Below are 130,475 nucleotides of genomic sequence, written 5' to 3' on the forward strand. Positions count from 1 at the left end.
AATGCTTAGGAGCTTCTGGTAAAATTCCAAGAGTGAACTAACTAGAGCTTTGTGTCTTCCCAGGGCATCAACTTATAGTTTTAAGAGGCTCTAAGATGAGTTTCCAGGACAGGTTTGCGGTTGTCCCAGTGCTGGGGATGGAACGCAGGGCCTGGCACATGCTAGGCAAGAACTCCCACTGAGCCACGCCCCAGCCCTCTTTTGTATTTTAGTTAGAGACAGGATCTCCTGAGCCTTCCAGGCCACTGGGATTACAGGCGTGCACCACCAGGCCCAGCCATCCCATCCCTCTGATTTTTTATTTTAAGCTGGGTTTGCTAAATTGCCCAGGCTGGCCTCAAACTTGCCATCCTCCTTCCTCAACCTCCGGCATCGCTGGGATTGAGACAGAAGTGGTGTTTTTGTTGTTGTTGTTGTTATTTGGTAGTTGGTCACAACACCTTCCTTTCATTCATTTATTATTATTTTTTTTGAATGTGGTGCTGAGGAAAGAACCCAGGGCCTCACAGTGCTAGGCCAGCGTTCCACCACTGAGCCACAACCCCTGACAGAAGTGTTAATTCCCTTCATAGGAGGTGTGCTGCCTAGAGTCCTACGGTTTCCTCATCTGAAAAATGTAGGTGACATTTTGCTGAGTATTTAATGAGTGTGTCCAAGTGGCACTTAGCATGCAGTTACATCATGGTAAGTGAGAATAGGTGCATGTCTCAGGAGCTTGGCATGTTCACTGAGCAAAGGGATTTTGAGTCTTTTATTCCAAGCCACCAGGAAAAAAATAATCCGGAGGTTTCCCTCTTTGGCCCCGGGAGGAAGGGGTGTGGAGGGAAACAGCAGGGGCAGGAAGGGACAGAGCAGCCCAGGCTCCTACAGAATGGTGGTGGCGGCCACCCTCATCGTCCCTCCACGGAGGGGGGGCAGCGGGGGTCCCCTGGGATCCTGCCTTCTGGCCATGCACATTCTCAGAAGGCTCTCAAGTGTGTTTATGTGGAGATGCCGTAAACAAGGAGGAAACCGCGGGCTGCTCCTACCAGGTCTTGATAAGGCAAAGGCTCTCAGGCCCACGGAGAGCCCAGCATCAAGGAAGGATCCAACCTCGCAGGGCCTGCAGGACCCCAGCAGGACCCCAGCAGGACCCCAGCAGGACCCAGCCTCTCCACCCACCCCAGGCCCTGAGCAGGCCAGCCCTCTGCAGCAAGCCGGGAGGCGGAGCCAGAGCAAGGACTGGGGTGGACAGGCTGCGACCCTTCCCTTCTTGGGCGCAGCTTCCTCGTCTGTACGAGGGGACATATGTGTCCACCACAGGGTTGGTGACAGGAGGACGGGTGGAGGCTGGTCCTGTAGCCAGGCCTGGCCAGGCCTGGCATGGGCTTCTGCTTGGTGTGCATGGACAGGGCTGCTGCCACCTCTTTGGGAGCCAGAGTCCGGAGTGGACAGTGGGCATCTCTGGGAGGGAGACCAGGCTGGGGAGAGGAGAGGCCATTCTTTTTGTTTTCGTTTAAAAAGAGAGGTCAGTCGTCAGTGTTCCTCCCTCCTGTGGTGGTTACAGGGGAGATGCTGCTGACCTGCCCTGGCGAAGACCTCTCTAGAGTCCGTCACTGGCCAAGAGATCACTCACCAGTCGCCTCTCTCCTGTGACACACTCTGTGCCCAGGCCCCCTCCACAGTGCCTTGTCCTCAGCCCAGCTGTCACCGGCTCCACTGTGTCACCCCAACTCTGCCTTGAGGCCCCAGGCAGTGAGGCCATGCCACCACCTGCTCCCTCCTGCCACCCACTCCCTGCCCCAGGGTTAGCATGGGCACCAGGAGGGCAGGCCTGGCAGGCCAAGAACGGGCACCTCCAGCCAGACCTCCCGGGAGCCTGGGCCCAGATGTCATCCCCCGGGTGGCCCTGGGGCAGGACAGGACAGTGAGGAGGGCCGTGTCTCAATGGAGAGGCAGGAGGGTGGTTTGTACCTGCTCTGGGCCACGTCACCGGAGGCCCTAAAGGGAAGCGAAGCAGAACACTTGGGTGTCCAGCTGCCAGGCTGAGTCCCCTGTGCCCCCGACGGCCACGTGAGCCTCAGGGCCCCTCCCGGGCTCATTCTCTCCCCCGTGAGGCAGAGCAGCCGTCCTTGCTGTGGGTCCTGGGAACGTGAGGTTTTTAATAGAGAGCACACGATGGGAGAAATCGCAGGACAGGACACTCACTTTTTGTCCTGAGCCATTTGAAAGTGAGCTGCCCACCTGAGCTCCCCGGACGCCTGAGTGGCGGACCTCCTGCGCACAGGGTGTTCCTCCAGCGCGCCCACCCACGACGTCAAGAGCAGGGCCACATCAGAGGCCCGGCTGAGCCACAGACCTTCCAATTGTGGCCTGGCACATGTCCTCGGTCTTCCTTTGACTTTCGTCACCTTGATATTCTTTAAGACTGAGCCAGATACTTTGTGGATCTCCTCTCAGTTGGGGCAGTTCTGAGGGTCCTGTCAAGACTCGGCTGTGTATTTTGACTGGCGATGTGTTCCCACTGCACCCTGTAGGGTAGCGCCCTTTGTCCCACTACAACCCATCACCTTCACTCTCTCAGGGAAGGTGCTCCGGGCAGCTCCCCGACTGTTCAGTCCACTTGCCCTTCGGAGACGAAAGCTGATGCTGCCCAAGGCATTTGAGGTCACGTAAATACTCCATTTTTCAACGAGTTGCACCCACGACCTTTAGTGTCCACTTATATTCCCCGGACAAGTTACTATCACCATGATGGTGGCCAGGAGGTGATTCCAGTCCCATCCCTCCTCCATTCACTAGGCCGACGCTGACCAGAAGGGAAACCTTTCTCTTACCACTATGGATTGGTGGCCACGTGGACTCAGGATTTCTTGGTGGGGTTCTTTTTTTTTGTCTTTTTTGGAACTGGGGGACTCAGGATTTCTTATTCCATTATTCACGTGGGTGTTCAGTTGTCCCAGATTTGGCCGGTGGGACTCCCTTCAGCCAGCCCCTGTCTCCTCTTGGCAGGTCCTCATCAGACATACGTCTGTATTTTCTGGTATAAGAGGAAGAAAAGGGGAACTGGGGATGGGTCTCAATGGTACAGTTCTTGCAGCATGCACCAGGCGCCAGTTCAGTGCCTGGTAACACACACACGCGCGCGCACACACACACACACGCACACACACACACACAGGCAGAGGCGGGGACCTTGAGTGGCTGCACAGGGCTGAGGAAGGACGGCTAGAGGAGAGAGGTCAGAGCATAGAGTTTCTTTCCTTCTTTTTGTTTTATTTATTTATTTTTTTGGTACTGAGGATTGAGTCCAGGGATGTTCTACCACTGAGCTAAATCCCCAACCCTCCACCCCTTTATATTTTTTATTTTGAGACAGGGTCTTTCTTGCTACGTTTTGCAAGGCTGGTTTAGAACTCATGATCCTCCTGTGCCACGGCACCCAGCTTGTATTTAAGAATATACTAATTGGGCACTTCAGTGGGTGAGCTGTGTGCTAGGTGAATTATATCTCAATAAAACTGTGCCTAAAGAGAGACAACTCGTGCACCACAGCTTCCTGGCCCCTTGATGGGACGGCTCTGAGCCACCATCTGCAGATTCCCTGGGTCCCCCAAAAGACCAAGCCCTGGCTGCCCCCGCACACCTCATTCCCGCCCCCTCTTCTCGCCTCACTCCCTCCACCCGTCCTGTGCGTTCTGGAACTCCACACCAAGGGAGCACATTTGCCCATTCTTGCTCTAGGTCTGCTTTTGAGGGAAGCCAGGCTAAGGCCAGCAGCCCATCGGGTGGGAGTCAAGGCCTTGGGGTGGGGTTGATTCCTCCCTCCAGGGGGCCCAGGCAGGAGGAATGTCCCCACTGCAGCCAGAGGCTTGTACCAAAGTCCAGAGCAGCTAGAGAGCTGGTCTCAGCTCATCCTCAGGCCTGGCGTCAGGCTGATGTGATGCATGTGCGTGTGCACACACACACACACACACACACACACACACACACACAAGCCTGGGAACAGTGGCAGGGACTGTTAAGTAACCTGCCCTTTCACCCAGAGCCAAGGGGTGGGGGACAGCTCACTTGCCCTCTGGCTTACTTTGCACGTCCTGCGGCTGCACTTCCTGTGACCACACAAACCACCGGGACAGAAGAGGAGGTTTCAGGGTGTGGGCTGCTCAGCAGACTGTGGGAGGCCTGACTCCTCAGCCGGGTCTCGCACACGTGAGTTAGAGAAGTCAGAGAGAGCCAGGGCTGAGGTCAGAGGCCGGGCCAGGCCCGGGAAGGGCATCCACTCCCCAGGCTGCTGTTGCAGGAGGCCATGGGGGGCAGACTGAGCCACGGGGTAGAACAGGACAGTTCTGGAGGTCGAAGTCTGAGATCGAGGTGTTGACAGGGTGGCTTCTCCCAGGGCCCTCTCCTTGGCCTCTAGAAGGCCCTTACTTGGTCTTCCTTGTGTTCACAGAGCAGCAGACCCAAGGCGCCTCAGGTTAGCTCAAAGATTTCCCGAGCTGATCACAGAATAAAGCACTCTTTTAGCTTTTATATAGTCTCCTGAGATGGTTGGGTACATGTGTCAACTCAGCCAGGAGGACTGTTGCAGATGTTGACCAACTTGACTTTAAGGACAGGAGATGGCTCTCGATACTGTGGGTGGGCCTCATTCAATCAGCTGAAGGACTCATGAGCAAAAACAGGCTTCCCGGGAAGAAATTCTGTCCCAAGACTCGTGCCTGAGTCTCCAGACCCTGCCCTGCATATTTCAGACTTGCCAGCCCCAGAAGCACGAGAGCCAATATCTTCAAACAGATTATTTCTACATAAATACGCACACGTGCAAACGTGTGTGTGTCCCTACGCGCCTGCGTGCGTTCCGTGTTCCCTACTGGTCTGCTTCTCTACAGAGCCGACCAGAGGGCAGGCATGGGAGGTGCTGGGCGGTGGTGCTTCAGGAATAAGGGACCCACCGGTCACTGGCTGTGGGCATCGATCCCAAGGTGACCCCCGAGGTCACAGGTAGCAAGTGGGACATTTGCTGAAACTTGCCCTGCTGCTCCATATCAGAAAATGCACACTGCTGTGTCACCCAAAAGGCCAGAGAACCAAAAATACCCCATGAAGTTATACCCCAAACAATGCTGTAATCGGAAAATTACAGAAACCACTTGAAACACTCATGAAGCTCAAGTCCCATAACCAGCTCTTACGTCAATCAGATTCTGCTGAAAGTCCTAGAATAAACCTCAAATGAGTGCATGGGCTGGCCCCGCCCACGTCTGCTCACTTTCTCTTTTCCAGTACTCCCCCACCAGGTCCCTCTGCTACCTCAGGGCCTTTGCATGTGTTGTTTGTGCTTCAAGGACGCCCCTTCCCCTGGCTGTTTGGCACCTTCTCATCCCTTTGTTCTAACCGTGCATTAACATGATACGAAGTTTGTATAACATCCCCCTTTCCAGCCACCCCTTTTTTTTTTTAAGAATTAACATCAGATTATTTATTTTGCTCATGCAAAATAAGGACAAGGGAACTTCACTATTTCGCCAGTTGAGAATGGCTGCTCTCCTTCCAATCCAGATTTCTCTGGGAGGACCAGATGTGTCCGCTTGGTTTGACTGACTCCATGTTTTGTTTTGTTTTTCCCCTGGAATACTGTCTCTGTTGAAAAAGTGGCTTTACAAAGAAGGTGGCGGCAGGAAAATTTCAGAATCCAAAGCTTAAAAATAAGTCTTGGGCAGTGTGGGGTTATTTTCTGTCTCTGGGAGGGATCATCCGGTGTCCGAGGCCTGGGGACAGAGGCAAAGTCCCCAGCCACCCATCTAGGAGATGTCACTCTCAATAGCGTCTGGTGTCCTGACTTTTGCTTGCCCAGGGTGACGGTGGGTAAGGAGCAACAGGTCACAGGGTCCCCCTGACCCTCTGGGAGACAGAGCTCTCCCTGGGCAGACCCTGGGGCTGAGGGTCAGCGGCCAGGGGAGAATCATGTCAATGACTGTCCCCGCTTGTGGTCCCTGAGGTCCTGGGGCAGGGATGCAGGAGGCAGCCAGTGTCACAAGATGTCCCCATCCAGGCCGGGCGCCTGGCTAAGCAAGGAGAAAGACGGTGTCCCTCCTCAGGGCCTGGCCCCTGCACCTGGTCTCACTTCCTCCCCAGCACAGCCTGGAAGGGGGGGAAGTGACACCCAGGGGAAGGCCGGGAAGTGAGGCCACCGTCACATTCAAGTTCAGGGTGCGACAGCTCAGTCTGCTTCCAACAGCCCCATACTCGGCTCCCCTTCATGGGCCACGTCCCTTCTGAGAGTCACGCCCTGCCCTTTATAGGCACAAGGATCCAGAAGTTAGTTCCAGGGACACGTCCATGTTTAGGCCCCCAGATCTGGAAGTTCCTCAGGCGCACGTCCAGGTTTAAGCCCCAGGATCCGTAAGTTTGATGGGTGCACGTCCATATTTAGGCCCCCAGATCCGGAAGTGCCTCAGGTGCACGTCCATGTTTAGGCCTTAGCATCCGGAAGTGCCTCAGGTGCACGTCCATGTTTAGGCTCCCGCATTCAGAAGTTCCCCAGGCGTCCATGTTTAGGCCCATGGATCCAGAGGTTCCTCAGGTGCACGTCCATGTTTAGGCCCCCCGGATCCGGAAGTTCGTCAGGTACGCATCCATCTTTGGGCCCTCAGATCCGGAAGTGCCTCAGGCGTCCATGTTTAGGCCCCCGGATCCGGAAGTTCCTCAGGTGCACGTCCATGTTTAGGCCCCCGGATCCGGAAGTTCCTCGGGTGCACGTCCATGTTTAGGACCCTGGATCCGTCCAGCCCTTTTTAAAGCTGGTTACAGTCTGAAAAGACCTTGTTTTTTGTTTATTTTCTGGTTTATCACCCTCCTTTACTTCCCCACTGGCCTGTTCTCTTGCATCTTCCCCACCAGGGCCACAGTGGACAACACCTGGAACATTCAGAATGAACCAATAAGTGGTGGGGATTCAGCTCCCAAGCTGTCCGCTGGGGTCAGTGTCCTCCCCACTTCCCATCATGCTCTGGGCCCACTCCATCGTGTCCTTTTGTGGTTGACAGCAGCACATGACATTGGCATCCAGCTGTCCTGACTGCAGACGGGAGGACTGGGACACTCCTACTGGTGGGACTCCAAAGAAACTCTTGGTGGGCCTGGTGTTATCCCAGCAACTGGGGAGGCTGAGGCAGGAGGATTGCAAGTTTGAGGCCAGCCTCAGCAACTCGGTGAGATCCTGTCTCCAAATAAAAAATAAAAAAGGGTTAAAAACATGCTCAGTGATGACAGTGATTAAGCACCCCTAGGTTCAAGCCCCAGTGCCACAAGAACAAGGCAAAAGCAAAACCACTGCCCTGAACAAGGGGGGCTGAGCTGGGCCATCAGGACCGCTGTCTCACAGGGCTCTGAAACGTGAGGGAGTGTCCCAGAAGAGCAGGACAAAGCCACACTGCTGAGGGCCCTCTGCGGGACTCACTGGGGGCCAGCAGACCCGTCCCCCTGAGCCAGGAGGACAGCAGCCCAGCCGAGCTGGTGGGAGTCATGGCTGAGAAGTAAGAGATGGTTCTGGGTGAAGCCGGGGCGGGGGACAGGAGATGGTTCTGGGTGACAGCTGGGGCGGGGGACAGGAGATGGTTATGGGTGAAGCTGGGGCGGGGGACAGGAGATGGTTCTGGGTGACAGTTGGCGAGGGACAGGAGATGGTTCTGGGTGACAGCTGGGGCGAGGGACAGGAGATGGTTCTGGGTGACAGCTGGGGCGAGGGACAGGAGATGGTTCTGGGTGAAGCTGGGGTGAGGGACAGGAGATAGTTCTGGGTGACAGCTGGGGCGGGGGACAGGAGATGGTTCTGGGTGAAGCTGGGGCGGGGGACGGGAGATGGTTTCTGGGTACAGCTGGCGGGGGACGGGAGATGTTTCTGGGTACAGCTGGCAGGGGACGGGAAACTTATTATTTCAGGGTTGTATCAGCTGCACTCTGGGTCTTTTTTAAAACTATATACATGTTTTGCTTTACAATAAAAGAAAAGAACGATCCACAGAACTTGGATTTTAAGCAGTAAGAGGAGGTTTGGGTTGGGATATCCGTGTCAGAGACTGCACGTCGCCCCTCAATCCCCACGGGCCTCTGTCCCTTTTTCAGAGATGATCTTAGTTTGTCTATTATTTGATTCCTGTGAAATCATTACCAAATTATTTTCATATAAAGAGGCCACTAAAAAGTTGTTATATGGGACTTTAGAGGAAACTCTTTATAAGAGGCCTATTGCTGGCAAGAAGTATTTTTACCTTCTCCTTAGCCTCTATCACCTACTTACTTTTTGAAATAAGGATGTGTTGGCTGGAGCTCTAGCAGCCATCACAGACACTGAAAGGCTGGGGAGGTAGTACAGTGGTAGAGCACTTACCTGACAGGTATAAGGTTCAATCCCCAGAATGGGAAAGAAAGAAAGAGGAACAAAACAAAACCCAAGTTTCTGGAGGCGAGAGGTAACATCCTAAGAATGGAAGGGCCTAAAGGCAAAGGATTCAAGAGTTTCTAGTAATGCTGTTAACCTTCTAGACCAGCCCTGGACACAATAAAAAGTCTCAGTCTCTGGGTCTCTGCAGGGAGACAAGAGGAGTCTTTTTCTCATTTGTGTCGCTCATGGACTGTTGGTAAGGAGCAACCACCACCCTGACATCCGCACTGTCCACTAGGTGTGTACCCCTGAGCCCACTCCAGGTGCTCCTGCTCAGCAGCCAGACCAGTCACATGACCCCAGCTAATCACCTGTACAAAGACCAGGAGATGTGATATGCCAGGTGCCCGGAAGACAGGGAGTCTGAGGCAGCGGCCTCAGGAGTCCACACGGAGCCCCACGTGCTGCCCTGCCTGTGGCACCAGAAGGACCTGGGGCAGAGTGGGAGAGAGCCCTGCAGAGGCCACGGCCGGAGCCTGCAGAAAAGGGTTCAGGGCTGACGCCAAGGCCAGCCTGAGCCTCCAGCCTCGGAGCCTCTGGATTTCATGTGGAAGTTTCTGGCCCTTGTAGGCTTGGTGTTTTCCCGTCTCTCTCCCAGGTAGAAAATACAAATTCCCTGCCAACCGGTTCAGCCACACAGGAGGCCACGCTGGGCCCAGGTGAGGGCTGGACCCACACACAGGTTCCCTCCCTCAGAGGCGGAGAGAGGGGCAGCCTCCTCAGGCCACCCCTGGAGGGGAAGGGGGGACACGTGCTGGAGGCACACCCAGCAGGGAGGACCAGGGAGGTCACGGGGTCAGAAGTGGTGCTTTAAGTGGACTCGGGTGAGGGGACAGAGTGAGATGGGCGTGGTCGCCAGATTAAGTGACGGGTCCAGAAGGGCTGACATCTGGCCAGGCAGGGTCAGTGCCCGGCTCGTGCTCCACCACCCTGACCTTTCCTTTCTCAGGAGCCCTGAGGACCCAGCTGCAGACCCAGTTACCAGTGACCTCCAGGACCTGGCGTCCATGTTGGTGGGTCCTAGAGTGCCCACTAGAACGGGTCCTTTGTGTGTCCCAAGAACTCAGACCCAACAGACATCAAAGTCCAGAGCCAGGATCAGAGGGGCCCACCCAGCAGGGGACGCAGGAAGGGCCCACGCAGTTTGCCCAGAAAACCCCCTTGGCCACGCTGGGGCTGTCCGCCTGGCCCTGCACCGCCCCCTAAACTCCCCACCCCCAGGCTTCCCCCTGGTCCCAAAGCCCCCTCTGACTTGAGGGCTTCCCCTGAACTCCCACTCCTCCTCCTCCTCCTCCTTGACCCGACTCTCCAGCACTCACCAGCTCCCAGGCTGCAGCCAGAGCCCTGCCTACGGCCATGGGGCTTGGCCTTGCACAGGGCACCCTGTGGAGGGCTGCAGCTGGGAGGGGCAGGGGTAGCATCTTCACTGTGGCTTGACTGTGCTCAGCAGGCAGCCAGGGCAGTCAGTGAGGTGGGAGTCAGGCACAGGGGCTCCAGGTCCCCTCCTGATCCCACGGGCAGCATGGCAGACCAGTGGTCCATCTAGCTCCCCCAGTGCTGACTGTACCTCTGATGCCTGCTTCAGTGAGTCCGTGAGGCTGGGGAGAGGCCTCAGAAGGGGAGTCAAGTTCCCCAGTGATGCCAGCAGAGGGCCAAGTGGAGGCCAACACTGAGACAGACATTCAGCATGGAGTAGCCGGGGCTCCGGTCCCAAGTCTGCCCCCTGCTGGCAAGAGGCCTCTTAGGCCAAAGAAATGGCTGCTTCTGCCTAAATTTCCTCTCTAGTGGAGAGGTAAGAACCATGCTCACCTCCAGGGTAGCTGTAAGGAGAAAGTAAGATGATTTGGCACATAATAATATCGGAAAGAAGTTCTTTATCAGTTGGTTGAGGTGTGGTATTTTAAGCTGTTGGATTTTTTTAATAGATCCTATAGAATTATCTGACTTTTAAAAGCACTGTTTGAGGGCTGGGGCAATGACTCAGTGGTGGAGCACTCACCTAGCACGTGCAAGGCGCCGGATGCGATCCTCAGCACTACATAAAAATGAATAAATAAAATAAAAGTATTGTGTCCAGCTACAACTAAAAAATATTTTAAAAACTTTACTGGTACAACAGCAATAATAATTAAAATTTAATTAAAAATTATATAAGACTTAATTCCATTAAAAAGAAGAAATCACCAGGTATGTTGTCACATGCCTATAATCCCAGCAGCTCGGGAGGAGAATCACAAGTTGCTAACCTGAGTACCTTAGCGAGGCCCTAAACAACTTAGTGAGATCCTGTCTCCAAAAAAAAAAAAAAGAACTGGGGATGTGGCTCAGTGCTCAGTTCTTAAGCACCCCTGGCTTCACTCCCCAGTACCAAAAAAAAAAAAGGGAGGGGGGAGAAATCAACATCTCTGACAGTTTAAATATGGAAATGTCTATGAAGATTGCTGTTGTTCCAACTATCCTCTCCCCTTTCCTGAACAGGATGCTACAACTTCTCTCTCTTCTGGGGAAAGAGTATTCATCCAGTGCCAATGACTTTGGGCTTGACCTTGACTGCCTTTGCGGACAGTAACTGTGTGGACCTGCCCCTGAGGCATGTTGGGGCAGGAGCTAAGAAGCAGTGCTTACTTTTTCCACCAGCACACTTGTCCTTGTCCCCCACAACAGGCCTGCGCTCCAGATGGCGCTCCTCTTTGGCTTTGGAATTACAGCCACAGCTGACCCACAACCCAGAGAAGCCAAGCCACAGCCAATCTACAAAAGAAATATAAGACAAGTGACAAACAAGCCTCTATTTATTGTTGTGAGCCACTGACATGTTGGGATAGCTTGTTACTGCAGCATTACCTGGTGAAAACTGACTAAAAACTTCCTACAACAGACCACAGATGTGAAAGTATAGTGTGTCAAATGCAATGACTGCTTAACAGGTGTAGGAGTGATGGAAAGTTCTGGAACTAAATAGTGTGGTTGGTCATGTGACATTGTGGGTATAGTTAGCGCCACCTAAAGTGAATTGTTCACTTTAAATTGGTCAAAACTCTTAAAGTGTGTGCTACATTGATCACCACCCTCCTGCTCCCTCCCTGCGCCCCCCCCCTGAACTTGATTAGTTATGTGGGATTTGGATGACCTTCAGTGTTGACCTCCAATATGATGTTGAGAGGAGTCCCTGAAGAGGTAGAGGTTGCTAATGGTCCATGTTCTCCTGCCATTGGACACTTTGTGAGGTGACAGCAAATGGGCAGCTTTGGGTGTAGGGTGGGAAAGAGGCAGAGGACAAACCTCTGCTCACGTTGTGCTTGGGGCCTGGAGCTCAAGCTCAACCCTGAGAGGATCAGCCCTCAGCTGAGTTAACACTGCACCTGCTGGAGCGGGGGGCTCACATCTGAAATCCTGGCCCCTCATGAGGTTGAGGCAGGAGGGTTCCAAGTTCAAGGCCAGCCTGGGCAACTTAGGGAGATCCTGTCTAAAAAAAAAAAAAAAAAGGTGGGGGGAGTGGTGTTGGGATGCAGCTCAGTGGAGGGGCAGTGTCCTGGAATGGCCAAGGCCTGGTTCAATCCCAGCACTGCCAAATAAACCACACCCCCACCTCCTGCACTCTCCTGAAACGCCACAGAAGAGCACTGGGGGGCAGAAGAGAGCCGGGTCAGCCTGGGGAGGCAACAAGTGCGCTCTCTCCCTTTTCTCCCTTTCCCCTTCCCCTCCCAACCCTCCCACCAAGGCAGTTCCTTCCATTGGTTTCAGAAGATGTTACCATTTTTTTTCCAGAGGAAGTGTCTGGGCAAGTAAAACCTGAATATTTCATCTGCTGCATCCAGTGAGCTGTTCGAGGAAGTCCGTTTTTACAGGTTGAACACATTCCACACCCCGTTTCCGTTGATGGCTAATTTCAGGGCTGACTGAACCAAGCCCACTCCTGACTTTTGGGGGGTATCGACTTGAAGCTCTTCACCTGATATTCAGCATGTGGGTGTCTCTAAGACGGTAGAAAACTTTAACAGCCAGACTGGTGACAAAGACAGTTTCTCCACAAGACTGAAAAGATTGGTTTGGCACGGATGGCAGCAGCCTGAGCTGGTTCCAAAGCACTGAGAGCCACAGGTCTCTTCCAAGACGCTTGGCCTCTGTCCACCCTTACCGAGTGCAAAACCACCTCAGGACCCAGTCACTTAAAGCAGCTGCAGGGTGAGTATCCCTTGTCCAAAATGCTTGGGACCCAGAAGTGTTCTGGATTTCAGCTTTTTTTTGGGTTTTGGAATATCTGCAAGCCTAAACACAAAATTCATTCATGTTTCATGTACACTTCATACGCTTAGCCTAGAGTTAATTTTATACATGATTTTTAGTGAGTCTGTTTTTGACTGTGACCCATCACATGAAGCCAACTATTGAATTTTCTATTTATGGCATCATGTTAGCACCCAAAAAGTTTGAGATTTTTGAAGCATTTGGATTTGGGGGTGGCAATGCCCCACTTGTATTATTGTTATCGTTTTCATGTGAGGGATTGAGCTCAGGCCTTTACACTCTGTCCCTGAGCCCCGGTCCCAGGCATATTACTGTTGTCATCTTTGGGTTGGGCTCAGCCAGATGATTCTCCTGCTGGTCTCACCCGGCTCCCCGTGCAGCTGCAGTGAGCTGAGCTGGAGCTCCCTGGTCCAAGTCCCAGAAGCCTCACTCGCCTGCCTGTGTTGGGTGGGGAGAGGGATAAACGGGGCATCTGAGCACCAAGCAGGCTCGTTTCTACATCTGGCAGCTGAACTCCAAAAGCAGCAAGAGAGGCCAAGCCCCAGGGGACAGCACTTCTCACACCTCTGTTTGTTTCTTGCTGTCTCCTTGGCCCGCAAGGCAAATAATCAGTGCTGCTTGGAGGAGTGGAGAGAGTAGACTCCATAATATTGTAGAGTTTAGAAAATTATCCCCCAGGCCCTCCCTCCTCTCCTGCTATGGCCCAGGACATCTTTATTCACTCGGAGATGAGTAAACTGGCACCTGCCAATTCACAGTTGTCTTAGTCAGCTTTTCTTCACTGTAACCAAAATACCCAACAAGAACAACTTGGAAATAGAAAAGTTCATTTGGGGCACAGGGTTTCAGAGGTCTTAGGTGGCCGACTCCACTGCTCTGGGCCCATGGTGAACAGAACATCATGGCGGAAGGGCATGGCAGAGGAGCACTGCTCGGTTCCTGGCCACCAGAAAGCAGAGGTGGGAGGGGCCACAGGGACGAGGCACTCTTCCAGGGCACAACCCCAGACCCACCTCCTTCAGAGACACCCCATCTGCCCACAGTCACCACCGAGTTCAAACTAGGATGGATTGATTAGGACACGGGTCTCATAATCTCATCATGTCACCTCTGACTATTCTTAACACAAGTTCAAGGCAATTAAATGAATCTCTTCCAGATGCATAAGGTACTATGGATGGAATTGTGCCCCCCAAATCCATATAATTCATGTTAAAGCCCTAACCCCAGTGTGATTCTATTTAGAGACAGGGCCTTTAAGAAGGTTACTAAGGCTAAATAAGGTCAATCCGATAAGACTGGTGTCCTGATAAGAGCCATCAGGGCGCACACAGAGAAAAGGCCATGTGAGGGCGCGGGAAGAAGGCTACCTGTGAACCAGGATGGGAGCCCCCCCAGAGCTCAGCCCTGACGGCACTTTGGTCTGGACCTTCCAGCCTCCAGGACTGGAGGGAAACACGCTCCCTGTCCGTGGTAACCTGTGGTGGCAGCCTGAGCTGAACAACAGGTAAACAGGTTTCCTTGGTGAAATCACTCTGGGACATGTCGTGCTCAGCACCGACCTTCTCCCCTTGGAGGTTCGGAAAATTCTTCAGCTCGTTCAAGCCTCTGAGAAGTTCTTCAGCAAAGGAACCTACTGTTGGCCACGTGTCCTGGGTAGTTTGAACACACATTCAGTTCCTGGGGCTCCTTAACAAACCGCTGCCACGTCCAGGGCCTCACAGTTCTGGTGACCCGAGGGCCCAACCCCAGGGGTCGGCAGGATGGTTCCTTGTGCAGGCTCTGAGAACCTTCCAGACCTGCCTGCAGCCCTGGTGGCCACTGGAAACCCTTGGCATTCCTTGGCCTGTGGAGGTACGGCTCCCATCTCCGCCTGCATCTCCACGGGCTGTACCCTGAGTCTCCTTCCCCTTTCTTTTATAAGGGCCCCAGTCATCTGGTTGAGGCCCACACTAGATCCAGAATGATCTCTGACACCCTTAACTTAATTACATTTGCAAAGACCCTCATTGCAAGGCTGAGAATGTGTCTTATGTCGCATATGGAAGGCTCTGGGTTCCATCCCCAGCCCTGCAAAGAAAGCAAAAACCTCGCTGCAAATAGGGTCCCATTCCTGGGCTCCAAGTACACTTGTTTTGGGGGGCACAATTCAACTAGTACCGAAGCCACGGGACAACCCAGGTGTCTGACTAGTATGGACACAGCTGGGGTGACCGAGACCCCCTTAGATCCAGGGTCTGCAAGGACATGCTGAGGAGGGTCTCCTGTTGTCAGTGCTCCCAGCACCTCACTTTCACACATGCCTGTGATCCCAGTGCTCAGAAGGCTGAGACAGGAGAGTCGCAAGTTCAAAGCCAGCCTCAGCAACTTAGGGAGCCCTAAGCAATTTAGCAAGACCCTGTCTCTAAATAAAAAGTAAGAAGGACTGGGGCTGGGGCTGGGGCTCAGTGGTAAAACACTGGTACCCCAAAGAGAAGAAACCATGACTGGGTTGGGGACCCTGCCTTCCTGGAATGCCCTGGGAGAGGGTCTGTTTTGGGGGGCACTTGCATAAGGCAGTGCTCATTACTGCAGCAACACAGGAGGGCTTTTACAGGACGGTGCTTCTGAACCTCCACAAAGCCTCCCAGAGCTCTGCTCCTCCATGCCTCCCCAGTCCCGTGGCCTTCAGGAGGAGAGACGTCTTGCTCCTCCCTCCAGAGGCCATCTTCAGAGTCCCCAGCTGCCCACAGGCCCACTGCCCACTGTCCTGGTGCTGCTCTGCCTGTCCTGCCCACGCTCCCTCCTCCTGTCCACAGCCCTGTTTGCCTCTAAACCACCCAATAGGTGGCTTCTGGGGTCTGCAGTTTCCTGAAATGCATGCGACCAGGGACGGTTCTGTCCTGGGGGTGCGCTGTGGGCTTCCATGTTTCTCCAAATCCATCCCATGAGGCTGCGACCCTCGGGGTTAGGGCTGAGGTTCAGTGAGGACCTCTCCCTAGAGCGGTTACCCAGGGAAAGAAGCAGGAAGGTGGGAAAGCCCCCCCACCCCCAGTTTCCCTGGTGGAAGGCAGAGCGCAAGGAGGCAGCAGGACTATCCGCAGGGACAATCTCAGGAGGCCCAGGGCAGCTGGCTGAGGCTGCAGGCTCCCCCTGAGAGAGAGGACAGCAGGCCCTTGGGTCTGGGAGAGAGCTGGGGAGCCTGAGGGCAAAGTCTAGCACCCCCACCCCCGTAGGTCTTGCCAACATCCCGGATCCCGGGAAGCTGGGCACTGCTGGGATCCTGCCTTCCGCTCACTGGGCGGTGTGGACAACAAGGTGGGACTTGTTCTCAATCTGAATGGTACAGGGCTGGGGTGTAGCCCTGCGGTAGGCCACGCCTGGCCTGTATGAGGCCCTGTGTTCAACTCCCAATGCTGGGGGGCGGGTAGTTTTTTTAATGCAGACATCTATCCCAATCGCCTCAGGATTCTATCTGAGGACTCAGCTGGCACTTAAGGACCCCAGGAGTACTCAGGAAGGAAGGACGCAGGGGCTCTCCCTTGTGCTGGTCTGCACCTGGGTCCCCTTAGGCCACACTGCACAGCCACCTGCCAGGCCTCTGAGTGGTCTGGGTGGACCCTCCCTGGACCTTCAGGCAGCTCTACAGTGGTGGGGGAGGGATGGCCAGGGTGGACTGTGGGAGGGATGGCCAGGGTGCACTGTGGGAGGGATGGCCAGGGTGCACTGTGGAGATGGGGGCGCACCAGAATAGCTGCCCTCAGCGCCGGGGCAGTCAGGGTGTGTGACGTGGGGAGGGCTGAAGCACCCCTTTGTTTTAGAGAGGGGATGGGAGGGATGATCTGTCCCGGTTCAATTTCTCCACTCTGGGCCCTGGTGGCCCCAGGAATCCCATTTGCATCAGGGCCTAGGCTTCTGGGAAGTTAAGAGAAAAGAATTTATTTTAACTTGCAAATTTGTTCTGGTAATTTAGGTCATATTTATGCATTGTCCAAAAGACAAAGAATTGTATATGTTTAAAAATGAACAAAAACTCAAAAGACAATCCTTGCCCATGATTCTGCTGCTGGTCTCTGACAGGGGCTGCCAATTGGCACGTTATCTGTGAGTATCTCACAGCTACGTGCCTTCAACAGCCAGGGTGGATCATAATTCAAGCAATAACTGTTACTGTAGAAAAATTAGAAAATACAGTCAAAACAAATTTCACATAATCCTACTATCTAGGGGCTGGGGATGTGGCTCAAGCGGTAGCGCGCTCGCCTGGCATGCGTGCGGGCCTGAGTTCGATCCTCAGCACCACATACAAAGATGTTGTGTCTGCCGAAAACTAGAAATAAATATTAAAAATTTAAAAAAAAAATCTTACTATCTAAAGATATTCTTGCTTTCGTACCTTGTGTTTCTCTGACTACTGATACATTTGAACATTTTGCCATGTTTATTGGCTGTTGAGATTTCCTTAGTGAAGCCAGATGTGGTGGGCAGGCCTGTAATCCCAGTGGCTCAGGAAGCTGAGGCAGGAGGATCTAAGTTCAAGGCCAGCCTCAGAAATTTAGTGAGGCCCTAAGCAATTTAGTAAGACTTTGTCTCTAATGAAGATAAAAAGGAATGGGGATATGGCTCAGCAGATATGTGCCCCTGAAACAAAAAGAAGAAAAAGGGAAAAAAGTGTTTTTTCTTGGTGAATAGGTTGTTTCTGTCCTTTGCATATAGTTTTTGGGCATTCAATGGAGTCATCAATTTGTTTGGGATCTTGTATAGCATACATATGAATCTTTGTACTACCTATAGTTTTTTTTTTTTTCTCAATTTGTGATTTGTTCTTAAAACTTTGAGAGTGTTTGTTTGTTTGTTTGTTTTGGTACCAGGGATTCAACCCAGGGGCACTCAACCACTGAGCCACATCCCCAGCCTTTTTTTTTTTTTTTAATTTTGAAACAGGGTCTTGCTAAATTGCTTAGGGCCTCTCTAAATTGCTGAGGCTGACTTTGAACTTGCAATCCTCCTGCCTCAGCCTCCAGAGTCACTGGGATTACAGCCACCATGCCTGGCTTTTAGTGTTTTTAATCTTGTTTTTCTCTTTTGGAGTTCTCTACTGGCTTTCGTGTTCAGAGTGTAATTCTCCTCCCCCAAATCGAATGCCTTCCTTCAGCGGTGAGCCCTGTCTCTTTCTTCCTCTTCAATCCATCTGGAAGTCGAAGTGAGAAGCTCACCCCGTGTTTTCCAGACACTGAGCCAACCATCCCAGCGCTGTTTTTATGACTCAGCCCTTGGTCCTCTGTCCCTCGGGGCAGCCCTGTGCACAGGGCAGGCATTAGCCAAGGAGTCTGAACTTGCTGTTGTGCCAGAGGCCAGGCTGGCTTGGCAAAGGCCTTGAACATTCTCTGGAGCTATTTCGGCCCTCCCCAGACCCCTGCCCGCCCCCACCCCCCGGGGAAGCCCTGACCTTCCCCCTCAGTGCAGCCTCCCCCTGGCTGTTTACCTGAGTCTCCTGGAGTCCTGCCCCTGGGCCCCACCTCGCCCACCCCACACCCAGCACCTCCCGGCAGAGGCCCTCAGAGGACTGGCCCTGCTGGGCAGCCCCGCCTCTGTAAGGTGAGAACCCTCAGGGGCTCAGGGACCAACCCTGGGGCCCAGCACCCACCCCTGAGGCTCATTAACCTGTTTCTTCCAAACAAATCCCGCTCTGTTCTAGGTGGAATTCCCAGGCCATCTGCTCCCTCCATCCCCTCTGTTTCTTGAAGGTTCCAGAAGCAGGAGTCCTGGAACCAGGCGACCTGGCCTTGCAGTGCTGATACCCCCAGAAGCTGCCTGGGAGCACCCCGAGGAGCAGCCAGCCACAATTCAGGCTCCCAGGCCCCCCAGAGTGGCTTCAGTGACAGGCCCGGCGGCACTGCCCTCCCCTAGGTGACCATGGCCACGGTGGGGGCAGCCAGCAGGGGCCACAGAGCCCCAGAGAGCACCGGGTCCACCTGCCCAGGAGCATCCCCAGGGGCCCTGGAGGGGCCAGACCCTGAGGCCAGGAGCAGCAGCATCCTGAGGCAGGACCATGGGAAACAGTGCCTGTGGCAGCAGGAACAGGAAGAGGCCACCCCCCCTGTGACCAGGGGTCTGCAGAAGCGAGCTCTGAGTGGCTCTGAAGGGCCTCTGGCCCCTTCAGTGTGCACGTGAATCATGAAGAGCCTCAGCAGAGCCTCAGCTTCCTCATCTATAAAGCCACGATGGCGTCAGCACCAGCCCTGGGCCCCGGGAGGCGTCAGCAGGAGTGGCCATCACTGTCGAAGCTCCCTGGTTACCAGGGCTTGACGGTGGGGATATTTCATAGTGTAGTGAATCCCAGAACACGAAGCTACATGCCTCAAACACATACAGTTTCATTTCCTTGGTAAAGATGGGGCTGGGGCCTGAGCGGTGGTGCAGGCTGGGAATCCCAGCGGCTCCGGAGGCTGAGACAGGAGGATTGTGAGTTCAAAGCCAGCCTCGGCAAAAAGCAAGGCCCTAAGCAACTCCGTGAGACCCTGTCTCTAATAAAATACAAAATAGGACTGGGGATGTGGCTCAGTGGTCAAGTGCCCCTGAGTTAAACCCCTGTTAACCTCCCACACCTCCAAAAAAGATGGGATTGGGGGAGAACATCCAGCCAGAAGCAGAAGGCAGTGCGGGGAGGACTTGAACTGTGCAGACGCCTCCCCTGGCTGGGAACCTGGCTGTGTGTCTCCTCACCGCTGCGCTCAGTGCCCCAGGCTGCCCTTCATGTCACCACAGGAAGATGGCCAAGTCAGCAGGGAAGACCCCCCTGCTGGGCTGTCGGAATTGTCAGAATTAGGTGAGAACTGAGTTGAGAAGCATGAAGTAGAAAACCCCCCAATGCCAACAATTTAAGCACATGTGTGATTATTTTCCTTCGCCCAGAGGAGTTCTGGGTATTGGCAGTGGCTCTGTCTGGTGGCTGGTATGACAGCCCCAACCAAGGGACCAGGTTCCTTCCACCCTTATGCTCTACCATCTCAATGTGTACCTTCCACCCACAGGATTATCTCAAGGATTGTGGGAGGCCAACCTTACACGTGACTGAGTCACACTCCCCGGCTGGGTGCTGAGGCTCTCAGTTGCAGAAATGTGGCACCCTTCTTGGGTGCGAGGGACGGTGTCTCGTGCTTGGGTGTGTCTTGCCTCAGCCCCATGGGTGAAGCTACGCTCACCTATTCCTTTGTAATATAACCCCTTGCCCTGTTTAGGGTAGAATCTTCCATGGAAGTGCCTTGTGTGTGTCCCTTTCTCTTACTGTGCCCTTGGTGTGGCCTACCCAGGCGTCAGTCAACCTGCTGACAGTGGACATCATGAAGATACTCAGCCCTCTGAAACCTGACCCCTTGCCTCATTTGAATAGCTTCTCCTCAATAAAAGGGGTCAGCGCATGCTTTCTCTCTCTCTTTCTGCAGACCCTTAAGGTCAGAGGAGCCGTCACAGTGACCTCAAAGAAAAAGGTATTTGTGTCTCTTGTGTGGTTATTTCGTGCAGCCTAGTCAGCCCAGTTCAACTGGAGTAACCCCTGAGCCTTTTAGTCGTGAGAACAGAAAACCCGGCAAAGGATCAATATAGCTGCTGCTGCTCCAGCCTTACATTCCTAATAGCCAAAGGCATAAAGGGTGGAAGAGCCAAAGGATATTTAGCTTTTTGAAGGATCCTTTCTAAAGTACTGCCTAATTCTTTCTGCTTGCTTCTCTTTTGCCAGAATCTGGTCTCATGTTCTTGCCTATCTGCAAGAGAGGTTGGGAAACCCATTCTTTTAGCTGAGCAGACAGCCACCCTGAATAAAACTGAGGTCTGACAGTAAGAACGAAGGGCAACTAGGATGGTCAGCTAGCAGACTCCTCCACATTCCTTCACATGGTTCAGCTGCCTCGCCCCCATACTCCCCAAAACTTGGGTTTGCCCATGACCTCTGAGGTGGCCTCAGGGCACCACAGGAGAATAAGTGGGTAGCAAGGGTTGAGAAGGAGAAGTGGAGTGGAGGAGAAGGAGAGGTGGAGCCGGCTTCAGAGGCTCAGATAGCGGAGTGTAAAGGGGATGAAGAGAACATGGAGAGGCCTCATGTTAGGGGAGGAGGAAGACGAGGGCCAGCGAAGGAGCTGGAGAGAGGCAGCATTGGAGAGAGCGTGGGAAGGGAGTCGGGGAGGAAATTTGGGCTACTGAGGGCAAAACCCTGGGCGGCACCAGCTGTCACCCAGAGGTGCCCAGAGCAGCTGTGGTAGCACTCTGCTCCCAGCACCCAGCTTCCTCACCCTGCCAGTCACTCAGTGCTTCTGACAGCCCTCCTGGATACCAGAGGGGCCGGAAAGCTTGCATGAGCTAAAGTCAGGCGGAGTTCAAATCCCAGATTTAGTGCTTATTCATGTGACTTTGAATAAGTTGCCTCTTCCCTCTGAGGCTCAGCTGCCCCAGCAATAAGTGGGTATAAGAACAGAGCTGCACCTGCTTAGAAACAGTGGGGTCCCGGGGCTTGGCTCCTCTCTGGTCCCTGATAAGCAGGCACCAAGTGTTACTGACAACCCCAGAGTCACAGACACAGAAGAGTGAAACTTTCCAGCCCAACCTTTTTAATAAAGGGACAAGCACGGGTCTCAGGAACACCCTGGGGGTGCAGATCCTTTGTGGTGGTCTGTACCCCAAGTCAGGAGGGCAGGAAGAAGATGAAGTTTGTCTATCCTGTGTCCAAAGGGTTAATTCCACAGCCAGGGACAGTCAGAACCAGGAGGTGACCAGGTTCTGGCCTTGACTTATTCCTGCCCACTGCTGCTGGAAAACAAATGCCCTGCAGAAGGACTGGCCATATCCAGTCCTGTGGCACCAGAGTGGACAAAGAGGGTCTGGGAGGGGTCCCTGATGAACTCTAACTTGGCATCTGTACCCTCTTCTCATTTGCCACAGTCACAGGCATTATGACTCCTTTTGACCCTGTGGCAGCACCTGCACCTGCATACACACCTCCATCCTACAAACGTGGCTGCAAGTCAGCCATAGCCTGGGTTCAGCAAGGCAGCCACTGGGGAGGCTTGCTGTACATGTGCCTGTGACATCACCAGCCACCCACACCCCCTGTGACTTCAGCACCCGGACATCTTAGCCCAGCAGTCATGGCCACTCCCACTGCAAGTGGCAGAGGGCATAAATGACCACTGTGCCCTCAGAAGAGGCCAAAGCCACCAGCAGCCCCCCATATGCTCCTTCTGAGGCCTTTCTGGGCAACGAGGCTGACCACAGCCCTGCAGGTGATCCGACAGGAGGGTCCCAAGGTCAGGCCCCCCTCCCTGCAGATGTCTCACCAGAGAGCAGCGCTGCAGAGGCCACTGAACTCCAAGATGTAGATCAGGCCACCTCTGAGGCCAAGCCAACCTCTGGGGACCAAGACAAGAATGAAGTCGCTCCTGGCAGCAGCCAGAAGCCTGCAGAGATCACACCTCTGGTGCCCCAGGACCCAGGTGCCCAGCCTGTGTTGGTGGGCAGTCAGAACCTGCTACCGGTCAGGCTAGCTGGGGATAAACTGATCCCTCAGGATGGCGTGGGCCTGCTCCGTGACTCCCAGGCTCAGAAAGGAACACCACCGCAGGCGAGGGACCCCAAGAAGCAGCTGATCTTTGCTTTACCTGCAGTAGAAGTCCCGCCCTTTGTGGGTGCTGCTGACCCAGCCACTGCAGGCGCCAGTGGTCAGCTTGACCCTTGGCCCACAGGCGTCACCCAGGCTGCTGAAGAGAAAACCAAGGGGCCCCAGATGGTGACAGGGGACGACCTGGTGGACAGTTCCACAGAGCACTGGGTTCAGTCCTTCCCTCCCTTCCCAGCCTGCAATGCCCCGCCCTCGGCCTTGCCCAGCCCCCACCGGGAGGCCCCGGGGAGGAGGCCGCTGGACTCCGATCTGTACATGGCGGATGAGGACAACGGCTACCTGCACTCCGTGACCAGCCTGCTGGGCGGGGGCGAGGGCTCCATCGGCTCCCTGGCCAACATCCTGGTGTGGTCCGAGCCCATGGGCATGACCATGGCCATGGCCTTCCTGACCTCCAGCCACGGCTCCCCGACAGAACTGCTGCCCAACCCCGGATCCAACCTGCACTCGGTCTCCAGCATCCTGGGGAACGCCAGCTCGGCCTTCTCCTCCGGGCTGGCCACAGGGACCAGCTCGGCCCTGCGCTCGGTCACCCAGGTGCTGGAGACCGTGGAGCGGAGGACTACGGAGAGCATCCGCTCGGCCGTGCGCTTCCTGACCAGTCACCTCGCCCGGCGCCGGTTCCATGCCAGCCCCAGCTGAGACTAGATTCCCGCACGCACGGGAACCCCAAGGACTTGCCCAGCAGCTCTGGAGACCCTGGATTCTCACCCCGGCTCCTGCCCACCCCGCCCGGGGTGGCTCCCGGCAGATCAATAAATAGCCACCAGCGTTTATTTTCCAAGCGCCAGCCTCGTCCCTTGTCCGAGCAGTGGGCAGAGTGGAAGTCAGGAGCGCCTGCCTGGATGCAGAGGTCCTGGGGCCCACCCCAGCACCAGGTGGGGGAGGACAAGAGGGGCTCCGGGTGTCTTGCAAACAGAATGTCCTCAGGTTGTCCCATTCAGGGCCTAGGGACAAATGGAGTGGCTCTGAGAGGCCCCCGGAGGGAGGTGGAGGGTGCTGAGTCACCAGTGCGATTCAGACCCCTGGCCTTGCGGGTCTTCCTCTCCTGAGCTGTAATGGAGACAGTAAGCCCCCACCCCGAGATACCAGAAGGCCTCAGCAACAGGGAGCCCTTACTAAGCTCACACCTTACAGTGTCATCATTATTTGCCCAGTGGGCAGGTGATAGGATGGCACAGGGTCCAGGCAGGGTGACAAGCTGTTCTTGTCGTGCTTGGCTTCAGACTAAGGGGATTCCTGGGATGGGGGGCTTTCAGTTTTGAAGCTGGCAAGCCAGGATAGCTGCCCCCTTAGGCGCAGGTCTCTTTCCTTGGAGTGTGCTTTGGTCTGCATCTGAGAAGGGTTGGCAAGGAGGAGCGGGAGTGCAGGCCTGGGGGCCCAGCTAATGCTCAGGAAGTGAGCCTCCTTCCAGCTGCACCCAGTGCTGCTTCCAGAGGTGAGAGGTGGTGCATAAAGTCCAGCAGGATGTTGGCCTGACCTGTCACACCCTCCTGCCACAGCCTGGACTGCTGTTCTTCCCAGCAGTCTCCCGATAAGGGCCCTGGGAAGAAGTCAGCCCACTGATGCATTTGTTGGACTTACATAGTGTTTCTCAAAGCGCAAACTAATGAATTAATTGCTAGAGTTTTAAAAAGGAGATTTTATATAAAAATATGGATTTCTGCCTTTTTGGAAAAATCTAGGGCCCTCCGTTTTGGTTATTTATTTATTTATTTATTTTAAGACAGAGTGAGGGCTGGGGATGTGGCTCAAGTGGTAGCGTGCTCGCCTGGCATGCCTGCGGCCCAGGTTCAATCCTCAGCACCACATACAAACAAAGATGTTGTGTCCGCCGAAAACTAAAAAATAAATATTAAAAAAATAATAATAATAAAGACAGAGTGAGAGAGGAGAGAGAGAGAGAGAGAGAGAGAGAGAGAGAGAGAGAGAGAATTTTTAATATTTATTTTTTAGTTCTCGGCAGACACAACATCTTTGTTTGTATGTGGTGCTGAGGATCGAACCCGGGCCGCACGCATGCCAGGCAAGCGCGCTACCGCTTGAGCCACATCCCCAGCCCCAGGGCCCTCTGTTTTGTTTTGGATGTGAGATGTCCCCCAAAAGCTCATATGTGAGCAATGCAGGGTTTAAAGGAGAAATGATTGGCTTATAAGAGTCTTAACCAATCAACAAATTAATCATTGAATTAATCCCTGATAGATTAACTGGGGGAAACTGAAGGAGGGTAGGATGTAGCTGGAGGAGGTGGGCACTGGGGGCATGGCTTTGGGGTGTATTTTGTATCTGGTGAGTGGATTCTCTCTGCTGTCTGATGGTCACGTGAGCGGCTTCCCTCCACCACACCCTTCTGCCATGATGTTCTAGAGTCAGCTATCTATGCACTGAGACCTCTGAATTCATTAGCCAACTTTTCCTTCCCCACAATTGTTCTTGTCAGGTTACAGTCACAGCAACAAAAAAAGTTGACTAAAACACCCCCATTTCTTCAGGATCACAGGCAGCTAAACTGCCTAAACTACCACTTTGGGGAGAGTGGTGGTCACTGTCACCACAGCCCACCTGGCCTTGGAGTGACAGATGTCTCAGCCTGACCCCCGGGAGCATGTGTAGGCCACACCTGTTTTGCAGATGGCTCAAGAGAGGAAGTCTGACTCTCAAGCCCAAAAGGGATGTAAAGACATGTGTACCCCTAGTCCCCAGGGGCTGCCACCTTCTTGAGGTGCAGCATGAACTGTCCCCAGTTCCCATGTCATGAAAGCAAAGAATTCAGAGGAGTGAGGTTGTCAACTTAGTAATGGAGGGGGGGGTCCTCTCAGAGAAGCAACTGAGTCAGACCTTAAGAGCAAGGGGAGAGGGTACTCCCCAGACAGACACAGTAAGAACAAGGCACCCCTAAAATATGCTCATCCAAGCTTTTAACAAATGGTATTGAACACCACTGTGGACCAGGCCCTGCTATGCCCCCAAAGGTGACCTGAGCTTTGCAAGGACAGAACAAACTCAAACCAGCATAAGGAAAGGATTGGTGGCTGGCACTGCTGCCGGTGTGGGCCAGGCGGGCTCCCGGCTCAGCGGGTTCTCTGGGCTGTCTTTCCAGCTGCCCCACTGCTGGCTCTCTCCAATCTCAGCTCCACCTTCTGGAGAAGTGGAACCCTGTCCTCACTGGCCTTGGCAGGTGAGTCCCAGGGAAGCACACTGGTTCAGTACCCATGTCCTGCCCTGGACAGGTTATGCAGGCCCCAGGACTGAAGTACCAGTCACCTACCAGTCACCTGGCCCAGGTCAAAGCCTAGAAATGAAGGTTCATCTCAGGAGAGGGCATCTGGAGCCAGCCGGTGAGTGATGAGGAAGGGGCGGGCCCTTTGGATCCAGGCCACCTTGAATCTGGGCACCCTGCCTGCCCGCTGTGTTTCCTTCTCCTCTCCTGCCTCAGTTTCTTCACCTGTAAACAGATGGTTCAGTGTTGTCAGGAGTTGGACTGCCATGAGGACTGCAGGGCCTCATGAGTCAGTGCCTAGGACAATGCCAGCATGTGGCAGAGTGTACACGACATCATGCTGACCACTGGTACAGAGCCCGACCTGGAATCAGATGCCCAGAACGTGGCTCTACCATGAGGAGAGGGGGGGCAGCTATGTGCCGGCTCTCATTGAGGTGGGCCTTTATTGTTAAAGGAGGACCAAGGCCTGGAGCACAGCAGCTCAGTGACGGTGGCTGGCAGCAGGGATTGAAAGGGTAAAGTTTCTAAGCTGCAAAGCCTGAGTTAAAATGTAAAGGACCAGGCAATGTAAACCTGCTTCTAAACTGCAAAGCCTGGGTTAAATTCCTGTAGCTGTTAGGACAATACCCGAACTGCCCAGTAAATATTCCTCCTGATTCTCTGGTTGTTTAATAACTTAGGACCCTGTGTAGCCCGGCACGTAGCCATTCAAGGCCCAAAACCAATCAGTTTGAATGTGTACCCCGCTTAGAAGTGACCAATCACCCCTGCCCAGCCTGTTCCCGCCAATGAATGTACTAATCAAGTCTAAGAATTATTGTTTGATTTTCCCGAGGTGTATGGTGATTTGTTAAAAGAGACTGTGATGTATGCAAAGCCCCCGCCCTCCCCAAAAAGTGTACTTAAGCACTGCTCAACCCCTGCCCGGGGCTCTGGGCTGCTCTGTCTTCCTGAGTGGGCCTGGAGCCCCAGCGTGCTGAATCAGGATCCTCAATAAAAATCCCCTTATGCTTATTGCATGAAGCCAGTCTCTTGTGGTCTCTTCCTCCAACGTTTCGCCGGACCCTTACAGGATGACAGGGCCAGGGGTCCCCCTGTGGAGAGATGGTCCAGGCCCAGAAAAGTCAAGGCTGGCAGTGAGGGGTGTAAAAGGTGACAGAGCAAAGGGAAAGGAGACATCACAGGTGACCAGCTGGGTCAGGAAAACAACAGTCACGATTCCCTGGTGGCCTGAGCCTTGCAGTCACGGGATGACACGCGGTCACTGCCAGGTGTGGAACACCAGGAGAAGGGCCAGTGGAAGCTGTGGGAAGGGCCGGATGACGCCGAGGTGAACCTGACCCATGGACCATCTGTGGCTGTGGTTTTTGTTTGTGTGGGTCCTGAGGATTGAGCCCAGGGGTGAATCACCCCTGAGCCACATCCCCAGCCCCATTTTTTTAATTTTATTTGAGTTGGAGTCTCTCTAAGTTGCCCAGGCTGACCTGGAACTTGTGAGCTTCCTGCCTCAGCATCCCAAGTACCTGAGGGGACAGGTGAGGACAGCCACACTGGCATCTGTTGGTCCTTGATATGAAAATCAGGAAGCAGCCCACCTTTCCATCTTCACTGGTTGGTGTTGACTCTTGGAGGTCCTGGCTACTCAGTAAGGACACAGCCCGTGACCAGCACAGGGGCAAGTTGGGGCAGGAACCCCCCCCACCATTGACTGACTTAGGTGCTGCCCTGCAGGCCAGCCACCGGCTGTCAGCTCTGGGCTCTCCCTGCCTCTTCCTCCTGCTCTTTGCTGTGGGGTAAACAGTTGTGCTGCCAAACCCCAGGAAGCACATGCTCCCCAGGGGTGGGCCCCAGGCAGCACATGCTCCCCAGGGGTAGGCCCCAGGCATCCAGGTGCCAGACACCCTGGAGAACTCAGGCTGCACACTCAGGGCTGCAGGCTCCAACGTGGAGAGGACCCGATGCCCGGAGCCCAGAATAAGTTGGCCCAGGGATAAATGAGAATGAACTGGAAACCCCAAGACAGGAGCTTGGGGACAAGCTCCACCCACAGGCAAGAGAAGAGAAGGCAGTTCAAAAAACACAGGAGCAGTGGGCAAGGGGGAGTGATCCCGCCCATCATGGGACAGGCATGCAGCAGCGTGGGGCACTGGCTCGGGGATTATTTGGAGCTGAGGGCAAATGAGGAAAAGCAAATTGGGGACAGCTTTCTACTCTCCCCTTCTCTGAAGAGAAGGTATAAATTTCCCTGTGACAGTTCCTCCTTTTCCAAACCAGGAAGAGGAGAGCAACCTCTCACTATAGACAGATGGTTGAGAGGAATCTACACAAACAAGCCTAACAGTGGCCCCTCTACCAGGAGTGCCCTCACATATTTACCTTCCCACAATTTACCATGCCCCAAAAGCCCAGAAACGCCTTTCCTTTGTCTTATCAACTCTCCACAAATTTATCGTCCTTTGTTAGAATGGTATAAAAGCCATCAAACCTTGCCACTGCTTTGGGAAATTTCTTTCTATGAAGCCCCCCACACCATGGGAAACTTTCAGTATCTAATAAAATAACATACAACATTTTAACAGGGGCTGGGGATGTGGCTCAAGCGGTAGCGCGCTCGCCTGGCATGCGTGCGGCCCTGGTTCGATCTTCACCACCACATACCAACAAAGATGTTGTGTCCGCCGAGAACTAAAAAAAAAATAAATAAATAAATATTAAAAATTCTCTCTCTCTCTCTCCCCTCTATCACTCTCTTAAAAAAAAAAACATTTTAACATACAAAATAAATAAAGTCTGCTGTCCATCTGTCTTTTGTCAGTTTCATTTACAGCCCCAGTAATAACCTAAGAGGATGAAGGACTTTTTTTGAACCCTAAAGCCTCCCTGTGGTTCATGATATTAGATGCATGAACACTGAATAAGGGGCACACAGCTGGGGAGAGGCAGTTAACAGAAACAGAAGAAAGGGACAGCAGTAACAGTGGTGAGGATCACGGGCTGGCCCTGGGAAGGTGTGGAGAACTGGAGGCAGGACAGAGTTAACTCAGCCCTGCGAGGCCAGCCAGCTTCTCAGGAAGCCAGGGAGCTTCTCATTTACATGGTGGGTGTGACACCTGACAACAGGCCGTGTTTCTCTGGGATGGACTTTTGGATTATGTTCTGCCAGGAAAGACTGACAGTAAACAGGAGAACTGCTGAAATGGCCATTTAGGCTGGGCCAAGAGTCAACAGGACAGGCCCAGAGTCCTACCATCTGACCAGCAGGAGCTTGGTTAGGGAAGTCATCCGAAAGTCTGAGCAGCGGTCAAAAGGGACGCCAGCCCAGGGTTTGGTGGACGATATGTTCGGCCCTCTCCTCCCGCTTCAGTAAAGGACTTGTTCCCGCAGGTGCCAGAGTACTGGAAGTGGACAACCTGCAGCAGCAGCCCCTTCAGAGAGCTACCGTGATGTCCCTGAGGCTGGCTGGGGCTGGCAGCGCAGCCTCAACTTCTCCCTCTGTCCACTTGGTTTCTTCTCTCCTCACTGGGCACCATCCCAAAGAAACATCCTGGACACTAAACCCTGACTCAGAGCCCACACCCCGGGGGCCCACACCATGGCCCCGGCTGCTAACCCCTTCCCATCTGAGTGTGTGTGCCAGTGTGAGAGAGAGAGGAAGGCAGAGAGACTCACAGTCAAGAGATGGGGAAGACTTAAATATTGTTTTTAAAAAGAATATCTGTTTTGTTTAAAAAAAAAAAAAAAGAATTAGCGGGGTATTGTGGTGTTCACCTGTAATCCCAGGAACTCGGGAGACTGAGGCAGGAGGATTGCAAATTCAAAGCCAGATTCAGCACATTAGTGAGGCACTGAGCAATTTAAGGAGACCCTGTTTCAAAATAAAAAATTAAAAGGGCTGGGGATGTGGCTCAGTGGTTAAGCGCCCCTGGGTTCAATCCCCGTACCAAAACAAAACAAAACAAAACAAAAAACTAAAGCCAGTCTTTGTCAGTTTTGCTGGCTTTGGAAGGACAATATTTTTGTTCCGTTTGTGGCCACAAGGCTAATTGGCCAGAATCGCTAAGTGACTGTGGTCTGGTTCTTGGGTTTGTTTTAGGAAGGATCACTCTCCAGAGCAGTGATCCTGAATAAGGGCATTCCGCGAGGAGGATGTCATAACGGGTAGGTCAATGAGGTCTGGAGGACACATTTAAATATTCCCGGGCTAGGAGGGAACCCTGTTCCTGGGGCTCCAGAGTCCCTGAGCCTGCGGGAGCGCCCCCTGCGGGGGAGAAGGCAGCACTGCCTGCACCAGGGCGCAGGGCCGGGCGCTGGGGAATTTGAGCGACCTTGTGAGCTAGAGGAGCATCAGAGTATTACCACCCTGGCTCGCGCGGCGAATGCATCCTAGGAAGCTCTTAGGAACAAAACAGGAAGACCGAGGGGCACAGACGCTCCCAGCAGCGTCGCTGGCAGAGCTGAGCAACAGCCCAGCAGCCGGGCAGAGCAGCTCTGAGACCGGAGCACCCATAGCCCAGCGGCCTCAGGCCCGGCCCAGCCGCCGCCAGTCTCAGAACCTGAGCCTGAAGCAAGCTGGCCTGCCCTGTGGAGTCCCGCACAGGTGGACACTGTGGTCCTGGGAGAGGGCCTCCATGTCTCCAACCCTCCATTTCCTCCTCCGTCAGGTAGATCTTCCATTTGCCTCATAGAAATGCTGTGATCACCAACATATTTTTGCTGGGCATAGTGGACACACCAGTGATCCCACCAACTCAGGAGGGTGGCAAGTTTGAGCAAGCCTCAGCAAGGCCCTAAGAGACTTAGCAAGACCATGTTTCAAAATTTAAAAAAGAGGCCTGGGGATGCAGCTCAGTGGTCAAGCACCCCTGGGTTCAATCCTCAGCGCAAAAATAAATAATAACATTATCTTTTAAAACAGAATGCTAAAGTTCAAACGTCTCCCCTCAAAATTCATGTGTCAGAAACTAATCCCCAAATTTATATGGTAAGGGTATTTGGAGGTGAGACCTTTGAGAGGTAATTAGGAGACAATGAGGTCAGTAGGGCAGTCCCCACGATGGCCTTGGGGAGAAAGACCCAAGTTAGCATGCTTGCTCTGTCTCACTCAGGGACACCCTCCACCATGTCATGATGCAGTGAGAAGACTATGCTCTTGGCCTTCCTGCCTCCAGAAGTTTAAATGAACTTGGATTTTTGTTTGTTTGTTTTTGGTACTGGGAATTAAACCCAGGGGCACATTACCACTGAGCCACCTTCATAGCCCCTTTTTTTTAGAGACAGGGTCTCACTAAGTTGTTTAGGGCCCCACTAAGTTTCTGAGTCTAGTCTCAAACTAAACTTCTATTCTTTATAAATTCCCCAGACTAGATATTTTGTTATAGCAACAGAAAATATGCTGAAACAACATTTAACAGTGGGCACATGATAAAGTCACTTTTCTTCCTTCTGGCATTTTCTGTATTGCCTGTGTATTGTTCAGGAAATGACAGAACCCAAAGTGAGTAGTTTAGACACAAATGGCATTGATGGGCTGTGTCACCAACAGCTAGGAAAGAAATGGCTTTGGGATGCCTGGCATGGGGGACTCAAAGCTGTCAGGACTGTCTCCATCCTCCTGAGTCGCTTGTCTCCTCTACTCCCTTGGCTTCTCTCTTCCCTCCAGCCGTCTCTTCTTTTCAGGCTCCTGTAAGCTCCAGGTCCAGAGGCTTGTGCCTCCAAGACTAGAAAGGAGAAGTCTGTCTCCACTCTGATCAGGGCAGCCTGGATCACGCGTAGGAAAGGCTCATCCAGCACTCCCAGTGCCTCTCTCAGCAGGCTGCTCTGCCCCACCCTGAGCCATGCTCCTCCCAAAGAGGACCTGTGGCAGCCTGTCCCTCCAGGCTCCTCTAGTTCTGGGACTGCAGGTAGCACCCTAATCTCCACACCTCTTGCATCTTTAGTTTCCCCAGCAGACAAAAGTCACCTTTCCCACAAATACATGCCAGAACAGCAGGTGGGACTGAAGGATTTCCCAAGGCCACCCACAGCCCACTCCTAAACTCTGGGCCCTGGGGCATGGTCACCCACTATTGGAGAACTTGTCCACAACTTTCTTTTCTTTTTATTTTCTTCTTTGTTGTACTGGGGATTGAACCCAAGTGTGCTTTTGCCACTGAGTTATCTCTAGTCCTTTTTATTTTTTATTTTGCAGAGTCTGGCCTTGAATTTGCCTTCCTCCTGCCTCAGCCTCCTAAATCCCTGGGATTATAGGTGTGTGCCACCACGCCCAGCACAACTTTTCTTTCTTTTTTTTTTTTAATATATATATATTTTTAGTTGTAGATAGACCTTTATTTTATTGATGTATTTATATGTGGTGCTGAGAATCAAACCCAGTGCCTCACACAGGCCAGGCAAATGCGCTACTGCTGAGCCCCAGCCCCAGCACAACTTTTCTTTAACCATGTGATTTGGAAAGAGCCAAAACATTCACCTCTTTCAGTATGCCCCTCAACTCCTTGGATTCAAGAAAAGATTCCTCTGAATCTCTGAATTTTAAATGTCAACCAATGAAGAAATAGAATTCACCTAAAAGTTTGGGTTTGTGTTTGGGTAGTGTAAGCCCAGCAATTTGGGAGGGTGAGGCAGGAAGATCACAAGTTCCAAGCCAGCCTCCACAATTTAGTGAGGCCCTAAGCAATTTAGCGAGACCCTGTCTCTAAATAAAAAATAAAAAGGGCTGGGAATGTGGCTCAGTGGTTAAGCATCCCTGGGTTCAGCTCCTGGTACAAGGGGGTGGTGGAGTCTGTTTTGTTACTAACCTTCTGTACTAGTACTATTCAAAATAGAGGAAAAACACCTCCCACAGATGGCCTCCACCACAAAGAACTTGAACAAAACGAAAGTTCCTCTAGCAAGAAATGGTTAGGGTTCTCCAGCCAGGAATGGTAATGAAGATAGGTAAAACAGGCAGGCTCATGGTGGCACATGGCCACTGGGCCCTGGCTGAGCTTCTGGACCTTGTCTCCCAGCCTGGGCTTCTGGCTTTCAGCACTTTGTATTCTGCTAGGGTGAAACTGCAGAGAGACACCCTAAGAACAAAGCCCACTGTCCCCACTCACCTCCCCCAGGGGCACCTGGCCTGGCCTGACTGCAGCCCCAACCCCGGGCCCAAGCAGTGATGGAGGCGAGGGCCACTCAGCACTCAGGGGCAGACGCAGGAGAGGAGGAGGTGGCCGGGATGACAGCACAACGCCGCGGGCCGGGCTCAGTGTGTCCTCCCCCCAGGCAGGTGGCCCAGCGGAGATTTCCTGGGTAACCAGAGGGCGGGAATGCGAACGCGGCGCGCTGCCACCTGCTCCCGGTTGGAGAGCAGGTCGGGGCCTGGTGGGCAGCTCCGGAGGAGGAGAGACGGGGCATCAGACGGGGCGAGCGCGAACAAAGGCCTGCGTCGCGGGGGAAATCCCGGCGGGCGGCCCGGCGCCCGGCCACAATGGGCCTTTCTCCGGCCACGGGAGCGCGGCCCGCCCGAGGGCACAGCGGGCAGCCTGGCTGCTGCGGCCGGGCGGGCCGCTCCCTCCGCGGGCAGCGCAGCTCGGGGCGGGCGCAGGGCCGGCGCGGGGCGGGGCTGGAGGGGCGTGTCCAGGCCGCGGCCCCGCCCCCGCCCCGCCCCGGCGTCTCCATGGCGACCGTGACCTCAGCGCCCCGGTGAGGAGGGAGAGTCTGCGACGGTTGCTACGCAACGGGCCCGGTGACGTCAGTCTATTGAGTTTGGTTCCCAAGGTAACTGGCCCGGCAGCTGGGCCGGGAACTATTTGTGTCTGTCCCCAGAGGGGCCGTGGAGCCTCCGGGGTCTGGCGCTGCCGAGGAAGTGCGCTCCGGGCCGCGGGCAGGCGGGGACCGCGACACAGAGGCCCTTTCAGGCCGCCGAGGCCGCCGACCCAGGCGGGGCGGGGTCCGCGCCCTACATCAGCTCCCCGCCTTGGCTCCCTGCGCCCTGCTTTTCTCCCCCTCGTGTCCCGTGTCCCGGAGGCCCCTGGACCGCCCGGCTTTGTCCTATTTATAAACGCTTTCCTGCGTAAACCCTGGAAGAAAGGGGCTTCTGTTTGTGGCAGCCCGGCCCCGCCGCCCGTCTCTGGCACACAGTAGGCACTCAGTGCGGCAGGCATTCCCTGGGACTGAGGACGTTCTCTGCCCTTTCGAGCTGCTGGGTGCCTCCAGCATCAGAACCCCTGGTCAGGTCTTGATATTCAGCACCTGGTCGCCTGCCCTGGGTGCCCTGGTGAGCGGATGGGCTACAGGACTTGTGGCCACAGTGCAAAATACAAGGAGAGGTCCCTTGCACATTGAGGGACAGTGCAGATGAGCCCCCATCAGGTCCACTGAGGGTGAACTGCAAAGACAGTGAAAGTGACAAAGATTTGGGTAAACCGAGGCAGGCAGCATACCTCATGGAAGAGAAAGGAGGCTCAAGCCAGAGTGAGAAGACTGTGAGGGACAAGACATGACAGGAGTGGGGCACTCTCAGGTGTCCAGAGGTAAAGCAGTGACCTAAACCTGGGCCTACGCTGGGGGAGGCCTGCCAGTGCTCAAGACTCAAGACTAGTAGGGATCTCAGATTCAGGAGATGCAGTCTACCCAGCCTCTCCCACACTCCTTCCTACTAGCACCATGTCACTATTGGTCTCCAGGGAGCTGCCACCACCTCCCCCAGCCTGGTAGTCCTAGCACAGCATCCAGAACAGCCATCTGCCCAGGAGCCAGGGCACACTCTGTCTGGCCCTGGGGAGTACCCTCCCATCCCTGTCAACTCCAGCGTCTCATCAACAGCTGGTGGCTGCCATCTGACAGACTGACTGGGGGCTCTGAGTGCAGCAGGCAGCAGGCCTCTATGAGACAGCAGTCACTAGGCTGGCTTTCCAGGACAGCACCTCTCCACAGTCCAATCTGCAGCTGGGACAAGTCTCCAGTTTACATCCCCTCCTTCCCTCTGGGTGGAGGTGGCACCATGATCCCTCTTTTATGCACAAGGACACCAGCTCAGGTGTTGCACACCCCGAGGATGCCCCTGGGCCCACCTACCACCCAGGTTCCCCAGTCTCTCTCAAATGATCCCTCAGAAACTGGCCCTGGGCCCATCTTCCAGACCTGGTGAGCAGGACCAGATTCATAATTTGAACGACCCAGTACAAAATGAAACCTTAAGGTGCTGGGGTTGTGGCTCAGCAGTAGAGCGCTCGCCTAGCGCATGTGAGCACTGGGTTTGATCCTCAGCACCACATATAAAATAAAAAGTCATTTTTAAAATAGTCTTTAAAAAAATGAAAACTTGCTCAAAAATGATTAAGAGCCCAGTGTGGAGGCTCACACCTGTAATCCCAGTGTCTTGGGAGGCTGAGATGAGGATTGAAAGTTCAAAGCCAGTCTCAGCAAAAGCAAGGCGCTAAGCAACTCAGTGAGATCCTATCTCTAAATAAAATACAAAATAGAGCTGGGGATATGGCTCAGTAGTTGAGTGCCACTGAGTTCAATTCTTAGTACCAAAAAAAAAAAAAAAAAAGAATTTCAAGGCAGCTGGGTACAGTGACACTTGTGTATAATCCAAGCCACTCAAGAGGCTGATACAGGAGGATCACAAGTTTGAGACTAGTCTCTGTGACCTAGTAAAACCCTGTCTCCAAAAAAAACGGGGGGGGGGGGGCTGAGGATGTAGTTCAGTGGTAAAGCACCCCTGAGTTCAATTCTAAGTACTGGGGGAGGGGGGCATGTGCCTATGGTCTCAGCTACCCTGGAGGCTGAGGCAGGAGGATTGCTTAAGCCCAGGAGTTCAGAGTTAGGCTGGACAACAGAATAAGGCTATCATCTAAAAAAAAACAAAACAAACAAAAAAAATTTAAAAATTCAACACAGTGACAGGAAAGCCTTAAACTAAGAAAAACTAAGAATGGGACCCTCTGAGCTTGGCATGGTGGCACATGCCTGTAATCCCAGTGATTTGGGAGGCTGATGTAGGACGATCATAAATTCAAAACCAGCCTCAGCAACTTAGTGAGGCCCTAAGCAACTTAGTAAGAACCTGTCTCAAAATAAAAAATAAAAGGGGGTTGGGGAGGTGGCTCAGTGTTTAAGCTACCCTGGGTTGAATCCCTGCTACTAAAGAAAAACAGGAATGGCACCCTGTGTGACTGCAGGTCACATGCTCATGAAGCTGGCCGGAATGCGAAATCCTGGACACCACACCAGCCTCCTTTCCTTCCTGGAGAGAGTCCCCTCATCCCTCTCTTGGGGTCGATCTGCTGGCCTCTCCCAGCTGCTCCTGGCTACTCGTGAGGAGCACTGTCCTAACCTCTCACTCTACCGTCTAGGCCAGAGGGAGTCCTCAGAGGTCCAGCAGATATCACACAGGGTGCCCAGTACTTTCCTACCAAAGGACCAACAGGACCCTTCCAGAAACACGAATTGCAGATGCTGGAAGTTTCTATCTCTCTTTAGCTAAAGAGCACTTGCTCTTGGAGAATGTAAGGGTTGGGGATGAGGCTCAGTGGGAGGGCGCTTGTCTGACATGCATGAGGCCCTGGGTTCAATTCCCCAGTACCACACACACAAAAAAAGAACAAAAAGAGACTATAGGCATCTGCATGAAGTGTCGCAACTGACTGACGAGAATCTGATATTTGACCAGCATTAGGACAACATGAAAGAATAAAAGTCAAGGGCATCTTTGTGGCTTCCCAGGGTCTCACCCATGATTCATCTCACTCTGCCCTTGGGAGCCAGAGGAGAGAACTCCTGCCTCAGCACCCCCTGGGCTCATCTCCCCCCACCCGGCAGGCACACTCTCCGCCAGGGGTCTGTGGGCTCCCTGCACAGCCCTGCACTCTCTTCCAGCTTATCTGAATCCCACCCTCCTATCCACGTGAGCCCCACTTGGTAGTGCTGTGCTGTACTGTCCAGATCCCCTGCAGGATGGATGCTGCAGACTACAAATGAGATGGTCCTCAGCCGTCAGCTCCCTCTGAAGACTGCCTCCCCCTTCCTGGGCAGCCAATGAGGGTGAACAAGGGTGTAAAAAGACCCAGTCCCAACTCAGGACAAGAAAAGACCATCCCTACTCCAGAGGGCTCCATGGAGTCAGCTGAGCCTCCCCTGGGACTGCATCTCAGCTCATTTCCCCCACTGCCCTCCTTCCAGTGCCTTCCGCTGATGCTGACCCAGGAGGACAACCTGGCAAAGCTTCTGCAGGTGACTCTCCCCCTCGGAGTCACCTTCCATTAAGCCTTCTCTCACCTACTTGGGCACCTCTAGCAGTTTCCACCCCTGCAAACACGCAGTCACAGCAACTCATCCACTCAACAGGTCCCCGTGGAGGCCTGCTGTGCACCGGGTGTTCCAAGGGCTAAGGGAAAGCACAGTCAGGTAGACAAATATCCTGCCCTTAGTCCAGCAGTGGAGCAGGCAAGAAGAAATAAAAAATATAAAGCAATGACACGGGACCTAGAAGCCCTGTAAAAATCAAGGCAAGAGGATTGTAAGTTCAAAGCAAGCCTCAACAACTAAGCAAGGCCCTGAGCAGCTTAGTGAGACTCTGTCTCAAAATAAAAAATTAAAAAAAAAAAAAGGGTTGGGGATGTGGCTCAGTGGTTAAGTGCCCCTGGGTTCAATCCCCAGTCCCAAAAAATAAATAAATAAGTATTAATGAAACAGCCAGGCACAGTGGCAAACTTCTATAATCCCCGTGACTGAGGAGCTGAAGATGAAGATCACAAGTTTGAGGCCAGCCTCATCAATTTAGCAAGGCCCTCAGCAGCTTAGTGGGACCCTGTCTCAAAATGTCAAAAAATAATAATTAAAAAGGGCTGGGGATGTGGCTAAGCGGTAAAGCACATCTGGGTTAAATCCCCAGTACAAAAAAAAAAAAAAAATCAATAAAACAATGGTACAGTAGAGAATGTCCCGTTGTGGCTGGGGGCAGCTGGTCTAGATCAAATTTCATCTAGGTCAAGGGCAGCCTCTCTGTGGAGGCGATGTCTGAGAAAGAGGCCAGGCCCTGGTCAATTTGAGGGACAAATACTAACCAGGACTCTCCAATGGGAAAGAGTGGAGGTGTTGATTCAAGCGGACACAAAGTTACATCTATAATAAGGCTGTGATGGAAGGTGTATCAGACGCAGGGCCAGATGAGCAGGGCCTGAAAGAAGAATCCAGCTTTCATTCTGGGGGAGGCAGGAGCCACTTGGTAGCTCTCAGCAGGGCAGCCCTGGAAGATTGGTTTCCAGCACACTGGCTGCCAGACAGAGTGTGGATCCATCCTATGTACCCCCTGCTGTTCAGCACAGGAGCAGTTCCAGAAGTACTTCTGAAGTGTTGTGTGACCTATTAGTTTCAACCTCTGAGACCAACTGGCTGGTGCTCAGGGTGGAGCACAACCTACCGACTGCCTTGAGCTAAGTAGGTAGGTAGTCAGTAAACATTTATAGACGCACCAGTTGACACTTGTGCTTCTGCAAATCCAGAGCCTTCTCAGTGTGGTCCTCATACCACCATCAGCACCACTTGGGAGCTTATAAGGAATGCAGAATCCCGTGCCTCACCCAGATCTATTGAATCCAAATTTGCCACTTAACAAGGTTCCCAAGAAATTCTGATGCATGATAAAGTTTAAAAAGTACTTCTAGGGGCCGGGGATGTGGCTCAAGCGGTATCGGGCTCACCTGGCATGCGCTGGGTGCTGGATTCAATCCTCAGCACCATATGAAGATGTTGTGTCCACCGAGAACTAATAAATATTGAAAATTTCTCTCTCTCTCTATTTCTCTCTCTCTCTTTCTCTCTCAAAAAAAAAAAAAAAAGAGCAGAGACTCTTACTTAAAAAAAAAAAAAAGAAGTACTTCTAGGCAAAGCCAGTTGTTCAAAGTTGTTCAGTAGTTCAAAGCCAGCCTCAGCAACTCAGCGAGGCCCTGTATCTAAATAAAATATAAAAAGGGGCTGGGGATATGGCTCGGAGGTTAAGCACTCCTGGGTTCAATTCTCATTATAAAAAAAAGAAGAAGAAGAAGAAGAAGAAGAAGAAGTAGTAGTACTTCCAGGGCTAGGGGTAGTGGGTGCCATGGGAAAGAGGAGGCCTCTTAAGGGGGAACAGGGAGGAGCCGAAAAGGAGGCGTGGGAAGCAGGAGATGAGCCCTGTGAACACACAGTGGGCTCAGCTGGGGACTCTCCCTTTAAAGTGGCAATCACCCCGAGTCACTGAGTCTGAGAAGTGACTCACCTCTCACAGTCAGGAGGCAGGACAAGTACTGAAACTCACATTGATGGGGCGCTACTTATGTGCCTGACAGATTTGGCAAGTCCTTAGTGCATTAACTTAATTAGACTTCATAGTACTACCTAGAAAGTGGTACCATGACCATCCCCATCCCCATTCTGCAGATGGAAAAACTGAGGCCCAGGGAGGCTAAGGTTATTCCAGAACCTTCTGCAGGTACAAGAAATTCGGCAGCACCTGGTGTTTACAGCAGGCTCTGTTCTGGTTGGCTGATGCCTATCTATCTAGTAGTTATTCAATATTTTGGATGTTGCCCTAGTTACACAGCTGAATGGAATTCAAAGCAACCCTGAGTGACGCTGGGAACCAAGATCCCCTCTCCAAGGAGGCAGCTACCAACCACCCAGAATCACCTCAGGACAAGCATTGTGTGTCAGTGGGCTCTGTAAATTACAAAGCACAGTATAAATAGCAAGTTTGTTGATTCCTCCATGGTAGAAGTGAGAGAAGCCTGTTGAAGTGGAGGAAGCTGGTCGGGAGACAGCCCAGGAGATGCTCCTGGGGGAACCAGCCGTCTCTCTGCTCCCTAAACACAGGGAGAAACTACCGCAGAAGAAAAGAACCTTGACATACCAGCAGCCAAGAAGCTACCCAGCAGGTTAGGAACTGGCCACCAGGGGGTGCTGCTCCCCCAATCTTCCTCGCACGGGACCTTCCCATCTGCTAGCAAGAAACCCAGGTTTTAGGAGTCCCAAGGAGGAACGACTCAAGACTTTGAGAAACTGCAAGGAAGGGAGAGATGTTGGGCAACGGTGCGAGTTGATCTCTGTCCCACCGGGAGGAAGGGCAGGATGGAAAGGGAACTTGATATCCACTTTCAATTACCAAAACAGCACTGTGGAGGAGCTCTTGCTCCCATTTTACAGATGAGGAACTTGAGGCCAAAGGATGGATAAGATCAGAAGAGGGACAAGCAAAAAGTTTCATCTGATTCCAAGGTCAGTCGCCAAGGTATCACAAGTAGATACCAGTTAATTTCACTCTGTGGGGTCACTGGTGACCCTTCCCTGTTGACTTTGCATTGAAACACGGCCACAGTTATTTTCTCTGCTAGGCTGTCCCCACCCCACTCCCCAGCCTATTGGGCTTCTTCTTGAACCTGAAACCTTTTGAAGTCTTGGGCTTCTTGCCTCTGACTTCCAGGGACCCTCACCCCACCCCACTCACTACCCATCTCAACACCCACCTGGGCAGAGTGGATGGCTCCTGTTCCCACAGACTGGCTCTGGGCCACCGTGACCATGTTCTACCCTACAACCCTTTCCCAACCCAGGGACCCCGAGGGTCGGGTTTTACTCCTTGCACACCACGCGGCAGCACAAGGAAACAAAAGGACATTTGAACCAGGAAGAGGCTGTGCCAGCTCCCACCAACTCCTTTTATGGCCTCTGGGCCCAGTTCCTCCTCCTTCATAAAAAGTCAGAACTGGAAAAGTCATAGAGTCACTGGGTCCTCTTGCGCCAACACTTTCCTTTTCTACAGAAAAACCCGTTGTGCCACCTACCCGTCCTCAGCCACATGTGCAACTTACAAGACCAGGCGAGGCTGGGCAGCGACCTGCGCTGGAGGGAAACTCTAGCCCTGGGGCGGGCAGGACCCGGGCACGTCTGCCCCACCCCGACCCCCCAGGCCCGGTACCCGCACCTGCTAACCCCTGGCGGGCCTAACCACGGCTTCCCCAAAGGTCCCTGCCTCCCCCCACCCTTCTGAAGTTCTCCACGGAGCCCCGGGGCCCCGCCCTAACGAGCCTCCATTTCGGTTCCCCCTCCTAGCCCCCCCGCCCCGCCATCCAACCGTCTCCTTCTCAGAGCCCTGGGAGCTGTGTGTAGCTCGCGTGTCTGGGCGCACGTGCGTGCAAGTGATCATGTGTGTGCAGGAGTGTGTGCGGGCTGAACTCGCCACCGCGCACGCGTCGCCTTGGGGCTGTCGCCGGCGCGGGCCGCCACAGGCTCCGGCAGCTGCGTTCAGCAGCCAGGTGGCCGTGCGCAGTGCTGCGTGTGCCCCGCGTGTACTAGCCCAGGCCGCCTGCCGCTCGTGGCGCGGAATACGTGAGACGCGCGGCATCTGGGGCGCGGGGACCCATATTCCTTTCCCGCCCGACATTTTTCCTGCTCCGGGGGCCTCCCCTTTGCTCCGCGCGGCGCGCCCCGGGGCGGAGGCCGAGAGCAGCCCCGCCCGGGCCATCCGGCTAGGGTGGTATTGCTGCCGGGCTCGCGCCGCCCCCGCGCCAGCGCCTCGATGGGTTTTTCCATGACTGCATCCGGCCGCCGGCCGCCTTTGTTCCCGCCGTCCCTGGCCTGCCTGCGCGCCTGCCCGCCTCCTCCCTGCGCGCCCGGATTTTTCCAGGGCTCAATTGGAGCATGGAGGAGCCGCCTCCCCGCCCCCGGTCTCCCGCGCCCAGAGCAGGCCCCGACTCCTCTTCTGGAGAACCAAGCCCTCCCAGGCCCGTCGCTTTGTCCCTTCCACCCTCGTCCGCGTCTCCAGGACTTGTGGCCTCAGCCCCACACTTGTGCGCAAAGTTGGTCATCACCCGGACCTGCGCGCCGGGGTATTTGGCGAAGGCGCAGTCCGCGTTGCGGGTCTCCCAGCCCCCGCCCCCCAAGATTGCACTTCCTTAGAGCGGGGGTCGCCTCGGGGGTGCAGAAGGGTTTCAAGCTCTCCCTTAGGGGCTGACCGCGCCGTCTGGCGTTTGGACACCGGGCAGACCGCGGAGAGAGCTCGCTTGCCGGGAAATGACCGCGTGTTCGTGGCGCGAGGGCAGCTCCTTGTTGATACAGCGCCCATCCGCACGGGAAAATGAACACACTTTCAGGCAAAAAGCAGCAGCGCTCGGGGGTCTCCTCCTGACCCCCCCAAGCCCCTCCTCGCTGTCAGGAAGTCAGGGGAGGTGGACCAAGAAGGGACTGTGGGGAAATGGGGGGGGTATTTCACAGATTGAGGGCACACCCGGAGACCCGCGTCACTCCCTGGGGCAGGCACGGGGCCCTTGGTTCCCATATGCCGCATGGAGATTGTGCGCCCTTGGCCCCGTCTGCCAGCGCTGAGTAGAATTCAGTGTGTGTCTCCGCTCAGCCACTGTGCGTTCCTGGGAGCCCCCTGGCTATTAACCCGCATGTTGGCGGAAAAAGTGTCAGAAACGCACTGTTGGCTCCTGAGTGCGGCTACATAAGCGGCCGAGAAGCCAGACCATCAGGATGGCCTCCGGGCTGAGGACGGGCTATGGGGGCATCTTCGCACAGGAAAGGGGCCCCGAGTTAGGAAGGTGACTTCTCCTGGGCGGACTCCTTTCCACTGCGGGTAGGAGGTGGCTCTCAGACCTCCGGGATCGGGAGGTGAGGGACACTCAGACCCCTGCTGGGGGCGGAGGCAGGGGTGGCCCCTTCCGTCCTGAGGGCCGGCTTCCTGCGGTTCAGCCGGTTCAGCCGAGTCCTCCCTCCACCACCCGGTCCCTGGGGATTATTATTTTTCTTGAGCAGGAACCGGGGCCTGCAGGCTGCTTCCTCCCGCGCCGTCTTTTTTTTTTTTTTTTTTGTCAGCTTCGCTGGCTCTCCCAGGTGTCCCTTGTGACTAGGCCCCTCTCTCCTCAAGCCTTTTATTTGCTCAGAAGCTGGGGAGCCTTCACCCCTACTCCCAGAGGCCTGGCGTGGGAAATCCAGCGCAGCTGGGTTCCCTCCCGCTCACAGATGTCCTTTGCCCCTGTGGAATTGGTGGAAGGTTCCAGAAACCGAGGCAGAGCCTTAGCTAAGACCCAGCACTGTCCCCATCGCCTTCACCCACCCCATCCCCCGCCCAGGTGCCTGCAGCGCCTCATCCACTGCCCCTGCCCCATGTTGAATGAACAAGCAGGGCCTCCTTAGACCCTCTTAGAAGCAGGATGCAAGGCAGTTCCCACAATGAAGGCATCTGGCTTCTTCCTTTGCCCTGCTCTGGTGGTTTCACGTGGTTTCCCCCTGCCCTCCCTGGCCAGCCCAGCCGGGAGGACTCCGAGTGGAAAGACAACCCATGCGCAGATGCCTGCTGAATGGCTCGCAGACCCAATTCCCACGGGAGGCAGACATCCACTGTCTGTCACAAAGAGTTGAACAGTTGTACCCACCAGCTTCTTGTTTGCTGTCCTTTTGTCCTCAGCTGCCCTGGCCCTCCACTTACCCTTCCATCGTATTCTTGCTCAGGCTTAGAATCTGGAGACCTGGCCTTAACCACTACTCTCCTGCTTGCCCTCCACTCCCTCTCACATGTGTTCCAGAAGTTCCCTGGGGGTCAGGGTGTTTTTCTTCCCTTTAAAGGAGAGAGAACAGACACACAGCGGTTGCTTTGATCTCAGTGGGCTCTAAGAATGGAATGAGACTTCCCACAATGATAGCAAACACTTATTTAGCATTTGCTACGGCCAAGCTCTTTATGAATACTAATTCATTTAACCCACATAACCACACTCGGAGGGAGTCGAGCTTTTGTCTCCACTTTATGGATGAGAATACCAAGGCATGAGAAGTGACGGAACTTGTCCAGGGTCACACAGTGAGAAGCTAAGCTCGATGCACCACAGGTACCTGCTCCAGAACCCAAGCTCTGATCCTGCCCTTGTGAAATTTTGCACCATAGATTTGGGAAGCGGTGCTGACTGATACCCACAGCTCATCTGTGAAAGAGGAAGAAGAGGGTAAGTGCTGGGGTTAGGAGGGCTGGGAAGAGCCTCATCTGTAACGGTGCTGTCTGACCCAGCTCCCACTTAGGGGCTGTTAAAATTGCTTTATGGTTTTTTCTTTTTAATTATAACTGTCAACCCAGAAATTTATGACAATAATAACCACCTTGCTGGTAGAAAATTCCAGTCTGCTACATGGCTACAGCTGTTGGTGCACGCCTATAGTCCCAGACTCTCAGGGAACTGGGGTAAGAAGATGGCAAGTTCAAGGCCAGCTTGGGCAACTTAGACCCTGTCTCATAAAAAGGGGGGTAGGTATTGAGACTTGAACCCAGAGGCACTTTATCACCAAGCTTCATTCCCAGCCTTTTTCATTTTTTATTTTTGAGACAGAGTCTCACTAAATTGCTTAGGGCCTTGCTAAATTGTAGAAGCTGGCCTTGAACTTGAAATCCTCCTGCCTCAGCCTCCTTCACTGAGATTATAAGCATGTGGCACTGCATCTAGCTCCCTGTCTCAAAATTCTTTTTTTAAAAAATTTTTTGTAACTTTATCATACTTATTTATTTTTTATATGGTGCTGAGGATCGAACCCAGTGCCTCACCCATGCTACTAGGCAAGAGCTCTACCACTGAGCTACAGCCCTAGCCCCTCAAAATTCTTAAAAAGGAGTGAGGGCTAATGACACAGCTCAGTGGTAGAGCACCCCTGGGTTCCATGCTTAGTACCAAAAAAAAAAAAAAAAATTAACAGGGAACTTGCTCCTGATTCTAAGAGGAATCTTGTGGACAGTATGGACATAGATCCACCGACAGAGTGTGGTCTGTCCAGACTCTTTGCCCTCCATGACTTCTGCCTACCTTGTCTTTCTTCATGCTTGGCTGCCTGCCGCAGGATGCCCTCCGGCTCATGTCCCTCTTCCTGGATGGCTCTTCTCCCTACTCTGCCCGTTGATTCCTACATTTAAGGACCCACACTTGTTACCTGTTCCTCAAAGCCTTTTTTTTTTTTTTTTTTCAATACTGGGGCTTGTGAAATGAGTGATGAAGCCCGGGGGCCTTCTTCTGGTACCTCGTGAGCAGTTGCTGGCTTCCTGACAGTTTTGGGGAATGTATAAGCTTAAAACATGCCCTTGCAATCCCCAGCACCCTAAAACAAAACAAAACAAAACAATTCCCCAAGTAACTGCATCTGGATATTCCAATTTAGTGATGTCCCCATGAATTTGATATTTACATGCTGAGAGCGGACGTCAGCCTACGGACTTGGTTTACCTGTCATTGATCTGACACTTTGGGGCTGACTGTGATTAACCTGGAGGCTCAACAGCATTCTGAGGCTGGTGGTGGTTTCTCATGGTCAGGCCTCTGCAGTGCCTTAGAAGAGGGTGAACATCCCCTGGCGGTGCTGGGAGATGTGTGATTTATCTGAAAAGGGAAGGGACTTGAGCAGCTAGTTCAAAAAACAGGTCCAGCAAGGCGCGGCCTGTTGGGCTTGCTGCTCGGCACCACACCCCTGCTGCTCCGAGGAGCTGTTCATCCCCCGCAGCAGGGCAGCCCCATGCACCAGACCTCAAGGGAGTGCTCCACATGGTCGGGGGGACTGGCAGTCTTGGGCCCCAAGGGTCAGACTGGCATCTAGCCATAGCCTACCGCGTCCCCCCACCGCACCCTCCTGGACATTCCAGGCAAATGTACATGCCCCTGTGTCCAGGTTCCTAGACTCTCCTACCTTGGAGGGTGGGATGCTCCCGCTGCCCTCACCCTATCCCTGGGGCCTGGCAGGGCTTTGCAGCCTCACTCCCCATCCTCACCGCAGCTTGGAGGGTTTTCCTGGCGGCCTCCATTATCTTGGCTCAGAATTTCCTAGGCACGCCAAGTCCTCATCAGGACCCTCCTCCCACCCCCAGACACAGACCAGGGCCTTTGGTGGTCCTCGGGTGACCAGGTTTCTGGAAGCCGCCTAGCATTTGCTCATCCCCTGAACTTGTTTCCTGCAGTTCGCAGCCTCCCCTGGGCTGGCGGGAGAGGGAGCCTGTTTGTATTTGCTTCCTCATGGCCCTGGTGAGCCCTTCTTGCCTCCTGGGCAGAACCCATGCCCTTTCTTTATTCAGACTGTGAGAAAATGGTCCCAGGACCCTCAGCAAGCCTCCCTGCCCCACGTAGACACTGACGCCCTCTTCCCCGCTCTCCCCGGACCCCCACCACCACTCCGGTGTCTTCTCTTCCTACTCACTTTTCTGCCTGATCCTTGAGATTTGGTGACTGCAGTTTGGGTCTGACCTCTCAGCCCAGGACCTGGCGTGAGTCTGGCTTCCCACTCAGAATTGGCAGCAGGTTCTAGGGGACTGCTTGCTGCACTCTGGGTGTCCTTGGGCTGCCACTGCCCAAGCCCAGCTCTAAGCCCAGGATACTGCTCCATCCTCCCCCCACAGTTCTGCTGCCCTGGTCTCTTCCCCAACCAGCCAGGTTGGCCCCAGGCAATTTCTAGTTGGTGGGATTAATACAAACTCCAAGGAAGGAAGGGAGAGAAAAGGAGGGAGGAGGAGAAGAGAGAGAAAGCTCTCTCAAAAAAATCCATATGAACATGAAAAAAAATCAAAAAGCTGCCAGATATGACAGCGCCCAGCTATAATCCCAGCTACTCTGGAGGCCGAGGCAGGAGGATCACAACTTCCAGGCTGCAGCTACTTAGTAAGACCCTGTCTTTAAATAAAAAGTGGTGGGAGAGCTGGGTGCTGTGGCTTATGCCTGTAATCCTGGAAACTGGGGAAACTGAGGCAGGAGGATCACAATTTCAAAGCCAGCCTCAGCAAAATAGGAGGTTCTAAGCAATGTAGGGAAACCTTGTCTCAAAATTTAAAAAAAAAGGGGGGCGCTAGGATAGGACTCCATGGTTAAGCGCCCCTGGGTTCAATCCTAGAACCCAACAAGAGGGCTGGGGATGCTCACTGGTAGATGCCTGGGGGGAAAAAATTAAAGGCAGAAACACCCACAGAGCCTGAAGGTACCCTTGCTCCTGAGTTGCCATTTGCCCAGGTAACTTTTTGGTGTTTGGCAATTTTCTTGGCATAAGTACTCCCACCATGGCTGATTTCAAGCTGCCAGAGTGACATCAGTGACTGCAGAATTGAGAGGAATGCACCCAGGTGTCTGGAGAAGAGCCAGCCCCTGCTCGCCACAGTAACAACATGTGAGCGGCGATTCGACATACAGGCAGAAACAGAAACACTCAGAGCGGAACTTGTAGACACCAGCACCCTGCTGAGTATGCTATACCTACCCAACCTCAGTAAGATGAGCCAGGCACAGCAAACAGGGCAGTGGAATGTATGTGCCACCCTCACCTGCGCCTCCCAGAAGACTCTAGGCATCCAGTAGTCACAGGTGGTAGAAAACCATGGAAGGAGCCAGGCCAAGTGGTACACTCCTGCAATCCCAGCAACTTGGGAGGCTGAGACAGGAGGATCGAAAGTTTGAGGCCAGCCTCAGCAATTTGGCAAAGCCCTAAGCAACTTAGTGAGAATTTGTCTCAAAGTTAAAAATTTAGAAAACAAAAAAAGAGTCTGGTGATGTAACTTGGTGGTAAAGCCACTGGTTGAATCAGAGGACCGTCGGGTAAACAATGGGCAAGTGATTTAAGAAGCTAATAGTGGTGCCAATTTTGAAAAAGTAATAGCTGTGACCTGAGTAAATACTGAAGAGACAATGTGCTAAATTCGAATCCAGTATTTAGGAGTTAAGCGAGCCCTTAATTCAGGACAAGGTTTAAACTGTTCTTCTAGGAAGAAAACAAACAAAACTTCGACCAACTGCATTTGAAACTTCAGATCCAATTTCCCAGCCAGAGAGAATTCTGGAACCAACAACACCTGGAGAGGGAAGCCTCACGGGAGTGTGACTGTGAACTTTCTGGGTCTTCATTAGAAGCCCTGGTTTAGCTGGGGAGGCTGAGACAGGAGGATCATGAGTTCCTCAGCAACTGCGAGGCACTGAGCACCTCAGGGAGACCTGTCTCTAAATAAAATACAAAACAGGGCTGGGGAGGTAGCTCAGTGGTTGAGTGCCCCTGAGTTCAGTCCCTGGTATCACACACACAAAAAAGCCCTGCTCGTCCCAGCCTGAGCCACCAAGACACTGCCTTGATGGCTGCCCAGTACCCCTCTGGGCTCTGCGAGGAAGCATTTGCTCTTTGAAGCAGGTACGTAAGCAGAGGGATGCAGCCCGCTGGGTTGCTGGGTGGCTGCTGTCACTCTGCCTCCCAGCACCCGCCTCAGGTATTCTGCCACCTTGGCCAGAAGGACAATTAGGTCTGATGTCCACCTGGTCTGGGCTACTCCCTGGAAAGCTGCTTCTGGTAGACACCAAAATGGTGTTTCCTATACCCGAAAGATGCGAAGGCGACCTCTGGGCCTCATGCCGCGCTGGCCTCTGTGAACCCCTCACCTCCCCGAGTCAGTCCTGGGAATGACCCAACAAGCAGTGCAGTGGCGAGCGTTAGGGTCCCAAGACATTGGCGTGTAGGGAGGAAGTGTCTGTCTCATGGCTGGACCTGAGCAAAAGGTTCATTCTGAATGTTCAGATGAGCAGGTGCGGGGACCCCTTTGCATGCTGCTGGCCCCTGTGAAATGACAGTGTTCCCCTGGAAGCAGGTCGCTGTTGCTGATGCCCCTGGCACCATCTTCTCCAGGGAGACCTCTTGAGCAAAGCCGTTAATAAGGAGAACACGGGAATCTACAAAGTGTTCAATAAGATGTGTACAAAGTTCAAGGGAGCTTCAGGCTGCAACCAGATAGAGGAGAAATCTTTTGTCATATGATGTACACATGAGGACGGCTGCATTTCCTTTGTTTAGTCAGCAAGAGTACAAATGGGTTGGGTGCAGTAGCCCATGCCTGTAATCCCAGCAACTCTGGAGCCTGAGGTGGGAGCATTGCAAATTCGAGGCCAGCCTCAGCAGCTGAGTGAGACCCTGTCTCAAAATCAAAAATAAGACGAGCCAGGCATGGTGGCGCATGCCTGTAATCCCAGCAGCTTGGGAGGCTGAGACAGGATGACTGTGAGTTCAAAGCCAGCCTCAGCAATGTCGAGCGCTAAGCAACTCACTGGGACCCTGTCTCTAAAGAAACTACAAAATAGGGCTGGGGATGTGGCTCAGTGATCCAGAGTCCCTGAATTCAATCCCCGCTACCAAAAAAAGAAAAAAACAGTGAATCTGAAAATAGTGAGTGCTGGTAAGGATGGACTAAATGAGTTCGCTTAAATACGGTCCCTGGGAGGTACTCTGGGACCACCTAGCAACACCTAGGAACGCTGAAGGGGTGTGTGTGCTGCCCGTGGGTGTCCCCCACCAAGGTTTTGGAACAGGTGTTCAAGAAAACAACACAAGATATCTATTGAAGCACCGATGTTTGCTGTAGCAAAAAAAAAAATAAAAAAAGGAAAAATAAGCTGCCTCAGCAAAAGAAAGGACAAATGAGCCTCGCTTGCTCCTGTGGAGTCCACGCTGCAGTTAACATGAGAGGACAGGATCTGCCGCAGCAACGGAGGTATAGGGGTACCTCTCCAAAACATAAGGATTTATGAAGCAGGTTGCCCCACGACCTGCTGCGATTCCATTTACATAAAGATTCAAAACACAAAATAGCAGGTTCTGTGTAGATGTGTGTTTGCCCTGTGTAGCCAAGGAGGAGAGCACGTGTGGGTGATCATGCCGGCCTCCGAGGGGTTACCTCTGGGGCAGGAGGGATTCTAGCTATTCCTGCAAAGCTGTCCTTCTTTCTGTTTTTCATTTATTCTGCGTTTATGGGTGCATCACAGCTTTACATAACCAGTGTTCACTTTGACATAATCATACACGCAGGGGGCTTGATTTACCCTATTTCAGTCCCTGGTGCCCCTTGCTTTCTTTCTTTAAAAAAAAAAAATGTGGCTGGGGTCACTTGCCTAGCATGTGTGAGTCACTGGGTTCGATCCTCAGCACCACATAAAAATAAAAAAACAAAATAAAAGTCTATCAACAACTAAAAAAAAACTTAAAAAAAAAAATGTGGCCACAGGGCTGGGGATGTGGCTCAGTGGTAGCGCGCTCGCCTGGCATGCGTGAGGCCCGGGTTCGATCCTAAGCACCACATACAAACAAAGATGTTGTGTCCGCCGAGAACTAAAAAATTAAATATTAAAAAAAAAAAAAATGTGGCCAGGCCGGAGTTGTGGCTCAGTGGCAGAGCGCTGCCTAGCATGCATGAGGCACTGAGTTCGATTCCAGGCACCACATAAAAATAAACAAATAAAATAAAGGTATTTTGTCCATCTACAATAAAAAAAAAATATATATATATATATATGGTCAGGCGCAGTGGCACACACCTGTGATCCCAGCGCCTCAGGAGGCTGGGGCAGGAGGATTGGGAGTTCACAGCCTCAGCAAAAGCAAGGTGTTAAGCACTCGGTAAGACCCGGGCTTTAAATAAAAATACAAAATAGAGATGGGGGTGAGGCTCAGTGGTAGAGTCCCCTGAGTTCAATCATAAGTACCAAAAAAAAAAAAAAATGTGGTGGGCTGGTGGTGTATCTCAGTTGGCTGAGTGCTTGCCCAGCATGTTTGAAACCCTGGATTCCATCCCCAGTTTCAGGGGGGAAAAAGGGATGAAAATAACGCAAAATATTACCATCTGTGTATAGTAGTGAATACATACATGTGTGTTGTACTACATTTAATATTTGTTGATAGATAATGCCCCCCCCCCAGAGATGTACACCACCATCCTAATTCCCAGAAACTATGAATGTCTCCTCATGTGGTAAAAGAAACTTTGCAGATGTGCTTGGTTATCTTGAAATGGGAAGATTAACCAGGTGCAGTGGCACATGCCTGTCATCCGAGTGACTCAGAAGGCTGAGGGAGGAGGAGTGCAAGTTTGAGGCCAGCCTGGGCAATCTGGTGAGACCCTGCCTCAAAATTTAAAAAATATCTGGGGATGTAGCTCAATGGTAAAGTGTTCCTGAATTCAAACCCCTGTACAAAAGAAGAAGAGGAAGGAGGAGGAGGAGGAGGAGGAGGAGAAATGGGAAGATCATCCTGAATTATTATTTGGATGGTCCAAGGTCATCACGAGGCCCTTGTAAGAGGGAGGCAGGAGGATCTGAGTCAGAGAGCAATCAAGACAACAGAAGTAAGTGGAGGGCTAGGGCATGGCTCAGCACACGTGAGGCCCTGGGTTCCATCCTCAGCACCACATAAAAATAAATAGATAAAATAAAGGCATGGCGTCCAACTACAACTAACAAATAAATATTAAAAAAAAAAAAAAGAAAGAAAGAAAAGAAGGAAGTTGAAGTAGGACCAGGGTTGTGGCTCAGAGGCAGAACTCTTGCCTGCCATATGTGAGGTACTGAGTTTGATCCTCAACACCATATAAAAATAAATAAATAAAGTAAAGGTACAACTAAAAAATATTTTAAAAAGAAGAAGTTCGAAGTGATGTGTCTGGAAGATTCAGGAAGGGACCCAATACATTTGTGGTTTTTTTAAGTCACTAAATTCCTGGTAATTTATCATATATTAATGCAGTAGGACACTAAGCCAGTAGGAATGCTTCATAATTTCAGCCTTTTGTTTGGTTTTATTTTATAATATTAAGTCGGGAGAACCCTAGCAAGGCCTAGCCATCTGTTCCTTCTTCCCATCCTTCATCCTCCAGAGGAGAGGGCTGTGCAGGAATCTGCTTCACAGCCATTGTGTTCCAGAGACTTCTCTGCAGTAGGCAGAGCTGCTGCCCGTGTCCAGTGGCCCTGGGGTTGTGGAAGCCCTGGTTGTCAGAGGATGCTCAGGATGTTGGGGTGGGCGGCAGGGAGCTGACCCCTTGCTCCCTACAGCTGACAGGGGTCCAGGAGGAGGAGCTCCACAGACACTCCCACTGCCTGTCTCCACCTGGTGATGAGGCCATTTGGACTGGCGGGGGTCCTGGGTCTTTGCCTGGGAATGGAGACTCCAGATGATGGATGGCCAGGTCCTCCTCCGAAGCAGAGCAGCTCACCCTGGGTGGTAGCCCACCAGAGGACCCCGAGAGCTGTGCTGTGCGGTGAAATGCCGAGTGAATGCCACTCGCTCAACAAGCTGGGCTTGAGGATAGGAAACCGAGAAGAGTGGGAGTAGGAAAAGTGGGGTTCAGGAAGAGCCCTGTTCCAGAGAAGACCAGTGTGTATTTGCACATGTGCCCGAGTGAGTGATTGTAAGGGCCCCCGATAAGAAAGCAGTGTGTCGGTGTGTGCGTGCACAGTATGTTACCCTGCACACGCAGAGAGCCCTGGGCCAGGGCCATGGGGAGGGGAAGCAGGGCAGAAGGAGGAGGCCCAGGGTGACCCCAGCATGGGTCCGGGGGATAGGGGAGGACAAAGGATCACTCCATGTGGACCATCTGAATTGTTGTACAATAAATATGTATTCCAACCAGTTGTAAAATCCAATAACAATGGGTTCCGATAATTTTTATTAACCACATAAAGGCCGAGATGCCCTGGCTGGGACGTGGGGCTGGTGGTGCTGCTGCTTCTCACCACGCACGGGAAGCAGGAAGTGCACTTGAACCCTGGAGCTTGGAGCCAGCCTGGGCAATGTAGACTTTTGTTTGTTTGCTTTTGGAACCAGGAATCAAACTCAGGGCGCTCTACCACTGAGCCGCACCCCCAGTCCTTTTTATTTTTTGAGACACTGAGCTGCCCCGGGCTGGTCTGAAACTTGAGACCCTCCTCCTCAGCTTCCTGAGTTGCTGGGATTACAGGTGGGCACCACTGAACTCAGCAAATTCAGACATTTTTGAGGAGAATAGTAAATGGGTTTCAGGGGGACTTGACGGGGCTGAAGAACATACACTGCTTCCAACAAGGTTTGTTGGGCCTGAAGAATGGACAATGGCTTGTAAATGATTCTCTAGGGGACAAAATAGAGGACAATGGTGTGTGACAAAGTCTGCCTTCAGACTTTCTTCCTGTCATGTGAGTGAGTTAATGGAAACTCAGGGAAGGGACCCGTGGTCCTTGTTTTCTTCCTTGGAGGTCTGGGACTTTGCAGAGGAAAGCCGGTCCTGCAGGGGAGGGAGAGACATGGGGGGTTGGAGGGACCTGGACTGAGCGGAGGGTCTAAGGCCTCCCAGCATGTCCCAGGGCCAGGCTGAGCATCTTCTGAGCCCCAGGGATATCAAGCATAGAAAGCTTGAGTGACTCAGAGCAGGATCAGGCAGTGGGACTTCCCCAGTAGGGGGCTTCTCAGGGTGAGTGCAGGGTCAAGGAGAGCAGGAGGTCAGGTGGGGAGGCACAGACACCCACCGGCAACCTGCTGGGGCCTGGCAGGAGCTGTGGAGATATGGGCTGTCGTGTGAGGAGGGGTCCAGGCCTGAGCCCCCATGCCCAGCCAGTGCATCTCAGCATTAAAGCTGTCAATAAAAATTATAAGAGCCCGTGGTTAGTTTTGTATTTTCCTGTTTGTTTTTGGTATGGGGGACTGAACTCAGGGCACTTTACCACTGAGCAAAGTCCCCAGTCCTTTTTATTTTTTATTGTGAGACAAGGTCCCACTCAATGGCTAAGGTTCTCACTAAGCTGCTGAGGTTGGCCTCGAACTTCCTTCTGCCTCAGCCTCCAGAGTCACTGAGATCACACGGTGTGTGCCACAGACCCAGCTGGAAGCCACTGTTGGTACTAAGATCCTGCACTAGGTCCTAACAGACTAGTCTGAAAATCAAAACGGAGTCACTCACAATAACATTCTAGCCTTTTCCAGAAATCAAGATAACGGGTTAATGGCTGCGGGTGTCGCTCAAAGATGAGCATTTGCCTAGTACGCATGAGGCCATGGGTTCTGTCCCGGCACTGAAAAAAGAAGTCAGGATTAGAGAAATAAAAGCCAAATACTCCAAACGGAGCAGTTTAAATCAGCAAAATAATGGATTCCTTTTTTTTTCTCTGTGTCATTACATAGAAAAGTAACCGGAAGTAGCCTGATGTCAGCTGATGAGTCACTTTTTTACTACTCTGCTTCCCTGTCGCTGCCCTGGGGGGAATAACTTTGAATCAGACCAATCTCCTTTTCCACTTCTAGTTTCCGTTTCTGCTGTCTTCAGGGTTTTTCTGTCTATAAAACCAGCCTCTTCTGCCCACTGGAACACTTATTCTAAGTGTTCTAAGTGAAATGCTAGAATTTCAATTCTGGAATTGAAAACAAGCCAATGAAGTTCTCTTAAACTAAATTGTTGTGATTTTGTCCTCTGACAATGTTTTGCATTTGTGGGCAGCCAGAAACCTGTGCCTGTGGCTAAAAATAAAGTTCAAACACCTTAGGGTTCACACAAGGGGACAGTGCAGTTGCATTTTTCTTTCTTTTTTTGTGTGTGGAGGGACAACAGGGATTGAACCCAGGGCACTTAACCACTGAGCCACACCCCAGCCCTTGTTTCTATGCATTATTTTGAGACAGGGTCTTTTAAGCAAGTCCCTTTCCATCCATGGGTATTCACTTGATCATTTGGTAAATAATAAGGGGAAAGTTGCTTAAATGGTCACATTTTACTCTGCTTTGAGTCTTGTGGTTAGTCTTCTAGGTATTTGCTTCTATCTGCCTCATTTTTTTTGGGAGGGAGGGGAACCTGGGATTGAACTCAGGGGCATTTGACCTTTGAGCCACATCCCCCAACCCTTTTTTGTAATTTATTTTGAGACAGGGTCTCACTGAGTTGCTTAACTTCTCACTTTGAACTCCAGATCCTCCTGTCTCAGCCTCTCAAGCTGCTGGAATTACAGGTGTGCACCATGTTTTGCCTTTTGAATTTATTTTGCTGTGGGTTGTCTGATCTTTGTGTATGAATGCTAGGGATCAAAACCAGGGAATTGAACATGCTAACCATGTGCTCTACCACTGAACTAGACACTCAGGCCTGAGGTTTTAGCATATGGACATTTTTCACTAAAAAAAAAAAAAAAAAAAAAATGGGGGCTGGGGATGTGGCTCAAGCGGTAGCCACTCTCCTGGCACGCGTGAGGCCCAGGTTCGATCCTCAGCACCACATACAAACAAAGATGTTGTGTCCGCCGAGAACTAAAAAATAAATATTAAAATTCTCTCTCTCTCTCTTTCTAAAAAAAAAAAAAAAAAATGGGGGCCTGGGGTTTTTGCTCAGTGGTTGAACACTTTCCTCACATGCGTGAGGCACTGGGTTCGATCCTCACCACATTAAATAAATAAATAAATAAAAGATATTAAACAAAACAAAACAAATTTTGCTGGGTGTGGTGGCACACACCTGTAATCCCAGCAGCTCAGGAGGCTGAGACAGGAGAATCACAAATTCAAGGCCAGCCTCAGCAACTTAGAGAGACCCTGTCTCAAACTAAAACATAAAAAGGGCTGGGGATATTGTTTAGTGTAAAGTGCCCCAAGTTTCAATACCCCAAAATAAAAATTTTAATATAAATAAATAAATCTGCCCAGGACAATGGCACTTTCTTGTAATCCCAGCAACTCTGGAGGCCTAAGCAAAAGGATCTCAAATTTGAGGGCAGCCTCAGAAACTTTGTGAGACACTCAGCAACTTAGCAAGATCCTGTCTCAAAAGAAAAAAAAAAAAAAAGAGCTGGGAACATAGCTCAGTAGTAAGTACTCCTGAATACAAAGTGCCCCTACTGCAAATATATTTTTTTAAGAGAGAGAGAGAGAGAGAGAGAAATTTTTTTAATATTTATTTTTCAGTTTTCAGTGGACATAACATCTTTATTTTATTTTTTTGTGGTGCTGAGGATCGAACCCAGCGCCCCGCGCATGCCAGACGAGCACATTACGGCTTGAGCCACATATCAGCCCTACAAATAATTTTTAAAAAAATAAATCTGGTATGATTTTCAGTTTGTTTGTGTCTTTGGTGAGGCATTGATTAATCTTTTCAAGAAAAAACAGTAAGGATAGAAACAAATTTCGAGGGGGTTGGAATGTAGCTCAGGGGTAGAGCACGTGCCTAGCTTGCCCGACATATAGGAGGCTCTGGGTTCCATCCGCAGCCCAGGGAAAAAAATGGGCAGGAACTCAGAGAGGAGAGGGGTGAGGAGTTCAGAATGATGAGGCGTGTCAAGAAGCAGGATCAGCAGAGGTCCCAGTTCCCGAGGACAGTTGCTCCAGGTTGAGAAGGAAGAGAGGCCGGGGGTGGTGGGTCCTGGAATCCCTTGGTGCTTGGCCCCGTGGTGGTGGGAGAGAGGCTGCCGGGGAGGGCTAGGAAGCCAGCTTACCCAGTCCTAAGCCAGTACACTGTGGAAATGTCCAGAGAAGGGGACAAACTGATGGAGTTCAGGGAACAGTACCCAAGCACAGCACTTTTGTTTTTTCTTTTGTTTTGTTTTGATTTTACTTACCGGGATGAAACCCAGGGCCTCGCGCAGGCACATGGGCAAGTGCTCTACCTCTGAGCTACATGCCAACCCTGACCTTGCATTTAAGAAAACCCCAGAATCAGAACAGTCTCTCTCACCTTTCCCCTCACCCTTCACCCTGAAGCAGGCCACAGGACCCTCATGTGAAGTTTCTCCCTGTTCCCAGAGGAAAGAAAAATCTTATCTCTGAAGAGGATGTGGGGACACAGAGGAATCTGAACAAACAGGCCTTGCTAAAGTCCCTGTTAATTGCTATCGGCTCAGACTCTCTTATCCCATCAGATTGCTCCACAACCACCCACTTCTCCACCAAAGCTGGCATGAAATCCACGCAGCTTGACAGGGCTGGGCTGCAGCTCAGTGCTAGTGTCTGCCCAGCACCCGTCAGGCCCTGGGTGCACTCCCCAGCACTGCAAAAAGGGAAAGAAAAAAAATGCACAGCTTGGAGCAGATGTGGTGTTGCACTCCTGTAGTTCCAGCCTTTCAGGAGGCTGAAGCAGGTGGATGGCAAGTTTGATGCCACCTGAGAGATTTAGTTGAGATCCTGTTTCAGAATAAAATTTAAAAGGGCTGGGGTGCAGCTCCGTGGCAGAGCCCTTGCCCAGCATGCCTGAGGCCATAGGTTCCCGCCCCAGCACTGCCAAAGCAAAGTAAAACACACACTCAGAACTCCACCTGTTCTTTTGGTATTCATTTACCAACATCCCTTGGTCCTTTAAATAAATTTGTATGCTTTTTGCTTTTCTCTTATTAATCCTGTCTCTTTTTTTTATTTGTAGGGACCTTCTCTGTGAGCCTCCCTGTGGGCAAGAAAGGAAATCTTTCCTCCCTATAGATTCCACACAGGGGGGAAGTTCCTGTGCCCAGGCAAGGGCACAGCTCTGCCCTAGGCCAGCCACCAGCCAAGCAGCACACAGGAAGTTCTGCTTAATCACAAACAAGGTCAGTGTGAAAACCAGCCCAGGCGGAGCCCTCAGAGTTGAGGAGCGAAGCCTCCAGGGTTTTTCCTATACTTCTCCAACTCAGAAGTGGTGGCTGTTATTTTCCTGCTTATCAAGTTAGAATTTTAAGAACCACTGGAAAGTTGGGAAGATCACCTGTCTCCTACCCCCCAAAGGTTGAAGCAGACCTCAATTTAAAAAATTGTTCTCTAAAACAATTTAAAAGTGTCTTCTAAGTATTCACGTTGAGTCTTTAGTGTTTGCCTGGATGAATTTGAAAACAAAGGTCAGAAGCATTATTTGTAACTTACTGTAGGCATTTCAAAAGAACAATCTCTGGCGAGCACTTCGAAGTTACAGAAATAGACTGTTGGGTCACTTGCTGATTAAAATGGAAAAGCTGAAAAATTTCCAAGCGGAAACGAAAGGAGTCTAGACTGACCACTCAGAAGAGCGTGTGTGACACGGGGCAGCCATAGCGGTGGGGGCCTTGCCAGGATGCTGTTCAAATCTGGGTGTGGACAGGGGGTTCTTTAGCTGCCCAGCTGCTTGTGGCCAGGAGGCTTTCTCGGTGGATGTTTGTAGGGACAGGGTTTGCACGGGCAGCCTGACTCCTGCAACTCTGCCCATGCCAAACAGCAGGAGAGTATGTCATCAACGTGGGTGTGCATCTGTGTTGCCAGGCAACCCCATGTGTCCAGGCGTGTCTGTTTCTGGAGTCCATAGAAAACCCTGTGTGGCTGGTATCCAGGGCTGGGATCGTCCTTGTGTGACCATTCTGATGACCACTGGCCTCTAGTACTGGGACTCACCTCTGGGGTTCTCCCACATTGCTGTCTCTGGAGGTTGTGGCCATGTTCAAGGCCCTCTTGTCCTTGTTTTGGACAGTTGAAGGCTCTAGAAACACGGTGCTTGTGGTAGAGAGTTTAGAGGGCAGAAGCTGTTCTTCCAGACGCCCCTGCTTGGGGGCTAGCCATGGGTATCAGGTGGCTTTGGCACCTACCCAAAGCCTCTTACCTACCTTGCAGGAATCTTTTTGTCTTCTTTTTAAGTAGTGGGAATTAAACCCAGGTGCACTTTACTACCAACTCACATCCCTAGCCACCCCCACTTTTTAAAGAAAACTTGAGACAGGGTCTCTCTAAGTTGCTCAGGTTGGCCTAGATCCTCTTGCCTCAGTTTCCTGAGTAGCCAGGATCACAGTCATGCAACAACTCACCCAGCTCTCCAGGAATCATTTTTTTTAATATTTATTTTTTAGTTGTAGTTGGACACAATACTTTTATTCCATTCATTTATTTATTTTTATGTGGTGCTGAGAATCGAAACCCAGAGCCCTGCACATGTTAGGCCAGTGCTCTACCACTAAGCCACAATCCCAGCCCCTCTCCAGGAATCTTTTGAATTCAGTATTGGCAATCAGTTCAAAGTCTCTTGGTACCAAGGGTTGTGATCATCCAAGCAAAAACAAAATGTCTAGAAATGTAATGAGGTAGACTTATGTGTGTTTAAAATGTGTCAAAAGGAATTTTTTTAATGAAGAACTATTGTTTGTAGTGGCACATGCCTGTAATTCTAGATACTTGGGAAACAAAGGCAGGAGGATCACAAATTCGAGAATATCCTGGGCAACCTAGAGAGACTCTGTCTCAATAAAAAATAAAAAGGTCTAGCGGCTGGGGAGGCTGAGACAGGAGGATCTCAAGTTCAAAGCCAGCCTCAGGAACTTTACAAGGCACTAAGCAACTCAGTGAGCCCCTGTCTCTAAATAAAATTCAAAATGGGACTGTGGATATGGCTCAGTGGCCGAGTTCCCCTGAGTTCATTTCCCAGTACCAAAAAAAAAATTAAAAGGGCTGTGAATATAGCTCAGTGATGGAGTGCGTCTGGGTTCAATTTCCAGTGCAGGGGGGCGGGGGCTTTAAAACATTTGAATAATGAAACCAACATCTTTGGGTTAACCAGAGAACTTTCTAGGATGCTTCCTTTGCGGTTCTGTCCTATTTTGGTTTTGGAAAGACCACTTAACACTGCAGAGGTGGAAGCGCGTTCGGGCCAGGAGGCGACCCTCCTGCCGCTCAGCCCAGGGAGCCGCCCGGAGCGGGTGCAGCCCGGGGCGGCCTCTGTTTTCTCGGTGTCTCTGGGTGTGTCTCGGGTGGCGCACCAGCAGGCTCTAGGCGTGTCGCACCTCCGGGTCGCCGCCTCGGCGGCGGGGAAATTCCAGGGCCGATCCCGCTGCGGTGAGACATTATTTCCCGGGGAGGAAACCGCTCTGCGCGGCGGGGACGGCAGTGCCCGCTGGGGAGGGCCCGGCCCCGAGCGCACGGGTAAATTTACACCTTCTCCTCGGTTCAGCCGCGCCGCCGGGACCGGGCGGGGAGCGGAGGGGACCCTGTCCCTCCCGCGGCGTTTCGGGGCGGTGAGGAATTGTCATGGGGGAGGGACGGAGGAAAGACCGAAGCAAAACGGGCGCTCGCCTGTTTCGGAACCGGGCCGTGTCCGCGGGCCCCCTAACTCACTTCACTCATGGGAAAGTATTGTCCCACGGCTGTTTGTGGAGAGCCTCAGCCCCTGGAGCGACCTGGATGGAGACCAACTCCGTCCCCATTTCCTGTCTGGTGGAATTCCAGAGGAGAAAGGCACTAAGTGCATCCGAGAAACGCGCCATGGGGACGCGCAGCAGAGGCACCCACAGCTCCAGGACCACTGACCTCTTGGTTCTGGTCTCTGCTCAAACGCCCCCCCCTGACCCTCCCCGTCAGCTGTCTCTCACTCTCTGCTCCTCACCCGTCATTTTCTTCCTAGTGCACCGTGTCAACTGACCACAGCATGTGTTCTCCTACTGGACAGGCTCTTCTCCAGAGTGCCAGATCCAGGAGAGCAGGCCTTGATTTTGCTCACTGCCGCGTCCCTGGTGCCCAGAGCAGTTGATCATATTAAATGAACAGTTAATATGCGCCAGGTGCCGTGTTGTGTTTCACAAGGACCATCTAATTCATGACAGCGCTCTGAGGGTTTTTACCCAAGTAGAAAATGAATCCCAGAGAGGTGAAGATTACCCTGGCATCTGTGCTCATGCACCTTCCCTTAACCACTGTTGCCACATGAGAATGAGCCCTTCCCAGCTTTGAACATCCTCTGCTGTAGAAACCACCCTCCCTATGGTCCACACTTGTGAGCTCCCCAAGCCAAACTCGGGGATGCTGAGCCAAACCCCAGCACCTGGCTGCCCACCCCAGCCAGCCCAGCCACCCCAGCCTTTGGGGACAGGGTGGGGAGGAGAGGTGCACTCATGCCCAAGGGATCCACAGTACACCTCTATGAAGAGTTGTTTCTGTTTTAGCCCAGAATTCCCCTTGTCTAAAAGCAGAGCCTCCAAAAACAGTTCAACTGTCATAATTCTCCCTGGAGAGTTTCACAGCCAAGAAAGATGGAAAAAGTATTGTCATAAGATATTATATCTCCCTCAGGTACCGTGGCACATGCCGGTATTCCCGGTGACTCAGGAGGTAGAAGGATCCCAAGTTCCAGGCCAGCTTCAGCAACTTAGTGAGACCATTGCTTCAAAAATAAAAAAGTCTGGGAATGGGCTGGGTTGTGGCTCAGTGGTAGCGCGCTTGCCTAGCATGCATGAGGCATTTGGCTTGATCCCCAACACCAAATAAAAAAAACTAAATTAACAAAGGTATTGTGCCCATCTACAACTTAAAGTATTTATTAAAAAAAGTCTGGGAATATAGCTAAGTGGTAAAAGTGGTTAAATCCCCAGTAACACACACACACACACACACACACACACAGAGGTATCATTTTTACCATCTACTCTCCACACATTTGTCCTCTTTAAAAGTTATTCGTTTTCCCATAAGTGCTCTTTTCACCCTCCCTTCTCCTATTTACATGTCCCAAATTCTAAACACCTGCTTAAATCACATTTTCCTGTGAATTCCTGCCTATGTACATGTCTTTCCTCTTTTTAATCTGTCTGTTGCTGGTTTAATTTGCAGGCTCCAGTAATTTAACCTATGGGGATGGAGGAAGGTAGCTTCTCCTGCCAAACAGATTCTCAGCGTCCAACACTGCTGGTGCCTTCCCTCCAATGGAAAAAACTTGCTGACCCCTTGCCATCGCTGGTGTCCAGGACACCTTTACAAGCTAATTTATCTCCCATCGAGTGTGCATCCAAGGGTACTATGATCTCTACAGCTGAGTTTCCTTCTCACAAAGTGAACATGTGCTAGAATGTTTGCCTCACCCAGGAGGGCCACCATCTAGCGACAGGGTCAGCAGGTCTTAGAGGTTAAGTAGGCACTTACTGTGGAGGACTCACTGTGGTCTTCAGGGCAGCCCCTCGCTCTGTGGGAGAAAGGGAATCCCTTTTGGAGGACCAACTCAGTCATCTAACTCCCCAAGGATGTGGATGGACTGAGCAGAATGCTGTCTTCTTACTTGCTAAGAGGGGCCAGAATGAAAGGGGACACACAGGAGACAGCACATCTCCCTCAGTGCAAGCCTATTCATGAGCATGATGGGTAAAAACTAAACTTGGGCCTACTCTGGGCAGGGGAAGAGAAGCCCACGCCCAGGGAGCTCTGCAGGGGCTGTCTAAACTCTGACTTCCTGGAACCCTGTAACATCTTTATGAGGTCAATGACTTCTGTCCGACTTGTGCAGTGAGCAAATCTCGGATCAGACCCAACTGGCTGCAGATATAAAGAGGGTGGCACTTATTGCCAACACCAGGGCAGCTTGAGAAGGCAAGGTTGGTCTGTGCATAGACAGGGATCATGGTATCCCAACACCTGGATGTGGGGACATCACAGATGAAGTCCTGTACCCATAGTCCCCTACCTCTGGCTCCTGCCCAGAATTCTCCCATGTGTTCCTTTTCTTTTTCCTTTTATCTTGTTAGTGCTGGGATCAAACCCAGGGCCTCCCGCGAGCTAGGCAAATGCTCTACCACTGAGCTCCACCCACAGGTCCTGGGTGTGTGTGTGTTGGGTCTGGGTAGCCCGTTTTGAAAAGCAAATCTACCTGAAAGGAATACAGAATTCAAAGTAAGGAAATGAGTTCTAGAGCTGACCAGGCGTTTCTGTCTACAACTGGGAATGCCTATTTCTATGGAAGACATTCTTTTTTAGGGGACTGCTTGGAAATGACTTGAGAAAAATAAAGAGGAAAAGAACAAGGAAGAAGCGACTTTTTGTAGATGAGGAGCAATTTCCAAGACAATTTTGACAAATAAAAAAACAGGGTGTGGGCCAAGTGCCTCACAGATTCGTCTTTAGGAAACAGCAGCCAGGGCTAGAACATATTCATTTGGGCTGTAAGCAGGTTGGACAGCCCTGGAAGGAGAGAGGAGCTGGCAGAATCTGAGACTGAGTGGGAGGGTCTTCTCATCACATTTCTTTTTCAACTCTTGAATGCTGACCCTAGGTGCCTGTGTACCAGGTGGAGCACTTGCCTAGCATATGGGAGGCCCTGGGTTCAATCCCAAGTATTCCTAAAACAAACAAATAAAAAGGGTAGTTGAGGTCCTACTCACATGCTAGGGATCCAGCTGTGGAGTGCTGTACCTCTGAGCTACAACCCTAATCCTTTTTTAGATTTTATTTTGAGGCAGGTCTCACTAAGTTGCCCAGGCTGGTGGGCCTCAAGTTTGGAGTCCTCCTTCCTCAGCCTCCCGAGTCTCTGGGATTTCCTCAGTCTCCTGAGTCAGTGGGATTAAGGGCTGCTTGGTGAAGTTGGGTTTTGTTTGTTTGGGGTATGAGGGATTGAATCCAGGGCTTCAGACATGCTAAGCACACACTGTACCACTGAGCTATAGCCCCAGCTGGAGTAGTTGGGTTTTAAAAGTTCATTGGTCCTGATGTTGAAACCACAGCTGCCCCTTCCTCTAGCTCAGACCCCAGTGTCATTCTGTGATGCTGACCAGCATGGGTCAGGCAGCAATGGTCACCACCTGAAGACCGAGGTATCAGGAGAACCAGAACAAGAAGCATCTAACTAAAGCCACCAACCCCAGGTGCTGTGTGAGCCAACCCCAGCAGAGGGCAGCCTGTGGCCACCCTTGTGGCCATCCTTGTGGCCGAAGCTCTGAGGTTGGGTGTTGAACCAGATAGGATACTTAATGGGTCCCAATTGAGATTTTTTTTCAAATGTAAAGACCACTCCGAGAAAATAATCTGCAGAAACATTCCAGCATCTCCTTTGTCCCAGAGCAGCTGAGAAAATGATAGTGGGAATGGAACCAAATGGAGGTTATATGAAGATTCAAATTCAAGGGCTAAAGGGCACAGCCAATAGGTCACAGCCTGAGCCAATAGCCTTGGTACTTTTTCAATACCCATTTAGTGTGGATTATAACCTACAGCCTTAACACTTTTCCAATGTTTAACATGGATTTTGATCAATGCCTCTACCCAGAAGCCATCTAAGCCCCTAGACTAGTACATTCAAGTGGAAAACCTGGTATCCGATGGCGAGAGTTCTCTTTTCTTCTCACTTTAATAAATAAATCCTACTCCTTTCACTTTTGCCACCCATGGATTACATTCTTCAAATTTGTGAGACAAGAACCCAGACAGAAACTGGAGGGAAGTTGCTGGGGTCTGCAGCGACACCGAGGCCCATACCTCCCGTTAAGAGCTGCACATGCCACTAGGAAGTAAGTAGTGGAGAAAACCAGCTCTGGTGGCTGTGACCCTCCCCACGGAGCTGAGGCTGGCGGGCAGCCCCTGCTGGGATTAGCTGCTAACAGCCCAACCCGCTTTCTCAGCTGCAGAGGCCTCCAGCTCTGCAGATCTGACAGCAGAAGAGTCTACTTTTGTTTCAAGCTCTGATTTCAGTGCCAGGCCCCATGTGCCACTGAGGAGTGGTGACAAGGGACCTCAGAAGGGAAGGCTGACGGTGAAATTTAAAGGCAGAATACCTCTCCGTAGGGCTGGGGGGAGTGATGCTTCTGCCCACTGGAGTCTGGTGAGACCTACTGACCCTTCTCAGAGTGGAGTCTTTAAATGCATAAAGTAAAGCACCCAGGATTATAAAGAAAATAAATTATATTGAAATATGATTGCCGTGAGTGCCAATTCTTTGGGGGTGAATATCAAACCTGGGGCCACCCATATGCTAGGCAAATGTTATACCACTGAGCTACAGCCACAGTCCTAGTAATTCTTTCAAAATGCATTAAATGAGACAGGCGTAGTGGCACACACCTGTAATCCCAGCGGCTTGAGAGGCTGAGGCAGGAAGAAAGTGAGTTCAAAGCCAGCTTCAGTAATGATGAGGTACTCAGCAACTCAGTGAGACCCTGTCTCTAAATAAAATACAAAATAGGGCTGGGGATGTGGCTCTGTGGCTCAGTGCCCCAGAGTTCAATTCCCAGTAACCCCCCCCCCAAAAAATTAAATAGCCAGGCATGGGGACACACACCTGTAGTCTCAGCAACTCTGGAGGCTGAGGCATGATGATCACATGTTCAAAGCCAGCCTGAGCAACATAGCAAGGCCCTAAGCAACTTAGTGAAAGCCTGTCTCAAAATAAAAATACAAAGGGCTGGAGATGTGACTCAATGATTAAGGACCCCTGCGTTCAATCCTGGTACCAAAAAAAAAAAAAGTATTAAATAGGCAGGAGACATTAGCCCATGCCTATAATCCCAGTGATTTAGGAGGCTTAGACAGGAGGATCACAAGTTCCAGACCAGCCTCAGTGATTTAGCAAGACCCTAAGCAATTTAATGAGACCCAGTCTCAAAATTAAAAAATAAAAGGAACTGGGATATAACTCAATAGTGGAGTGCCCTTGGATTCAATCCCCAATACCACTAAATAAATAAATAAATAATCAGATCCGATGATGGTAAACTGGTGACCACTGAGATTTTGAAGTTCTGATGAACATGAAAAATATTTCAAATACCTTTCACAACTGCAGTGTAATAAGAAGACATCTGGCCTTTTGACCCGTGAAAGTCCCAGGAGCCCCTGTGTTACTGTGATGCAAGGTCAACATGCACAATAGAAGGAAATGCTAGATTTCAAGGGAAGATTATGGAACACTGTTAATTTTCTGGGGTCTAACTTCACCGGCACTTTCAGTAAAACTCCTTAATGGTTGGCTGAAAATCTAAGGCATAAAGTTTTCAAGAGGCACCAGGTGGAGAAGAAAGGATGGATTTCTAGACTTTCTGTCCAACCAGATTTGCTTCGGCTGCCTGTCAGCTAGTGTCCAGACCCCTCTACTGCCCCAGGGGCCTGGGGGGCGCAGGGCAGGAGGAAGACCTGAGACATGCCCAGTGGCAGCCCGGCAGCCTGTCCCTATGCCCTGGCTGGAAGCTGGTCCTTCAGGCCCTCGGGTGAGAAAAAAGAACATCAGGTGAGGCTGACCTGGCCCAGAGAACTGGGAAGACCGGTCAGGGCTCCTGGTTCCTTGTTCCTCTGTCTGCAGCTGCCCTACCAGTGGCCACAGTTCATTTCACCTTGGGAAGAGTATCCCTGGCCCCCTCCCCTGCTAATGGCCAACTACAAGGAACTGGGGGAAGCGCTTCCCCTCCTCCTCTCCTCTGGCTTCAGGATTCCACTTTGCTGGGAGCTTTGGGGCTGACCCTAAAGATAGCTGCCCTAAAGGTTCAGCTTTGCCTGACCAATCCCACTTTACTTCCGCAGTCCTGGCTTGGCTTTTCCAGTTTGTTTATTTGGTTTGCTTTTACACTTGAATTTTTCCCCACTCAGCTTCCCAAATCTCTGGAATCACAGGCAAAATATTTCTATCACTCACAAATATTTCTAACACAGAGGAAAATACTAAAGTAACTGGGGCATGGTGACAGATGCCTGTAGTCTCTGATACTCTTGGAAAGCTAAGGCAAGAGGATTGCTGGAGTTCAGGCCAGCCTGGGGGCAACTCAGCAAGACCCAGGTTCAAACCAAAAAACCAAAAGGGCTGGGGATGTAGTTCAGGTGGTGGAATGCCCTGGGTCCAATCCCTAATACTGGGGGAAAAAATACACACACACACACACACACACACACACACACACACACACACAAACACTTATATATGAAAAAAAAATAGTAAAATACTTCCCACTTACCCTCTCACCCAGATTTTACAATTTTTAGCCTTTCACCACACTGTCTGCTTTCTTTGTCCAGCATAATTACCTCTAGTGCCCACTTCCCCCTCAGAAGTCCGAGTCTGAACAATTTAATGCAATACCTGACCCAGAACTGTATGCTGTAGATAACAGCAACAACAACAGAACTATTAAGGATATTCTTGGATCAACCAACAAAAAATAACATAAATAGGACAGACAGAAATCTTATGTCAAAGTCAATTTACTGAAATTGATGAAAAATTACTGGGGCTAAGGCTATAGCTCAGAGGCAGAGCACATGAGGTCCTGGGTTCCACCCCCAGGATGACCGTCGCCCACCTCACGCTTTGAACGCTTTGAACGCAGCCCTTGCTGATCTGCCACTGAGACTTATTTTTGAGAGACATGTTTCTTTCTCTTCCTCTCTCCCTCCCCTAATCTCTCCCCTCTCTAATCTCTCCACAACCCTAATCCCAGGGAAACAGGATTACCTTTCTTTCCCATCCTAAGCAGAGTTATCTGTCCTTGAGCACAAACTCACCGCAGGGATGAAGTAATTTAGAAGATCTAAAAAATGACTGTCTCCCAAATTAATAAGTGAATTTCAAGTCCAATAGAGAGAATGCGGAGTGTGGCCTTTGAATCCCTGTCTAAAAACCCCTTTACACTCTGGGAGGAGTACCCTGTGCTGCTCCTTTGCTACCAAAACAATAAAACTTCTTTTTCCTTTTTTTCTCAAAACCTTACTTTCGGAACTGGGGTTGTAGCTCAGTGATAGATCACTTGCCTTGCATGCACGAGGCCCTGGGTTCAAATCTCAGCACCACATAAAAATAAATATTGTATCCATCTACAACTAAAAAAAAATATTAAAACAACAACAACAACAACAACAACTTACTTTCATTATAGGATTGACATGGGGATAAGGACCAAGCTTTCAGTAACAACAGTACCACCATCACCAAAAAAAAAAGTGTGTCTACACATACATATACATGTGTTTGTATATGTACTGTGAGTGTGTGTGTGTGTGTGTGTGTGTGTATGGAAATAAAAATTAAATAGAAAAAAATGTTAAGATAAGTGAATCCAGGTAAAGGTTAGAGGGGTGTTCTATTTGCATTCTTGCAATTTTCTGTAAGTTTGGAAAATCTTACCAAAACCCCCTACATGTTGGCAAACCAATAACCAGCAGTAGCACAGGAGGTGCCACTGCCTGCCGCTGCCTGCCGTGCAGCACTAGTCTCTGCCCAGAAGCAGCAGGGGTTGGTGAAGTAGTAGAGAGGCCGCCAGGTGGGCTGAAGCCACAGCAGCCCAGGCCTGAGGTGCACGGGCCAGCGCCAAGGTGAGCCAGGCCAAGCCAGCTCATCACCCTGCGGCAGCCTGGCTGCACACAGTGGGGATGCCCACTGCAAGAGCACCTTCCACGCAGCACTGCAGCTCCCATTGAACATGGGCAATTCAATGACTTCAACCTCTCCCTTCCCAATCCAGGAGAAAAACTGAAGAAAAGCTAACCTGAATGGGATTCAGGACCCACCAATAGCGTTGTTAGTTTCCCAACCCCTAATTAGCATCAGTTTGTACCAATAGCAGTGAACTCAGTGCTAAATCAACCCCTAGACTAGCACGCTGGGATGGAGGAAACCTGCTGTCAGGTCCCCTGTTGCACTGCAAGAGTGCGTTCCTGATTCTATTCTTCAATGAATCCTACTCTTCACTCATCCTTCCGGGTCTATGGATTTCCTTCTTTGAATTCATGAGACAAGAACACAAAAAGAAGAAGAAATTGACAGTGAGCTGCTGGGGTCTGCTGCAACGTGGAGGACATAGCCCACCATTAAGAGATAGGACACTTGTCGGTGGCAGAGGCCTACACCTTATGCAGACCTCACCTGCCAGCAGAACCAGAGAATCAAGTTTCATCTGAAAGCCTCCGTTTCATGACGGCATACACCTGTAATCCCGTTACTAAGTCAGCCCTTGTCCCCAAGGCCAATCCAATAACAAAGAAACAGTTTTGAGGAAGAGGGAAAAATATGTTTTATTGCTAGCAGAAGAGAAGCACAGGGAACTCCTGTCCCAGAGGCTGTGATTCTGCACATCAGGGGGAACAGGGAGTTTTTAAAGAGGTGATTCAAAGGCTACACCCCACATGTTCTCTGTATGAAGCTGCAATTCACTTGTTAATTTGGAGAGAATCATTTCTGAGATCTTCTGGTTCCATCCCCAAAGTCTAAATTGCTTGATTCCTGTGCTGGGTATGTGCTCAAGACAGATAACTCTGCTTAGGATGGGGAAGAAAGGTAATCCTGTTTTCCCTGAGATTTAGGAGGGAGAAGATTAGGGAAGAGGGAGAGAGGAAGAAAAAGAAACTTGTGGGTTTTAAAAATAAGTCTCAGTGGCAGATCAGCAAGAGCTATATCCAAAGCATAAAGTGGATCACTGTTAATTTCTACATGTTATTTCTATGCAAAAATCAGTGGTGGCATCTCCAAGTTGCTTCTTGCTGAGAGAGGGCAAATTTGGGGGAAGTGACCCAAACTCCTTGTTCTCTTTCAGATGGGACATAGATAATTAAGGGTATTCAGCATCAGGGTAGTCCAGAGGTACATGGTGGCAGTTGGTAGGTGACTGGACAAGGGCAGGGATCATCCTAGGACAACAATAAACAAGATAGCAAAGCATTTTTTGTAAACAATTAGTATTTCAGCCAGTCTCTGAAAACCATAAAGATAGTACCTCATAATCATACTAGTGAAAAAACAGATTAAATTTATCTATATAGGAGGTTGGGAAGATTTGTAAGTCTTAAGATCGGGCTCAAACTGGCTCAGGACAAACTTGTGAGTCTAGAGTCCTTTGCAGTAATTATTACTAGGCACTCTCACACAGAACCCTTCCTTTATAACTTTCAGCCTTACCTGCTTTTGGTATGTCTGACACAAGGGTACATCATAAATTACATTTTAAGAAACCATTGTCGGGGATGGGGATGTGGCTCATATGGTGGCGCACTCGCCTGGCATGTGTGCGGCCTTGGTTCAATCCTCAGCACCACAATCAAAGATGTTGTGTCCGCCGAAGAATAAAAAATGAATATTAAAATTCTCTTTCTCTCTCTTAAAAAAAAAAAAAAGACAATCCTATACACCTTCTTCAGGGCATTAAAATTTAATAAACCTTAAAAAATAAAAAAGACAGGATTAATAAGAGAAAAGCAAAAAGCATACAAATTTATTTTTTTTTTAAAAAAGAAAGAAAAGAAAAGAAACTATTGTCTTCCTTTTTTTTTAAATTTTTTTTTTAAAGGAAAGAGTCTTTGGGGGAGATCTCAGTTACACTATTGGCAACATCACTAGCCACTCTATTAGAGAGTGAGAGAGGAAGAGAGAGAGAATTTTAATATTTATTTTTTGTAGTTATCGGCGGACACAACATCTTTGTTTTGTATGTGGTTCTGAGGATCGAACACCGGGCGACACGCATGCCAGGTGAGCACGCTACCACTTGAGCCACATCCCCAGCCCCTATTGTCTTCTTTTTTAAATGTCCATATAGGATGGTGCTCAGGCTATACTCTCCTTCCAGGTGTTTAAGACCAAGCTGGTCAAAGGTGACCTTGTTCTTATGTACTCTTTACATCAGCTGAAATTCCTCAGAGATCACCCCTGGAAACATTGGAGAACTCTCTTGGTTCCTTTAACCTTCCTCTACCAGTGGTGCTGTCTTCCAGGTTGGGGCAGGATCTTGCTTCCTTTTAAAGCATCAGGAACATTTCACTCTCCAATGACCCTCCTCTTTGCAGAATGTGCACTGACTGGCTTCCTGATCTCTAGGGTTCTCTTGATCTCCAATTGGCAGGTAGAGTGACTCTCTGGAGTTGCACGGCCCTTAGAAAGGAATGTCCCAACATTCTCTGGTCCTAGCTAACTATGGAGGGCAAGGGCCAGAATATTGGCTTCTTTTTCATTCACACTTTTGCTTCCTTGATTTGGTTTCCAAAATTTTGGCTTTAAACATCCTGGATAGTTTTTATCAGTCTTAAAGTTGGAGTAATGTGTTATAACTTCAATATCTATAATTTCATTTATTCATTTCATTTACTTTGGGTCAGCATTAGCACTGGAATTCAGCATTTGTATCCTGTCTATTTTGTAAGTAATGGCTTATTGTCTTAAATTAGCTCAGTTTGTTCTGTTAAAAGAAGTATTTCTACAAAACACTAGCAGGCAAATTATAAAGTTTTACAAGTAAAATACAAAATGAACAATAACATATCTTTGGTATTTACTTAGCTTCTTTTCTCAAAAGAATTTTTAATATTTATTTTTTTAGTTGTAGTTGGACACAATACCTTTATTTTGTTGATTTATATGTGGTGCTGAGATCAAACCCAGGGCCCTGCATGTGCCAGGCAAGGGCTCTACTGCTCAGCCACTATATTTAGCTTCTACAAAGACCCATATATTTATCAACTCAATTACACACAAATTTTACTTTTTAAAAACTCTTTTACAAACTTAAGTACTTTTTACAATTTACCCAAACCTTTACTTAAGTTTTGTATTATTATATTCCCTCTCTATTTTGAGATAAACCTACATAAACTTTCACTTTACAGACTTACATAATACTAATATTTACAACAACAACAAAAATCTATCTTTTGACTTTAAATAAGAATAGTCGGGTTGGGGATGTGGCTCAAGCGGTAGCGCGCTCACCTGGCATGCGTGTGGCCGGGGTTTGATCCTCAGCACCACATACAAACAAAGATGTTGTGTCCACTGAAAACTAAAAAATAAATATTAAAAAAGTCTCTCTCTCTCTCTCTCTCTCTCTCTCTCTCTCTCTCTCTCTCTCTCTCTCAAATAAATAAATAAATAAGAATAGTCATAGCTAGGCACAGAGGCACATGCCTGTAATCCTAGAGGCTTGGGAGGCTGAGACAGGAGGATCATGAGTTCAAAGCCAGCCTCAGCAACAATGAGGCACTAAGTAACTCAGTGAGACCCTGTCTCTTAAATAAAATACAAAATAGGGCTGGGGATGTGGCTCAGTGGGTGGGTGCTCCTGAGTTAAATCCCTGGTTTCTCCCCATCCTCCACCCCCCCAAAAAAGAATATTTCAACCTATTTCACGGCCATTCTAATATGGAGTAGGATTAGAGGCAGAGCTTTAGTTCAGATGAAGCTGGCCTCTTGCCAAATCTTAAAGTGTTCTCTTTCTGAGGCTAATCTTTGCCTCTTTTTAAAAAGTATCATTCTACAAAGTTTTGAGTCTATCTGAATATCAGTTAACATAATAATACAACATTATATCTGGAACATGAATCAAACAGAAAGGCTTAGAGTTCTCAACTTCCTTTTTGTGGAAGAGTGGTAAAATGTTTTCATGTTCCACGATGTCAACCTTTGAGCAAGTCAAGGTGTCCTTATTATCTTCTAAAAATACATTTAAATTCCCATCCCAGTGTAAAGAGTAACATAAAACTTTACATATAACTTATTGATATCAGGGTACTTTTATGTAGTTATAAAACATCAAATGAAATAAACTAATACCAAACAAATTTGTTATTTCTGTATAAATCTAAAGGAGACTATTGCTACAATTTTAGTTTGGAGAACACCAACTTGGTAAAAGTTCTCTTCCAAGCTTTATATTTTAAAAGGCTAGTATACTTGAAGAACATGAACACATCTGATTTATACAAAAAAGTAAGTAATGGTTAGTATCACAATTACACAGATGTCCTTACATTAACTAAGTTTAACTTTTTAAAGTAAAATCTAGAATCCATATTGTACTGTAACAATAATCACAGGTCTGCATGGGTTAGTAGTACTAGGGAAAAAAAAATCAAAGGATAGCCTTAAATCAATGTTGAGGAAACATTGTTAATGATCAGAAATAGACTTAGTTAAAGCAAACAGATATAAGGCAATTACTTCAAATGGCAGCGAGGCCTTGCTTTCTCAGATACAATGTATAAAAGAGAGCACTTGCTAGTAAACCTACATAAACTTTCATTTTACAGACTTACATAATACTTCGGCAAGACTCACACATAACTCTCAGGTGTATACAGATCTCTAGTCACACATATTTAGGGTGTCAAGTATATTGCAATAACCCAAAATAACAACTGACTATTTAACTAGTTATAAAGTAATCATTTGTGGGCTGGGGATGTGGCTCCATCGGTAGCGCGCTCACCTAGCATGCGTGCGGCCCGGGTTCGATCCTCAGCACCACATACAGACAAAGATGTTGTGTCCACCAAATACTAAAAAAAATAAACATTAAAAAAAAAAGTAATCATTTGAAAGACTTTAAAATAGGTACAAACCCTAGTTCCTTTCAGACTTGGTTTTGGGGCGGGGGAATATAGCTCAGTAGGTAGAGTGCTTGCCTCACATACACAAGGCCCTGGGTTCAATCCCCAGCACCACAAAAAAATAAAAATAAAATAAAGACTTAGTTTCCTGCAGGGATTGGAGGCACATGCCTTGTAATCCCAGTAGCTGAAGAGGCTGAGATGGGAGGATCATGAGTTCAAAGCCAGCCTCAGCAACTTAGTGTGGCAGTAAGCAACCTAGTGAGACCCTGTCTCAAAACAAAAAAGGGCTGGGGTATAAGGCTTGATGGTTAAGCACCCTAGGGTTCAATCTCCAGTACAAAAGGAAAACAAACAACAACAACAACAACAAAAGTTTCCCTAAGAAGACACAAGAAAATTATCTTAATAGATAAGAACAGATCAATGTTCAGGCTTTGTTTTATGTACATTAAAATTCAAATAACTTTAACTGATGGTGCTAATTATAGCTTATTTAATCACACAGAGTAACTTTTTTTAGATGTTGATGGACCTTTATTTTATTCCTTTATCTATATGCCATGCAGAGAAGTGAACTCAGGGCTTTACACAGGGCAGGCAAGTGCTCTACCACTGAGCTACAACCCCAGTCCCTACACAAACTTTTTGAGATTTACCTTCCACGAACCTTCTGCCACTTACTCAGACGTTCTACAGCTTTTTTCCCATCCTTAGCTTTGTCCTGTCTTTCATCTTGGACTTTAGCATAAGAATATTACTTTACCATGCAAAATACTTTCTCATTCAGAAACATTTATTTTACCTTCTAGTTTTCCACATTAAAATATATTTCTATACCTATAACTTTCTTATATCTCTGCTAGTTTCAGACCCTTTCTTAAATGCACATTCTGAATCAATCCTTATGAATGTTATCTGTGCATTTAATTTACACAGCATATGTCATCCCAGGAGATGGTCAGACAATCTGGTATATACAAAAACTACATCTTAATCTTTTTCTCCCTGGTTACATTCAAGGGCCTGGAGCTCAGGATATTTTTAAGTCTGACCTATCTCCCTTATCATTCTCATGATGTCTTTTACTCTAAGTGAGTTTTGTCATTTATATTCAGAAGCACTTTTTGGGCTTTTTTTTTTTTTTTTTTAGACTAAGCATATTGATGTTCAGTGGAAGAGGCCCTTGCATCCTTTTCTTGAGGTTTCTTTGAAGATCCCTTTGCAGAGGTTGCCCACAGAACACAGGTTGGCTTTAGTTTCTTTTTTTTCCTTTCTGGATGCAGTTGTTTATCCTGCCAGTCTCCCCATGCATTTGATAATTTGAAGGTATATTGTCACAGCAAGAATCACCTTGCCCCAGGGATGGCTATCCCCTTCCACAAAAGGGGCTGGAAGGCAGGGCAGAGGCCAGGTTCTCTTTGCCCATTTTTCTACAGCAGACAGTTTTTCTTTTTTTTTTCTCCCCCCAGCTCAGGGCTGGTGTCCTTGCCCCACAGAAAATTGATCTGCAACTGCCTGGGGCTAGCCCAGAGTTGAACAGATTTAAATGTTTTTTTAACCCTTTCTTCTGATGTCCTCCTGTCCTTGCACACCAGAGGCAGTACCTTTTTGCACCTTCCACTTAGTTTCTGCCTTCAGGCTCTTTATCTGCAACTACATAAATGCCTGAATGCACAGAATCTCTTCCACAGACTCTTCCTCGGACAAACCAACTCCAATTGGAGTTGTAAACTAATCCAGATTGTAAACTAATCCAGAAAACCATTCAAAGGCCAGGTTGTGTTACAGTCACACCTCTTTCTCTTACACAGGCTCATATCTATGGGTGACCACTCAGATCTTTCTTCCCAAGAGACTACCAGTAAGACCAACACAGCATGGCCCATGTCTTAAAGGGTATAAACCTGTAAGGTGGCCCTTTCAGCCAAGATCTTTCCCAAGAGACTACCTATAGGATCAATATAGCACTGCCCATGCCTTAAAGGACCAATAAGAGATCTCTGGCTACTACTTAGAGGTGGCCCTTTCTTCTACTTACTTTACCTTTGACAAACTCCAACTGCAAGGTTGTCTGCAAGATTGTACAAAAAAGGAACTCAGAGACAGATAACCAGAGAGGATCACCAAACACAGACTACAGATGGGAACTTTTTAAGACAGATTAGCCAAGATCTTTCCCAAGGGACTACCTACGAAATCAATTCAGCATTGCTCATGTCTTAAAAGGGGCAGTAACACAGACAACCCAAGGAAATTCCCATACTCCAGGTCAAACAGATGAGAACCTACACCAAACCGAAGTGAGTAACTTCTCGATTCTGACTTAACTGAGACTCCTACAACAGCAGTGCCACAGATGTCCCCACAAAGAGGAACCAGATGTTCCCCAAAACAGAAGCCAGATGTGTGGAATCAAGGGTCTCGAGTGCACATGGGGGAACTTGCCAGGTGGCTAAGGGTGTCACAACTGTACTGTGTTTGGTTTCCTTTTTCTCAAAGTGGACCAAGATGGAGCAACCTGTATGGTTCAGGGAGAGAGTTCCCTGAAGGACCCTGTATGGTTCAGGGAGAGAACACGGGAGTTCCCTGAAGCTGCTGGGACGGATAGCTCCTCTGGTTGGACCTGCGGCAAACACTGGCCTCCTAACTCTCCAGCAGTTGGCTCTCAAGTTCACTCACATCCTCAGCAGGGAGGTGGGACTGCTGGGGAGACAGACCTGCCCAAGAAAGCCAGGGCAGGGTGCTCTCAGGTCCCTGTGAGTCACCAATTTGTTACCAAAAGCACTGTCCTTGTCCCTAATGCCAATCCAATAATAAGGTCATGGTTTCAAGAACAAGGAAAAAGAAATTTTATGGCTTTGCTAGCAAAGGAACAAAGGGGACTTCTATCCCTGAGGCTGTGTTTCTGCCCAGCAAGGGGAATAGGGGCTTTTGAAAGAGGTGATTCAGAGGCTACAAGGCACTGGTCTCTATCATTCACTTGTTAATTTGGAAAATAATCATTTCTGAAATCTTCTTGTGCCATCCACAAAGTCTGAATTACTTGGTTCCAGTGGCCAGTGTGTGCTCAAGGGCGGACAACCCTCCTAGGACAGGGAAGAAAGGTAATCCTGTTTCCCGGGATTAGGGAGGGGGAGATTAGAGAGGGAGAGAGATTAGGGAGGAGGGAGAGAGGATAAGAAAGAAACCTGTCTGTTTAAAAAATAAGTCTCAATGGCAGAGCAGCAAGGGCTATATTCAAATCATAAAGTGGACCCCTCTTAAATCCGCTAATCAGGAGGAGGCCAAGTGGGCAGGAAAGTCACAAGTTTGAGGCCAGCCTGAACCATTTAGCAAGACTGTCTCAAATGTGTTACATAAAGGCTGAGGGACGGGCGGCAGTTTGAGGATGTAGCTCAGAGAGGAAGCATTCCTGGGTTCAGCCTCCAGTATTGCAAAAATAAAGAAACAAATACAAACAAAAAATAAATTATATACTGTCTGGGGCTGGGGCTCAGTGGTAGCACACTTGCCCGGCATGTGTGAGGCACTGGGTTCGATTCTCAGCACCACATTTAAATAAATAAAATAAAGGTCTATCAACAACTAATTTTTTCTTAATTATGAAACTATCTGAAGTTTTTTTGAGGGGGCTCATAGTTCATGGTTCTGTCCCCAGCACCTCTCCCGGAAAAACTAGGTAGTTCAGACATTTGACTTCCCTACCTCAAGATGCCTTTCCAGTCTAAACTGTCCCATGCAGGCTGGAGCTCCAGTTTTGACTCCTGCATCAGGTCTCCCCTCCCCCACCCCACCCCCACCCCCAGAAAAAAAAGCATCTGCTCTCTTCCCACGTACAGAGGACAGTGGTGAAACCAGGCAGCTGTTCTTGAAGAAGCACTAAATGCCGAGCCCTGGGGCAGACGCAGTGAGGGACCAAAGCCGTGAGGGCTGGATGCCAGGGTGGACCTCAGAAAGCTGCTCGTGGGCAAGTGGGTAGCCTTTGGGGGCCATCTGCAGCCCCAAGTTCAGAGCTCAAGGGTGGTGGCAGCAACCTGCTGTGGGGGCATCCCTGCCTATCAGTAACCACTCAACAGTGGTCCACCGTGTGCTTCAAATACAGCCCTGGCTGCCCTGCCACTGTCACATAATTTAGAAGGACATGTTTCTTTCTCTTCCTCTCTCTCTGCCCTCCTCCCTAATCTCTCACTCTCCCTAATCCTGGGGAAGCAGGATTACTCTTCTTTCGGCAGCATCCTAGACAGACTGTGCTTGAGCACACACTCTCAAGAGAACCAAGTAACTTAGATTTGGGGGCTGGCACCAGAAGATCTCGGAATGACTCTCTCCTATATTAACGAGTGAATCATAGCTTCATACAGAGAACACATGGAACGTAACGAATCACCTCTTTAAAAATCCCATTCCCCCAGCAGCTTGGGAGGCTGAGGCAGGAGGAGCATGAGTTCAAAGCCAGCCTCAGCAAAAGTGAGGTGCTCAGCAACTCAGTGAGACCCTGTCTCTAAATAAAATATAAAATAGGGCTGCGGATGTGGCTCAGTGGTCCAGTGCCTGAGTTCAATCCCCAGAACCCACCCCCCACCTCCAGCCACCAAGACAAAAACAAAACTCATTCCCCCGACCCATGTGCAGAATCACAGCCTCTGGGGCAGGAGTCCCCCGTGCTTCTCCTTTGTTAGCAAAGCAATAAACTTTCTTTTTCCTCAAAACTGTGTCCTCCTTATGGGATGGGCATGGGGATAAGGACTGAGTTTTCGGAAACAACAGGATGCTGCTGCCCCCTGGAATGACCAGGCAAGCCAGCTATCCATCACCTTGACTTGTCTCAAAGTTCCAGATGCAAAGAATTCTGAGGCCAAGAAAAAAAACTTGGGTTAGAATTTCACACATCTACTCATCAACTGATGCCACTACCAGTGACCGGAGAGCCCACCTTCCTCTGCCACCTCCCCACTCTGAGCAAGACAACAACCACGGCCAATGTTCACAGAAGCTTGGGTGTGCTCCACTGCTTGACCTTCCCCCATCAGGCGACCCAGCTAGCAAGGGGCAGAGCTGAGCTTCCAGCCTGGGGGTTGGGGGTGGTCAGGACCAGGCACAGGGAAGGTGCCCCAAAACATCCACTCCCCAAGGGACATGGGCAGAGCCCAGTGCAAGATTTAGGAGTCTTCCTGAGTCTAATGGAGGATCCTGAGCCTGGACGCAGGAACCAGGGTTCAGACCCTGCCCAGCAGCAGACGGCTGCCTACCTGACCTGGGGACACTTCTTAACTCTCTATACCTCAGGTGCCTCCTTTTAGAAATTTTTATTAACATCATTAATATTGGTATTATTTATTGGTCCTGAAGGTGGAACACCCAGGGTCCTCCACCACTGAGTCACATCTCCAATCCGTTTCCTTTAAACAGGGCCTCACTTCGCTGCCCAGGTTGGCCTGGAATTTGGGATCCCCTTGTCTCAGCCTCCCCAAATGCCGGGATGACAGGAGTGCACCTTCACACCAGGCCCAGACTCCTCTGGTAAAATGGGGACATTAATCAAAATGCCTCGGGTGGCCATGCGGATCGACTGCAGGAGAGTTGAGGGCAGCCTTCAGCGCATCCCCAGGCACCCGAGGACTGCCCACTGGCTGAAAACCATGTAACATAACAAATTTAGCCAACAGAGGGCTGATTCCTCAAGGAGTTGTCTGTCACTTAAGAAGAAAGTGCAAAAGGCTGTGAGGGAAAATTCTGGATGAGCGTAGAAAGTTTTCAGGAAGCCTGTGTGGGTGCGTGGTCTTTTTAAATGCAAAGAAGATTTGCAAGGATCCTATGTGAACTGCTAAAGAGAGTCACGTGACTGGGATGAGCACCACAGGCAGGTGGGGAGCTTTTGTATTTTACTCTTAGAGTAAAGCATTTTCAAGGGAAAAAAAAATTCAAAGCAGGCACTCCCATTGGACTTTATTTTTGTAATGGGGATTAAACCCAGAGATGCTTTACCACTGAGTCACATCTCCAGCCCTTTTTATTCCCCAGCCCTTTAATTTTCATTTTGAGACAGAGTCTTGCTAAGTTGCTGATGTAGAGAGCCAGATGTAGAGAGCACTGCGACTGGCAGAGGCCCCCTGGTTTGAGAGGGGCCCTTTGCTCCCACAGGGAAAGCTGATGCTGAGCCCCATCCTTCAGGCCCTTCTAAGGATGGGCAGGGGGCCATCCTAGGGTCTATTTCATGTAAACCTATTAGGATTTACTTTATTTTTTTTTTGGTGGGGGGTACCAGGGTTTGAACCCAGAGACACTTAACCACTGAGCCACATCCCCAGACCTTTTTTTTTTTTTTTTTAATGATTTATCTTGAGACAGGGTCTCAACTAGGTTGTTTACAGCCTTTATTAAATTGCTGAGGCTGGCCTCAAACCTACAATCCTCCTGCCTCAGCTTCCTGAGCCCCTGGGATTACAGGCACGTGCCACAATGCCCAGCAGATTTACTTCTGATAAGACAAGGAGCTGATGCACCAGCAAGTATCTGATTTGCTTCTCTTTTCTTTTTTTAATATTTATTTTTGAGTTTTCGGCGGACACAACATTTGTATGTGGTGCTGAGAATCGAACCCAGGCCGCATGCATGCCAGGTGAGTGCGCTATCGCTTGAGCCACATCCCCAGCCCCCTGATTTGCTTCTAAAATGAATTTTAAAATTTCTCTTTCCTTGATGTAAAGGTTTTGTTTTATTTTGTTGTTTTTTAGTACTGGGGATTGAACCCAGGAGTGCTCTACCACTGAATCATCCACAGCCCTTTATAATTTTTTAATATTTGAATCAGAGTCATGCTAAATTGCCCAGGCTGACCTCAAATTTGCAATCTTCCTTCCTTAGCCTCTTGAATCTCTGGGATTATACATGGGTCACCAGGTCTGGCTTAAAATTTTTGAGCAGGGGCCAGGGGAGTAGCTGTGGTAGAGCTCTTGCTCAGCATGCTTAAAACCCTGGGTTCAATCTCCAGCACACCTAAGTAAAAATAAAAAGGCTTTAGGGGTATTGTTTGGACTAGAAATGGGTACAAAAGGGATCTGTAGGCAGCCTTGTTTTTCTGCTAGTTTTTGCAGTCCCTATTTTCACATACAATAACAACCCAAAATAATTGCAGCCATTTATTAATTAGGCACTTTACTATGGTCTAGGCACTTTACAAATATTACCTCCAATTATCTGCACAGCCCTGCCAGGGCATTTTTTTCTTTTTGCATTGCACAGGATGGAATCCAGAACCTCATGGCAAGAGCCCTATCACCAAGCTACACCCCAGCCCAGGATGTGTTCTTTTCCAATTTTCAGACAGAACCCAGAGGTGAGTAACTGGAAAACCACAAGCCAGCAAGTGTTGAAGTACTTTCTTCTACAAAATGAAAGAAAATTTTTCAGTTAGTGGAACGTTTTTGATTTTATAGGAACATTTCAAAATCCCTGTTAGAAATCTGTAGTCCAATAGAAAGTACAGCCAGATTTAGTGGTTCATGCCTGTAGCCCCAGTGACTTGGGAGCTGAGGCAGGAATACCTTAAACTTGAGTAGCTGCAGCAAATTTAAAAGGCTGGGGTTGTAGCTCAGTGGTAGAGCACTTGCCTAGCATGTGCAAGGCCCTGGGTTTGATCCCCAAAACCACATTTAAAAAAATAAATAAATAATAAAGAATTGTGTCCATCTACAACCATATATATATATATATATATATATATATTTTTTTTTTTTTTTTTAAAGGCTGAGGTGAGCGGGGGATATAGCTCAGTTGGTGGAATGCTTATCTTGCATGCATAAGGCCCTGGGTTCAACCCCCAGGACCAAAAATAATAATAATAAAATAAAAATAAAAATGCTGGGGCTGTAGCTCAATGGTAAAGTGCCCCTGGGTTAAATTCCAAGTACCGAAATAAATAAATAGATTAATTAATTAAATAAATTGAAGAGAAAAAAAGAAGACAGGCTATGTCTGTGTGAGACCAGAAATCACATTCTGGTCCTACTTTTCTTTTTTCTTTCCCCTGGGGATTTAACCCAGAATTGCTTTTACCACAGAGTCTCATTCCCATTCCTTTTTATTTTCTATTTTGAGACAGGTTCTAACTTGCTTAGGGCCTCACTAAATTGCTGACTGGCCTAGAACTTGAGATCCTCCTGTCTCAGCCTTCTGAGTTGCTGGGATTTCAGGTGTGTGAAACCATATCCAGCTTCATTTTCTACTCAGAAAATTGAAAAAGCATTAGAGTTTCCTTATACTTAAGAAATTATAGTGAATAAACCTAAAAAAAGACACTACTTGGAAGAAAAAAACTAAATTCATATTGCAATAAAATAATCTAAGGGCAGGCTGCTTTACATGAGACTAAAAAATGGGATAGGAACAGTTTTGATCAACAGGTGAGTCCATGATGTGTTATTAATAGGACTGAAAGACCTGTTGAGTCTCTCACCAAGCAAAAGATGCACCTATCATTTGTCAGTAATGCTGGGTACTGAGGTTCCCATCTTGATAGTTTTAAAGAGAGAAATAAACATGGACACAATTAACAGAGCCTGGAGTCAGGTTTCAAGGCAGGCATCTCAATTTGGATGAAGGATCCTGCCTGTTATACTTGGGCAAGACTCAACCACTCATTAAGTCCCAAGTTTTTAATTCTGGGAATATTTCAAATGAAACTTGCACAGGTGCACAATGATTGGCTGGGCACCTATAATCATTAAGAATGAAAATACAGCTGGATGCTGTGGCACATGCCTATAATCTTGCTCCCCAGGAAGCTGAGACAGGATGATCAAAAATTCAAGGCCAGGGTTGGGGTTGTGGCTCCAAGGCAGAGCACTTGCCTCGAACATGTGAGGCACTGGGTTCGATCCTCAGCACCACATAAAAATAAACAAAATAAGGATATTGTGTTCATCCATAACATATATATATATATATATATATATATATATATATATATATATATATATATATATATATATATAAATTCAAGGCAAGCCTCAGCAATATTTAGCAAGGCTGTAAACAACTGGATGAGACTCTGTCTCAAAATAAAAAATTAAAAAAAGGGCTAAAGATGTTCAGCGTTAGAGCATCATCCCTGGGTTCCCTGGGTTCAATCCCCAGTACCACTGGGGGATGGGGAGAAGATTGTTCTATAAATAGCACACTGGGAAAATGGAGTATCTTTTACCTATATAAGACTTTCTATAAATAGGACATTGAGCAAATAAGATATCCTTTCATTCATTATACAACATACAAAGAAGTGACTTTCATAACCTGTTTAACAATTACTTTCGGTGGAAAAGAGCAAAACCCTTCAAATAAGGGTTAAATCACATTTTTGACAATACACTGCTGGTTTCTCATGATGTGACTTGTTTTGACTACTCTTTCTTGTCCTTTGAGAACAGCATGGCTCCCTATGTCAGGTCTGATGCTGTCTTGGATGGGAGTTCCACAAGTTTTGCTTTCTTCCTCCTGATGGGTTCTTGTTGCTTCCTAATATATGCAGATGTCTCTTTGGAGACAACAAATTTAGAGATCTTTCTTGTCTTTGTTCACAAAACTGTGAATAATCCATGCATTTACAACACACATATCAATTACTCCAGCGAGTAAAGGCCAACACCATTTTTTACCTCTAATAGAGCTGGAATACTTAGAAACCAACCACCATGTTAATCCACACCCCCAATAAACTGCTGTAGGGACTCAGGGCCATTGTGGAGGAACACGGGCTGTGCTCTGTTTCTTTTTGTTTCTTTTGATTGTTGAACAATCCTCTTGCTTTTTTTCATCTGCATTAAGGGTTTTAGATGATATTTGTTTGTCTGTTTTCTCTCCTGGTGCCCACAGCTTAGACTACAGTATCTCAAACGTGTAACATGTCATAAGCAGTAAATAGGTTATCAAAACCAAAAACAAACAACAGTGTGACTGTGTATCCTTTACCACTTCCAAGCATTTGTAGAACTACCTTACTCCCAAGCAGAACACCACCACTGGGTTCTCCTTGAGCACATTTTCCACAAGTCAAGGTTATAGCAATTTCTTGATACTCCACTATGTCCAGAGTTTACAATAAATCCATATGGGTTTACCTCTTAGAGTTATGTCACAATAACCAATGCATAACTGTTTAGAAAAAAAATGAAAACACAAGCCACGACTTGTCACAAGTAACCACATCTGGCAACACGCTGGAGCCTTGTCAAGCAGCAGCATTCTGCTCAACACTGTCACATTGTACATGTCCCAGTGTCCCATTTACAGCATCGGTACTTTTCACCATTAAAAATTTGAAATACAGCACTTTCCTTGAAATAAAATGACCACCTCATTCTACAAAGTATTTTTGTGAACACATTTCTTTTATTGCTTATCAGTTAATATTGTGTTCAATTGAACACTACAAGTAATTTTTTTTTTTTTTTTGGTACTGGGGATTGAACCCAGTGGTGCTTAACCAAAACCACATTCCCAGCCCTTTATTTTTTTAAATATCTTTATTTTATTTGTTTATTTTTTATATAGTGCTGAGGATCGAACCCAGGGCTTCCCACACACTAGGCAAGCGCTCTACTGCTGAGCCACAATCCCAGCCCAGCCCTTTATTTTTTATTTAGAGATAGGGTCTCTCTAAGTCGCTTAGGGCCTTGCTAAACTGCTGAGGCTTGCCTTGAATTTGTGATCCTCCTGCCTCAGCCTCCAGGCCTATGCCACTGAGCCAAGCTTACAAGTAATTTTTGCTGCAAAGTTTATGCCATTTCACAATGAATTTTATTTTATTTTTTTCCTACCAGGTATTGAACCCACCAGGGATGTTTAACCACTGAGCCACATTCCCAGCCCTCTATCTATATATATATTTTAAATTTAAAGATGAGGTCTCACTAAGTTACTGAGGCTGACTTTAAACTTATGATCCTTCTGCCTCAGTCTCCTGAGCTGCTAGGATTCCAGGTGTGCACCACTACACCAGGCTCGTTTTCACAATAAATTTAAAAATACTTTTACAATATTCTAATCATTCCCCTATTACTTTTCTGAAAATAATACACCCCCTGAGACAGGTGTATAATCCTAGCAACTCCAGAGGCTGAAGACCACAAACTCCAGGCCAGTCCAGGCAACTTAACAAGAATCTCACAAAAAATAAGAAAGGGTAGGAAATATAGATAGGTGGTAAAGTGTCCCAGTGTTCAATCCCCAGTATCTAAAACAACAACAAAAACAAAACCTCTTAAAAAATGGCAATTATTTCTATGTTACCATAAATAGTATACTTGTGCTCAATTGAAGTTCCGGTTTTTTTATCCCCAGTGTGTAACCTGGGGTTGAACCCGGGATGCTTAACCACTGAACCACATCCCCAGTCCTTTTTATTTTTATCTTGGGACAGGGTTTCGCTCAATTCTTAGGGCCTTGCAAGTTGCTAAAGCTAGCCTTGAACTTGGGATCCTCCTGCCTGCCTCCAGAGTCACCGGGCACCCGGCCAGGTTTGGCTGGTTTTAAGCAGACAGCGAATGCTAGCTTATCATTTCCTTCTTTCAATATTTAATATTATGAAACATATACTATTTTATGGTTAAAAATAACGTTGGCCACAGGCCTGTACCACGGAAGCTGCGCAAGTGGGTCCCAAGTTCGAGGCCAGCCAGGGCTGCTGAAGACCATCTGAAAAAGCTAAAGGGCTGGGCTGTCCCCAGTACCATGCAAAACATAAATAAAAATAAATTGTTACCATTACATTCAACGAACATCTCTAATAAATAATTTTATTTTCAGCCAAGGGCGGTGCACAATGCCTCTAATCCCCGCGGCTCGGGAGGCTGAGGCAGGAGGATCGCGGGTTCAAAGCCAGCCTCAGGACTTAGCGAGGGCTTAAGCAACTCAGCGAGGCCCTTTCTCTAAGTTTAAAAAAAGAAAAAAAATTAAAGGGCTGGGGACGAGGCTCAGTGGTTAAGGGCACCAAGAAGGAAAAAATAGTAATAAAACGGCTTTATTTTCCAGCGTCCTCAGGGCGACGTGGAGACCCTGCATTAATTTCGGGCCCCGGGTGCATTTTCTTTTTCCGTGGGAAACGCGACTCGCATCCCAAATCGCGCGGGCACTTTCCAAAGGGCCGCGTCTCGCGCTCGGCGCCGAAGCGAAGGCCTCGCGGGCTATGCCTGTCCCTCCGCCGAGGAGGAAGCGCGCGCAGACCGCCACGAGGGCGCGAGAAGAAAATGGAGGCCCGTCCTCGCGGCGCGCCCGGCGCCTGCGCACTGCGGCCGCCCCGCCCGGCCCGCGGCGCCGTTACGGCCGTTGGAGGAGGAGAGCCGAGAGGCCACGGCGCCACACGGCCCCGCCCCGCGCTCCAGCGCGCGTTTCCGGCGAGCCCGGCTCCGGCCCTGCGAGTCCGCTCCAGGCCGCTCCCGACCGCCAGCCGCTCCGCAGGCCCCACCCGCGCTCCGTGCTTTCCCTCCAGCCCTTTGTGTCCCGGCGCGCGTCGGGAGGGACGCGGGAACGCGCGCTGCGCCTTGCGCCTGCGCCAGAGGGCGGCGCGCCCCGCCCGGGCTCGGGAGTGGGCAGCGGCCGGTCGCCGCGCCCCGCCCTCGCCCCGCCCCCGCCCGCCATTTCGTGCTCGAGCGCCTCGCCTGGGCCGGCGCGCGGCCTTCGCGTGATGGACGCCCGGAAGCTGGCTCAACAAAGCCTTGAGAGCCGCGGGTTGCAGCTGTGGGCCGGCCCCCGGGGCGCGCCCGGCCTCGCGTGCGCCGTCCCGGGTGTGCAGTCTCGGAGCGTGCCCGCTGACCGGCGTGCGCACCCAAAGTCGTGTTTGCAGTGCCAGGCAGGACCTCGTGGGGCTTCACGTAACTCATGTGCACGAGCTTGAGGACACCTGGGGACCTGAGTGCGTGCACATTTGCGTTTACATCGTCCGGCTGCTCACCAGCCTGAGTGTGCTGGAGCGCGCGTTTGCAGGAACCTGGAGTGTACGCGGACACCTGCACTCGGGGAGGGGGCGGGCCTGCAAGTGCAAGCCCCGCCCCCACGTCCTGTGAACCGCCAGAACTGCCCCATTGTGGCCTGTTTGGATTCATTTCCTCCTATGAGTGTAGTGCAAAATACAATGACGTTCCTGCCACCCTGTGTGATCCTCCACTCCCGCCAAAACACACACCCAGTGTGATTCTTAACCTTCCCTCTATTCCTTCCTCACTGACATGTGGGCTGCTGCTGTGTTGTGGACCCGACTTTTGCACTGCAGACAAGTGATATGGAGTGGCCAGGAGCACTAGCCGGTGGGGGACACAAAGAGTTACAGGCGTCATGATGCAGCCGTAGAGGAGACCGTCTGGCTCCTCCTGGTCAGGCAAAGTCTCCGGAGAAAGCAGAAGGGAGACCGGTATGGCTGCCAAGGCCTAGTGTGGAAGGATCAGGGTCAAGGCCCACGACCCTGCCTCGAAGGAGCAAGAGAGAAGAAGACGGGGTTCTAAGTAGAGACAGCAGTCATGGAAAGGAGGGCGTGTAGGCGACCTGTTTGTTGAGGGGAGGTGCAGGAAGAAAACTTGACCCACCTACTTCCAACTTCCCACTGAGAACAGCAGTCCACAACAACCTCAGTATGTCACTGAGCCCGTTTGAACAGGTCTCATGAGAGAATGGGCCACTTCCCAGACAGTCTTCTGGTGTAGGCCACATCATTTCCATCTGAAATAAATTTTCTGACACCCAAGGATTTGGAGGGTGGGGGTTGGGGTTTCACTTTATTGCCCAGGCTCACTTTGTTGACCTGGGTTCGTGTGACCCTCCTGCCTCAGCCTCCTGAGTAGCTGGGACTACTGGCAGTGGCACAAAAGCCCATGCTGGCTCTTGATTTACAGCGGGGGTGGGTGGGCCACATTGCCTCTCCATGAGGGGAGTGACCTGGAGTACATCCTCCCTCTCCTGGTCTTTCTACAGTTGGGCCAGGCCTAGGCGTTTCAGTTGGTGCTGTGGAAGTTGGCCATATTCCTGGCATCAGCTGGGACGCTTCTTAGAAGGTAGTGGTCACTCCAGCTGTCCATCAGAGCAGGACCATCAGCACTCTGATAACACAGCAGAGCAGTTCTGCCCACCTGAGAGGCAGGTCCTGGGTCCAGCAGCTGGCTGTGATCCCTGTGTCACTCAGGCTTGGCATGTGGTAGGTTTTGCTATCATTTAATCCACCAACAGGACCAAAGGCTGGAGACAGGAAGGCGGCACCTGAGGCCTGGTCTTGAGTCTGACCAGAAGTGAGTGAGGTGGTCTTACCTCTCCGCCACACAGGCAGGTCTCAACCTTTCTCAGGCCTCAGGATCTGGGAGATGCCATCATCGCTCAGGGACCCCTGAAGTGGAAGGTCTCCAGAGGCTGGACCTGCCCCCTCTGAGGGCTGCTCTGAGCATGGGGTACTGAGCATGGGGGTCTGTGCCCAGGAAACACCTGGTGGGGAATTTTTCTGGCCGCTGACCTCCAAAGGGATGCATTTAAGGGAGGAGGGGTCCTTCAAGAAGAGACTGCCGAAGAATGAATGCCACCTTGTGCCTACTGACTTCCTGCAGAGGCCTGTGGACTGTGTGGGGCCTGTATGCCTGAGTCAGTAATTCAATGAAAACTCCGGAGGGAGACAATCTCCGCCCACGAGAAGGCAGGTTATGAAATGCTTCCCCTCTAAGCAGTAGCTGGGACTTGGATGACTCTGTGACAACACCAAGAAATAGGCCTTTGCTTTGGGCTCCTGGAGAGGGACTCAAGGGACCGAGAGTGGCTGTTGCTGCTGGGTGTGTGGAGTTCCTCTGGGAGAGAGTTTTCCAGGCCATTCCAGAGGCTCCTGGGTGTGACAGCTCCAAGATCTCAAAGCCAAGATGGCCAGTCCTGGTAGTCCCCAGGCATGTCCTGCCCTGGGAATCAGGCAGCCCCCCCCCCCCACAGTCTGCTTGGGAAGTGAGGAGGAGGGGACACCCTGCCAAGCGGGTGTCCCCTAGGCAGAATAGCAGGAGGACCACCAAGCAGGCCAGTGCACTTCCTGCCTTCCCTGGGGTTAGCCAATCCTCTAGGGTGGACCCATTCCCCCTGCCAGGGCCTCAGGGCAGTTCCTCTTGGGTCCAGCTGCCCTAGCCACTGCCTGTCAGGGAGGAGGCCTGGGCAGGGAGTGAGAGAGGGAGGAACTAAGCAGAGCCACTGCCCAAAGGCTGTGCGCTGAAGACACAAACATTTCCTTATGTGGTGGCTTTGAAGGCCTAGGCGGTGCCCAAGCGGCAGCTAGGAACAGCCAGACTGTGCCCTGGGTGATCCCAGTCTCAGCTTGAGAACAAAGTCCCCCTACCTTGCTCTTTGTCCCTAGGAACACCTCCCAGATTCCCCTGGGAGGAAGTGGACACTGCTTGGCCAGACCCTCTCTTCTGCCTCCACGGTGTTTGTGAGAGTGTCCCTGAGGCTGGAAGTCCAGGCAGAGACCCCAGGCCTGGGAGGAAGGGGTGAAGAGTGCGCTGGCAGGCCCCTTGCCCCTTCCAGGCCTGCTGATGCTGGCACAGGGTGGCACCCTCTGTTTCCCTAGACTTTGGGAACTATATTTGGTCATGGGGGGGATAGCAGGGTGACTCATGAGAGGGATGGCCCTGGGATGGGACACCAAGGAGCTGATCTGTGGAAATGTGATTCATTTCTGTTCCCAGGCCTGCTGCAGGCTCCAGCCCTCCTTGAGGGCTTGACATCAAAGCTAGAAGCAGACAGGGGTCCCTCCCCAGGCCAAGGGGGACCCTGAACTTGCCCAAGATGCGGGACAGTGACGCAATGGCCCTCAAACTGCTCCAGTCCTCCCTACACCAGGCCCTGTGTTCACCCCGGCCCCTGAATTCTTCAGATTACGGCCTTTCAGCAGCAGACTTCAACGTCCAGTAGCCCAGGCTCCCTGTGGCATGTTTTAGGTTTGGGTCTTTTTGTTGTTGTCATTAGGGCTGGGGATGGAACCCAGGGCCTCCCACATGCTAGGCAAGCATTCTGTCACAGAGACAAGGTCTTGGCATATTTCTCAGGCTGGCCTAGGATCCACTATCCTGCCTCAGCTTCTAGAGTGGCTGGGATTGCAGGTGTGCACCACGCACTCTACCCTGCGGCGTTCACTGGGCAGTTTGCTCCCCTGAGCATCTCTAACTGGTCTGGTTTCAGGTAGGATCATTTGAAGCTGCATCACAGAGAACCCAGTCCAGGAGGCCTTTGTGTGCCCTTCCACTCCCTGCATCTGGCTCCCTTGTTCCTCTGACCAGTTTCCAGTGACCTGTCCCTCCTCCCAAAGCCCTTTAATCCCTGCCTCCCTGAGGTTCTTCCCTCATCTCTGAGTCACAGGGCTCTTAGCCCCAAGCCCCTTCCTCTGCTACTTCCCTTACTACTGACACTGGAAAGTCACCTCCTGCCCCTAGCCCAAGCCCACCTTACTCTATCCTGAGTGAGTAGGAATTGCAGGGTCCAAGCCTCCCAGTTAGAAAACCACTGTTCTGTGGGACACTAGGTTCCAGGAGCTGAAGTAGAGAATCTTGTTAATGTCAGGGGTAGCTGGGCACCAATTCAGGAGGTGGAGATAGCCCCAGCACCCAGTTACCTTCAGTAACTGAATGGGATATTATCTCAAAGTAAAGACTTTTTTTTTTTTTTTTAAGGAATTCTCTCTTTTTTTTTTATATTTATTTTTTAGTTTTCGGCGGACACAACATCTTTGTTTGTATGTGGTGCTGAGGATCGAACCCAGGCCGCACACATGCCAGGCGAGCGTGCTACCGCTTGAGCCACATCCCCAGCCCCTCAAAGTAAAGACTTTTTAACAAAAGACTGAGGATGTTGCACAGTAGTAAAGAGCCCCTGGGTTCAAGTTCCCAGAAAAAAACAAAACAAAACAAAACATGTTAGTGGCCATGCTTGCCCAACGCATGGGAGCAGCACACCAGTGGTAAACTGTGGGTTTTGGACACTCTCCATTGGGGAGAATCTCTGAGGAACCTGGAGAAGGTGGATGAGGAAATGGATCCTCTGAAACATGGGGCATCCCATCATCCGGTCACTGATCAGATGTCCCCTCCTCAGTGTTAGGAGGGACGTTAATCCTCATGTCGATTAATCCAACCACCTGCAGCAGACACCTCTCCTGTGCCCTCCTCCATAGCCCTCAGTGTCAGGGCCCTCACTGCCTTGGCGTACTTTGTCCTGTATGGAATCGAGGCCTTCCATCTTTAGTATCGTCCTCATGGTCCTGACTGTGCCTGACCCTGAACGCCCTATGAAGACAGGATCCAGGGGCAGGTTTGCCCCCTGCTGAATCCCAATGCCTCCCACAGAGCTGGACACAGTGGTGTCCAGTGGGTGTGTTGTCAGAATGCAGACGAAGCAATACTGAATGATAGCCAAGGTGCCACTTGAAGCCACCCACTCTAGGCTAAATGACATCAGCTCCCCCCCCACCACCTATGACACCATTTCTAGAACACTCTTCCCTTCCACCTGCTGTCACAACCAGGTGGCTTCCTGGCATGCACTTGGTCCTTCAGGCATGTCCTGAATGACATGGAAGTGGAATGGGGTGCCTGCTTGCCTGGGCACTCTGCACGCTCTTGCACTGTGTCCCTGCACTGGGCCCCTGCACTGGGCACTCTGCACTGTGCCCCTGCAGGCCGAGTGTCAGCACCACTGTGTGGTGGCATCTCCCTGAGCCCCAGGCACACCTATAGCCTTCCCATCCACAGCTGTGACAAAGAGGAGGGCTCCTTGCCACATATAGCAACAGTGCTATCCCTTTGGATGGGCCCTTGCTGCCAGGGGCATCTCGGGGTCCTAGGTTGAGGAGTGGGCAGCCCCTGGGTGAACCTGCTCTTGGGGCCTGGACGATGCCAGAGTCGGCCCGGGCTTGGTTTTCCCAGGAGCGAGACCTGCCCTCTCCCCAGTGCCCAAGCTAATCCCTAATCTGCGGTGCCTGCTGCTGTTGGTGGAGCCCCTTAGGCCCTGGAACTTCCAGAGCCTGAGGCTGAGCTTTGCCTGCCCACCTAGCTGGGCAGGTGTGGGCAGTTGTGAATACATGGCTGTGTCTGTATGTTTGTTAACTGATTCCTGATGGCTGGGAGGAGAGGACCCACCCTGTCAGGGGCTGTCAGACCTCAGACCCTAAAACACCTGCTCCTTCCTGCCCCTCCTTAATTGTTTGAGGCAATTAAGGTCCACTCTTTATCCCAACCTACAGATTGGGGTCAGACCCCTAAGGCTGCCTGCTGTCTGGCAGACTTCAGCCCAACTGGGACCAAGCCCCCTCTGATTTGGCAGGTCAAGGTCAAGAGAGAATGAGGTCCACAGTCCTTCCAGGAGGGATCTGGGGTCTGTGCCCTGAGACAGTTCCCTCCCCTGAAGGAGTTTTATGTTGCAGGAAGTACTCACCCTTCTCTAGAGACCCAGCCTGCCAGGAGGAGGTGGGCATCATTCCAGGCCTGGTGCAGTGGTGGGAGCCTCAGTGGGGTCCGGGATGGAGCTGGGTGTGGAGGGGAAGGCCAGGACTGATGCTCCCCACTGAATCCCACCACAGCATCTTTGTGACAGAGGAAACTCAGGGACCAAGGTTAGTGCAGGGCATGATAGGAATGTCTAGTTCTACCTGGGATGAGGAGATGGGCCCCGGGAAGATGGCTTTCCTGGTCCCTGAGCCCACACACCCCATCCACTTTACAGGCTCTCCTGGGCCAGACTCTGTCCCAGCACACTTGGCTGCTTTAGTCCAGCTTAGTCCAGACCCATTTCACAGGGATTACTGGGGTGGCCAGTAAAGGCCCCCGCCCAGATAGGACAAGAGGAGCAGACCCCACTCCCAGACTCCATTTTCCTGTCACCTGCCTCCACCCACAGCGGGACACATGTGCACTCGTCACTGTGTTCCCCACGATGCTGGAAGTGTGGATTTGCAGACAGGGCTCCTTCATTGGCCCAGCCCTCTGCAGCTGCCCCAGGCCTTTGGATCCCCCCAGAGCACACCTACACTGCCAAATAAAGCCAGGCCAGGGGTTCTAAAGAGCCCCAGACAGGTTCTCAAGTCAGGGTTGAGGTTGGCCTCTGACACTAGCTAGCTGGGTGACCTTGGACAGGTGGCCCTCATTCCTTGAGCCTCCCACTAGAACCCTTGAAGTCAGCTTCTGGCCAGAGAATGCAATTCGTCTGATTCTGGGAGAGTGGGCCCAACTGAACTGGAGCTGGGTGGGAAGGGACAGGGAGGTCAAGACCAGAGCCTGGTGAGAAATGCAAAAATGACCCACATGTAAATCAATCAAGGTCAATGCCTTCACTTAGGACAAGTCACACCCAGGCACCCCAAAGAGTGCCCATGACTTGACCCCTGGGTATCTGCAAAGATAGGAGTGGCCTGGGCACCTGAAGGGGCATGGTGACATAATCTGCAGGGAACGGTCCAGCTGGAAGCCACCCCCCTCCTGTGAGCCCAGAGCCCTGTCCCTCAGTGAAGCTCAGTACTCTGTCCCAGATCACCCTACAGATGTCAGCATGTCATACCTCAAGCCAAGAGAGGAGTGCCTTTCAGTCTGGGGATGATGTGGCACAGATCCAGGAGGAGCTGACTGCTGCTTCCCCCCCCCCCCCCCGGGGACCACTGTGGACTCGGGAAGGGCCTGCAGGCCAGGCTCACAGGGCTCTTCCTTGCAAGAAATACCCCGGGGTGGCAGGGAGCCAGTCTTGGGCCCTGTCTCCAAGGATGCTGGGTAGGGTGACACCAGCTTGGGGGAGGGGTGTTTGTTCCCCAAGGTTGCCACAGGCCGGCAGCTGGGCCACTGGGGCCCGGGGGGAGACCCAGATGTTGTCCCTTTCAGCTCACTGCTTCCCAGAGTGTGAGCAGGGAGACAGGCGGCCATGAGCAGGAGAGGCCCTTCCTGATCACAGAGCAGTGAGGAGGGAGGGCGGGCCATCTGTTCCCCAGGCTGAGGGGCAGACTAGGCCTGGGGGGCGGCTTCCCAGGACCAGCAGACAGGGCCACCTTCTGGCCAGAAGTGGACTTCAGGGGTTCTAGTGGGAGGCTGAGTGGACCGCAGAGGAGCTGGATTCAGAACCCCACACAGAGAGTGAGCCTCAGAGGAACCCTGGCCTAGAAGGGAAGACCCCGTTGTGAGGCAGCTGGGGAGGGGCCGCCCCAGCCTGTAGGAGTGCACCCAAGATGCTCTAGCCCCGACCTGCCTGGCAGTTTCAAAGGCCTTTTTAGACCCTGGGCAGCAACAGAGGTCCCCACTGACTAGTCCCCCTCCCCCTCGGGGCACCTCACTTCCTGCCTCTGTACCTGAAGACAGTTCCCAGTCTGTCTCCAGGGAGGAAGCAGAGGAGTGGCAGTCACCCCCCATCAGCAGGCTCTTGCTGCTCATGGTTCCATTCTACACCATCCCCATCGGGGACACTTGACTCCGCCATTGAGCTCCACGATGGCTCCTTCCAGCCAATGCTGAAGCCACCCAAGCCCCTCTCATGTTACCACGAAGCACCAGAGCCCATCTGTCTCCCCACTGTCTTTCTTCATGGCTACACTTTGAAGGACATGTCCATGCCCCAGCCCACTTCCTCTTCCCCTCCTCATTGTTCAGTCCCATGGCTGTCCTGCAACTGTTGTCTGCAGCTCTGTGACTTCGCTGGTCCTCTGTCCTTTGAGATTCCCCCTCCCTGCTCCCAGGTGTGCCCATTCCCTGGCGTCCAACTCGGCACCCCTGGCTTCCCTGCAGTTTCCTCTGTCCACCTGGGTCTTGATGCTGGCCTTCTCCCTTCAAGAGTGGCAGAGGGTTGGGCCGTTGAGTACCAGGGCCCTGGCATCAGACACCTGGGTTTCAAGACTCCTGGTTACCTGCCAGCTAAGTGGTCCCTCACCCCTTGTGCCCTCATGTCCTCAGGCATGAGGATGTAACAGTGAAGTGACCTCCCAGGCCTGTGAGGGTTTGGAAGCACAGGCACAGGGCAACTCTTGCTCACAGAAGAGCCAGAGGATGCTCTGCCTACTGGGTCCTGGCACTGAGCTCTCAATGTGAGCAAGGGCCAGGGAAGCCTAAGGGTAAGGTTGAAGACCACTGCAGAGGGCCTCAAGCATCGGGGCTGACTTTGGAATCCCAGTGGTTTGAGGACACATCATGTGTAGCAGCATGTTGCTCCTCCCAGCAACAGGGTGGGCTGGCTTTGGGGGGCTGAGCACAGAACATCATGTTTTTCTCTGATGTTCCTGCTCCCAAGGAGATCAGATCCCCCAGCTCCAGCCACCCTCCCCTGAGCATCTCCTCCAGATCCCTGGGGCCTAAGGGGCGGGGGCTGGCAACAGATGGGTTAACCCCTAGCCTGGCTGGTGGAAGGACTGCTTCCTCACCATGCAAACCCTGGGCCCCCTGCCTCCCCTGAGCCCTCCAGCTGCACAGCCCTCCCCTCACATGCATCCCCCACCACTCCTCTGACTGAAGGGGACAGAGGGCTCCCCCAGGTGGCCAAATGTGCCACAGCTGGAAGCTGGGAGTCCTGTGAGGACCTGCTTCAAACATGTGGCCCCTTCAGCCCCATGAATACATCTACTTGGTCAGACCAGGTGTTCTGTTTGGGGATTTGGAAAATCAGGTCCCCTGGGCGCGCATTTGTGTTGGCAAGACACAAGCCAGGTGGGCTGCCCAGCAGTCTTACAGTATTCTTAGCAGGCTCAGGGACTGCTCGCAGCCATTCTAAATGCTGCAGGGTCTGGTCTAACAGGCTGTTATGTGTCATGGGTCTCAGAACACAGAGACATGCACAGCACAGAAGCCCTAATAGAAACCAAAACACAGTAAACTCTGTTGTGGACCATATGCCTTCACCTCGCTCCCGGTACTCCATTCTGCTTCATTTACTTCTCACAACAACTCAGGGGGCAGGCACTCACATTTCCCCATTCAGCAGATGAGGAAACCGAGGCTCAGAGGAGTTAAATCCCTTGTCTGAATCATGCCGCCAGGGGAAGGCTGAATTTTAAGTCAGATACACCTGACTTCTCACGAAAGGACACAGGACTCTTTTCACCTCAGGTGTGAACACAGCAGGTGTTCAGCCAGAGCAGTGGCCATGCCTGCAATCCCTGTGAATCAGGAAGCTGAGACAGGAGAATCCCAAGTTCAAGGCCAGCCTCAGCAATTTAGCGAAGCAACACAGCAACTTAGTGAGACCCTCTCAAAATACAAAATGAAGTTGGTGCTGTGGGCGCACACCTGTAATCCCAGTGGCTCGGGAGGATGAGGCAGGAGCATCACAAGTTGGAAGCCAGCCTCAGCAACAGGGAGGCGCTAAGCAATTCAGTGAGAACCTGTCTCCAAATAAAATATAAAATAGGGCTGGGATGTGGCTCAGTGGTTGAATGCCCCTGAATTCAATCCCTGGTACAAAATAAAATAAAATAAAAAATGAAAAGGACAGGGGATGCAGCTCAGTGGTAAAACACCTAAGGATTCCATGTCCAGTACAGGATCCCCCCCCCCAAAAAAAAAGACAAGTGCTCATCAGGAGGAGTGACAGCAGGCCAGTCAGACCAGCACAGTGAACACATACCTGCAAGAGAAAAAGAAGGAGAAAACCAGCTTCCCTCCCAGGTTCATACAGGCACCTACAGCAAGATGTGTGCAAGAAGACTTGGGCTGTGCCTGGGTATTAGTCCTTCTACACCACTCACACCTACACACCATTGAGTGCACGAATATTCAGAAATTCCCAGTGAGAGGCTGCAGCCCACCCTTGGTTTCCTGGTAGGCTGAGTCCCAGCATTCTCAGACCCAGCCAGGTTCTGTGTTCCTGGTAACAGTCACCACATGAGTAGGGGACAGATCCATGAATGTGGGCTCTCTCTCTTGCACACGCACACACACACATCTTCTCAACACAAAACCTGCTGGCCTCCTGAGCACACAGTCAGCCCACCGTGACAAGTATACCTGTGTCACCCCCTCCAAGAGGATCTCAAGAGAGATGGAAGGAGAACTGGCCCAGGAGCTGAAAATCCCTGCCGCCCCATTTTCACGTGGGCAGGATTAAGCTCCTGGGATCCAGACCCTGGGTTGCAGAGTATCCTTGGGTGGTGGCCTCCAGCTCTCCCAGGCTATGAAGCAGGTCTTCTGCCCTCCCACTTTGAAGGTTGGCCAAGGCATGAAATGCCCAGGATGACCACCAGGGGGCGTGTGAGCATTGTTAATCCATTCAGCCTGGTCTCCTAAAAAACTTCATTTAATTCATTTCTAAATATATATTAAGCACTCATTTTGTGCCAGGTGCTAGGACAGAAAAGAAAGATGAGGGAGGTGGTTAGGGCAAGGGAAGAGGTGTGTGCCTACAGTTTAGAGGGACTGGAAGGTAATGGGGTGGGGCTGGCAGAAAGGACTTGGTCAAAATAACAGCTAGAATGTACTGAGAACCAGCTGTGTTCTAAGATGTTCTAGATTTTTGGCATGCGTTAGTTAATTTAGTCAACGACTGTGGGCTAGATAATTCAGAATGTCTTCTATTGTTCTACTATTGTTATTAGAGTAAGGCAGACAGACTTGAGTTAAATCTCCTAGGATGTCACAGGATTATAAAGGACAGTACAGGATGTGTGTTAAGTACTCAGAACGCTGCCCAGTTTTTATCATCATCCCCAATTTTCAGATAGGGACATTCAGGCACAATTAGCATTTAATCATGGGCAGGTTGGTTCCAGACGGTGGGCCTACTCAGGCACCATGAGAAAACTGGGGCGGGCAGTCCCAGAGAGGGGACAAGATCTAGTTTGTTTTTCACACAGCTGCAGGGTGACCAGCCTGATGGCAAGGGGACTAGCTAGCTAAAGCTGTCATCATGGTCCAGCAGTGATCAGGATGGCAGTGGATGGAGAGAAGATAGATTTGAGACTCATCCAGGAGGCAACATGGGGGGTCTTGGGGGATTAGTTTCTTGCTAGAGTCCTGGGGAGGGAGGAGGCAGAAGCAGAGGATAGGGGAGAGTTAGGGGTGTGGGGGGCCCAGTATGTGGGCCCCAGACCTGCCCTCCAGCCTTGACCTGAGAGGTTCTACACTCCCAGGGCTGAAGATAAAGAAAGAGAAAGCTGCCCAATTCCTATGCCCATCTTTCCTGGATAGCCTCGGGATGGTGAGGACCAGGATCCCTCATACTCTGACTCTCTTCTGTTCAGGGCCTTGAGGATCAGGGATTCACCAGGATAGGCACCATAAGTGGCTCTCATCCCTCCTGACACTCTTGCCCATTGGTGAGTCCCTGAGACTCACCCACCCTTTGGGGGCGGCCACTCCGCCAGCATCAGGGTAATGATAACATACCCCCTGACCTTACTAACAATCATGTGGAAGCTTTACTTTCAAAAAGCCCTCTCCTCTACATTTAATCTTCAGAGTGACCTGAGAGATAGGCCCCCATTATCGGGTTTCCAACAGCGGAAGTCACATGGCAGGTAAGGAAGGGGCTTGCAGCACACAGCTGCCGAGCTGGTGCCTAGACCAACCCTCTTCCAGGTCTCTTTTTGCTGCAAATCATGGGCTCTTCCTTCCCTGCCCCACCCCACCCCCTGCACTATCGGGTCATTGGTGGCCATCTGGGAAGATGGAGGCATCTGTCCCTTTCGGATTAGGATCCCTGTGCAGGCCTGGGGGTGGGGCCGCACCGCGGCAGGGCTCAGTCACCAGTCCAGCACGGGCTGAACCTAGGCCCAGCTTCGGGCCCCACCGGGGTGGAGGGAGGAGGGGAACTAGCTGGGTGAGGCCCAGGGCCTCACGTAGGGTAGGGGCGGGGTGGTACGTGCCTGGCAGACAAGTGGGGACAAAGAGGGCGCCAGCACACCTGGCGGCCGGCAGCCCGCGCCCGCCAGCCCAGATTCAAAGTGGAGCTGAGGCTATGATTGGTGGCCCAGCCTGGAGCCCCACCCCTTCTCTCACCTCCCAGGCCGCGGGCAAAGAGCGTGGAGTTGAGAGGCCTGGCTGGGGATGAGCTCAGTTAATTCCTTCTCGTGATCCCTAACCCTGCAGGGACTCTGCCTGGCGGCGTGACCCCCGAGCTGCCAGGCTCCGGCCATCTCGTCACCCCTCCCTGGGCAGACCTTCAGCCCGCGGCCTTCTGCGCAAACTGGTCTTGCCCCAGCCCTCCTCTCGAGAACCCCCTATTCTCAGGCCGCTTTTCCAGTCCAGGCACCGCCTCGGGACAGCTTCCTGGGCCACTGTCACTTTCCACGTGGGCTCCCTGGCCCTCTCGTGCCCGTCGAGCCTCCGCACCACGCTGCGGCCCAGGCCCCGCGACCCGGCGCCACCACGAGTGCGGGGCGCCACCACGAGTGCGGGGCGCCGACGGCGGCGGCGCGGGCGGGCGGGGCTGCCGCGGGGGGCTCGGGTTTCGGCCGCGAGGGGCGGGGCGGGCGCGAGGACCCGAGGCCGCGGCCAATCGGGCCGGGTCCCGACTCCACCAGCCGCCAATCACGGCCTGGCCGGACCCCCCCGCCCGCCGCGTCCTTTGTTCCCGCTGGCCCCGGCGCCCGCCGCTGCCCCCCGGCTGCCGCAGGTCTCGGCCCGGCCACTTCCGGCCCGCGGCCCTGGCCGGGGGACTCCGCCCCGCCGCCTGGCACAGCCTGTTGGTGGCCTTGCACACTCGTGTGCTCGTGGCTGCCCAAGGGGCTCGGGAGGGCGGAGCCAAAGCCCCAGAAAAGGACTGTGGGGGACCTGGGCAGCGGTCCAGCCCGGGCCGCGGCTTCCCTGCCCTCACGCCAGCTTACTTTTGCTGGGCTGCCTCCCCTGCCTCGTGGATGCCGATCTGGCCTTGGGGACACAGCCTCTGCGAGGCCCCTGAGAGTCGCAGGTGCCTTCCTCCGGTTCTGTCCGGCAGCGAGCCGAGGAAGGACAGGGAGCCCCGTGCCTGGCAAGGCAGACCACAGCGCTCTCCCTGCTTGTCCATGCAAGGGACAGCAAGCAAGCGACAAGCCCGGTCCAAATGCTTCCCTGGACACACACACCTGCAGGCCCAGTCCTGATTCCAGTTGAGACCGAGTGGAGGCCCACTGAGTAAGAGCTGCAGTTTCCCACGATGTGAAATGGGAACATAGTCACTGTATTGGTGTCAGGTTTGGTTTGGTTTTTAATCCCAAGTCAGGCCTATGGTGAAGTCCAGAGTGACTGGTAAGGAGCTGGGCACGCCACGCAGTGCCCTCTGAGAGCCTGCTGGCTCCAGTTCCCAGATCCAGTGGACACTCCTGCTCTCCTTCCCCCTCGTTGAGATGCTCTCCCCCTTGACCCTGAGCTTCCACTCAGGACTCTGTCCTCAGCCTCCTTTTCCTTATTCCCTCTACCCTCTGGGAGTGCGGTGACTCTTCTGACTTTCCTGCCTCCCCTCGCCCCTGGGAGACTCCACAAAGGCCTTGAAACACCTCAAACTCAGAAGTCCTCACCAGCACCCCACCTGCCCAACTGCTCTGTTTCTGTGAAGGAATCACCACTGTCTAGGAGAGACCTGCCTGTCATTGCCCTGCCATGGCCCCACAAGCTCTGATGGAGTCTGGCTCTTAGACCCAACCTCTTCTCCCAGGGCCAATACCTTGGCTCGCTCTCTCTTACTTTTGGCCTGGTCTCTGCCTCCACAGTTCGCAGGGCCCACTGTTGAAAGGGTCCCTCTTCCTAATGCCCTCAGCATCCAGGCTCAGCTCCTGACCGACAGGGACTTGCCATCGAACCCTGCTTGTTTTCCTGTCTCAACCACAGGCACACAGGATTGCTTCAGTTAAAGCCCTGGAGGTAGGTTAGGCTAGTGAGTGGGTCCACCTGCCTAGGGCCCCCTAACAGAAGCAGTGCTGAGCTGGGGATGGGGAGGGAGCATCAGAAGAACAGCTGAGGCTGAGTGGGGAGCAGACTCACCCAGTAAACAGGCCCTACAGACAGGCACACAGGGTGAGACCTGGTTCTGAACTGGCCACTTTGTGACTTTGTCTTGGTTACTCACCCTCTCTGTTTCTCCTGGTGTCCCAGATGAGTTTAATATGGCAACTGGAGGAGAATTTAGGGCCAGAAATGGGCAGGGTCTGCCTCCTCTCCAGGGGATTCCCCCAGGGCCCCAGCTTCTAAATCACCTGGGGAAGGGGAGGGGCAGGGAATAAGATGGAGGAGCCAGTTGGGAGGCATTGGGGAGGAGGGAAGGGAGCTGAGGGGGAGGGGAGACACACAAAAGAGACCAGCTGCTGTTTGCACACAAACCCCAAGTTGATAATGAGTAGAGGGCAGGGGCTGCTGGGAAATGGCTTGGCAGAAGCCTCTGCCCAGGATGGTGCCCCTCCCTCTGCCACCTCCTCAGGGTTCCCAACCCACACCCAGGGTTCCCAACCCACCCCAGGGCAGCATCAAGGGAGGGCAAGAGGGCCCAGTCTGAGTGATGTGGCCCCGTAGCCCAAGGTAGCACCCATCCTGAGCACAGCCTCAAAGTCCACTGGAAGGGCTTGTGCCTAATGGAGCCCAAGGTCCCCCAAGCAGCTCCGAGCAGGCCCAGGTCCATCTCTGAGCTCCTGGTTGGAATTAAAGCACTTGGAGAGGATCTAAGAAGAGGGAGCCTCCTAGGGAAGAGGCCTGGGAGGGTCTTCTGCCCAGGCAGGACTCCCCCAAGCAAAGGGATGTGGGGAGGGCAGTAGGCTCCTCCTGCTTGTGCCTAGAACCCCAGTAATGCCAGGAGGGCTGCCTGTGGCCCATCGGACAGGATGCAGAGGAACGAGCCAAGCAAGACCAGTCGGCACCCAGGGTGTCAGCAGTGGGAACCCCACCACCCTCTGCTACGCCCACAGTGAGAGTCATGGAAGGGTTCCCCTCCTGTGGCCCCTGGGCCTGCTCTGCTCTGTGCCAGTGTCTCCTGACCCTGGGGGTCTGGCTGGCCTGTTGGCATCCCCCATGCCCACAGCCAGCTCCTGCCATGTGGGCTGTGGATGCAGCTGACAGGCCTGCGTGTACACAAGCACGTGCTCTCCCTGCTGCGTGTGCCAGCCTAGCAACCAGGAGGGGCTGGCAGCTCCTGTCATCCCTGCCAACACCTGCTCCAGGAGAGGGGCGGCCTAATGGTGAGACCAGAGGACAGGGCTGAGGCAAATGAACAGTGTAGGGCCTTGGGCTTCTGGGCCCATCCCCAAGAAACCAGGGGCTGAGGTTTGTAGGGAAAAAACCTAGGGGAGACGGGTGGAGCAGGAGACCTGGGCAGGGCCCGGCAGGGCAGTGGCATGGTTACTGTGGATGCCCTGTTAGCACTTTGTCCTTCCCTGTCACGGCTGGAATGAGACTAGGTGCAGACAGGGGTCCAGGGATGTGGGGGTGCTGGCAAAGGCTTGGAGGGGCAATAGGGGTGCAAGATCAGAGGTGTATGAAGGGGACTGACTGAAGGGACTTGAACACCCAAGTGAATGGGCAGCGTGTCCTGGAGTCAGTGGGAGCCATAGAAGATGCTGTCAGGAAGCAGTTGGTGGACAGGGCAGTAGAATGACCACAGCCACAGTGCAGTGAGAGGAAGGGAGGGCTTCTGGGTGCAGGGATCGGCAGCCCTAGTGCAGGCAATACTGAGGCCCAGGAGTCACACAGGTTGGGTTCCAACCCTGACAGTGACCCTTTCTGAGCCTTGGCTACCTCTGCTGTTTTGGGGCAATATGATGACCTTCTGTAGAGTGGTGACTTTGCAGTCAGAGTCAGGGCAAGGTGTGTCCTTGAGTCCAAGCAGGGTTCCAGGTGGTGGAGGGAGGGCCTTGGCCTGAGCAGCAGGTGCTAGGGCTGCAACTGAGGCTACTGGAGCAATGGTGGGCAGAGGCAGGCCACTTCAGGCACTTCCAGAGCCCCCCTGAAAGGCCTGGGCACCCTGGAGAAAAGCTCCCCCTCCAGATTCCAGGTGGCAGCAGGACTTGATATCAAGAGGATGTCGGAGGGTAGAAAGGTAAAGCCGTGCCTCCCCGCTCCTGGGCGAGTGCGCAGGCGCGTGCCTTGTTACTGAGCTCTGTAAGCACATGCGCAGGAGGCGTTCCCTAGGCTTGATTTCATAAGTAAGGACTTAAGGGGCACTGGGCCTAAGGATGGCAAGTGCCCTCTAAGATCCCTGTGATGGTGCTGAGGATGCCAGCTTGGTGCCACCCAGTGAGGGGACCAGGCTGGCGGGGGCCCAAGGCCTTTCCCCGCCCACCCTTCCAGCCACAGAGGAGGCATTGATGGCACAGAGGTGCCCAGAGGCTGCTGCAGCTGGCGTGGCATGGGCACCGCCAGGCCTTGGGAGGGGGAGTCAGGGTGATGTGGCCCCCAGGTCACCATTGGGCAGGCTTCAGGACCTAGGTGTGTCCTTCTGGTCAGCACCGATGCCCTGGTCAGCACCGATGCCCTGGGCATCCTGGCTGGTCCTCACGTGCTTCTGGGCTGCAGGCGGGGGTGCCTGAGTCAGCACCCACACACCTCTGATAGGAGAACCATTTGCTTCCTTCCCAGGGTGTTGGCAGGAGACAGAGGGTGCGTGTTCACCCTCAGTGGACCTCCACCCTGCCCAGATGTCTTCAGTGTCGCTTCTGTTACCAGGCAGAATCGGGTCACCTGTGCCAGCAGACCCACCCCTTTGGCTCAGCTTCCCACCACTGAATTCCAGGGACCCCAGTGCTCACACCTCTCCCTCAGATTCTGTGCTGTCCACTCCCTCCATCCCATGGCCCCCACTTCTTCTCTCAGCTTGCCTGCCTGTTCAGGGCTGGACCTGCCCCTCAGCCTGGGCTCCAGATCTCCTCCAGCCCTCTACCTCTATTGAGCTTTTGGGCATTGCTCCAGGTTATGTTAAGACCCCCTAGGTTCCCCCTGCATGATATGGGCCTCTCCAGTGCGGCTACCACTTCAATGAGCATGCTAGTTACGGCTTTCACAAGCAAAGTTCCTTAGAGGATGGAAACACGTTCAGTTTTTCCTCCCTTTCTGGTAGGCCCTGAACAGACACCACAGTGGACTGTGGACAACTCCGCCCCACCAGCCTCCCTCTGGCTTCCACATGAGCTGCCCCCCAATGCAGGCTCAGGTAATGAGGCCCTGAAACGTTCCCAGCAAGCCCTGGAAGCTCCATTCACACCCCGCAGGGCTGACCCCTGCCCACACTCACACAATGCACACCCACGCACACACACAGAAGCACGTGCATACCACACTTGAACAAGCAGAGGACCTCAGATTCAGACTTGAGTATGTAAACACACCCGCTACACGGACACGTGCAGACACGGGCATACACACACACACACACACACACACACACACGTACGTGCACCACACACACGCACGCACACACACACGTGCACCACGGCACCTAACCCGGCATCCTTAGACACACCTGCACACACTCACCCACTCTTCTACAGGAGAACGCTCACTGGTACATCGCACCTGGCCCACATGGGTGGCACACAGGTTGATGAGCCCCACGGCTGCATCTCTTCCCTCAAGGAGCCCCCAAGCCAGCAGAGGGCGCCCGAGGCTCCTTTCCACCAGACCAGCCACCATGGTGTGGAAGAGCACGTGGTGGCCACCTGCTCACCCAAGCCAGGTCCCCTTTGTTCCCCAGGTCCCAGGATGAGGTGACCACGCCTGGGGATCGCCCTGCAGCAGAGTCCTGCAAGCTCTGCTCACCTGTGCTGGTCTCAGCCCAGAAAATGAGCCTGGGACCCCATGGGGCAATGAGAAGACCCAGGTTTCAGGCAGGTGCCCAACATGGAGGACTATTCCCCCCCAGGACTGTGTTGCCCCCAGGGCCCTGCAAGCCCCGACCCCTCAGGAACCTCCACCCAAGGTCAGACTCGGGGAATTGCGCTTCCCATTTCCTCTTCTTCCAAGAGTTTGAAAAAGAGCCATCCCCTGGGAGGGACTCCTCCCACACTGAAATAGGAGGGAGGACCCCACAAACACCATCATTCCCCCCCACTAGTGCCCAGCCCTCTGAACCCGTGGCTGCTGATGGGGTGTCCACCCCACCTCACTGCTGACCTGAGTCCTGGAGATTATGCAGAACAGTAATTCCCGACACACCTACTTCTTACAAGAGCCTGGGGCAAGTGATTGAGCCTTCTGAGACTCCCCTTTCTCGCCTGTGAACTGGCACCCTTGACAGCCCCCTCTTGCAGGTGGCCTCGACAAGGCAGGGGTGTGGAGCTCTGGTTTGGGTCCCCAGTGAGTGGAAATTGACTGCTGTCCCTGGTGTGATTCCTGTGTACTAGTCCTTTTCAGGATTTGGACCCCAGCAGAGACTCATGCATCCTGTGGTCACTAGACCCTGGTATGTGAAGGAGGTGGGGTGGGCAGCCAGGAATGCCACATGTGTAACATCAGCAAACAGCCAGCCTCAGAGAGATCCTGGCCAGACACTGGCCTTGTTTTCCAACTGATTTGTTTCTCTGGGACTTGAGTTTCTATTCCTGGTAGGCCGAGCTCTCAACTCTGCCTTGGCGGATTATGGTTCCTCCTCCTTCAACTGGGGAATAAACTGTCCCTCCCCATTCACCAGCACGCCACACCCCCTTCCCAGCTGTCCCCCCATAATGAGGCGCTTTGTAGCTGGGGGGGGGGTGCCTTTACCTCCTCTACTCCTCCAGCTCAGTCAGACCAAGGTTGAGGGTCTGCCCTCCCAAGGGTGGGTCCTCAGTCGCCCCCCCTGGACCCCTTGCTCAGTGGTCCCTGTGCCTGGGGCTCCAGGCAGATAGCTGCTGGCTGCTCTCATCATTAGCAGCCCCGCCTCACTCCAAGTGAATTAGCTGGTCCTCAGGGAACAGACGCTGGGGCCTGCAGGCTTCTGGCTCTGGCCAATGATTCATTCACCACAACCTCACCCCCACCAGAGGCCAGTGGCACCCCTGCCCCCAGCCCACCGGCCTGCCTGGCAGTCAGGCAGCAAGAGTCTGGTGCCCAGAATGGCTCTGGCTGCTAGTCCACCTGCCCCAGCATCTGATTAATCAGGCCGCTGGCCCCCGCCCCCCCCATCCCTCCCTTGTGCAGGGCTGGTCACTCTCAGTCTCTGTCTGGCCTACCCTGCCAGGCTGTCTCTCCTGTTCCCCTAGTCCCCTGGCACCTTGAATGGCCCAAAGGAAGCCCCTTGTCCTCCCGCCCCCGCTGTGTCTTCCTGCCCCCCTGCACTGGAGCCCTGGGAACCACTAACTGGTCTTAATGAGAAACAGGGCTGCTGGGCGGAGGCAGGCTCAGGCTTATCTCCTGGGGTCTAGTCCCTGCCGGCCTCCAGCATGGTTGAGAGGCAACCCCTTAGTCTATGCCGCACAGGCCCCTAGGAATCTGCCACGCTCCCTTGAATGACCCTCTCTTCATTTTCATTTACTAAGTAGGAGATGGGTAGGGTAAGAATATGTTGGGAGAGAGGGAGTAAACCCCCTTTCCCCCATAGCAAAGTGGCTTCTCTTCTTTTTTTTTTTTTTTTTTTGAAAATTTTCTTAATATTTATTTTTCAGTTTTCAGCGGACACAACATCTTTGTTTGTATGTGGTGCTGAGGATCGAACCCGGGCCGCACGCATGCCAGGCAAGCGCGCTACCGCTTGAGCCACATCCCCAGCCCAAAGTGGCTTCTCTTCATCAGCTCCTGTGACTCACACTATGGCTTAGAAGCTGCCCTACGGCAGCTAGAGTGCAGCCTCCATTTATGGAGGCTGGAAGACCTAATTCCAAACCCTGGCCCTTGCCCTTGAGCTCTTGTCTCTGAGCCACAAGGTCTTCATGATCATGGAGCTGATCCCCCTCCCCTAGCTTGGCTCTGCGGACTGGGGTGCTTATCTTGTGCAGGGAATGCAGGATGTAGAGAGACCATGCCAGTGGCGGCCTCGGCTCTTTCTGGGCCTCCTTACACATGTGTGCAATTTCCCCTGTATTGTTCTATAATCCTTGATGTGTTGTTCTGTAATTGGTCTCAAATGGCTTCATCCTAATAAACAGCATCTGCAGAGCAGTTTACAGTTTGCAAAATGCTTCGTCCCCCTCCCGTTCCCACCTTTGACAAAAGAAACTGAGGCTCAGAGAGGTTATCAATTTCTCTAAGACCACACAGTGCAGAGAAAGCAGAGCTCACCCATCCCCAGCTTGTGAGGCCTGCTGGTCTCCCCATCCACTGTGTCCCCAGGTCCAGGCAGGGGAGTGCAGGGCAGGAGGGGCCTCCCAGAAGGCAAGGAGGCTCCTGGGATGTGAAGGCAATGTGGGGGGCACCTCTCACTCATCACAGCTTGGGTTCGAAAGGAGCAGGCTGCCAGTGAGACCCAGGTGGGTGTGTGAGTGTGTGTTCTGGGTTGTGCAGGGTTAGGGCTGAGACCAGATGATCCCAAAGGGCAATTAGAGAGGGATTGTGCCTGCCATGGAGGGATGTGGGACTAGGTTAGCTCCACACGCCCTTTCAGTTTGAGCTTAGGTGACTCAGAAACTTCTAGGAAATCACTGGACTAAATGAAATGCCTCCACCTGAGCCAAGGTTCCACTGAAGTTGCCTGTCGTCGGCTTGCCTGCTTGGCCTGTTTTGCTGTTCTTTCTTGGTGGTGTTCAGCAAAGGGGCATCAGGAAGGTGCTTGGACTTTCCCAGCCACACAGTAAGTGAACATGGGGATGAAGACGGCAAAGCAAGGGGCAAGAAGGGACAGGACAGAGAATCCTGGGGCCCCAGGGGTCTAGGGGCTTGGAGGAGTGATCAGCCAGGCAGGCCCAAATCCACAGGGAGCACGCTACCTTTAGGTCCCAAAGCAGAATGTCTCTGCCTGGAGCAGTGTGCTTTGCATTTGAAGTCCTTGCATGGAAGACACTTCCTCTGGGAAGCCTCCCAGGGCTCGGGCAGAGTTCAGTTTGCTCTGTCCTCTGGTCCCCCTGTGGTGTCCCTCTGCACACACACAGTGTGGCCCTTCTGCCTGTGCCTATCTCCCCGACTGGGTGGTGAGCAGGATAAGGAGTCTGTATGCGTGTGCACATGAGTATGCACATGCTCAGTTTGAAAAGTTAAATAAGAGTCAGGCAAAATGGCAGGAGCCTGTAGTCCCAGCTACTTGGGAGGCACATCACTGTAAGGTGCCCAGTGATCCAATCAGTTGAGCTCAGCAGTCCAGCAGTTTGAAGCCAGCCTGGGTAACATAGTGAGAGCCTGTCTCAAAAATAAAAAATTAAAAAGAAAAAGAGAAGAGTCCAGGGAGACTAAGCCAACACCAATGCACCCGCAGGCCCAGCCTTGAACCCGGCCCAGGGGCATTAAAGATGCCTGAATGACTGTCCACATCCCAGGCCCTGCTCATCGCCCAGGCGTGAACACATGTCGGCCACACATGGAAACAAGCCACCTGATGCGGAATTCATGGCCACGCTTGTACTGACAATGACATGCACACCAGGGTGGGGGACTAGACAGCCTGCTCCAGAGAAGAGAGGAGAAGCTGCCATGGTCAGAAGACTGGCCCCCTGTGCTGCCCTGTGCCTGGCTGTCCTGCTTTCTAGGCCTGAACCAGGTCTGTCCCCACAGCCCCAGGGGGCACTACTGCTTTGTGCCTCTGTCTGACTGGGCAGGGCAGGCTCCCTCAACTGGGGGAGCCCACAGTGAGCAGGCACACTGGGCCCCCAACACCCTTTCCAGTCTTTCTTTCAGACCAGCCCCTGACTTCCAGCAGGCAGCCCCTGGCTCCTGAATCTTCCCACCGCAGGCCTGGCTGCCTGTGGTCAGATAAAGATTCGAGTCTGAGCAGAGGATAAGTAGGGTAATACCCGCATGCGCACACAAACACACGCAAGAAACACTCCTGTAGTCCTGGGCTGTGGGGTCCTGGAGAGTCTGCATCTGGTGGGAGTTTGGGGTGAAGCTTGGCACTCAGGAGGCCAACGTATTCAGCAGCATGGGGCCCATGGGTCGCTGCGTGAGACATCAAGATAATTGAGGGGTCCTGGGAGAGGGATCCACAGGCAGGACCAGAGAGGCTTCAGGGCGGAGTTGGGTGACCTCAGAGTTAATAGCACCAACCACATGGCCACAGTTTCTTGAAAAGCAACAGTCATGAGCTTTGAATGCCAAGAAGGGATGTTACCACCAAGCTATAAATTGTGTGCTGCTTTGTCACCCAGATGTGAAAAGTTTCCTGGAAAAGCTCGAATGCCCCTCTTATGCAGAGCAGTTTGACTCCCTCCCTGCCCTCACTGTAGCTGTGGCACACCTGGTACAGTTTCATGTGCTCAGTGGGCTCCACAGGGCAGTTCTAAAGGGTTCTAAAGAGTTCTAAAGGGATCCCTCCCTCTTCTGCTTTAGCTGGGGATTAATGAGACCCTCAGTCTGTTCCTTCCCCAGGGAGCCCATTCCTCCAGTGAAGAGTTGCTGGGATAGGTAGCGTGCTCTTCCCAGCCTGCCTTTGGATTCTCCAAGGTACCAGCCTAGGCCTAACCATGCAATATCCATGTTCATGGTTCTAGGATAGGGCCAGGGACGCTGTCAGGTGCCCAGTGATCCAATCTCCTGTGGCTTATTCATGGCCACAGAAATGGGAGCCACACAGTTCCTTAAGTCTGACCAGTGTGCTGGCACTCTAGGGTCATTCCTGCCTGTCACTCCAGGAGAGAGCCAAACCTGAATTATTTGGTATGAATGTCATGGACAGAGGGACATGCAGAATGACTGCAGATTTTTCACTTGTCCTTAAATGAACTTTATTATCTTTTAGTCCCTAAAAGGACAAGAGAATGCTATCAGAGAAGTGAATGTTGGAGGGCCGGGAATGTGGCTCAAGTGGTAGCACGCTCGCCTGGCATGCGTGCGGCCCGGGTTCGATCCTCAGCACCACATACAAACAAAGATGTTGTGTCTGCCGAAAACTAAAAAATAAATATTAAAAAAAAAAAATAAAAAGAAGTGAATGTTGGAGGTGTAGCTCAGGGGTAGAGAGCTTGCTTAACACACATAGGCCCTAGGTTCAAGGCCCAGCACAAAAGAAGAGAGGGGGGAGGGGGGGAGGGGGGAGGGGGGAGGGGGAGGGGGAAGGGGAGGGGAACAGGTGGGGAGGGGAGGAGGGAGGGAGAGGCAGTACAAGAAGGAAGGCGCAGAACATCTAAGCTGGGCCCAGGTGGGGGATCCTGGGAAGGGCAACCACTTACAGAGCCAGGGAGGGGCAAAGCCAGGCTGGCACTGGGCAGCATGCATTAACCATGCCTTTACCCCCACCAATGCCCTCTGGCAACCTTGATTTCCTCTTCTGTAAAGGAGGATACTTTTCTTGATTGATGTGACACTTAAAAATAATCTAACCTGTGAGAAGATGCTTTAGACACAAAGGGCTCTGGTTTGGTCAATCAATAACTACTTTCATGAATTTAGACCTGGCTCTAAAGTTTATAGAAATACCTAAAGGAGATGGGCACCGTGAGACACACCTGTAATCCCAGTGATTTGGGAGACACAGGGAGGAGGATTGCAAGTTTGAGGTCAGCCTCAACAATTTAGTGAGACCCTAGGCAACTACCATGAGACCCTGTCTCAAATTTAAAAATATAAAGTGTTGGAGATGAAATTGAGTAACTCAGAGGGTCACTCAGAGGTGCAGTGCCCTTTGGTACAATCCCCAGTACCAAAAAAAAAAAAAAAAAAAAGAAAGAAAGAAAAAGAAAAAGAAAAAAAAAAAAAGAAAAGAAATACCTAAAGGCAGGCTAGAAGTAGTGTTGCCTAGCATATGTGAAGCCCTGGTTCAATCCCTGTTAAAACACACACACCGCCCCCCACAGAAATATCTACAGGATGACATGGGGAAAAAAAATCACTGAAGAAGCTGGGCTAAAGCCGGGCATGGTGGCACACGCCTGTAATCCCAGCGGCTCTGGCAGCTGAGACAGGAGGATCCTGAGTTCAAAGCCAGCCTCAGGAATTTAGTGAGGTGCTAAGCAACTCAGTGAGACCCTGTCTCTAAATAAAATAAAAATACAAAATAGGGCTGGGGATGTGGCTCAGTGGTCGAGTACCCCTGAGTTCAATCCCTGGTACCAAAAAAAAAAAAAAAAAAAAGAAAAAGAAAAACAAAAGAAAGAAAGAAAAGGAAAAAAGAAAAAGAAAAAAGAAAAGCTGGGTTGAGGAAGACAGGCTAGAAAGCCAAGGTCATGGGGGAGGGTTAGTCCTGTCAAACTGTTAACCTGTGGGATCTGCAGCTGCAAATCAAGACTAAGCAAAAGCTACAACTATGGAAAATAGGGGCCTGGGGGTGTGGCTTGGTGGTAGAGTATGTGCCTACCATGAAGGAGACTGTGGGTTCTACCCCCCACCCTGCCCAGTACCACACACAAACAGAAAAAGAAAAAAATAAATTATTCAGAAGCGCAGCTTTTCCTGGTAATATAATAATTGGTGGCTCGTGATTATCAAGAGGTTTATTGAATCTTCTTCTTTCACCTCCTAAGGTTGTTATTAGTCCCTTTTACAGGTGGAGGTAAGACACTTGCCACAGCTCCAAGCCACAGAGGTGGGGTTGGGGGAGCAGTATTGGTGGTCCCTCAGCCCACACAGGAGGGGAGTGCTCCATCCACCAAGCAACACAGCCCTGCTGAGGCCCCAGAGGAATCTGCCCTGTGAGTTCCCTTAAAGGAACCGAGTGCAACATTGTGTTTACTTCTCTAGACCCAGAGCCCAAGAGCAAGGCCACAGGAAATGTGAGCTTGGAAAGAACTTTGAGGCAGATGCTACCCATTGTCTGCTGATGCCAGGAAAAGTCCCCGTGCGCTACTTTTTAGCAGGCTAACTTTCTTAGTTTCTGGTGAGCCTTTGGTAATAAACAGTTGCAAAGTGTCCTTCCTCCAGATCATCAAGTCCCACCTTTCATTTCTAGCTTAGACATGGTGACGCAAGCCTATAATCCGAGAGACTTGTGAGGCTGAGGCAGGAGGATTACAAGTTCAAGGCCAGCCTCAGCAATTTCTCCAAGCCCTAAGCAATTTAGGAGACCCTGTCTCAAAAGATAAAATAAAAAGGGCTGGGGGTGAGGGTTGGGGTTGAAGCACTGGGTTCCACCCTCAGCACCACATAAAAATAAAATATTGTGTCTATCTACAACTAAAAAAAAAATTTTTTTAAGGGGGGCACTAGGGGTGAGGCTCAGTGGTCAAGTGCCCCTGGGTTCACTCCCCAGTTCCAAAATACAATACAAAACAAAACCCCCAAACCTTTTATCCCAACTAGAAGTCACCCATCTGGGAAGCCCTCTTGCCCTCTGCCTCCTCAGAGGCCTCTGCTGGGGAAGGAGGAGGGCCATGGCATGAAGATGAACTTATTATGGCTCAACAGAGAAACCCTGAGATCAGATCTGTGATAAATGAGGGAATATGAGGGACAGTGCTGATGGTGGTAGGATTGCTTATGACAGGTGACATCCTCACACACACACCAAGAGCCCAGGAGCCTGCAGTCCGGGTCCAAATCCCAGCTCTGCCAACTTACTGACTCAGGCAACACTGGGCAACACTCAGGCCCCATCTCCCCTCTGTGTGAGCCCCCCTTGAGTATGTCTGAGCTCAGGCCTGGCTTAGAGCCCTGTTAGTGGACAGCACTGCCAGCCGAGTTGGCAGCCTCTGCTATTTACACTCAATGCGCAAAGGTTTTAGCGACACCATTTATGGGGACTGAGTGGGACAGGCCTGAGTGGGCTCCACCACGCACCATGCAGAATGTCCCTGCTGGGAGCTGCTTGGCCTCTTCCCCTGCTCTCTCCCTTCTCACCTTGCTCTGGCTTCAGGACTTGTCATCCCTCGCTTCTCCTGGCCACTCAGGTCTGCTCTGCTGAGATTTTAAAATTGATCAGCCAAGGGTCTGGGGACATAGCTCAGTTGGTAGAGTGCTTGCCTCGCAAGCACCAAGCCCTGGGTTCAATCCCCAGCACCAAAAAACAAACAAACAAAAAAAACTGGTCAGCCAGGGCCCCAGTCACTGAGGAGAAGGCAGGACTTGTGGCATGGAGATCTGACAGTCAGGGCACCAGGATGCTATTCCTGACCACAAGCCATGTTGTTGGTGACCTTGGTCAAATCTAGCTCCTATTCTGGTCCCAAACCCTCCTTCCCATCCTCTCCAATTGCAGGTGTTCAGGGGTATACCTGATGGAAGTATGGCTATTTTTTTTCTTCTCTCGTGGTGCTGACATGACACAGTCTCAACACCCTGGGAAGGATACTTAGTGAAATATCAGGCCCATTTCCCTTTGACACAGAACCAGAACACATGAACTGAATGATCATTTATTTTCTTTCTTTTTTTGGTACCAGGGACACTTAACCACCAAGCCACATCCCCAGGCCTTTTAACTTTTTGAGACAGGGTCTCATTAACCCACTTAGGCCTAAGTTGCTGAGGCTGGCCTTGGACTTGTCATCCTCCTCAGCCTCCTGAGTTGCTGGGATTACAGGTGTGTGCCACCAGACCCAGCAAATGATCATTTCTTGATGAAGTATGGCAGAACCCATAAGAAAAGGGTCACACTGAATGGGGGACACAACTAGACCTACCCTTGCCCAGGCCCAGCTCACAGGGCCTGCAGGGATGTAGGTTTCCAGATGATGGGAACCAGGTGGGAAAGGGGGGAACTACTTAGAATCACTGTCAATCAAGCCTAAGAGTGGGTCCTCCTGTCCCACTACTAGGACAGAGGGAGGAAAGAGACGCTGAGATGGAGGAGAAAGAGCACAGAGAATTTCCACTATTGCCAGTGACAGTTTTCCATGAAGCTGAAAGCTTTCAGTACCCAAAAGCTGGGGTTCCTGGCTAAGGATGTTTCTTGACTCCCATTTCGCACCGCTCTGAGACCTTGCATTTTTCCATAAAAAGGTGCCGGACGGGCCTTAACTTTTCTGGCAAGACTTTCATTCTGGGGTGAGGCCAAAGGCTGTTTGGAGATTCTCCTATGGAATCATTCAAGTGAATGCCTCACTTTCTTCCTGTGAGATTCTCAAAAACGCTTTTGGAAGAGAGACCATTTTTTTGAAAGGAGCCTGAGAAATCCTCCCTTTGTTCCAGAGAGGCTTGCTTCTTTCACCTGGACCTAGAGACAAGTGGATCTGCATGCTAGGACCTGACTGAAGACCTTGATCTATGAAGGGCAGGTGAGAGCACTCTGGGGAGGGGACGGGAGGTCCCCATCCCTGCATCACGCAGCTCGCTCAGGGATCTCCCTGAACACCTCCATCCTTCTTTACCACGTGCATACCAAATGCTCCCTTTCTCCCAGCTTCATCGCCTGGTTCTCATGACAAAGAAGAGCACAGTTGGAGTGGGAGGCTGTTTGTGGGTTGAGGACCACAAGGATCCTTCTCAGCAGTGGTTACAGATGTCTTCAGAGATGTCATTTTTCCCAGAGTGTGCACAGTGACTGGACTCCTGTGACCAATGTGTCCTGGTTTGCCCAGATTTCTGGTTGTGGTGCTGAGAGCTCTGCATCCTGCAAAGCCTTCAGTTCCAGGAAAACAGACTGTTGGTCACTTGGTAGGAGAGTGAGAAAATCCTCGCTGGCCGCATGTCCCTTGTGTGCTCTGCCCTTGACCCATACATCTTCTCTCCCCAAATAGGGTGGCAGCAGCTGCTCTGCCAGGGGTGAGGGTAGAAGAGATCTACCTGAGACTAAGGAGAAAGGAAGCTCCAGCATGTCAAAGTGCATCCTTCCTCAATGTCAAGCTCACGTGAGCTGGGGCTGATGGCCTGGCATGGGCACACAGACCCTCAGCTGGGTCCTCTTCAGGGCTCTTAGTCCTGCTGGGCTTCCATGTGGGGCTGCGTGGCAGGAAGGAACAGGTGAGGAGAGGCTCAGGTAATTTCTTCTTGCAGTGCCCTGAAGGTAACTAGGCCCTTCTCAGGTGCAGCACTCTTCAGGCCTCTTCAGGCGGTTGCCCAGGTGTGTGCAGGCTCACGTGCTCCCCAGTCAGCACCTTCCCCTGCTACCACGAGGCTGGGCCTGCCCACTCACAACCATAACCAGAGCTTAAGCAAAACACCCACGGGCTCAGCTATGCAAATAGGTGCACACACAGGAGGGATGCCGGGAAGAGGGCCAGGAAATGGCGCAGGCAGGCACAGGATTCCCAGAGACATGAAAGGCAGTGCAGTGTATGTGCGGCCCCGTAGTGCTGAGGTGGCTGCCATGTGCCTGGAACACTCACCTCCCCCAGCCTCCTTACCTTGCTTGGATAATCTTGGATAACATTGGTCCTCCACAGGCCTTGGCACCCTTTTGAGGACAGGCATCAAATATCAAGAGACATTCCCCACTTTCTCACTGCCAGGCAGGGGCCTCCAGGGCGGCCATACCTGTGTGGGTACCAGGAGCCAGGCCTCTGGCCCAGATCCCTGGGAGGACATGCAGGCCTGGGCGTGCTGTGGGAGGGAGCAGCCCTGTGAGGGGGGTGGCTCACTCTTACACAATCCCGCTGGGCTTGCAAGGCGGGAGGGTTGAAAGGCGCCTGGCAGCTCCCCAGGCCCTGACACCCAGGCGAGGAAACCACAGGCTGAAACTCCTGGGCTTCCGAAGGGCGGGAAGGCAGGAGCTTTGAGGCCTCCTTCATGGCTGCCTCTCAGACTGCAGCATTCCTCTAATGCAGGGGGCTGCCAAGCTTGTCAGGAACCAGATCACAGGCTTCAAGAAACTCAGTTAGGAACTGGGGTTGTAGTTCAGTGGTCGAGCACTTGCCTCGTACATGTGAGGCACTGGGTTTGATCCTCAGCATCACATGAAAATAAATAAAATAAAGGTAAGGTGTCCATTTACAACTAAAAAACAAAAACACAACTCGGCGGGGACAGTGCCCTCACTTGCCACCGAACATGGGAAGACTCTGCTGAAGACATTGTTCTTTCATCGAGTCTTTCAAACACCATAAACCTAACCCACTTAGGTACAGATGGCAGCTGGAAGAGAGTCCTGAGAACACTAGTTTCCCTGGATGTGGAGGATGCTATTTTCAGTACTTTCTGAATATTAACTCATTCAGTTCCCACAATAACTCTGCAAGGTAGGAACTATTACTTCATTTCCAGTTTTTGGAGGTGAGGAGGAAGCTGGCCCAATTCTACATGGCTGGCATGTGGCAGGACTGGATTTGAACCCAGGCAGCTTGAACCCCCAAATGCATTGTCTGATCTTTTGGGAATCAAGCAGAATTGAGACGGCCCATTTCCTAATGTGCTGGAAATGGCTTAATAGCAAGCCTAGGCTGCAAACTAAGTGCCTACAGGACCAGGCAGACCAATGTGAGTGAGGCTGGTAGGGAGAGGTCTGTGGGGTGGCTGTGGAAGAGTGTTTAGGCAACCCAGAGGTCTCCCCGAAAACTCCCTGAAATCAAACTTGCCTGTAAGCCATTTGGGGCCCCTGGCTTAGAGCAGCTGTGACCTAAGTGCAGGGTATCTTGGCTGAACAGGTCCTGAGCAAGAAAGGCAAGCCACTAGGGCCCACTAGAGCTCATCAGCTTCTGGGGCACAGGAGGGGGAATACCAAGGACAGATCATGGAAGTACCTGACCTCCTGTCTGGGAAGAACTACCCAGTCAGAAATAGCCAAGAGCGACCTGTCCCTGGAGAAAGCCTCAATGTCCCCAGCGGTTACCATTGTCAGATATCACACTTCTAAGGCCTGGAGGTCTACTGATGTCTTCTGCTCCAGGGCTCCTCTAACAATGTAGGTTCTTCCATTCTAGGATGTTACCCTAAGTCAGGCCCTGATTGACTTGTTAACTCCAAGTCCTTTGCTATAAATTCCTCAGTTTGCTTTTTTGACTTGTTAAAAGGAGGGTGATATCGATTTTCAATTGGTTTTGGTGTACCAAAAATAAATAAACTGGGGCTGGGGATGTGGCTCAAGCGGTAGGGCGCTTGCCTGGGTGAGGCCAGGGTTCGATCCTCAGCACCACATACAAAGATGTTGTGTCCGCTAAAACTAAAAAATAAAATATTAAAAAATTCTCTCTCTCTCTCTCTCCCTCCCTCTCTCTTTAAAAAAAATTAAAAAAAACAAAAATAAATAAACTAATTAATTCTATATGGCTCAACTCTGAAACTGTGCTACCTAGTTTATAAGAATAAATGGAAATGCTTGAAACATGAGAAAAATTCTGACCACCATGAACATAGTAGGAGCTTTCGTGAGTGCTTTGATGAATCAAGTGGTGGTTCTGGAGCCGGTGGGCAGGAACCTCCTGCACCCACTTCTAGCAGAGCCAGTTACATGGGAACAAGGTCAGGCAAAGCAGTTTTTCGAGGAAAATTCACATTCACCTCAGCTCCTCCAGTGTGTCCCCCCATCCCCCTTTCCCAACGACTAGGATCCAGAACAGTCTTGTCCTGTTTTCAGCTGTGGATACAGAATGATTGCCCAAGGCCACTCTCCAGATTGGAAGGAAAAGAGCCGCTACGAAGAGGCGCTGGCCAAGCTCTCACTGCATCCGGGTTTTGTGGACAGAAACAATTCCTTGGAGGGTGCCTGGAGCTGAATGGATGCGCTGCAGGTAGCCGGCGCTCTCCCAGTCCTTGGTGACGCATAATCCCTTCACCTCCCTTGAGAATAGCACAAAGTAGGGGATCGGGCGACAGCAGCCGAGGAGCCCCTCCTCCCCGTCTGTGAAGGGCGGCCGCAGGTCTGCGCCGCAGTAAAGGCAGCTGGCGCGGGTGTGGGGGGGCGAACAAAGAGTTGGGACGCGTAGTCGCCAGGGACAACATTGTGAAGCCCCTAAGGTGGACGCGCGCCCATTCTGAGAGAGTCCACTTCCAGCCACTGGGGCGCCCTGCGGGCGGGCGGCAACCCTGTGGTGTCCTCCCCGCCGCATAGCTCTCAGGACTGGGGGCGACCGCTCGGGGAGGGGGCGCGGTGCTCCAGTGCTGTCCGGCAGCAGCCCCACGATTCTTCAGGCCAAAAGACAGGGAACCCGAGTTCTCCCTAAAGGAAAAGTCGTTCGACAATGCCCAACAGGCCAGTGGCCAGGCTGGCACACGTGCACCGGGATGCGGGCTTGGCGCGTGCGGGGTGGGGGAAACGCAAGGAGGTCCAACTGGGCGGCGCCCCAGCCCTGCACACCCTTTCTCCCAGGGAAGCGCGTGATAAGCTCAGCAAAAGGGTCCTCGCGGTGGAGATGAGCCAGCTCGCCCAGGACCTAAGGAAACCGAGAAGGGCAACTCAATCCCTCTTTTCGCCTCGACTTCAAGTTCCGCAGGTCTTGGCATCCGTCCGTCCGCCACCTTCCCAAACTCCGGGTTTTCCCCGTTCCCAGATCGGCGGCCCCAGGAGACAGACGGCAGGAACTGCCAATGGTAGGACGCAAAGCGTCAACTTTGTGTTCGCCCGCCACTCTCAGCCAGTGTGCGTTAGTTTCTCCGGAGTCCCGCCTTCCGTGTCGGGCGCCCCCTTCTGGCAACATATGGACGGAGTCTATCTGTCGCCATCTTGTGTGTGGCATAGGTATTTTTCTGGACTCTATTTGCATTTATTCTAGTCTTTGCTCCCACAAAACAAATTTATTAATTCCACAGCGAAGTGCCGAGGCGATGAAGAGGGTGCAGCCTAAGGTTTTCGGACCGTCCGCGTGGGTCGGATCGCCACGTCACGCCACGCTTTTCGAATCCAACGCCATTTTGAGTGTGGCGTCTTCATGGTTCTCTTTTCTGGGCTCCGCATGGTTCCTTAAATGGCTCCCCAAATTTGAAGGAGCCCCCAGGGACTAGCCCAACTGACTTAAGAGACAATTATTTCCCTCCAATAACGGCGCAATTCCCTCGTGCCCATCGAAACCCCCTAAGTAGGTGGGAGACAGGTACATTCGATGGTCTGGACGACTCTGGAAAGAGGTCCCCTGAGTCTGTCGCGACGGCGGTGACCACCGCGACGTTGACCACAGTCCCGGAATCCAGTGCCCACCATGTGGTGCGCGGCCCACAGGCTGTCCCGCTCGAGGGCAGGAGTTGGAACCGGCATCCAGTTCCTGAGTCTGTGTGTTTGGCACGGTGCCCATTCGTTGGCTTGCTCAGGAGGCGGACGCTGGGACTGGTGGTGGGCGACCGGGTCACTTTCATGCGGACTTTGGGCACTTGGGTCTCGGCGGCTGGGGGAAGACATGGAAATACGCGATGGCCCAGGTGTGAGGGTCTCGGTCTTGCAACTTAATCATACATCGTGGGCTTACGTCCACTTAGCCTAGGACAGTCCTTCATCAAAGGTGCAGGGACATAAGGCCAGGCAGCTATGTGGGCACTGAGCGGGGCACCGCCCGGGGCCAGCGCGGCCCAGCACCCCCGTCCCCTCCCCCTCGCTGGCAGCCGTCGTGCGCCCGCCACCGCCTCCTCTTCCCTCCTCCTCCTTCCGAGCAGTCTCGAGGAGGGGGAGGGGGCTGGGCGGGCAGCTTTGCCGCGCTTTGGCTTTCTGCGTCAGCAGCCTTAGCAAAACAGCGACGGGAGCGCGCACCCTGGGCGCGCCCGCGCACCCCTCCCCCGCGGTCTCCGCGAAGCCGAGACCCAACAAACTCAGACCCTGAATGACAGTGCGACCCGCGACTGCGCAGCGCGGGCAGCGCGGAGGCACTGCCGCTTTAAGCACGCTTGCCCATTGTTCGGAATGGAGCCAATGAACGAACGCCCGCTCCCTGCGCTCAGCCAATAGTCTTTGGGCAAGGGCGGCCGAGCGCCGCCCACTAATCTATATTAAAGGTTCTGGCGCCGCGTGAGTCCCCCACTGGCTGCTCTGAAAAGCCATCTTTGCATTGTTCCTGGGTCCAGCTCCCCACTCGCCGCAACCACCTCCGCCGCGCACCTCCTCCTCCTCCGCCGCGGACTCCGGCAGCTTTATCGCCAGAGTCCCTGAACTCGTTTCCTTTTTAACCCACTGCATCGGATCACCGGCGTGCCCCACCATGTCAGACGCGGCCGTGGACACTAGCTCTGAAATCACCACCAAGGTAAGACTGGACGCCGCCCGTCCCCTCGGGGTCCGCGCGCCGCCGCCGCCGCCCGTGCGGTGTTTGGCGCGCGGCGGCTGACCTGCTCGGTGCACGCAGTTGCTACCTCCCGCGGGGAGCTCGCCGGCAGCGCGGTGCCCCCAGGCAGCCTACTCTTTGTGTGCGGGGGAGGGGGCGGGAAGCAGCGCGGGTGGACGTGCTGCCCGCGGGGAGCGTGCCGGGCACCCCGGAGCGGAGGTTGAGGAGCTCCGGGAAAGCTGACCCGAAACCCTCGAAACTTGTTAGTCTGCGCGGCGGTGGGAGGAGAGGGGCTGGGCTGGGGTCTTCTGCCGGCCCGGCGCACGGAAATAACTTTGAAACTCGAGCGCGTTGGGAATCGGAAGTGCTGGGGCGCGTGTGCGGGCGCGGGCCGGCTGCGGAAAGTGTGGTGAGCGCCCGCCGGCCGCGCTGCTCTTTGTTCGGCGCCGGGCCGCCGGGTTTCGCGCCCTGCAGTGGGCAGGCAGTGGTTTATGCAGAGTGAGCCGCGGCAAAGCGGGTAGGGCGACGGGCCGCCGGCCGCGACGTCGGTGTCTCCGCGGAGGTGTGAAGGGTCTCCGCCAGGGCTCTCGGGGAAGCGGGGGTGGGGGCCGTCCGTGGGGAGAGCGCCGGGAGCGGTCGCCCAGCTTCAGTAATTCAGCGGTGCCCGCCTTGGCCGAGGAGGCGAGCCCACGCGCTGGAGGAGGAAACGGAAAGTGAGTGAAGCAGTGGGGCGACAGTGGGCGCCCCCCGCGGCTGCCTGGGAGCACCGTGTGCGCGGCTGGCAGGAGAGCCGCGGGCGAACGCCGCGGCCGCCGGCTGATGGGGCCGGGCGGGGGAGCACCAGGGCGCCCGGCGGGCTCGCTGCCCTCGGCGCGAAGGTGCTGCGCGGCAGCGGCGGCTCGGCTGCAGCGCCCGGTCGCTCCCGCTGCTCGCCCTGGGGAGCGTCTCCGCCCTCGGCGCGAGCACGGCCTTTCAGAAGGGACTGTCTTCTTTTTAACCTTTCGGCCCTAGTCCTCGCCCCTCGTGCCCCTTCGGGACCTGGCGCGAGTCACCTTGGCGTCTCCTTAACCCATGTGCCCCTGGCGTCACCTTCTGCTCCCCCAGGACCAACTCCCCTGGCGGAGCAGAGTTCAAGACTGGGATCTCTGGAGGGGTTCTCTTCAGTCCCTTCTGGGTCTGACTCTGGGACCGATGTGTGGGGAGCCCACTCCACCACCCATGGCGCTTCGCATTCACCTTCCTGTTAGATGAATTCCTGCGAGGGCCGCCAGGAGCCGGGGAGCGCACCCCTTCGACGGTCCCATAACTGAAACGGCCCAGCCGACTTTGGGGCGACCTCCCGCGGGACTTTGCCCGCCAAGTGCAGAGACTGAGGCCAACAAGTCCAGCCTGCCAGAGTGGCGGCAGGGGGCGTCGAGAGGCCGGGAAACTGGCGTGCGACACGCGCGCTCCGCAGGGCTAGTTGCCCGCGGGCTGCGAGTCTCCTGGGGCTGGGGGCACTTGGCGGCCCCGGGCCACGTGCTCCGTGCGCGCGGTGCGTGCCGAGGCCCGCGCGCGTAATTCTCCGGGCGGGGGCCGTGCGCCTGCGCGCCGCTACCTCCCCGCCCCCACCCACTCCCCGGGGCTTTGGCCACCAGGGGGCGGGAGCGGGCGGCTCCGGGGTTCACGAAGGCCAGTTTGCTGGCGGGAACTTAAGGACCTACAGGTGCCCCCGGGACCTTTCCGTGGACTTCTACTGAGCACCTCTGCTAAGCAGCTCAGCTCGGCTCCATGTGTCGGATGCCTGGTGGCATTGGTGGCCAACTGGGCCCCGCGGGATGGAGAAAGTTACAGAGGGCTCACAGTCCGCTACCCTCGCAAGCCTGGTGGAGTCCGACCCGAGGTTCGGTCCCACTGACGCTGAGCTGAGCTGTCCTGTCGCGAGGGCTGTCGGTGGGCAAGTGGGTATCACCATCCAGAATGGAGGCTGGCCTGGCCCGGCACAGGCGCGTGCTTCCCCAGGCAACAGATTGCGCAGCCTTTTGGGACAGTTGTTGTCACTTCCTTGCGACTGGTGTTTCTTCAGACACCCGCGCCTGTCAGGGCCTAGGCTCTCTGGGTGCTGCGCTGGCCATTCCCTTCACAGGCTGGTTCGCCCGGGAGCCCGCAGCAGCAGGCCCCTCCCTCCATTACCTTATTTATTTATGGCACATACCTGCTGCCTTCCAAGAAGGAGTTGAGGGGCGGAGCTAGAGCTGGAAACAAGTCCTCGACGAGAGTAAGGACAAGTGTTCTGTCCCGTCCTCCCGGCCTGACGGGTTTAGGGCTTGGTGTGCCACATGGATTTTTAAGTGAGAGGCACACGGAGCAGTGGGAATCACCAGTGAGGTCCTTTAATGTGTATCCGAGGGTTGGGAGTTGATGGGAAATGTGGTCACAGGCACAATTCTGTGACAGCCCTCCCCCAGCTGTAAGAGGTGACCCTCCTACATGTGTGGTTCTTAGTCCCTTTGGGAGTCCTGGGTTACTCAAAAAGATTAATTGGTTCCCTCTTCCCTTTTGAAGGACTTAAAGGAGAAGAAGGAAGTTGTGGAGGAGGCAGAGAATGGAAGAGACGCCCCTGCTAATGGGAATGCTGTGAGTGTCCACCTGGCTCTGACCCCTAGCTTTCCCTGTCCTCATGTTTTTCTTATTAAATTTGGGCTTGCCTCCGGTTGGAAGGAGGCTAAGTACAGGGCAGTTCCTGTTATGGTTTTTCACGTAGCATGGTGAGGGTATTGAGCAGGGATTCTCCTAGATGGTTGGACTAAGGAAGCATTGGGCAGTCTCCAAAGTGCAGCAGGAGCCATGCTTTCTTCCAATTTTGTGCCGGCATATTATTGACTGTTACATTTTCTTGTTGAGCAGAATGAGGAAAATGGGGAGCAGGAGGCTGACAATGAGGTAGATGAAGAAGAGGAAGAGGGTGGTGAGGAAGAGGAGGAGGAGGAGGAAGGTGATGGTGAGTAGTTTTGTCTCTACTTAGCTCTTTCCTTTTCCTGACCTTGTCTGCTCATCTCTGATAACCGGCTGGGATATTGGGAAAAGTGGACCATGTGCAACTGGAACTGGGCTAGTACTGCAGAGGCAGGGTCTTGTTTCAGCCAGTGCCACTCCCTCTTGCTCACTCCCATTGGACAGTGCCCTCTGCAGCTTCCAAAGCCTACCATCACTTAAGTATTGGTCTGGCCTCTGGGTGCAGCTGCATGGGTAGTTCCTTGATCTGTCCACTTGGGAAGCAGAGCGAGGTCAGTGATTTACCTGGCCCTTGGTTCTCTCCAGGTGAGGAAGAGGATGGAGATGAAGATGAGGAGGCTGAGGCAGCTACGGGCAAACGGGCAGCTGAAGATGACGAGGTGGGTTCTAGCTTGGGATGGGATGTGGTTTCCCTCATCTGCCTCTAGCTGAACTTCACACCAAAGCTGGAAAGAATGATCACAGGGTAGTGTGGAGAGGGGAGCCATGAGCACAGAGAATCACATCTTAGCAGAGATGGGAAGGGGCTTTAGCTGTGGAGCTACCAGTGCCTTGATAACTCTTTCTTTGCACAGGATGATGATGTTGATACCAAGAAGCAGAAGACCGATGAGGATGACTAGACAGCAAAAAAGGAAAAGTTAAACTAAAAATAAAAGGCCACCGTGACCTATTCACCCTCCACTTCCCGTCTCAGAATCTAAACGTGGTCACCTTCGAGTAGAGAGGCCCGCCCGCCCGCCCACCACGGGCAGTGCCACCCGCAGATGACGTGCGCTCTTCACCACCCAACTAAAACCACAACGTGAATTTGCAACAGGGGAGGAAAAAAGAACCAAAACTTCCAAGGCCCTGATTTTTTTCTTAAAAGTACTTTAAAAAAGGAAAATTTGTTTGTATTTTTTATTTACATTTTATATTTTTGTACATATTGTTAGGGGTCAGCCATTTTTAATGATCTCCGGATGACCAAACCAGCCTTTGGAGCGTTCTCTGTCCTACTTCTGACTTTACTTGTGGTGTGACCATGTTCATTATAATCTCAAAGGAGAAAAAAAACCTTGTAAAAAAAGCAAAAACAACAACAAAAAAAACAATCTTATTCCGAGCATTCCAGTAACTTTTTTTGTGTATGTACTTTAGCTGTACTATAAGTAGTTGGTTTGTATGAGATGGTTAAAAAGGCCAAAGATAAAAAGGTTTCTTTTTTTTTTTCCTTTTTTTGTCTATGAAGTTGCTGTTTATTTTTTTGGCCTGTTTGATGTATGTGTGAAACAATGTTGTCCAACAATAAACCGGAATTTTATTTTGCTGAGTTGTTCTAACAAAGCAGTCTCAAGTCTGCTGTTTGTTTGGTGTCTTCAGTCTTCTGGGGAGGGGTCTTGGACAGGCAGGAGGATCTTTCCTGGGTTCAGTGGGTTGAAGGCATTGCTTCTGGGGAGGGTACACTCATGTAGGGCCAACATCCCCTGGTGAGTGGCCAGGGACTAGTCAGCTTTTGGGGTGTGGTCTGGTCCATGCTGCAGCTGGATCCTGGCCAATGGGTGGTGGAGCCAAGGGAGGAAGTGGGGGCTTGTTAATGGATTAGTATTGATTATACCAAGAGGTCTTGTCTGGGTGCCAAAAAAATGGGTCTCTGTCCTGGAAAGAAGAATCCCCAGACACTGAAGAAGTAGGCTAGATGTAGATCAGTCATTCTATAAAGCTCCAGTTGGTAGCACAGGCCAAGTGGGAACTGGTGCAGACTCATCCCAGTGGTGGCTTTGTAATACTGTAGGCCTGGTCACCTCAGCCCCTAGTGGCTCCTCTAGTGATAACATGATATCCCTTTTATCTTCTATGTTTAGGGCCCTGATTAATTTGGCAGACCCACTCTATCCCCATTGAGCACACAGGAGGCAGTATTGGGCCATTCAGGTTTTCAGATCTGGGTTGTAAGGACAGGAGGTGGGGCAGGCTGCTTTGCAGCAATCACAATGGGAGGAGACATGGAGCTATGGATCCCAGGGAGATACTGCTGGGTGCAAGCAAGGGTTGGGGAGACCCTGAGTTGGACCTATGACTGTCCAGCAGGCAGGGGCAGCTGGTGGGCAGAGTAGGGTATGGGAACTGAGAATCCGTGTGTCTGAATGCTCACCTGCCCTCCCCACAATCCTCTGACCCTGAGGGACTTGCTTCACCTTTGAGCTGACTTGGTAGGAGTAGGGGGACATACTGATTTATTGTAAGAAATGTGAGGCACTGGGTTTGATCCTCATCACATAAAAATAAATATTGTGTCCACCTACCTCTAAAACATTAAATAGCATCTGGGATCCCATACTCCTGATGGGAGGAGACGCTGGGGTCTCCCCACCTTCCACCATCTCAGGTCCCCACCATTTGCATCAAGTCAAGATGGCCTGGGGGAGGGACAAATTTTAAGAAACTGGACATTCATCCACAACCCCTCAATGCTATCGATTTTGGACACTGCTGCACAATGGGCAAGGGGGCTACAAGCACATGGACAAGGAAGTTCAAGTAGTCAGGGCTTCCCTGGGGTGGTGGCATTTAAATCAACAATGGAAGTGGAAAATTTAGGGGCAGGAAGCACTGGCCATCTTCCTGATCTGGCAGATGTTGGTGTGTGTGAAGCTCGAGCAAGGAGGGGCTAGAACAGAAGGTCTAAACAGCCAGCCAGGTAATGTTTGGGGAAGCCACAGGTTAAAGGAGGAAAACTCCCTGGAGAGTCCTGAAGAGGCTTGAGGATCAGAGTTAAGGTGAGATGCTGTGACAAAGAGAAATAGGTGCATTTAGGAGAGCCCCTATAGTGCCCGTCTCTAACCCAACATACCATCTCTACCATGTGTACCGTGTCAGCCTATTCCACACCTTTTCTCCCTATCTTTGGGCTTTATACCAGATGCCAGAATCCTGGGAGGGGTTTGTCTTTCTTATGGCTAGAGCTTAGCCATCTTCTCTGGGCTGCTCAGGTGCCAGGCTATCTGTTCAACATGCAGCTGCCCACCAGCAGCTGCTCCAGGATCAGAGATAGATTGAGGCTTTAGAAGAAGGGACCCTCTAACTCCTAAGCACATACCTCATTACTCCTGCAAAAGCTTGGACTCCACATGCTGGAAAAAAAGGGGTGGGGTGGGCTCTGGAGCCTAGACGGTCTGGCTCTGTCTGTTCTGCTGCCCAGAGCAGCTTATTCCTGGAATGTTCCCAAGCCCAGAGCCCAGGAGGGTGAGTCTCTAAAGCAGGTGAAGTGCTACAATGGCAGCATGAAGCAAGCAATGCATGGAGTCTCACCCAATTCCTTCAGGCTACAGCCCTGCTGTGAACCACTACCCAGAAGGGATGAAAGAAGATTAACCTAAGTCTAGACCTGGAAGGGGCAGCCATGTTGAGGCCTCAATCTCCTCTGCAAAATGGCAACAGGATGAAGCATGAGCCAGGACCCAGGGCTGCCTTGGGCAGCCTATAGCTGGGACTGAGGTGCTGCATCCTCAGTCCCAGCTATAGGCCCTCACTCCACAAAAGTTGTGTTCTAGAATAGCCCTTGCTGCCCCAAACAGAACACACTTTCCCTGGTTCTGAGCTTAGTATGTGTTTAACCGTTGTGTGAGTGTCTGTCCAGTGGATCCAGGGTCACCTTGATCCCACTCCCAAAGTTCCCTGCAGCAGGACCGGACCTCCCAAGGAGCCCAAGTTAGGAGATTAGCAAGGGACGGGCGCCCTCTGGTGGACACAGAAAAACAGCAGGGTGCTCCTATATTCTGTTTAGTACAGGAAAGAGCCCTTTAGTTCCCTGGTCCCAGAGAAGAGATGGTCTCAGTCACCCTCTAGTACTCTCCCCTTTACAAGACCTTATTCCCTCTCTGTTGCCAGAACCCAGTCAGAGGCAAGTCAATGTGATTTCCCATCCCTTCCCCTCTGGGGAGCTGGTGCCCCAGCCTAGGGACCTGGTCCTTCTTTTCCTGGAGAGGAAACCATAGGCCTCCCCAGAGCTAGAGCTGGGGTCCAGGGTTGCTATCTCTGGGGTTATGAACTACCCTGCATTCTGGATCCCTGGGCTCCTTTAGTGCTCAGCATTGTGACCACGTGCCCTCTTGTTCAGCCTCATTCAAATGCTGTGTGCATGTTGCACTCCCTGGGCTGACCCAGCTCTGGGGATGGATGTTCGATAGCTCATGAGCAACTTTGGTAGGAGTGCTACATGTCCTTCTCACTGCGGGCTTTGCTATGATTGTAGCTTGAGGGCCATGAATCACTATAACTGGAAATTGGGGGTCAGGGGCCCCCAGATGAACTGCTTGGCTATCTCTGAGCTGCCTCCCATACTTTCCCAGGCTCAAGTGCCAGAATCTGGCATGATCTCTCCTGCACTGTTGGCAGGATCCCAGGGGTCAGGATCCTCAGCCTCTAGTCCTTCCTGGGCCCCACTGCCTCGCCTACTGTTGTCAACCTTCTTCTCCAAGCCTGTGTCCTGGATATGGGCCAGCCCTGCCTGCCTCATGGTCCCCTCTTGGTAGAAACTGCTTCATAGGGACAGCAAACCCTGGGCTCAGCTTTACTTGGAGCCTACCTCAGTCCCGTTAGGTCTTGCAGGCCAGCTTCCTCTTGACTCTGCCCAGACTGTCCAGCAGCCTGAGCCTGCTACAGGTGTGCTCTCATTTGTAGTGTGGCCGCTTGTCCTTCAAGCCCTTATAGACAAGGGTAGGGCCATCCAGGAAAGGGTGGAGAATCATTCCCTAAGGCCCTCCATTTGGGAGACCTTGTGCTGGCAGGGTCTTGGCTGAACTCTTGAGAGGTGGTAGAAGCTCACTTAGGAAACAACGGAAACTTCTTAAAATCACCTGGCCCATTTTCTTTACAAGCTGGGTGAGTGTTAGGTGTATTATTTGCAGAAAAGTCCTGGCAGTTGGGGGCTGGTTTGGATTTCATGAAGTCCTGATCACAGCTGAGGAGGCCAGGCTGGAGGGAGCATGCCTCCATGGGCTCTCCAGCAGAGCTGCTGCTCATAGCACAAGTGCCAGGTGATCACTTGAGACAATCTCATTTCATATGGGCCTGTTGGTGGGGGAGACCTCAGCTGTGAGGCTTTTGGCAGGGAGCAGTAGCTGTGGGGGAGGGTTCCAGAAGGCACTAGGGACACCTATTGTTTTTACCTCCAGCAGCTATCCCCTCTCTATCCTCCTAGCAATAATCACTGCAGGCAGTATCCAGTTTTTTTTCCAGAGAACTTTCCTCTTCCCATTCTCAGCAAACTCCAGGGTGGAACATATGGCTCGATCCTGGCCAATCAGTGCCCTGAGCCCACTGGCCACACTGATGGGTTCAGAGTTGGCATATGACCCAAGTCATCCAATCAGAGTGAGCCCTGGGTTTTTTGTTTGTTTTTGTTTTTATCAAGTTGTTAGAAAGCAAAGAACATTTGGTTTTGTCTCTTGAGGATTTAGATGCAGGTCACTCAGAGAGGAGCAGAGCTGAGCCAAGAGGCAGAGAGAAATCTTAAGTTCTGATGACACTGTTTGAGCCCCTGAGTCCAGTTGTCCCTGAAGCTCTAGATCCATCTCAGGACTTTTCAGTTATACAAACCAGTAACTCTCCTCTTAGTTTAGCTGTTTCAGATTGGATTATCTGTTATCTGAAACTGAAGGAGTTCTCATCAGTACACAGGAAGAATGCAGGGCTCCACACTCCAGTCTACAAGGTCTCCAGGCCTCCTCAGCAAAGATAGCTTGAGGAAAGGGCATGGCTGGGGACCCCTTACCTGGTGTGTTTCCAGATTGGAAGGAAAATAGAGAGGTGAATGAGCATCAGGGGAGGCTGTGACATTTATGGGCCGTCTTTCAACAGGTTGCAGAGTCCTGGCCTAGTCACTCCCAGTGGCCCACCTTGCATCCTTTGCTTAGAGCCCCCTTTCCCTCTTCTCCAGCTCACAGTGATTTCTGGTCTGCTGACCTTCCTGCCTTCCCATCCATGCCTCACAGCCAAACATGGTCATTGAACTAACTTAATTGTTCTGTGAGGCTTGTGGATAAGTGGTGAGACCCTCATGTTGTGCAGCTTGGTGCCTCTGTCCCAAGATGTGCCAAGAAACAGGTGAGATCCACCCTGTTTCGTGCAGTGCTGGTAAGAGATGTGAAAGGGTTTTCTTTCTGCAGGGTTTTCTGGGCTTTTAACATACTGAGGGGTGCTGTGACTCCAAGAGGAAGGGCTAACATGCCATTCCTTCTAAATTTATTTGACCTGGATTTTTTTCAATAGAGCCCATTAGCATATCGAAGGACATTAATGTCCAGAAAAAGCTGATCTTGCACAACGCAGACCCTCACTAGGGTTCAGGGAATATTTGCTGAACTAAACAAATGATGGATTCCTTTGGGAACATATTGCACAGCTGAGCTCTTGGAATCCGGCAGGGGCCTCCTCCTCCAAGGCAGAGGAAGGCTAGACCTGTGCTCCTTGTGGTCCCCCTGTCAGCACTAAGCAGAAGGGGGATGTGTCTTGGCTAAGGAGGTCACTGGCATTAGTAGATGGGGTCAGCAAAGGGTGGACACTGGTATGACTATGGAATGCATTTTGGCTCAACATATCATGATCCAAAACAATATATATACACATTATATATATATATATTTAAATATTTATTTTTATTTTTTAGGTGTAGATGGACACAACACAATGTTTTTATTTTTATGTGGTGCTGAGAATCGAACCCGGATCCCGCTCATGCTAGGCGAGCGCTCTACGCTGAGCCACAATCCCAGCCCTACACATATATTTTAACTAGAAATTCCACTGACAGGAACCATCCAAGGTATAAAGTTAGAATAGACTCGAAGATGTACACAGTAGTGATATAGAGCAGAATAAACAATTAGAAACATGCCACGTATTTGACAGTCAGGAAGTGGGCAAGTGACTAACAGTATAACCACTCAGGGGACAGAGCAATGTTCACAAAGAACTGAATATCTATCTACCTACCTATCTATCCATTCTCACCCATCCATCCATCCATCCCAGGGGAACTCTACCACAGAGTTACCTCCCAGTTCTTTTTTTGAGATAGGGTCTCACTAAATAGCTCAGGCTGGCCTCTACCTTGAGTCTTCCTGGCTCAGCCTCCCTAATTGCTGGGATTACAGGTGTGCGCCAATGATTGAAGATTCTTTCTATTATTATTTTTATTTTTAATATTTATTTTTTAGTTGTAGTTGGACACAATACCTATATTTATTTTTATGTGGTACAGAGGATCGAACCCAGGGTGCACCCATGCTAGGTGAGTGCTCTACCACTGAGCCACAACCCCAGCCCTGAAGATTCTTTTTAAATATATAGATGTGTTCTAGGCTCACTGTATTCTCCAATCCATTTTTAGTGCAGCCACCCTTTCTGGAATTAACACATTAATGTTTATTGTGGGGCATGTGCCCTTCCTTCCAGAACTACAAGTAGTTCTGAATAATGTGGGGAAAATAAGCTATAAAATAAGCTTATTTTAAAATGTCAAGAGAAAAGAAGTTGACAGAAAATTGTGTCTACAGGTCTTGGCTGTGGCTCAGTGGCAGAGTGCTCACTGAGCACAGTGAGGCACTGGGTTTGATCCTCAGCACCACAGAAAAATAAATAAAATAAAGGCAGTCTGTCCATCTACAACTACAAAAAATAATAAAAAAAGAAAGAAAAAAGAAATGAAAATGGTATCTACAATATCATATAATGAGAAAGAAAGAAAGAAAGAAAGAAAGAAAGAAAGAAAGAAAGAAAGAAAGAAAGAAAGAAAGAAAGAAAGAAAGAAAGAAAGAAAGAAAGAAAGAAAAGCTAGGAAGGCAATCTCCTGAGATGTCGCCTCTTGGTAGTAGGATTGTAACTTTCCTCCTCTTCTTCCCCCTCCCACTTCCCCTTGGAGAAGAGGGTCTGTAACTTTTCTTCTTAAGATTGATTCAGTATGTTCTAAATTTTTAAAAGTGAGCATATGAATTTTTATAGGGAAGCAAATTAAAAGAAAGAGGAAGAAAGAGAGATGGAGATAGGAAGGAAGGAAGAGAGGGAGGGAGGGAGAGAAGTAGGAATAGAGAAAGCAAATAAGGAAAAAAAAAGGCAAGACAGAAATCCATATATCCATTAGGTCTCAGTTGCAAACTAGTTTATGAGAAAAGGGGATTTGTTATGACTAGGATGTTCTAACATGGCACAGTTTCAGGTACAGTGGGATCCTTGTCAGCTCTGTATTCCTTGGCATACCACTAAATCCACAACTGGGGATCTGGAATTTGGTGCAATACACCATCATTTGCAGCCTGGAAATGTTTGTCACTAGGATCAAAAAATCATTTCAATATCATAAAATATCTTTTTTTTTTTTTTTTAAAGACAGGATCCAACTATGTTGCTGAGGCTGGTATGAACTCCTGGGCTCAAGCCATCCTCCCCACTCAGCCTCCTGGGTAGTTGGGACTAAAGGTATGCATCACCATGCACAACAAAATATCTACTTTTAAGTAAACTTGTTTTTACTTTCTTGGAATCCTCCAAAAGAAACTCGTTATAATTGTGGTTTAATTATACTAAATGAATTGTAGATTGTTGCTGAATGTAAGTAAATTCAAAGTTGGTTGGGGGGCTGGAGCTGAGCTGATGACAGAACATATGCTTAGCATGCTTGAGGCTATGGGTTTGATCTCTAGCATCCCCAATAGTTGGAATGCATCTAACAGAAGACACGATTTGGATTCTAAGCCTAACCAAGGAGTGGACAAAACAATGTTCGTGGCCAAAATGCACCATGACATAAATGACCACTCTCCATGTCTGTAGTACATGAAGTAATAAAGTGAAATTTCAAGTTCTATAAGTAGACACATCCATTATCTACAACCTGATTATACAGGGGTGTCCTGAGCCCAATAAAATATTCAGATAGCATACTGTATATTTCTGAGGCACATAATTTAGCTTGAAGTGAAAGTAATAATTATAATCTATATTAAACATTTGAGTGACAATAATTTGGCTTATCCTCTCATAATGAAGAAGAGCTGTTTCGGGAATGTTTTAAATAAGTTAAATCACTTAAAGAGCCATTCTAAGAGATTTTAGGAGGCACCTTTTTCTTTGAATACATTTCCATTAATAAGTACAAGAATTCAAAAATCATTTCATGGAACCAAGTGCTGTCTTAGGATCCAAAAGTGTCAATGCCTATCTGTTGCCATTGCAACAAAGT

General features: G+C 51.6%; 3 protein-coding genes and 5 long non-coding RNA genes across 12 annotated transcripts; 4 read left to right on the plus strand and 4 right to left on the minus strand.

The window, feature by feature from the left end:
• Positions 1–21,827: 21,827 nt before the first annotated feature.
• Tex44 (testis expressed 44) lies at positions 21,828–23,089 on the plus strand. Its single transcript, XM_005326493.3, has one exon. It carries the CDS (start codon positions 21,828–21,830, stop codon positions 22,962–22,964), a length of 1,137 nt encoding a protein of 378 aa, XP_005326550.2. The 3' UTR covers positions 22,965–23,089.
• Positions 23,090–24,016: 927 nt separating this feature from the next.
• On the minus strand, positions 24,017–38,950 carry LOC144365663 (uncharacterized). 2 transcript variants are annotated; one of them, XR_013424389.1, is made up of 5 exons: positions 38,232–38,949; positions 29,314–29,410; positions 28,112–28,230; positions 25,591–25,767; positions 24,017–24,163 (listed from the first exon to the last, which is right to left on the minus strand). It is a non-coding gene; the product is annotated as an uncharacterized LOC144365663 (long non-coding RNA). The 2 variants fall into 2 exon arrangements; XR_013424388.1 differs by having other exon boundaries at positions 25,591–28,230; positions 38,232–38,950.
• Positions 38,951–40,712: 1,762 nt separating this feature from the next.
• Positions 40,713–85,438, plus strand: LOC120883713 (uncharacterized). Of its 3 annotated transcripts, XM_078018211.1 has the most exons (6): positions 40,713–42,139; positions 43,448–43,505; positions 56,684–56,846; positions 77,707–78,916; positions 79,540–79,633; positions 84,325–85,438. In XM_078018211.1, the coding sequence occupies exons 4-6, from the start codon at positions 78,910–78,912 to the stop codon at positions 85,184–85,186; spliced, it is 963 nt and encodes a 320-aa protein (XP_077874337.1). In that variant the 5' UTR covers positions 40,713–42,139; positions 43,448–43,505; positions 56,684–56,846; positions 77,707–78,909; the 3' UTR covers positions 85,187–85,438. The 3 variants fall into 3 exon arrangements, 2 of the variants coding, with proteins under 2 accessions (XP_077874337.1, XP_077874336.1); XR_013424390.1 differs by lacking the exon at positions 40,713–42,139 and having other exon boundaries at positions 43,402–43,505; positions 79,503–79,633; XM_078018210.1 differs by lacking the exon at positions 40,713–42,139 and having other exon boundaries at positions 43,402–43,505.
• On the minus strand, positions 43,255–45,839 carry LOC120883714 (uncharacterized). The gene is made up of 3 exons (XR_005725904.2): positions 45,727–45,839; positions 44,766–44,918; positions 43,255–43,484 (listed from the first exon to the last, which is right to left on the minus strand). It is a non-coding gene; the product is annotated as an uncharacterized LOC120883714 (long non-coding RNA).
• Positions 58,080–59,853, minus strand: LOC144365664 (uncharacterized). Its single transcript, XR_013424391.1, has 2 exons — positions 59,633–59,853; positions 58,080–59,460 (listed from the first exon to the last, which is right to left on the minus strand). It is a non-coding gene; the product is annotated as an uncharacterized LOC144365664 (long non-coding RNA).
• A 16,241-nt stretch (positions 85,439–101,679) lies between the features above and the next one.
• LOC144365665 (uncharacterized) lies at positions 101,680–105,284 on the plus strand. Its single transcript, XR_013424392.1, has 2 exons — positions 101,680–103,611; positions 104,792–105,284. It is a non-coding gene; the product is annotated as an uncharacterized LOC144365665 (long non-coding RNA).
• Positions 105,285–111,540: 6,256 nt separating this feature from the next.
• LOC144365667 (uncharacterized) lies at positions 111,541–121,151 on the minus strand. Its single transcript, XR_013424396.1, has 2 exons — positions 119,495–121,151; positions 111,541–118,952 (listed from the first exon to the last, which is right to left on the minus strand). It is a non-coding gene; the product is annotated as an uncharacterized LOC144365667 (long non-coding RNA).
• Ptma (prothymosin alpha) lies at positions 115,667–122,581 on the plus strand. 2 transcript variants are annotated; one of them, XM_040267999.2, is made up of 5 exons: positions 115,667–115,804; positions 120,803–120,874; positions 121,145–121,238; positions 121,559–121,632; positions 121,828–122,581. In XM_040267999.2, the coding sequence occupies exons 1-5, from the start codon at positions 115,790–115,792 to the stop codon at positions 121,873–121,875; spliced, it is 303 nt and encodes a 100-aa protein (XP_040123933.1). In that variant the 5' UTR covers positions 115,667–115,789; the 3' UTR covers positions 121,876–122,581. The 2 variants fall into 2 exon arrangements, with proteins under 2 accessions (XP_040123933.1, XP_005326496.1); XM_005326439.4 differs by lacking the exon at positions 115,667–115,804 and adding an exon at positions 117,996–118,240.
• The last annotated feature ends 7,894 nt before the right edge of the window (positions 122,582–130,475 follow it).

Source organism: Ictidomys tridecemlineatus, chromosome 7 (assembly GCF_052094955.1).
Source record: "Ictidomys tridecemlineatus isolate mIctTri1 chromosome 7, mIctTri1.hap1, whole genome shotgun sequence".
In the NCBI taxonomy this organism is placed as follows: Eukaryota; Metazoa; Chordata; class Mammalia; order Rodentia; family Sciuridae; genus Ictidomys; species Ictidomys tridecemlineatus.

Coding starts and splice junctions, on each gene's coding strand:
- Tex44 (XM_005326493.3), top strand. CDS start 21,828: ATGACCACTGTGCCCTCAGAAGAGGCCAAAGCCACCAGCAGCCCCCCA.
- LOC120883713 (XM_078018211.1), top strand. Junction 79,634..84,324: donor TTTTCAGACAGAACCCAGAG/GTGAGTAACTGG, acceptor TTTATTTTCCAG/CGTCCTCAGGGCGACGTGGA.
- Ptma (XM_005326439.4), top strand. CDS start 118,196: ATGTCAGACGCGGCCGTGGACACTAGCTCTGAAATCACCACCAAG. Junction 120,875..121,144: donor CCCCTGCTAATGGGAATGCT/GTGAGTGTCCAC, acceptor CTTGTTGAGCAG/AATGAGGAAAATGGGGAGCA. Junction 121,239..121,558: donor GGAGGAGGAGGAAGGTGATG/GTGAGTAGTTTT, acceptor GGTTCTCTCCAG/GTGAGGAAGAGGATGGAGAT.